Genomic DNA, 105,000 nt, shown 5'->3' with positions numbered 1-105,000 from the left:
GATGTTGCATCGCCCCAGAGCATTCCCATATTCCACTATTTCACTTTTGAAGAACAACTTCCTTTCAGGGGAAATTTGGGGACACAAACAAACAAAAACAAAAAAAAATTATTACTAGAATAAAAAAAAAAGAAACTTTAAGATGAATATTATAAGATATAAGACCACTTATTATTTAGTATTACATTTTACTGTGAAGAGGAAAAAGACTGGAGCACACTGGTTTTAAAACTGCCTTTAAAAGTGCAAACAGACTGCACATTCAAATAGTCCATGTGCTCCTGTCTCTCCGTGTCCCTCTGAGAGGCTCCTGATTCAGCTGCATTTGTTTTAGCAACTCATCATTTTAATTTTGTCTGTCACACTTTTAACTCCTTAAATCAGAGTTTTGACTTAAGTCTTACCATGAACCTTTTTTGTAACGTTGTCACTCCTACTATTTCATCTTTCTTTCTGAAAAAGTAGTCGGAGGGAAAAAGTATATTGAACGAAAATATTGAACATAACCATAACCAAGCCAAAACCTTATAGGTATACATGATGACGTAATAAATCAGTAAAAAATGATAACCTCAGTTAAAAGGCTCCAGTTCGAACTTAAAAGTTTGACTAACCATAGGCACTTTTATTGTTCTCACTGTGTCTTCTGTGTTTCTCTGTTCCTGGTTGAAATGGAATTCCATAATATTTGGTGCTAGAAAAAAAAGCAAGCAAAATATTTCACATAACCTTAACTTCATACATTAAGCCAACATCAAGAACACATAAATTCATAGTTGCAACATTCATGATTAATCCATAATATACGACTTTCTCATTTAGGCACACATGTGTTCTTGTGCGTGCAGGTGCCGACAGAAGGCGCGGGCGGCAGACGTACACGCGCCACCAGACGCTCGAGCTGGAGAAGGAGTTCCACTTCAACCGGTACCTCACGCGGCGGCGACGCATCGAGATCGCGCACGCGCTCTGCCTCACGGAGCGGCAGATCAAGATCTGGTTCCAGAACCGAAGGATGAAGTGGAAGAAGGAGAAAAGAGTGACTGAGAGCGGCTCCCTGACAGCAGCTTTGCCGACTGAGGAGGAAGAGGAGGAGGAAGAGGAGGAGGAGGAGGAGGAGGAAGAGGAGGAAGAGGAGGAGGAGTGATACTAATGACTCCACTGGACACCTTAAAACAACTGTTTGTTTTTCATTTTGAGTAGTAATGTAGATGTAACGGGAATAAAAAGTGGTCTTGGCCCGGCAGTCAGTGCCACTGTGAGCAAAGACACATTTGAAATGACAAGCATTGGGTTTTTTTATGTTTCTATGTCTTATGTAGGCCTTCAAACTGTGGCTGTTTTACTGTAGAGTGTACAGCTGAATATATTTAGCTCCGGCTAAAGAAAAGGCAAATAATTCAATGTGGTTACACCACTATCTTCCATCATGTAAACATCCGATGTTAGTCTCCTAGAGATATCCGAGAAGTAGAGACAGACAGTAGGGAGAGAAGTCATGGTTTTGCTTCAAATACATTTTTTTATTTTTCAGATACAAGACATATATTGATCCTGATGTAATGCATTCTTCTCACATGTCGCATTCAGGAAAAAGCTTCTATTGTAGCCTATCTGAGGGATGGAGATTTATGTAGCCAGTAACCCTTATATTAGAGAACACCTGGCTCTTCTGATCTGCAGCACAAAGGGACCACATGCGTGTTAATGAATGAAACATTAATGTTAGAAATGAGTGGAATCATGAGCTTAAAGTTGTGTTTATTGGAATATCAGACTTTCATCAGCTCTGCTGTGCTCCGCTCTGTGTGTTACTGCAGAGCTGTAGCCAGGGTTTAGAAGAACAGCAGAACCACAGCAACTAAACTCACTACAGTTTTCAAAGCAACACAACATGCCACTTCTTAAAATAATAATTTAACGATTCAATTATACTTTATCTAAATATGATTTCCATATGTATTCCTAAAAGTGTTATTTTTAAGATATGTATTTGAATGAATTTGATCTGAATCAGCTGCGTGCGCAACAGCGCTGACTGTCTCCGGGTTGCTCCAGGTTGTGTGTTCGCTGCTTTCTACTGGGTAACATCCAACTATAAGACTGCTAACACAGCGATGCAGACAGTTGCGTTAAATGAGAGGATAAAGCCTGTCTGCTGTGTGTGTTCATACATTAAGTGTATCTCTTGGATTAATGAAATGATTTGTTTCACTTTTGACTGTGTTTTATTTGTATTTGCAGCTATTGTCTACATGTTCAGACAATATGGCAAATTAAAATAATAAAAACTGTAACTGCAATGAGCATGTTGTCATATCTTTTAGATGAATCCTCTTGCTTCTGGAAATAAGTCTAGCTGTTTAAATGTGTAGTTCTGTTGGAAGACAAAACGTCTTCATAACATGAACGATATACGACTATTATAACCACTATTAGGCTATCAACAAGAATAATAAAGACATGAGAAAAATCATGTATTATTGGGTCTGAGACATACAGTATACAAATACAATAACTTCAACACGTTCACTAAACAATATACACGTCAATACAATTTGGAACAAATGTTTGATTGCTTCCTGGACATCTTTAACTCCAACAAGTTCCGCTAACCAATGAAACATGTTTGTTTATTCATATGTCGGCATCTGTAGAACTCTACCATCAAAAAGAGAGTTTTGCACACACGTGCACTGCAACATAAGCATTATTAATTTCTAACCATCCTTTATCAGTTTCACTTTGACTTGAGAGTGTAATCACGACTTTCACAGATTATAAACCACAGTAATGAGTTAATGTGCGTTTAACATATCCTCACCTTGTTTACAGGTTTAAATCTAGTAATGGCCTTTTACCCCCCTCTGTTGCAGCTGATAGCTAAATAACATTCAAACTTTCAGTATTTACACTTGCGTCCTCACAAAAAAAAGAAAAAGAAAAAATATATATAATTCCAAGTAAATTATGAACAAGATCACATCTGAGAGTTTTGGATTCAAATGTTTCAAATGCACGGACCGTTTAACATCGCACGAGTCGGTGACTACATCCTGAACACTAACAAAATCCAATAAATGAATGATCAAATTCTAATTGTATTATTTGATACTCAAAAGATAAATAACTCTAATACCCATAACACATTTTATTTTATAAAAGACCGCTGATGAGGACTATGAGATTTGATTTAAAGTACAACTATTTTCTTCTTAAATTAATAACACATTACTTTCTACAAAACGGACTGCGGCCATTCATTAAAGGTGTTTATTTATGTAGGTTAATGAAATAGCGCCTTGTGAAATCATTATATAAAAGGCTGTGTCTGGATATGTTACACAAAGAGCCAGTTTCAAGTGTAATAACACTGATATCACTGCTCTGAACTGTAACACTTGACACCGAAGAGCTCGTGGACATTTTGTTCTGCATCACCAGTGCTATACAGAGAAATGTAAATCAATATATAATACATGATCTCATGACCCAGAGAAACTGCACAAATATTAGCTTGCAAAGAAAAGCGACATATGTGTGCATTAGTGTCCTAGAACAAAGCCCTATTTAAAGCTCACACACAATAACAACACAACGGTCTTTATAAAAAAAATCCTTTTCTTTCAATCAAGTCGATGTGACCCTTTTTCAAGGACATTTTAATAATTCACGCATTCATTATCTTTGAGGATTTCTTAATGCCTCTTTGTTTAAAACAAGAAGACATTTCTATTTAAAATGTCCTCCTTCCGGACCGACAGACACCCTCACAACCCACAGCTCGCTACAGAGAGTGACGAGCTGCGGGCCGTTCCCGCACACTTTACCTGCGTTAATCGCAGTTTTGCGTGCCAAAAAATCCAGGTCTGCTGCATTCAAGCTGCATAAAATCTCGCCAAATCCAAACAAAATTTCTAGGGGATAGTGTTGCCTCTGGAAGTCCTCGGCTGTCTGTAGAAAAACAAAAAAAAAACACATAAACTTATGGAGGGCGGTGGTGTGTGGGGGATGTTAAGGCAGGTCCTAATGTCTTTATTGCGTCCTTGAAAAGGCCGGAAACCACAATAAAAGCAACAAACACACAAAGAAACCAACAGAAAGTGCACTGAGCCGCCTGTTTGTGCCTCCTGCTCTGTGTTGCTGCTTTGTTTTCTGGTCATTTCTACACTTGCATAGAGGAAGCTTTGGATCCGCGTCTAACCAGACGTGCAGTTTGGAAGGGTCACATGTGGGTCAGTGGAGGTTAAAAATCTAGTTTTCAGAAACAAACGTGAACACTCTGCGCTGGAGACTGATTTTATATGATAACCAAGTGTTAGTTTAGTACTTTGCTAGTATTTAATATTGTTCATAGCAGTTTGAATATATTATTTGACCTCCAGGGTTTATTAGAATTAGAATCTCTGCATAGTTTATAATACTGATAGAAAAAGAAGTTCCGAGGGAACCAGGTACAACAGGAAACTGTTGATCAGGTGTATTGTGTATATGCAGGTCGCTGCAGGGGCGAAATATAATCTTTTGGTTGCAGCATTTTAACTTGTCCAATATGCTGGTTTTGGCATCCGAGAGTTTAGCGCTGAAAATATCGATTTGGACAAATTCCGTTCCTCGGCCGTTCATTCTTATCAGAAGCAGAAACACGAATTGTTTGTGTCGTAGTGCTGCAAATATGGCAGCATCAAGCATTTACATGTAATATTCGTGAGGCGTTTAGGCTCAGAAGACAGGAAGTTCATAAACAATTCAATTGAAATATTGAAATCTAGAAAAGGAAACTGATTATCCTCCCAACATGTGCCGTTACTGTAAGCAAGGTTTTGTTTTTTTAAATCACTGTGGTGTGTCTTTGCTGCGTCTGTGAGCATCCTGCGGCTCCGGGCCTGCAGGCCGTTAAAACGGTGACGCGTTGCCGCATTGCGAAACCGTTTTTACGCGCGGCTATTCGGGCCCACACCACCACTCAGGTGAGGCTGTCGTTGTGGTTGCAAATCGCCATCGGGCCAAATGTCAGCTATTCACCACACAACAGTGTGCAGCACTTCATCCTGCAGCTGGGTAGATACACACAAGGCGCATGGATCTCCCTTTGCATGCAGCTATTTCCCTCTGGAGCCTTACATTGCTATCAAAATAATACGTTGTCATATACACCTATGTGGTTGGTAATAATGAGAATGTCATGTTTCCATGAAAGTGATATTTGGCCAACACAGCAGTGGTCACCGTTGTTCTTGTTTTTTTCGGTTGTGGAGCAGCCACCCAGAGAGCTAGCTTCACCTTGGAGCTGCTTTCATTCACAGACACCTTTTGGCTGGAGCTACATCTGGTGGTCCCTTATTATAGACACTGCTGAGGAATACTCACACTAACACCCAAATGTTACGTACAGATGATCAAACTTTCATGAACACAGTGCTTTGTGTGTTCTGCAGTAGCACTGCAAAATAGTAACAACACGTATTTCTTAACGTTTTGGGTTTTAATGTTGATAAAAATGCATTTAGAAACACCTTTGCAGCCTGGACACATCTCCAATAGTCCAATCAAGCAGCATGTAGCACAGCACACACCGAACCGAGACAGATAGTTTACCAGACAACAGGACAACATAAGCATCTTCCTAAATGTATTCTGCTGCGAGATGCGAGCTTGTTGTTCTTCAGAGGGGCAGAAGAAGAAGAAAATGGCGTCGGGGAGAATGGGAGAAAGAAAAAGAGCAGGTCGCCTCTAACAGCAGTCCATGAAGAAATGCAATAAATTCTTTGTTGTTTTATGAAAATTTACAACTTTGTGATACAAGTTTATGAGTGGCCGCGCGCAGGGATTGGCCGACGGGCTGGTCATGTGGACGCGCTTAACGTGAACATGAACTTTTTATGATTTCCCAAGTGGCTATATTGCTGCTGCACTCCGCTCCGGCCCGAACAGCCGCCTCTCCTCCCTTGCTCTGCCCGGGGCTCGCGAGGCGCCGCGCGGAGCCGGGCAACCGCGAGGAAATGAACGCCCGGCTATAATTAAACGGATTAGTTAATGAGAATACTGGTTGTGACTGAGGAAACCTGCACGAAGAGACGTTGACAACAACCCGCCCCCTCCCCCTCCTTCTCCTGCTCTTCCTCCTCCGCTATGGCTCCGCGCTCCGTCTGGTCTCGTGCTGCTGTCTACGCTAAATCGGCGGACAGAGATCGGGACAGTTCCGCTGTGATGAGGCGAAGAGACGGCAAGCCGCAATTCCAAACCCGGGAGAACCATCCTGGAGATGCTCTCGTTATATTTATTTCTCTTTTTTTTGGAAATGTTATTTAATTTCTCACTTGTCACCGCGAGGATGATGATGGGGGAGGTGATGAAGATGACGGCGGTGTTTTTGACGACTGGGTGACAACAGGGAATGCACCCCCCTCCAATTCCTCGTCCTCCTCATCCTCACCTCCTCGCGCCGCCACCCCTTCTTCCAATTATTATCCATCCATCCATCCGGTCTACACACGGTAGGGCTGTCTCGTGCCATTCCGGGGTGCCTGGCTGCCTGCACGCGGGACGCCGAAGTCAGCTGCAGGTGTGTGGGGCTCGTGACGGATTATCAACAAACGGTAAGAGGCATTCATGCACGTTCCTCCTCCGGTAGCCCAGCGCGTGCTGCTGCATGCACACTGTTAAAGGAGCAAAACAAGTCAAAGTGCATGCTTTGCTTGTTTCTGCTGCTTCTGGTTTACACATTAACGTTATAAACGAGGAGTGACTTTCCCTCAGATTAAAGCGTTTCCTGGCTGGATTAGTCTTCATGATGAACTATCCAGATGAACTGGCTCTCTAAGTGGCGGGATTAGCTGCGGAAGAGCCATACATCGGTTAAAACTCGGCTGGTTGGTCTTTTTGCTCCAAGCCGCTGACGGTGAACGAAGGAGGGAGGGATAGGCCTATTCACGACAGAGAGGCTGGCTTTGATGTGAGGGCAGGTGTGTTGGATTTGTCATCATTTTAAATCACGTAGGCTATTTTATTTATTTAAAAATAAAATAGACCTTTTTGTGCATTGGACCCGGTTGTTTCTTATTTTAGACTTGGTCTTTACCAGGTTGCAGGTAACTGATAATTGTAGCTCCTCCATCTGTCGCTCTCTGTTTCTAAATGGCCTTTTGTGTTTCACTTTTAATTGTTTCACTTCCAGATCTCAGTGGATGAGCTTCCAGGTTTTAGTTGACTGACAGCCTCTGTGTGTGTTTGTGTGTGTACAGACACAGGAATGTTTTTTTTGTCTCAGTCCGTCCGGCTCACTTTTTATGACTTTGTTTCCCTTCTCATTTCCTCCCTGCGGCGGGCAGGCTGTTTTTTTGGGGGGTTTGTCTGCACCTAACCGGCCAGGACAGCGCCCAACAAGCCACACACACACACACACACACACACACACACACACACACACACACACACACACACACACACACACACCCACACACACACACACACACACACATCTGCAGGTCTGTCTGTCTGTTTGTCTTCTCTTTGGTCTACAATTTGTTGCTGTCTCAAATATCAAACAGGGAATTCCTTCATCCCAACCACATACACACACACACACACACACACACACACACACACACACACACACACACACACACACGCACACACACACACAGACAGACACACACACACACACACACACACACACACACACACACACACACACACACACACACACACATTGATACACAGGGAGATTTTCATCCTTGACCCGAGAATAGTTCCTCAGATATGTTACTGTCTCTCACTCCTCAGATATAGTTTTAAATGTCTCTGCTCAGCTGTCAGTTTATTTTGTAACTAATGAATGTCTGTATCTTCAAATTCATGGAGACTGGTTAAGTCTAACAACCACAAGCTAATAAAGTACTACTATTATTATTATTATTATTATTATTATTATTATTATTATTATTATTATTATTATTATTATTATTATTATTATTATTATTATTATTATTATTATGCTATTACTAATAGTATTATTAGAACTGTGTATTGTTTGCTGTGAGACTGGTATGAAATATCATGGACACTTTGTTCACGGAGGGCTGCTACATGAACAGTGCAGACATTGTTGACCATGTGGTTGGTTACATGCTTCTAAAACGTGGCGCACAACTGTGATGTGGACGTAGACGGTAAACAAGATGAGGTCTGTAGCTTCATTTACGTTTTTTTGCAATGGGATTCACAAGACACACTAATAGACACTACAAAATAAACATGCAATTGTAACATTTTATAGCTGAAGCGTACAGCTTTGAATATCCGCCGCTGCTCCCTCACTACGAGGTGAACACGGACAGACGTTGAGCCTGTTTCCACCGATTATCAGTGACACCTCTAACTGAAAAGACATTTCTGATGGAATTTGGCACACTGCTACACATTGCTAGGAAAGTCACTTTACAGCCTACATTTGACAGAACAATAGTCATTTCTCAACATCTCTGATAAACAACAAAGATATCAGTGGTTATCAAAAATATAACAAGGACAACAATTTAACTAGTAGTGGTATAGTCTCGTGCCGACTGGTTTAGCTATGGCTCTGTCGGAACCAACACAGTAATATAAGATCATAAGCATTAGTGGCCTACTACATTTCCTATAATATCATATATATATATATATATATATATATATATATATATATATATATATATATATATATATATATATACAATAAGTATAGTATTGGCTTTGTATTTTCTTGTGTTTAATTTAGCATGTGTAACAAATTCATGCAGCAACCTTTTCATCAGACAAACGTCAATATGGGACAATTCTGCAAAACTCCGGATCAGTGACATTTTCTTTTTACGTCCAATGACATTTTTCATAAAATATCCAGAATAAGGTATGTTATTGTAACATTAATATTAGTATGTATTTAGTATAGTTCCTGAACGTTATGTTCACAACACATGTCCTTCCTTCATTATGACAGCACACACATTCTCCATTCAATTGTTTCATATTTAAAACACGCGGTGTGTGTAAGAAAAACGGGAAGGAGGGACAACGGCACAGATTTATGCTCTTAATATTGACATATATTATTATGTATTATTATATATTATTATTTGGAGTATTATTACCACATTTGTATCAAATATAAATACTAAGCATTCATTTTCTTTCAGAAGATCTACTTGGTCTAAGTCTTCCAGAATAAACAGAACACAAAGCTGAAGCTGAGCGAAACACTTTAGTCATTTGCAGCTGTTGTTTCTGTTTATAGTACTGCAGATGAAGTGATTGTAACTGTTGTCAATATATATATATATATATATATATATATATATATATATATATATATTGACTATTAATATGATTAATAATTAATAATAATATTTTCATTATTGGCTAGTTCTAACGGAAATTGCATCTAATTGTAGGCTATCATCTGAAGTAGGAGCATTTTTAGGACTCAAGTTTATACGTTTATTTATATAAACATGCATTTGTACAAATATTATTTCTAAAGACACACGTACATTCATATCCTCAGGACACAGGCTCATCACAAGCAGACTATTTTTGTCATTGACATGGGATATTTGGCACCAGATACTGAGCCCATAGGTGATTACAATGACATTTTAATTTCCTATACAAACTAAAGATAAAACAATGTCAGTTACAAATATTGTAATAACCTGTGTTAATTGCTCATACGAGCTATGAAGTATTAGGGACTTGTCTTCGGAATGTGGAGCTAAAAAGGCTCACACATACAAAGCATGCTAAACTGTGCAGCTCCAGAAGCTCGAGCAGCGGTGTCACAATGACCCAACCGGACAGTGCTGCAGTTCGGCGGCGGTGCTCAGCAGTGAGCCGAGCAGCAGCCACAGCCCGCTGTACAAGACGCTCTGGTGCCATCTAGCGGCAGGTGGACGATAGTACCAAACATTCCATAAAATACACAAAAACACACACACTTCATCCTCTGGGCTACACACTCGTCTCGGCTATATAAATTAATTTGATTTCATTTTGATTAGTCAAAGCCTTATGCACGCGTGCTATGCTTCCTGGTGTCGATGCTGTGTCTATGGCGTCGTTCGAAGGTGTGATGTGCTGTTGGCTACATGCGTGTGAGTGCGTGTGGTCTGCAGTGTATAAACTGTTGACAAACTGATGATATGCTAGCGAATTTACTTTTTTGTCCTCTTTGGAATGAAACCAGACCAGGCAGGCAGGGAGCGCGAGCATGTGCGCGCACTTTCTTTCTTTGATGTAAACGCAGAGAGACAGATTTGTTGCATGGAGGGACAAGCTGCTCTGGGCCTGGTTGCTGTTACACTGGTGAATGAGGCGTGGAGAAGTACATGCGCGCGCAAGAACACACACAATGTTTCGCGCGCATTGTGCCCAAGGAAACAGAATCTTAGGACGTAAAATTTGTGCTGATTGGTCAGGGTCGCTGTTGCGACGAACAAAGGCATCCAGCTTTCATTGCCCGCGTGCGTATGCTCATATTGTCTGTGTGTGTGTGTGTGTGTGTGTGTGTGTGTGTGTGTGTGTGTGTCTGTGTGTGTGTGTGCGTGTGTGTGTGTGTGTGTGTGCGTGGGTGTGTGTGTGTGTAAACATAATAACTCGTCCTTGCTCTGCTCTGTGATTTCATCATTTTTACTGGCTCGCTCATCTGGAGATCTCCTGCAACCTCCCAAATATATGCACGCAGGTGCTTGTGTGTGTGTGTGTGTGTGTGTGTGTGTGTGTGTGTGTGTGTGTGTGTGTGTGTGTGTGTGTGTGATTATTTGAAATACCGCGGGGAAGGCAGTAATCCAGTGTTGTATTTGATTTATGACATCACCTGATTTTAATCCGGCATTCAAAATCAACTTCAGCGCATTAAATCAACATTCCCTCTACTCGACATCCAAACACCTCTAATGATGTTTCTGTTTATTCTGATTATCAGGACAGTTTTATCAGAGGGGAATTCTACATCATTATTCTGCTGCATATAAACCATTCAAATGCACCAGAATATTGATATAATATAAATAAATATATATTGCATTTATAATATTTAATATATATAATATTTGTGGTAATCTACAAATAATGTGTAGGTTGTGAAAAGTGAGTGAAAGTTGTCAATGTATTTTTATTTACAATAAAACTAAGTTAATAATACTTAAAAACAACTCTAATATATACAACAACAGTATTATAAATAATACCAACAACAGTAATTATACTCATATAAAACTGAAATTGTATGTAAAAGCTGCAATAACAATTGCTTTTGTTATACATTTTAGAACTTTTTACACCGTAAAATGTATCCAATGAGCAGCTAACATGAAATGATTATGTGTGTGATGACGTGCACCTGCATTCGCGCGTGTCCGCTTCTTCCTTATTTATCAGAGACTTAGAGAAAAACAAGCAGCCCTCCCCGTGATGCTGCATTCATCTGTCCGTTAATCTTTAACTTGTCCCGGGGCCCTTATGTGGCTTAGGGCTCGCGTCGACCGGTAACAGTGCGGTGAACTGACCCAGAGCACGAGCTCACGGTGCCGTGAAGGACACGACCAGCCGGCTCGCGCTGCCTAGAAACGATTAATAGATAGAAACAAAAAAGCTCCATGTGAGGCAGTTTCTTTCAGTTTGTCATTAACTCTTGCAGGAGCGGTTGGTCAGCCCGTGCGTGCACACACACACACACACACACACACACACACACACACACACACACACACACACCACACACACACACACACACACACACACACACACCATGTTCCCAGTATACTGTAAAGGCATGGACATTATGTAGACCTCTACATTGTTGTATTTAAGTGAAACAGCATTATTAGAGGTAAAGTCCCATTATCTCCTGATGTGATTAAACGAACGGACGATCTGTCTGATAATTCCAACACGTCGAAGCCTATTTTTAACTTTGAAATAGAAACCACCTGTATTTTTTTTTAATCCTACCTCCTCTGTCTCCTCGGTAAAGGAATATTTAAAAACATTTTCTAGTGTAGTTTATCTCTCTGCAAGGCTTGAAACCAAATTGTGGGTAAAAAGAGAGAAAGGACAAAAGTCAATAAAATAAATGGCAAATGTTTAATTTCATAGACAGTTAATTATTTCTCAATGCTTTTAACTGATTGAAACGCCGGCAGTGTGAGAATTGCAGGGTCTGAAATGAACCGCAGATGAACTGTACAGCGCCTTATGTGCAGCACAGCACATGTGTTCATCTGCTGTTTGCTGCGGGCCTGTTTTTCAGTTCGTCGCCATTCCTCGGACTTTACAAGGAGTCATAAACGGTCATAAAGCCATAAAAGTCCCGAGGTCTCACACACACACGCACACACACACACACACACACACACACACACACACACACACACACACACACACACACACACACACACACACGGCCATAAAGCTATAAAGCAGCATTCTGACTCCTTCAGCTTTAATTGTCGATAATCTCTGAAGTTTCTCAGATTCCCGGAGTTCCTTCAGCAGCGTTTAGCTGTTTACACTGCAGCTCAATCACAGCTCCAGGAGTCTGATTTACTGCCGCTGTGCCCGTTATTAAACTACTGTAACACTACTGCCGCCCGCATTATCACCCTGTCGCGGTTAAAAACTGTATGCATACTCTTACACATACAGGTTATATTTACATTATTATTATCATTATTACTATTACTATTACTATTACTATTACTATTGCTATTACTATTACTATTACTATTACTATTGCTATTACTATTACTATTACTATTACTATTACTATTACTATTATTGTTACTATTACTATTACTATTATTATTATTATTATTATTATTATTATTATTATTATTATTATAGGATTATTATATACACACACATTGTTTCCTATCCTGGATACTGAGCTTGTAATACTACTACTATAATAATAATAATAATAATAATAATTATTATTATTATTATTATTATTAATAGGCTTATTAATATAGTAGTAGTAGTTCACATATGTTATTCCTTTAAAGCAACATGTTTGTCTGCTTTTCTGTCTTTCTATTATCCATGTGTGTTCCTCTCCTTCACGCTCTCTCACACTGAATGCTGCTTCCATCGGGACACACTTTAACTACACAGTTTTCAGTCTCAGCCTCCCTCTCGGCCCTTTGGTGCCGTTTTGCTGCCGAACTTCTCCCGAACTGCAACACACCTGCAACGACAAACAGCAGTCCGCTTCATACAGCACCCTTCAGCTGCACACATAGCTAGCGTGCAGGCTAGACTACGGCATGCATATTTTGTGTCATAATGCTATGCTATGTTAAAATAGGCTTGTAACAGGCTATAGCCTTGTAAATGTGAATAACACAGGAGTGTATTTACTGCAACACTTAACGCTTAATGTTGCGCCTGTTACAAGGTACATTTGTCACGTAGGATTTTTAAAACGTAAGTCTGATATTATCCAAAATAGCTTAGACTTCATAGTTAACACACTCACGAAGTGTTATAACACTTGTTATAGGCACTTACACCTCACACACTGAGGCCTGCCGTTATTTACGCTGTGTGATAGGCCTACTATTTAATTAAACACATTGCAAATACATTTTTCTCCAGTTTATTTCAGCATATCAATCCAGTGTCGTTGTTTAGCTCAGTTGTTGATGTTTCACACACTCTAACTGCTGCATTGCATACATTTGAATATGTCAGAAAGTCATATTTACCCTCCAAGCTGCTGAGCAGGTAGCCTACCACTAAGTTAGTTTTCTTTCTCATGCCAAAGCCACAATCACGTTAAACCTGTGCTAATGCATATGGACTGTGTACGTAATAATAGTATTACCGTTCTGTGTGTGTCCCAGGCTGTAGAACATGTCTGTCCTGCCCCGACTGTTATTGCTCATTAATGATTAAACCACAGTCAGCTACAACACAATGCTGCTGCTTCCCGTTCCCACAAAGCGGAGAGGAAACGGAGCGTCCTGCCATGGAGAGAGAGAGAGAGAGAGAGAGAGAGAGAGAGAGAGAGAGAGAGAGAGAGAGAGAGAGAGGTCAAAATGAAAGTTAAAAAGAGAGATTCCCCAACTGTCGGTGTGATCCTTCACAGAGAGCGAGACTTGAGAATTAAACTTATGATCTGTCCCCTGCTCTGCACAGTGTTACTTAAAAAAGAGAGAAGACATGGAGGAATGGACGGGGGTGGGAGGGTAAAGTAAAAGTAAAAATAGAGTCTTTGTCTTTATTTGTCAGTCGGACTGTCTGCAGTTGGGCCATGCAGACAAGTCAGAGCCTGTAGGGGAAACACAGAGAGGGAGATTTATTTATGGCTGCGGTTATTTTACGACCTCAGCGACACATATTCCGTTTGTAAGTGTGAATTAAAAGCAGGCCGACGAAGTTTTTCTTTTTCACTATCTTCTTCTCTTTACTTCTTTAGAAGAAGAAGAAGAAGAAGAAGAAGAAGAAGAAGAAGAAGAAGAAGAAGAAGAAGAAGAAGAAGAAGAAGAAGAAGAAGAAGAAGAAGAAGAAGAAGAAGGAGAAGTACAATAAATAAACTCGAACACTATTAGTGTTGTAGCCACAATGATATCTTAATAACATACTAATGACAAGTATGTGATAAGAGTCTAGTCATTGAGAATTTGTAAATGTTATTTCTGTTCATCTCGTTGTAATTGCCTAAACATGAAGAATTTAGAAATTGACTTGATAGACTATATTTTATATGAAAATGTATTTTTTTCTTTCTTCAGCATTCAGGCTATTTCTATAAATATATCTCACTTGAATATATATGGCCCCATGGAAAGAGTTTCAGGCGCGAGGCTATAATCAGTGTCAAGAAAACGGGAGAAATTGGGAAACTCGGAGACTGTTTTCTTTCCTCTTCTCCCTTTACATTTCAGCCTAATCAGTGTCACAGAAGAAAAAAATAATAATTCACTGCGCACATTGATCAAGCTCCTGCAGAACACAACTGGAACACTTCAGTTTTAATTTTATACAGACGCCACAGATTGGAACCAACTCAGTATGTTATTCATACAGAACACGGGACAGAGCCCTATCATCCGGGATATCTTTCACCGATAAAACATTTACAACTACCAGATTATGTTCACAAAATCCCTTCCAGATTATCAATTACTCGTCCGATGGAGAAAAAATAATCGCGATGAAAGGCCTGATGTAAGAAAAGACACACACACACACACACACACACACACACACACACACACACACACACACACACACACACACACACACACACACACACAGGGCCATGGGGGTGCATAAATCTACCCACAGACCCAAATATACCTATTACAAATGTACAAACACCTCAATTATATACGTGGATAGCGCACATTAAATTGTAGGATAACTCACATCCACACTCACACACACACACACACACACACACACACACACACACACACACACACACACACACACACACATGCTGGCTGGGATTTACGCTCGCCAAATTCATTTTAATACGCTCGGTATTATGTGCAAAGCGCCGGGAATATGTTTTATTATTCGGTTGCCTCTGGTGGTGCAGCAGCAACCCCCCCCCTCAAGGGTGGGGGGGGGGGGGGGGGGGTGAGGTGCGTGCGTGTGTGTGTGTGTGTGAGCTGCTGGATTTTATGGGTCCAACAACAGACGGAGGAGGACACACAGGGAGAGAAAGAATCAATTTAACGCGCGAAGGATTCCGGTGTGATTGCGCAATCTCACCGGGAACCGGAGGAAGATTAGAAAGAGAAATTGAATGAGAATTAGAAAGAGAGAAAGGGAGTGGGAAATTGAAGAAGGGAAATAGGAAAGGGAATATGTGGTGGGAGAGAGGGGGGAGCGGTAGTACACAGCCCCCCCCCCACCCCCCCTCTTCCTCCTCTTCTTCCTCGAACGAATGCCAGGCACGGAAGCTCCCCATTGGTCAGTCTGAGGTCAGCTGGTCTCTTCTTCCCCTTTACACCCCTCCTCACCCCATCCCGTCTTCTCCACACACAAACACATACACACAGACCCCCCCCCCCCCCTCTCTCTCTCTCTCTCTCTGTCCCACACTGGCACTCAGCCACCCAGATACCCCCCTTCGCCTCCTCTCACCCTCACCCTCCTCACCCCACTCCTCCCAATCTGCGATAAACTAAGTGATAGCAGCAGCCCGTCGGACTGTCGGCTATAAAACACAACAAATCATAAAGTGCAGGCAGGGGAAGGCAGAGGAAGGAGGACGGGAGGGAGAACCGTTAGCCGTTAGCCGTTAGCCTCCTTCTACTCCTCCTTCTTCTTCTTCTTCTTCTTCACCACCGTGTGAACGTTGTTGTTGTGTTTGTTTCGTGCCCTCCTATCCTCCCCTCTCCTCCTCTTCTCTTCACCTCTCCTTTCTTCTCTCCTTTTCCTTCTTCTCTATCCTACTTTCTCCCGATGAGTTCCTATTTCGTCAACTCCACTTTCCCGGTGACGCTACCGGGAACGGGTGCTGGCGGGCAGGCGGCAGAGTCGTTCTTGGGTCAGATCCCGCTCTACTCCTCGGGATACGCCGCCGACCATCCGCTCAGACACTACTCGGGGGCAGCAGCCGTTACCGCTGCCGCAGCTGTGGCGTACGGCGCGAGCGGCGGCGTGCATCAGGATAAACCGTACTCGGCGTCCACCTACTACCAGCAGGCGGCGAATGGAGCGTACGGCGGGCACCGGGCAGCGCCAGGGGTCGGTGTAGGGGGCGCAACCGTAGCCGGTGCTTGCGATTACGCCACGGCAGCGGCGGCAGCAGCAGCTGCAGCTGTGGCCACGAGCTTTTACCGGGACAAGGAGCACGCATGCAGCCTGGAAGAGCACCAGCTCGCGCTGAGCCAGGACGGCATGCACCGTAAAGCGGAGTGCGCAGGGCTGAGTGGGAAAGGGATGTTCGGTGAAACGATGGACGACAAGCTACAGTCATCAGCCCCTATTTATCCGTGGATGCAGCGGATGAACTCGTGCAACGGTGAGTGTCTCCTTTTTCCTTTTCCTCTTTTCTTGCATATTTTATGATCCCCCTCATAAAACTGACGTTTGTTTCCTCTGTCAGCCGCTCTGCTGTCTTTCCTTTCTCTTCTTCCTCCTCCTCCTCTCACAGTAGCTGCTTTATGATCCCCGTTTGTTGGCCTGTCAGTCAGTCATGTGCTCGGTATTTTATTGTCCGTCATAAACCGGGTTTGTTTGGGTTGGAGCTCCTGTTACTGTATGTGACCTGCTGACCGACGCTGCTACCAAGCAGGAGGACAGAAAGTTAGAGAGGAAAAGCCTGTCAGAGAGTGTTGTGGGTGAAACAATGAACAGATAGAAAGATAGATAGGCAAAGAGGAAACTTAAAGCATGCAGTGATCTATTTCTGTCTCTTTTTCTTTTACTTCTTTATAAAAAAAAACATCTTCTTCTTTTTGGTTTGCCTTTACAAAAAAGGAACATTTAAAAGATTATTAACCATCTTACATAAAAAGAGAAAACATGTTATTTGATTTCCATTTTAAAAAATGTTTTATATCCCGCTACTGATAAAGTTCCTGCTTTTATTTTTCACAACTTGTATATGTTATCATATAAGAAACCCGTGCTGTTAACCTTGTATCGCAGACAGTGTTATGCACTGTTTATTCATAATCGAACAGATTAGTTATTAGATTAATCATCTGCCACATTCGGAGTAAAAGTGAGACATACATAACCATTTTAAGCGGGGCAGAATTTGATTGAATTGAATGTCCTAAATAAGCATAATGTTGTCCGCTTTTACACTGTCTGGTGAAATACAGTATGAAATGATCGGTGTGGGCCACTGTACTGCAATTCTGAGTGTCTTTGTTTAAGAGAGAAAAGCGGCATGTGAGAGTGTAGTGAGTAATGGTGGATGATGCAGGGCTACTGTTGTAGCCTACAAAGCCCTGCAGGACACTCCGAGTTAAGACAGATGAGGTGGAAACAGGCTCCGCTGCAAAGAAATGTATAAGAAATAAAACGCAACGCAAGCTATAAATGACGGTTGAAGATGTAAATGGCAGCTGGAGAGAGAACAGAGTGGCACAGAAATCCAGAGTGCTCCTCTATAATCCGGTTTAGCCAATTTTTTATTTATGGGTATTTAGATTTAGATATTTGCTCTGAGCAGCGTGCGGTTTTCCACCAATGCTCTGCCTTTCAGATCGATACAGAAACTGAAGCTGCTGAACTGACAACATGGCGATTTGTTTACTACCGGGGGCCAAAACACTGTTAGTGAGGATCAGAGGAGACTAAAGCCATGGAAGATGATCCTCACTGGGGGAAAACCCTCTGAAATATTACCGTTACTGTCTTACCTTTTTCTTATATAATTAATATTATTATTTTTACAGAGTCGGCTTAAAACTGGAACACTGCGTTTCTTTCTTGTCTGCTCAATGCATTAAAATGTCATTTTCGGAAATTAAATATCCTAAATAAATGGGTTGGTATTCTTTACGGCGTTTTATTTTGGTTCCACAAAAATACAAAATCATAATTCCAGCCTTCACCAAAGAGCACCCAAGTGTTCAGGTTGGGTGGACTAAACTCTACTCTCTCTCTCTCTCTCTCTCTCTCTCTCTCTCTCTCTCTCTCTCTCTCTCTCTATATATATATATATATATATATATATATATATATATATATATATATATATATATATATATATATGATAACTAGAATAAGACTAAAACCCGCCCTGAAGGTGACTCCCCCCCCCCCCCTCTCTCTCTCCCTCTCTAAGTCACCAGGTAAAGCCTCTGTGTTATACATTTGGTTAAAATATAACTTTCTCTCTGTCTTTCATTCTCTCTCAGGGACCTTCGGCAGCCCCGGGAGGCGCGGGCGGCAGACGTACACGCGCTACCAGACGCTCGAGCTGGAGAAGGAGTTCCACTTCAACCGGTACCTCACGCGGCGGCGGCGGATCGAGATCGCGCACGCGCTCTGCCTCACGGAGCGGCAGATCAAGATCTGGTTCCAGAACCGGAGGATGAAGTGGAAGAAGGAAAACAAGCTCATGAACTCCTCTTCATCATCCTCCTCTTCCTCCACGGTGAACGGTGCAGAGGAAGAGGAGAAACGGACGGAGTGAAAGAGGAGGGGGAAAAAGACTGATGTAAGACACTTAAAAAAGGAAGATGGAGAAAAAGACATGCTGGTTAATCCCTTCCCCTTCCCGTCTCAAAGTTCGTCCAGACATTTGTCTGATGGGAAAACACTGGGAAAAAGTAGCCTACATTTAATGTAATTACATTTTCTTTACCTGAGCAGTGGTGACACACTTTCAAATGAAGAGGATTCCTTTTTGGATCCCTCGTGTATCCAACTGCCTCTCTGTGTGGTCTGACAATTGGGAAATAATTTGTAAATGATTCTTGAGAAAGAACCGCGTGACTGTTGAAAATACAGATACAATTAAGAAATGAAAAAAGAGATAAACAAACACATAAAAACAGAGAGAGGGTGGTGGTGGGGCAGGCTATGGCATTCAAAGTGTATTTAAATATACCGTAAATAAGTAACACGCTACCCAACAGATTGTTTAAGACACACTGTTGTGTTGCATTCCGAGAAAACCACCTAACTTCTTATTCTACTTAGTTTTGATTTTTGTCAAATGTGCTTTCTGTCTATCAGGCACTTGTTTTAAAACTTTAGGAACGATCCCCACTTTTTTCCTTTTTTATTATTATTTTGTAAACGTGTTGTGTGTAGTATACCTTCAATTAAACGTGCAAACACGCTCATACACACAGTGATGTGGAGAGGAAAAGCTATTTGAGAAGTGTATGTATGTTATACGGTGTTCATATTTAAACTGTATAGAACTAAGCAAGGAAAAAAAATCACCTTGTACGGTGAAAATAATGTAATTGCGGGTCGAGGAGGGGTATGTTCACCAGTCCAGGTGTTTTACTTTTCCAATATAGAGGCAGCGCGTAGGAGGGGGTGTTAACCTACTGATGTTTTTCTCCAAACTACCTAAAAACGTTCAGGAAAGCGTATATTTTATGGATTTTTACATTGTTTGTTTATGTTAGTGTTTTTGTCAAGTAATTATGTATACTACCTATGAGAAATGTTCAATAAAATGTCAAGTATGTATTGGGAGAGATTCTTAATGGAGGGTTTGTTGGTTAATTAATTAAAACATTAACAAACATTAACATTTTAGTTCAGTGTCATAAGTGAACATCGAGCAGTAGACAGAGTTTTATTTTTGAGTTAGTGTCCACTTACACCCGCGCATAAAGACTCATAAACCTTTTACCCTCTTACTTAAATCATGCAAGCAAATATTTAGGGCGCGCGAGGCGAGACCAAGACCGGGGCCGAGGCCAAGGCAGCGCACGCAGTTGTCCGGAGGGGAAGTGACAAGGGGCGCGAGCTCTCGCTGATGGCGGGCTGAACTAATTGATGACCAGACCGAGGGAGAGAAAGTTGACCTGTCCTCGAGCCGACCAGCCAGACACGTCACACACACACACACACACACACACACACACACACACACACACACACACACACACACACACACACACACACACACTTCAGCCAGACAAAGTGGACAATGTCCTCGCGACCCTTTGAACTCTGCTTGTCCCCTGAGTGACCGGCGCGCGGGTTCCACCTCACGGCTTGGGTTTCAATGATACACGCGCGTAAATACAAAACGTTATTTCTACATTATCTTATCTCTCGCAAATTATTTTTACTGTTGACATAAAAACATGAACACGCACAGTAACAGCTACAACACATTAATAAACAGGGAACTCGCACTTACGCTACTATGTATGACAACCTCGCTGCATTTCATATATTATGCCCGCGAGTTTACACGGAAACGCTTTATTAATTTAGCGGGATGGTAGAAAATATCACACTGTAGGAAATGCTAGTATAATGTTTATAACACTCCTAATCAGTGTATAATTTCTAAATGTATTCTACACTTTTCTTAACGTTACCATAATGCTACTTATTTTGCATGAGTTTGTCAACAGTTTACTGCCTAGAAGACTCCTACTGCTATGTTATTCTAATTATGAGTATTTTGACATGTTTCTATTGGGGACACTGGCTTCTGCTGGGAGCCAGCTCTTTGACCCAACTTGTGGTCCTGACTATTTTGAGTTGGAGTATATATATTAGAAGCCTGTCCTGTTCAGTTGTACAACATGCTGTCAGGGTAATAGACCTTGGTCTTCAGTAAATAATTAATACCACAGCGCACATCGGCGAGATTAAATTCAGACAATGCTCAATATCAGAAAGTTGAAGTTGTGTAACAGGCAGAGAACCTGGTGTGGCTTGTTGTGTAGTTATTGTATAGGCTTCTTTGGCTTTGACCATGCCTGCTGTTGAGAACTGCATGCTGGCAGATGTTCTATGTTAAACAGTGGAAATGGTTTCACTGTGACCCAGAGGGCTCATTTGACAGACCAACACGTACTAACTGCATACACGTGTTAGGTGTTTTCATGTTTTTTTGGCAATGAATGGTTTAGACTTCTTTTTGTATGTCAAAGTTTTCTATCCACTGATTCTCTTTTTCCTCCAAATATTGGGAGTTGTGAAAAGAAGCTTTGTTTTATCATATGCCTTTCTGAGTTGATTCAGCAAGAGTTTGAAACTGTTTCATTAGACCATGCACTAGACAACATCTGTCACATTTCAACTTCACTTATCTCCAAAACAGAGATCTTGACATCTATGCGCAGCTTGCACGGAGGATTTAAGAAGTCTAGAGATTGCAATAAATTGCGCTCAAATTTATGCAATATATGACATAATATGCTGCTATTTAATGGATGATTGTATCCATGAACAATCTGAGTAGAAGCAGGTTCGGAAGGTGCTCAACAGGAACTCAAACCTGATCAATCCTGTCAATCATCACAGCCGTAGAGCAAACTGTGGCTAACAAAATGTTATTATGACACCAAAAATGCAACAGTTATGAGAAATACAATCCAGCACAAAAATGACAAATTCTGAAGTTTTTAAAATCCAAATAAATACGTAGCCCCTTAAACCTTTTATCTGAAACTGTAGAATTTGTTTGGGACAGAGTGGTCAGCGAGCTGTTTCAAGGCACGCATATTCAGTGTGGTGGTATCTATATATAACGAGGGGAGTGTGTTCAGAAGTGTGAGCCAACTGGGTCAGTGCCTCCTACTCATCGTCCCTGCGGTTTACTGGCCATTTCTGGCACACTTTGGCTGATGTGCTTTTAGACCCTCGGCCTGCTTTCACGGTGATTTAGTATTGATATCAAAACTCTAGTGAGTAAACTAATACATATGACTTCTGTTTTGTGCACGTGTAGCATCCTGTTGCTTCCTTCTGCCGTCGTTTTATTTTGCCAGGTTACTTTAGAATATTCCAGATTATTCTAGAGTGTGTGAAATGTGGCCTGAAACTGCAAACACATGCCAGAGCACATTTATGCACATGCAGTCCCCCAAAGAGTGCATACATTTGTATTATTTTGCACAAAAAGATCTGGAATTATTCCGCTGACCCGTGTTCTAGTTCTGTGTGCATGTACATGTGTGAGTGAGAATTACAACGACACATACACACCCAAGTGCTCTGTGAGACGCACACACACACACACACACACACACACACACACACACACACACACACACACACACACACACACACACACACACACACACACACATACACACTCACTCACACACGCAAAGCCAGACACACAGAGGCACCCTGGCTGAAATGCATCCCAACCCGGGAATCAACAAATCATAAATCAGCAGATTTCCATCCAGTGTGGACGTCACAGATCAGGTTTAACATTCCTCCTCTGCAGCTGGAGGGGAGGCTGCAGACAGAAAGAAAGAAGCACAGGCCAATCTCACTTTCTTTATCAGGCATGATTTGGTGGGAATGGTTCAGTTATTTTGGTTGAAGTCATGGTTGTCTAAAACTAAATGTAAAGCTACAGAATGTTTGTATAACCATGGTGGAGAGGATGCATGCATGATGCATTCAACATGATTATGACAACAGCAAAGAGGGAACATTATACAATATAAACAATAAATTGGTTTATAAAGACATTGTAATAAATATGGTTAATGAGGCAACGTTTCGTGTTAAAGGTGGATTATTGGGGTAAATAACGATGATATTGTTAAAGATATTTCAGTAAAAGTCTGAGTCTGAAATTGTTTTACGTGGCCCTGATTGCATAACTGTATCTGGTCCCAGATGTGTTGGTGCTACATAAGTGCATAATGACTCAGTAATGTAAAGTCATTTGCCATAAATGTGGCAGTAAATATAAGTTCATATTTGTGAAGTCTGACACGTCTTTTTTTTAAATTATTATTTATATTATATTATATTTATATTTATATTTATATTTATATTTATATTTATATTTATATTTATATTTATATTTATATTTATATATTTATATTTATATTTATATTTATATTTATATTTATATATTATATTATATATATTATATATTTATTTCCGTGTAGGGCTGATGGCGGGCGTAGGACCTGCATTCTCAGCTGAAGGTGTAAGCATTGTAGACTGATTTTATGGGTTTGTGTGCCGTGTTAGATATTCCATAATTAACGGGTTTATGGTCACTGGCAAAGTTCAGGTAACAGACCTGAGTGATGACAGACACACTCACAGGAAGAGAGAGGGAGATAATATTTTATAACAGCTCTCTAAGACTCTTTTTCGAGTTCCTACTTTCGTCCCTCTCCTTCTATTTCGGTCTTTGTTAATCAGTGCAATAAATTATGTCTGCAGTAGGTGGCGCTCTGAGCTCACCCCCGGCACCTCCAGCAGCAGAATAAAGTGTGTGTGTGCGAGAGAGAGAGAGAGAGAGAGAGAGAGAGAGAGAGAGAGAGAGAGAGAGAGAGAGAGAGAGAGAGAGAGAGAGAGAGAACTTCCCCCGCCCATCCCTTCATCATTAGAAACCTCAGAGCATGAATTACCTCTCCAAAGTCATCGGCGAGAATTTACGACTGGTCAACAAAAGCACGTGACCGCCTCCCCCCTCTTCTCTCTGTCTCTCTCTCTCTCCTCCCTCACCTCCCCCCTCACCTCCCCCACCACACACACACACACACACTCACACACACACACACACGCACACACCCCTCAATCCAACACACTCTCACACACACCACCCCACCCCCATATTTGGACGGCGCATACATAGCTAAAAACGAAGTACAGTGCAACGCCATAATTCACTAATACATCATAAATCGTTGAAAGTACCCGCGTTATAACGACCAAGAGAAATCTAACAAATCAAGCGCCCCTTAGTACTCAGCTGTAAGCCTGCAACTCTCTAAAACAACCTAAATGAGCTCTTACTTTGTAAACTCGTTCTCGGGGCGCTACCCAAATGGCCCCGACTATCAACTGCTAAATTATGGAGCCGGCAGCGGCGCAATGAACGGCGGGACGTACAGGGACTCTTCCTCCGCCAACATGCACCATGCGACGGGCTCTTATGGCTACAGCTACAATGGCATGGACCTGACCGTCACCAACCGGGGAGGGGGGAGCGGCAGCTCCGCCAACACCGGAGGACACTTCGGGGGCGTCTCGGTCGTCGGGGACTCCCGGGGCTTCGACTCCCCAGCACCGGAGACGGGCTTCAGGCAGCCGTCCAGCTGCTCCCTCGCTTCTCCGCCAGACTCCCTCCTGTCACCCGGTAGTGGAGACAACAAACTGGGCGCCCAGAGCTCGTCTCCCCGCTCGGAGCAACCAGGAAGCGGTAATCTCAGCTCTCCAAACCTGTCCTCCACCTCCTCCGGCGGCGGTGGCGGAGGCACGGCGCAGCACTTCACGGAGCTGGACGACGCGTCGCCTGAGACCGAGGAGTTGCAGCACAACCGGGACGCCGGCCACGGCAGCAACCCGCCGCCCAGGAACGGGCAGAGGCAAGAGGGCGACCGGGCGGGATCAGCCGCTGGCAACACGACGTGCAGCGAGGCTCAGCCACCACAAATATTCCCCTGGATGAGAAAGCTGCACATTAGCCATGGTACATGCAGCTCTTGTGTTTACAGTGTATTGGCTCTGTATCGTTGGGCGATAATATTCATAATGCTGGCTCAATAGATTGTAGGCTATATGTTTGGACCTCTGGTGTTACTGACAGTTTAGTGCTTGTTGAAACTTCATGGGGAGCCATGGTGCGCTGTGCCTCTTTGCATACACACTAAAGATTCAGCAGACTTATTGCTGCTTTGATTTGATATGAGTAAACTGGCTGCTCTGTCCTTCGTTTCACGAAGCCTTTTCCACTGCGTCAATTTAATATTTTCATATGAGTGTCAGAAATCATTCAGCGAGGTGTTTGAACCTCCCGTGAAACACAATGTATCTGTTTTATGTTGCGTCTTGCCTTCATACAGATACAGAGCGGATATATCCGTAAGTATGTTGCACTTATTTGGAAATCAGAACGTAACTACACAAGACAGCCTCTGGTTAACCAGCTGAAGGTGTGTATCCGCGGGTTTTCACAGAGCATCAGGGTGAAATTCGTTTTGCATTTCCCTCCCGTTGAAGCTAGGGACGCCGGGTGGTTGCCCCCTCTGTATTTTCTCGTTCTTTTTTTTATTTTAGCAGATTCCACAAAAGCGTCATAAATCTGTCAGGGGAGAGGCAAGCTGGGCAGCAAAGCCCAACAAGCTGAGGAGCGCAGACAGAGCCGGGTGGGAAAAGAAAAAAGGGGGACAAAAAAGAAAGAGAGGCCAGGAAGGCTTTGGAGGCTGTTGCTCCTTTGAAAAGTGAAGCTTTATTACGTGTGGGAACTTTATTAGGGAGGTGAGACAGAGGACGGGGCAATAAAACCCCGAAGGGAGCTAGAGGGAGTACAAAGGGGGATAGAGAGGGTGATGGTGAAGAGGGGTGTTTAAAAAAGAAAACAGAAATGTGACAAATGAAAGCAAATCTTTTAGTACAGGCTGTGGAGTGGAAATGACAGAAACAAAATGTGTCAAGAAAATCTACTGTCAGAATTACAATTTGACGCACCTAGTGTTGTGCCTTTACGCAAGTTCATGCTGATAAAACTATAAGTGAAATCCGCCTTCTGAATCGTGTGTGTGTGGGGGGAGGGGAGACACAATAATATCAACACCTGTAGCTACAATATACCATGCAGCTAATCTGCAGAAAACATTACCTTTGTGAAGACCCAGTATATATGTGGTGAATCAATCGTATTTTTGGAGCATTATTGGTGCTTATTCTATACCTGGGTGTATTATAGTGTATTGAAATGTGTCCACTCACATGTTCGTGTGTATTTCTAAATGATAACCCGTTTATGGCACATGTTTGTGCATCCAAACACGGCTTCTAACAGCCTTTTGTTCGCTCCAAACCCTCAGATATGACAGGCCCGGACGGGAAACGGGCGCGGACGGCGTACACCCGCTACCAGACGCTCGAGCTGGAGAAGGAGTTCCACTTCAACCGGTACCTCACGCGGCGACGACGCATCGAGATCGCGCACGCACTTTGCCTCACGGAGCGGCAGATCAAAATCTGGTTCCAGAACCGGAGGATGAAGTGGAAGAAGGACAACAAACTGAAAAGCATGAGCCTCGCCACTGCAGGCAGCGCCTTCCAACCCTAAAAATTAACCCATTTTAAAATCCACACGTCCATATCTTTGGAAAGGTTACCACCAAGCTTCAAAGGAGGGAAAAGAGGGACAGTCGAGAAAAAAAAGAAAGAACCTTGAAGAAAAACAAAGAATGGAGCAAAGAAGACGGTGATGAAGAAAGGTGCACAAACAGATTCCAAATCTAGATTTAAAAAACACTTCCTCTCATCAGCTGAGTACTGTACAGCAGCGCAGCACTTTTTATTTGTTCGGCATGTCGGTCTTTGGTGTTTTACAGCGTAAAATGACTGTGGTACTTGCTCTTGTAAAAAACAAAAACGTAGTGTTCCTGTATGTTGTCGTCGTTTTTAAAAACCTGTCCGGAGCAGAGGAGTCGAGAAAAGGAAAGGATGAATGATGCTACCTAACTACGTTTCTACTTACGTCCTACCTTACAACCGTGCTACCTACCTGTTGTTTAATGTCTAAATATCGTTTTATGTGTCAAGTGCGATGTTTTATATTTGACAAAGTGCTTTCTAGAGATGTTAGCATGTGAGCTCTTATTGTAAGTTGTTTACAGCCAATAACGTGTGTATAGCCTTCTAGTTTGAGTTTCTCTCTCTGTCAGTTACTTGCTTTTCAAATCTGCTCCTATTTTTATTTAGGAAGCAGGGAAGGTGTGCATGTGTGTGTGCGGCGTGTACGTATGTGTGTGTTTGTCAAAGAACAAACCATCCAACCCTAATGTTGTGTATAGCTCTATTACTCAAAAAGGTGTAACTGTATATTATTGTTATTATTATTGTAATTATTGGATACATGTTTCAGAAAGGATGTATATAGATATATATTGACATTTTTAAATGTCCAGTTGGCTATTTGTAGTTGCAGTATGTGTGCGTGTGTGAGTGCGTGTCTGAATGCGTGCGTGTGTGGCTTGTGAGAGTGTGTGAACATATAAGAGAAATGGCTACCGTCCTGTAAGGCTTGTAAGCTTTCTGCCAATGAGCGTTTTGTATTTGTTTGTAACTTGGAGTAAAAAACAACAACAATAAAGTTCCCCATACTCACGAAAAGCAGACAGACTCAACCAGCTGCTCATATACCAAACTGCGCACAAATGGCTTTACTGGGTTTGACACTTACACGATCCAAAGCTTTTAGAAGTCTTCAGGTTCTAGGTTCTTAGCTGCGTCCTCAGCTGAAAACTGGTTTAGACAAATCAGTTGGGCATATTTTTGCTCGTTGCCTGTATGGATTTATTGTAAATATTATATATTTAATGTGCACATATGTGTCCATCAGCTGTCGGATGTCAAACCCTGAGGTCGGCGTGTCGCATTTTAACTTCTATCGGGCTGAGAAATAGCCCGGGATAGTGTGCTTGACTATACCTATGTGGCTCTTGACTCTTGGACGAGTCGGATTCTAGCAGAAAATTCACGTTCTTATATAATTCTGCATGCACTTATGCATTCCACCACTATCTACATATTATGTATGCGCATTTCTGAGCCTGGTCTAATGACATCATCTTTCACAACAGTTTTAGAACCTACCAAATGATTTAAGATGGAAAATACAGAACTGCATCAAACATCGGCCCGGAAGCCTGCAGTCTATTTTCCAGGCCCCATTTTAACCCTGAACGCGACATTTCCAGGTCGACAACATCCTGGGACTCAGCAACCTGACAGAGTCATGCTCACCAATCACACACACACACACATCCACACACACACACACACACACACACACACACACACACACACACACACACACACACACACACACACACACATACACACACGCACACACACAGACACACACACACACACACACACACACACACACACACACACACGCATAGGCCAATCTCTGCTGACCAAGTCTGAAAAGACAACAACCCGCAGAGGACAAATTGGTCACTTTTATCTAAACGGCCTCCCTTTTCCGTCCTAACGGAGGCCACTCCCGGACAAATTAAGTTACCTTCTCCCGATTTCCCATTGTAAACAACCAACTGAACTTTTAAACTCACCGACTGATGCTGCTTCAGCTTCCCTGCTCACACACGGCTATATTTCTGAGCTGATGGAGGGGAGGGGGGGAAGCGGTTCTGCTCCGAGCTTCATCTGGTCACAACCGCTATCTCCTGCCTCCTGTGTGTGTGTGTGTGTGTGTGTGTGTGTGTGTGTGTGTGTGTGTGTGTGTGTGTGTGTGTGTGTGTGTGTGTGTGTGTGGTGAGCTAACCTCCTTCTGCTTTGGGCCAAACTATATAAAGAAGGTAGCTTTGACATTTACATGTCAAACGGAAGAGGGTTTTTATCTCCAAGTTGGATCGTAAAGATCAGGCCAGGCCTCAGACTGATACCTCTCACTGGCTCTCCTCTGGTCACGTGGGGTCCATAAAGTTAGTTTTATGGTTTTGGGGAGTTGACAATGTACTATATATTTCACATTCTAGAAAGCAAGTGACGGTTTAACGGCTTAGCGGGGATCCTAAAGGGGTCAGTAAAGTAGAGACAGCGCGCGAGGGAGGGTGGTGTGTGTATGTGTGAGAGAGAGAGAGAGCAGGCCACTACAACCGGCCGCTGCTCCTGCTCCGGTTCACACGCCGAGCCCGGCGAGCTCCGCTCAGTGCCGCTCTGGACTCTGGGAAAACCCGATGGAGAGAAAGAGCCAGGACGCACAGTAAGTAGTGTCTGAAGGCTGTCTGTGAGTGCGGGCTGTAGAGCGGGGAGGGGGTGGGAGCTTGTAATTACCATGTCACTCACTCATTCTGTTGTGCTGCTGTATTAACGGGCTGTATTTGAGATTCGTTGTTGTGGCTGGTCCGGACCGCGCGACTGTGGTTGCGTCACAGATGTACTGAAATGCAGCGTGTGTAACCCCAATATATGCATGTGTGCGTTCTATTGCGTGCGTAATGATTGCGCACAGGCACACATGAGACTTGCTCTTCAGTGTGGAGAGCTGGCTGGCAGCAAACACAGAGTGTTTTACATCCGTACAGTCGGTGTGTAGTCTATCCGTGTGTCTGCATGTGCATGTGTAACATACTAAACAAAGTACGTTGAAGCGGTTACAAAGACATTAAGATGGCATTAAGACTCCTATCAGGTTCCACCACGAGGTCCTTCCTTCCTAAATTTGAACATGGAGTGCCTTTATGTATTCAAAGGAAGGCTGATGAACCGACCCAACACAGCAGAGCTTGTTGTTTACGTGACTTGTAAAGGTATGGATCTAGTCTACCTGATACGTTCTCTCTCCTTCTGGATCACAAGGAAACGTGGCAATTCTTTTGTGCAGTGAATTTTCATTTCCTCCCTGGTGGCTTTCATTGCAGCTTTTTTGGAGTGGAAAAACGTTTCATATCACTGTACGTTACTTCTTGTCACTTTTACGCACGGCCATCGTGCGCGCACACACACACACACACACACACACACACACACACGCACACACACACACGCACCGTGGTGATGTGCGTCCTTGGGCACGAGACAATCTTTGTCCCCCGCCCTTGTATTTTCCAGGCAGGATGGGTGTGAGTAAAATAGCGTCGTGGGTACAAACATTCCCAAGGCTCACCATCAGAATCCTTTCAAATTAGTTTACACATACATACACACACACACACACACACACACACACACACACACGCACACACACACACACACACACACACACACACACACACACACACACACACACACACTGTATATGTGTTTAACTTAAGCTGTTTTTGTTGGAGAAAAGCTTGTTAAAAAAAAGTAAACTTCTGCCTGACACTCGGGCTTTAGAATTAACTCCATACAGATAAAATAAAAACGTGGATTTATTTAAACACACAAACACTCAATCCAAACCAACTCTAATACAGAATTTCCAGATAAAGTTGAAGCTATTGACATCGTTTAACTGCGCAGGCATGAGACATCACAACACCAAATGTTAGTGATATTGTTTATAAGAGCAGGACGCCCATGTAATCTGTGAAAAATACACTGATGACAGGCAAACACTGCACTAGAAGATTTCACACATCGCAAAAACATACTGTGTGACAGTACAGCTTAAATCCTCTCAATGACAGCAGAGCTCTGCACTGATCGCACTGGAATTGTTCAGCCTTCAGTTACGATTTAACACATACACATGTAAACAATGTGGATATAAAACAGCTGATTGAGCAACATTAAATATGAATGGAAGTAGTGCTAATTTGGCCTGGTGACTCCAAAACTCTCACATTGAAAACTATGTATCAACACTTAAGATCAGCAGGAATATCTAACAGGATCCGTGTCTGTAATATTGAAGAAAATATGCAACAATGTGTTTGAGAATATTACACATAATTTATCTGTTGAAATCAACAGTAAAACTATTTCAAACCGTATTTAGACACACATTTACCATTATTGGTCGATAACGATAATAATGAAATATGTGCTGTGTTGTGAGTAAAAGGTGGAAGTGTTAACAGTACAGTGTCTTACAGTTTCCACAGACCCACCCTGTATATCTGTATTACCTCTCCACACTATTTCCCTGTGATGTCTGAAGCGGGACTCGAGCTGTCAAACAGGCCGGCTACCAGTCACGCGGCGCCGTGCACTACTCGCGCACGCTCGCTTCTTATTGCTTAGATCCATCCTGTAAAGTGTTTAATGTCTCGTGTCAGTGTGGACGATCATATTTCGGTAAATACCGAGTGGAGTTTCAAACTTTTTTAAAACATTCAATCCCTCCGGTGTCACCGCTCACTGGTAGAAAGTTATCAGCCAATACCCCGGGTTAAAACTGTTCATCAGACAAGCTACGACACAATGAAACAATTAAATTATTAGTTCTCGTTTTGTGTTAAGGCAAGCCGCAACATGGCGCCCTGAAGAGGCCGACAAATGACTAAGTATGGAGAAGCTTCTCAGCGTTGGCAAACAAGACAATAGGTTCTACGGTTTAAAAAAAAATCAGATGTATCTTTCAATTAATCCGGATTGGTTTTGCAACATATTTAATATACAGTAGTACAAATCCCTCCGTTGATGTCCTTAAAAACTCAGTTAAAAGGTAGTAGTAGACCTTAAATTAGGTGCGTATCTTTCGTCAAAATCTAGGTTTAGTTTTAGGAAATTTCCTTTGTCACAATATGGGTATTTTATAATATTATAAGAACTGCCCCTAAATGTCTGTCTTCTATATTTAAAGTAAGTGTAATGTGATTTATATTAAATATTAAATGTCCCTTTCTTTTTTTTATAAAGAACTTCACAGTGCAAGTAACCCTAAACTTAACCTGTTCTTACAGTGTTTATGTAGAGTACTTCACGTATGAGTGTATGCCTCCTTGCCTCAACCACACAGTTAATCCGGTGTCTTCTGCACCCCGCTAATAAGAGAGGAGGATTCTGCTCTCGGAAGTCCATCTCTGCTCTCAAACTCTCATTTATTATGTTCAATTTACGTATGAAGCCGACCAGACCCAATGCATTTTCTGTCTGGGCATTCCTGGCGCTGCCCTCCGCCTACACAATGATTTTTCACAAGCTTCACATGAATGCTGTTCAGCGGCAGGCTCGGGATTCCATAGATTAAGTGTGGAGGACAAATCAAGGAAGATGTTCTCCTTTTCTATTTAAAAGTATTCTCTGGTTAATTATGGAGACAAAAACGTTTGACTTTTCCATTTCGAATTTGTCCTTCTAAAAACATTCTTCCAGGCTGTATTTTATACGAATGGGGTATAAACATATGTTATTACTTATACCTAAATAGCATAAGATAATATACAATTATAATATGTCATATATATAATATCAGTAAATCAATAAAGCAAAGGTCCCCTACGTTTTTCTGGGGCTTTCATAAGGCTTACTACGTTACAAAGGTTTATTAGTGTTATCAGATCAAATCAAATGTATTTATATCGCCCAATATCACAAATTACATATTTGTGTACTTTACAGACTTATCCTACCGTTTGACCGCTTGTCTTGTGAACTGTAATTATTACCTATCTCATTATTTAAAAAAACTAAACAATAATAATATTAATAATAATTATGATCATCTTACACGTAACTGTGTTGTGCATGTGTGTATGTTAGACAGACTCTTTTTCAGCACGACAAACATGGATTTTGTATATCCGGTGTGATATAACTGTTCATAACCCCCCACTCATAGATACACACATTCGTGTGTGTGTGTGTGTGTGTGTGTGTGTGTGTGTGTGTGTGTGTGTGTGTGTGTGTGTGTGTGTGTGTGTGTGTGTGTGTGTGTCAGGAGCCGCCTGGGTCCTTGAGGAAGTTTCAGTTCAGTAAACAGGAAGGCAAAAAAACTCCACATTTCATTTTTCATCAACTTCCTCCTTTTAATGATGATACAGGAACACCCCCACCAGCACCAGCAAACCCCCTCTCCCCACGTCCCCGGCCTCTCAACACACACACATACACGCAAGGACTGCACATGACACGCGTGACACAAATGTAGTTCCTTTCCTTGTCGGGATAAGTGAGAGAGGCTGTGACATGGGAAGGTGCCGCAGCGGCTCTGTATGGCCTCTTTTGTTTTTTGCTGTGTGTGTCATCTGTTTCCCGTTTATGTACACAGGGCAGCTCCAGCCTTCTCCTCACCATTATGTGTATTATGTGCTTGCTTCTCCTTTGAACCTGTCGAGGCTGTCAGATGGCGCTGGGTTTGGCTTTACAGTCTGTGTGTTGGTGATGATGAGTGGGGTGAGTAACTAATGCGACTGGCCCGTTTTTCATTTCATTGCAAAGGTGTGTTTGTCTGTGTGTGAGAGAGTCGCGGGCTTTGTGTAGGAGTAGGTGGGGTGTGTTGTTGGGTTTGGTGGGTTTATTGGCGGGGTGATGACCCGGGCATGGGAAGGTCCACTGGCTAGTTCATTCCCTGTTTGATCATTTGCGGAGATTTCGTTGCCTATTTATATTTACATAGAAGCCCATTCTATGAATTGAAGCTATAGGTGAGGATATGGTGAAGATAACCTATTCCCTATCCCCTGCAATCACGCACCCGTACAAGCACATACACACACGGCTGGCACTGAACTTTTTTCCCTTTTTGTTCCATGTGATTGCTTTACGTTTAAATCGGCATTTGCGAGGCCTTAATGTCTTCTGCATACTGATAGGGGTGAACCGCGGGGCCACGCCTCATGAATAATGCACGAGTAGGAGTCACCGCGAGGTCAGCAGACAGGCTCGAGCGCAGGCGCAAGGTGAAGACAGCATACAGCACCACACTGTCCCCTCGTGTGTGTTTGTTCGTTTACCTAAACAACACGGGGATCGAACAACTGGCTGCTTCTATTTATCTGACAGTGTTCCCCATTTCCGGGTCAAAAGTGAGGGATGTTTACTTACAAACTAACAACTTCCACAATTTTAACCAGGCTGGTCGGGTAAATAACACAGCGGCTACCCGACTGTTCAAAGGAAGCATACCACAAAAAAACATGGTTCTAAGCACACGATTATTTATAATACAACATGTCAAAATATAATCTGTGGCAAACGAAAAATATAGCCTATATACCACATATGTTAGTTAAAAGGGGCAACACACGTCTGTATAAACAAAAAAAATGAAGGTCGAAATGAAAACTTGACTGGATTGTTTTTTGTTTAAAAGGTATTTTCAGTCAATCACAACCTCTATCAGTGCCACTTTGAGAATATCTTGTGTTTGCTTTGGCGATGACAAGCCGATAACCATGCAAATGTCTGAAGTTACAAGTCACGGGTGGGCATTGTGTGTATTATTCAGGTTATGACGTGTTTAATGTAGGCCTACGTTTGAGTAACACTCTAACATATACACTATATCTGGATTTTGGTTTGAGACTGAAACAAATCGTAAAAGGTATTATTAATATGTACATTTTCTACTTTTATATTGAAACAACAATGCATAGCCTATCAATGCCCTACTACTACTTAAAGTAGGATGGAGAAAGACACTACTACTACTACTAACAATAATAATAATAATAATAATAATAATAATAATAATAATAATAATAATAATAATAATAATAATAATAATAATAATAATAATAATAATAATAATAACAACTATATGTGTCGTAATGAATTTAAACCGTATTCCAGTTTAATTTACTCTCCATGCCATGGTTTCAATGCGAGCCATAGGATTATATGTTCCCAGAGAATGCAGTTCTCTCGCGCCGCCACCAGAGCCCGCTTTAGACCAGGATAGAGAAGCAGCTCGAGAGCCCCGCGAGCCCCACTCTGTTCCCACCCTCCTCCCAGCACGCGCCCGCGTCCTTTTGAATCCTAACTGACGATAACCTGCAACCACCCCCCGTCTCCTCCTCGCTATTAAAATACACAACTGTCAGAACTGTCGCCGTCTTTTGCGGTTGATTAATGGTGAGTGTTCGGAGACGCACAAGTATGTCTTTCGGTGTAAGGTACAGACAGAAAGATAACAAATGCCATCTTAAGGAGGCGATTAATGTCTGCCTCCTTTAGGCTCTATGTCTTTATGTCTTTTACTCGTCGCTGTTGTTAGTGAGAGGACGAGCTAAACTCTAATCTAGCTAAGCAGCAACGGGCTCAGTCTGAAGCACAATGTTGGCTAATTCCCAAGCTAGTACCGAGTTTCTGTTTCGTATGTCCTTCCGTCTTATGCCCGAGGCAAGCCGGGGAAGAGAGCAGCCTGGCTGGATGTCCAAGCTGATAGTCAGCCTACAGCAGAAGGTTCACCGAGTTGAAAGGTCAAAAGTTCACCGTCGTGCGTGAGTTCCGCCCTTGCCTCTCCTCACTCACTCGACTCCAGACCAATTGCTGTATGTCAAAGGCAAAAAAAGGGAGGGAGGGAGTAAGAGGAGCAGAGGTAGGGAGAGGGTACAGATGAGAGAAATGATAGCAGGAGGCAAAGGAGAGGTGAAGGCCTGACCTTCCCTTCCCTTCCCCGGTAACAAAAGCAAAGCTCCTCCCGCCGCTGCAATGTACAGAGAGAGATGAAGGGAGAAGAAAGACAGGAAAAATGGAGGGGTTGAAGGTGGTGGGGAGAGGGCGGAAGGTATTCGGTGACATGGAGGTTGGTGGATGGCTGGGGGGTGCAGGTGTTTGGCTACACATTTGGTTCACACCCGCTTACATTTGTGTTTCATATGGAGTCACTTCATGTTTCCATGACTATACAGTGTGATAGTTTTTTAAAATGGGCAACGAGCTGAGCTGGAGGAAACGGATAGCCAATGATCTTCATTATTAAATTAAACTTTACCACAAGCCACTTAAACCAGGCATGATCCAGATAATAATAATAATAATAATAATAATAATAATAATAATAATAATAATAATGATAATAATAATAATAATAATAATTAATAGACAAGAGTAGACACAATGAAATCAAATCAAGGTTTATTTATATAGCCCAATATCACAAATTGCACCTTTATCTCCGGGGAATTTACAGACTGTACAGACAACCTAACTGTTTTCCACTCCAACCTACTTTTAGTTTATTAGCAGAAACCATTCTTACACACGTGTGTTCTAACCTGCCTCTATCAAATTAATTTATTGACACATCCTGTGGCCTTACACCACAATGTCCAATGAAAATACAATGTTGTAAAATACCCTTTTATATGTGTGTGTGTGTGTGTGTGTGTGTGTGTGTGTGTGTGTGTGTGTGTGTGTGTGTGTGTGTGTGTGTGTGTGTGTGTGTGTGTGTGTGGTGTTATGCTTGGAGATAGCAGCTATTTATATATCTCTTTTGGAGTAGAGCAGAGTAAAGCAGAGCTCTTCCTCTTCTCAGCCTTTGACAGCACAACCCTGTCAAAAATAGACTCTTATCTCGCGCACCATCAAAAAAATATTACTCTCCTTATGTGATTTTCCATCCACTGCAAGATTAATGTCTGGCCCTGTTTACTTTTCTATCTGAGAATAATGAGCCTCAGAGCATTTTCCTTCTGCTGTCCACCCCTCCGTCCGCCTGCACTCGTCTTTTTCTTTCTTTCCTCTTAAAGTTGAGTAGCAGTAGACTCAGATAGCATGTTGCTATTAAACTGTAAGTGAATCGTAAAATGTAAAAAGTAATTTTCCATGAGAAATTATTATAATTATTATTGCTACTCAACCTTACGTTGTTTAAAAACCGACCACATGTTCAGATGAAATGTGTTTTGTTGATTGTCAGATGTTTTGTGATCACAATCCCCAGGTTGATTTAATTTCCGAATAACCACATTTTCCAAAATGCCACACATGAATATCACTTTCTTAGTAAACTATATTTATATCTCGATAAAACCTTTAAAATATTATTCACCCGTATTCATCAGTTCATCATGTAAAACGAATTGGAACATATAAAGAATTATACATCAGTGGGTAGTGGTAAGATGTGGAAATGTAAGGAAAGTAATAGTAGTACTCATAGTAGTGAGATGAGTAGGGATTCATGTGGACACACGCGGCAGCTAACTGGATACACATCCATCGGCGTCGAATAACATCAATATCAATCCACCTGATACCTGATCTCCACGCGACTCAAAGCCGGTTAAGCACTCCACAGAGGGTTTATATTTATGAACTGAGCTGCAACACAACACATTAGTTTCTACCAAATATTCATGTGTAAGACTGAAGTGATGCTGCGGGTTCACATGTCAGCGTGCACGGTGGTGTCATTTATATTTGAACAACAAAAGGAAAAGGAGAAATGATCCTGGAAGAAAAGAAAAATCTGTGTGTGTGAGAGAGAGAAAGAAAAAGACCCCCCCCCCCCCTCCTTTCACATCTACTGACCATTTTTCTTCAAAGTAATGACTCCAACTCAATGTAGTATGACGGAGAGGGAGAGAGAGGGACGGGTAAAGAACTAAATGACAGAAGGAGGGAATGAAGGAGAGAAGGGAGTGAGAGAGAAGTGGAAATGGCTTAAAGAAAGGGTGTGGAAAAAGGAGGGGGATGAGTAAAGGAGAGAGAAAGGGAGAGAGACAGAGGGCGGGGAGAGGCGGGGGGCTTGGTTGTGCTCGGGTTGAACGGGAGGTCAGCGCGTCTCACCAATATTAAAATGTGTACCGGGGACGCGGAGTGACACGCCTCGTCCGTTAAACAAAGAGTGTGCCAAACTGGCAGATTAATTTGAAAACTTGAGTCCATGCACACACACACACACACAACACTTAATGCCTTAAAGAGTCCACAGTCTCTACAGCAGCCCTGCTCGGTCTCCCTCAGCCCCAAACTGCTCGCTGTAACACCGGGAAACACTCGGAACGGCCACCGGTGAGGGGGGTTTTCCTTTATCATTTTACGCCGATTTGGTCGGGTTCTTACGCGCTGGTGTAGCAACGTGACGGTGACGTGTTGCCTTTGTTTCTGCTGGATTATCCCCGTTAAATTGTTTCTAATTGTACAGTGTAATTGTGTTATTTAAACGGATTCCGAGCGATGCAGTTCGTATACAGTCGTGTTTACACTTTACCGGAGACCGGAGTGCGTGCGTCCCTGAGCGTGTACGTGCGGGCAGTGAGCAGGGCTGTCCGCAGTAATGAGAGTGCCTTTTCTTTAAAGATACCAAGAAGAATCCCGAAGAGGTAAAAAAGAAAACCTGTGGCGTCGGAAGAAGGGAGAGTCGAGGAACTGAGGCATGGAGAGGAGCACAGCTGCCAATGTGTTGGAAATGTAAAGAAGCAGAAGAAGAGAAATAAAAGGAACATGTAATAATGATATCAACAGGAAAAATGGTTGAACTAGATGTGACGACGACGCCAGAAAGGAGAGGCGGACCCGCTGGCTACAGAGGAGTGAGTACACGAAACCCAGAAATGGGGCTTGTAGAAGAGGAAGCTGCCTCATCTGCATCGCTGTCTGTGTGTTCGCTTTCTTGCTAGTAGCCTAAAGTGTGTGCGTGGCAGGTGCTTTGCTTTTGGGAGGAAGAGGAAGACCACGTGTTGCAGGAGCTGCCGCAGGAACCCCCCCCCCCCCCACACACACACACACACACACACCTTATCACCAATGTGGCTACCGAGGGTGAAGGCGAGGTCGTGGCCAGCGGAAGGTTAAAGGTCATGGACAACTTTCTCCCCCAATAGTTTTAAATGTAATACAAATCCGTTAATAGTCACAAAGACATGTGATGGTAATGATGCAGTGACTAGAATGGACTGAGATGTTTTACAACGGTTTCTCAGTTTGAGGATTGCTGCGGTTTTATCAGTTTTCAACCAGATGTGTGGTTTTCTACAGATCTTCAAGCACATGATGTATCAAGCATGTTGCCAACATGAGGCTGCAGAGAGCAGCAGTGATTTCAGCTGTTTATTTTCCTCTGCTGATTGCCAATGTGATGTTTCTTTTATTATAAACTGGCATGTGTTTCTTTTCATGGTTTGTACTCCTCCATCAATTCAAATGATGCTAAAGCTGTTCACACCCGATCTGTGTTCAGCCAGTTCAAATATTCTACTAGATCATTTTTAGGTGAGTTTTAGAAGATGTTTTTCTATTTAGCACCAACAATGAATATGGGGACGCTCAGCCATTTTTAATATAGTTCTGTGTTATATTCTCCACTCACCCGTTTAGCCTGCAGTGCAGGAAAATAACTGTTTGGTGGGAGGTAGAGTTTCAGTGTGTCTCTTCAGATTTGACTGTAAAAAGAAGAGATGCGAGCGGCCGAGCAGACTTTAATGAGATTGTACTGAACACAGATAAAGTGCAGCAGAAAGTATGTGGTCATCGTGAAGAGTTAGTCTGTATTCTCTCCCAGTTTGATATATTCTCCAGTTTTACCTGACACGCTGCATGTTGCTGGTTCACTTGCTGCATCGTCACATTCATTTAGTCTTATAGTCAGACACAATAGATAAATCATACAACACCTTTATATTAATACTTGCCATACGGAGGGACAGGCCTCTGCAGCACTTCTTTCTCTCTGCCCGATACTTTGCATGACAAAAACCACGGAATGGACCTCGATGTATTTTTCAAACTATACAAAGGAGCAAAACCACATTTCTCTTATTCGTCGTTGTCCCTACAGCTTTTCCACCTCGGTCATATTTCAGAACATTGACAGGAGGGTCGCTGCAGATAAAGACACTGTTTAACCCTTGGATATGTTCGTTTTAATTTGGTCATTGAGGCTGCCAGTTAAGGACCGCCATTGAGAAAAAGAAAAATCGTTGTAGTTAATGCAGCTATGTTAAGGCTTAAAAACAGATCAACACAAAAAGCTATTTTAGGATTTTATTTTCATGCCGCTGACAAATGTTTATTCCTCGCGTTACGGATTGCCTGCAAGAGCCTTTTAGTCTTTATGTTTAAATCTCACAATGTATCCCTTTTATGAAAAGAGCCCTGGCTGTACGAACGATAGAAATCTTACTTGAACGCTCGTTAAAATGAATCTCTTTTAGACGAAAGTTTAATCCCAGAAAAGGATGGTAGTAGTGACGTCAGAGAGCGACATGTCTGCAGTATTTCTGCAGCTTTGACAACATCAACTTCTTTGTGGGCCTCTGATGGGACAAACTTGTTAGAAAGGTCGTAAATTGTGAAGGGATTTTAAAGTTATTTATTCACCACGGCTCTCTTCCACTCCTTGAATATTTTATTGCGTTTTATCCCCCCCCCCCCTCCCTCCAAAAACCTCTCAACCTCCGGGAAAGCACCGTTTGAGCTTGTTGGTGCTTGAGCTGTAATCGGAATTGACCCGCAATAAAAGGCACATGTTTAAATCCAGATCCGCTGACCTTTTCCACTCTCTGTATGTCATCCTCCCTCTATCGCTCAGACTCTCTCTGTCTGCACTGAAACATGTTCAGATATTACATCTAAATGTTACAGCAGAGAGAAACGCTCTATTCACTTATTGTGTGCGTGTGTGTGCGTGGTTTGAAAACCGGAAAGTCAGGTTTTTCAGCTTGGCCCTTAACTCTTTGACAGGTTAGGTTATTTAATATTTAAATGAACAGAACAATTGATCTGCTTGTTCTAGCTTTATGTTTTTTAATTCTTTCTAACAAACTGGTAATTGTATTCAAGGGAAAAGCGAGCGGCTGCATTTAGTCACATCACATATTGCTGTCTTATTTTGTTGATGTCACATTACACTGTGTAGATCATATACATGTGTGTGTTAATGAATCGCATCTAAAGAGTAAATATCTCTATGTGTGGAGGATATGTGTGAATCTCTGGTTGGCACATTGACCTCCACCTGCAGCCGGAAACGATGGGGCCCCTTCATCTGAATGCGTGCTGTTGACAACCTTGACAGAGGGGAGGGAAGTGCCGCAGTCAGACTCAACACACCTTGATCGATACCTGAGATGCCCCGCGGCAAAGCGGGAGGTCAAGGTGAAAGAAATACGCCCACACCTGCGCAGACTAATATAAAGACTACTCTGGGTTGTATTGGAGCTACACACTAGAAAAAAAACCCGGTGCTGAATAGAAACAGATTCGATGCAGAGGCAGATTAGAAGCCGGCTGGCGGGGCCTCTCCCCCCGGGCTGTAGAGTCTCTGTGCTCTGGGCTTTTGTTGTCTAGTCTTGTGATGTATTAGCAACTGTTTGAGGAAACAGAGAACAGCAATATTGCCTACAGCAAGGAGGGAGTTCCAGTGTCACAAAATCAATGTGGGAGCAGCGCAGGAATTACATGGAAAATATAGCTGGACAACTCGGTTATACGTGGAAGCACGAAGAGCTTCAAAATACACCAGGAGCTGCTTATTCTCTTTATACATTGTTTTAGTTTGGTATATATTTGCTCTTTAATGATCCATTCAAATACAATTTAATATGTGAACTACCTTCAAGGCTAATACATTTAAATCCACCTTTTGTTTTAATCATGATTTAGTTTATTTATATATATATATATATATATATATATATATATATATATATATATATATATATATATATATAGATAGATAGATAGATAGATAGATAGATAGATAGATAGATAGATAGATAGATAGATAGATAGATAGATAGATAGATAGATAGATAGATAGATAGATAGATAGATAGGGAGATATATAGATATAGATATGTGTGTGTGTGTGTGGGATGGGGGTCAAATTCCTTTTTAATTCAGTTGAATCAGTTTTGAGACAGTCTGCAATTCATTTACCATAGTGAAGGGGCATTTATTAATTTATTCATTGTTCCATCCATTCTTCAGTCGAATCCTTCAGAACCATCTTTGATAGGACAGTGCTTCTCGTGCCAAGCGATTTGTCTTTTTTTCATTACATTGCGGTCATTCTGTTAGAACGGTCCGTGATGCTGCCAAGTTTATTTCATTTTCTTTTCTTTTTCCTTTGGATAATTACAACTGCACATCTAATTAAATGTTATGTGGTTATTCACGTGGATGGAAAGCTCTCGGAATATTTTAGATTTTGAATAAAACTTTCGTTTTAAATGAAGTGAGAAACTAAATTGGCCAAGGACATTTTTAAATTGATAAAAAAGGAGATGCAAAAATTGTTGTCATTGACAGAGGCCTAAACTCATTTTGACAGTGAAATAACTCAAAATTGATAAAAGCTACATAATAATATTTCATTAGCCTATAATAAATACTATTTCCTGGGATTAATATTACTATATGCATGTTTACTCTCATTCCTCATTAAAACAACTTGAAAACATCAATTAGTATTTAATATTTCAATGCACATAATACTTAAATAAGGAGAATATGGCTTTATTTTTATTGTGAAGATTTAATTAGCCGTTTCCCATTTAAAGCTGCATATGGAACAAATGATTCAAACGGAGACTATAATGCCGCTTCGAGCCCACCTGCCCCCCCTTCTCTCCGTCACACTTATTTCACTGTCCACAAGAAAAACTGCGAACATGTTTATTTTTTATCTCCTTGTTTTATTTGCGAGCTAGATACTTCATCGTCGCCCTTGACTTGTAGGAAGTGTCCCAGCATTATAACTTCATTTCCCAGATCCCCACCAGCAGTGAGGAGGTCAGGGGTCACAAACAGTACAGATGGATGGAAATATTCCTGTATGGCTATGACAGGGAGTTTATGAAAGCAATAAAAGTCTATCGACGGTGTAACTGTGTGCCTCCAGAGAGCCGCTGTCTTCTATATCTACCCTGTAGATCCGGATTTGTGTAAAAATCATTAAAACAATCACAAATTCGCTTCTAGGGGAGTATATAGTGGATTTATACACGACGGCAGCGATGGATCCAACACTGGAAGGAGAGGACTTTAGCTGCTATTATCATGGTATTATTATGGATTTGAATTCGTAAAAGTGGAACTGTAAATATTAATAAAATGTCTCATCCACAAATTTGTATTTCCTATCAGCATAGACATACACCAATGTATTTATTTCAAGGACTTTATTGGTAATTATTTGATGTTGATTTTGAAGCGACCTTATTGTGTCTCTGTTCTCCTCCAGAGTGAGTGAAAACTCAATCAGAGTTTTGTACATTTTATTTTTTTCGATCATCAAACCGTCTTGCCGTTTTAAAGGCCAATTCCAGGTTGAATTGGACTCTTTTTTATTTATTATTTGTCCTGTTGAAAAATGATGCGGTCGACATTACTGTTCATCTAGGAAGGCGTATTGGGGGTTGGGTGTGTGTGTGTGTGTGTGTGTGTGTGTGTGTGTGTGTGTGTGTGTGTGTGTGTGTGTGTGTGTGTGTGTGTGTGTGTGTGTGTGTGTGTGTGTGTAAGATTTCGATTTAGAGACGGTCAATTTTCTCGAAACAAAGGACTTGGATCTTGGATATCTCCATCATCTTGCCTGTTTGTGAGTGTGTGTGTTTGTGTGTGTGTTTAAACCCACTGATAACACTACTGAAAGTGTACAACCTCCTTTTGATTTGAAAAACATCCATTTCCCGGGATTTGTAGCACATTTTATGTTTTGGTGTCATGTTTCTGTGCTGGGTGCATGCAGACATAGCTGTACGCAGATCTACTGGACTGTAGGAAGTTTACTGTAAAATGTGTTAAGTGAGAACGCTGGGAAAACAGAAGGATTATTGTTCTTTAATAATGCAGTGTGTTGTTTCTGTGAGTAATGCAGGTTTAAGTCTTTGTTTTATTGTGTTTTGTGCAGCAGTACACAGAGACAGTAGTGGAGACTTAGACTGTGTGTTACATGGTAATGTGATAATGTTTGAAATGGGGAAACAAAGCTTTGAAAGTCAGTGGCAGTGAGCCTGTCATGGTTGGTTCAGTAAAGGGCAAAGTCAGGCGCACAGTCTGAATGGGGAATATGGACTTGCTATGCCCGTGATGTTAATACCGGAAAGTGGAGTGCAATGCATCCTGATTAGTCAAGCATGGAAAAAGGCGACACTGGCTGAGGCTGAATTACTATGTAAGGGGAGTTACATTTGGAGTGTGTGCAAGTTAGTAACACTGGTTTAAAAACGAGGGAGCCGGTGCTGGATCATCGTTCCTAATGCAAAAGTCTGCTGGTGATTTAGAAGGCCGTGTAACCTGAATTAGTTGATGAATTTTCTATCGATCCTAAACAAGCCAGATTTATCTCTGACACTGGCCGGCTGCTGGGTGGCGGCGCAGCAGCCGGCCAGGCCACTCTCCCACTCCCCGGTATTAGCGATTTAAGAAGAAAGGAAAAAAAGAGAAAGTTTTGGCAAGCATGTCCCTACACACACCCAAATATATACACAGAGGGTGGTGCAGGCGCCACTTTAAATCCCCCCGAGCACTTTCTTTCTGCTGCTTCTTTTTTCTTTTTGAAGTTCCAGCCATATGCGTAATAGGGGGAAGGGGTTCGTTTGCATAGGGGAGGACTTGTCATATTTACTGTACTCTGTTGCTCGTGTGTGCCCTTGCGCGCGCGTTTCTCAGTGCGGCTTTAGCTCGAGCGGAATGTATTTTATTGTCAGACACGCGTTGTTATTGTTGTGATTCTCTGCCTGTTTAGGACGGCATGCGTGCCGACATGTGGCATGAGATATATAGAGCATGGGGCCCGGGGAGGGAGAGGGGAAAGTATTGTAAAACGGTGAATGCCCACAAACTGAGGCCATATGATGATGCGCGTGTGGGGGCCGTGTATATACTTAATCCCATTTCCTTATCCGGGGTTCGTCCTGGAGGTGCGCCATTGGTCGACTGCCGTCACGTGGCTTCTTAACTTTGTTCACTTGACAGAAAAGTAGGAGGGTTCAACGGAACAGGAATAACCGAAGAGTAAAGGGATGAGATATAAATTTTAGTTATATATTTTCCGAGTAGGTGCAATTCCACAAAAAGACTGACATTAATGGCCATGAGCTCCTATTTGATCAACTCCAACTATGTGGACCCGAAGTTCCCCCCGTGCGAGGAATACTCACAGAGCGACTATCTGCCCAGCCACTCTCCGGACTATTACAGCTCCCGGAGGCAGGAGCCTGCTGCCTTCCAGCCGGACTCTCTCTACCACCACCATCAACAGCAGAACCACCACCCCCGAGCCGAGCCGCCGTACACGCATTGTCAGCCTCCAGGGCATCCCGCCTCGGTGGTGATGTCCCCTCGGGGTCACGTCCTCCCCCCGGCCAGATTGCAGACCACCCCCGTCCCGGAGCTGAGCCACCGCAGCGACTCGGTGACACCCAGCCCGCCTCCGCCTGCCTCTTGCGGCCAAACGCCCCACAGCCAAAGCACTTCGTCCCCATCGAGCACTCGGAAGGACCCCGTCGTCTACCCGTGGATGAAGAAAGTCCATGTAAACATCGGTAAGTGCTGCATGCAAACTTCTCCCTCTCTCTCCCCTCTCTCTCTCGCTGCGCCTTTGTGCCTGACATGCAGTCAGCTAGGTGTCCACCATCAGAATCTACGGCTTCCTCTCACCGTTTTCTGTTAGAAGTAGAAGAGCAGCCCTTGGGTCAAGATTTACGATCGTCTGTTTGCAGGGCCAATATAATTACACCCTCCATAAATTTTTATTACACCTCTCCGCTGAGGTGCCTTTTGAAGTCCGATCTCAGGCTCGTCTGCTCTAATTCCTCGCCTTATGACAACTCAGACCGAGCCCATAAGTTAGCTTTTATGCTTTGGTAATTTGATTTTAAGTGGCCGGGTTGTATAAACGGTGTACTTTACTCTGTCGAGCCTTCCTTCCCCACTCGTTGTTCCAGGGGAGGGAAAGTTTTATGGCAGCTGAAATATTCATGTTTATGGAGCCGGTCGTAAAACACTAATGTAAAACCGAATAGCTCCAGTCTATTATGGCTTCTGTGTAATGTTCTAATAGACCTGCTGCCTAGTTGCGTACTGGGATAATCGGAGCGATCGCAGGGCGACAAAACGCCGCGTTTATAAAGTCACCGTAATGCATTCACTCCACCAGGCTGTTTACTCGGTAAGAAAACTCTTTCTTGCATGTTCACCTTTGCACAGTTATTTTAGCTGTCATGTCTTAGACTGCACCGAGTTGGATTGCTGGTGTTGGTATTCGTAGAATCATCACCCAGTCGGCGATTCAGTGCCACTGATTCTAAACCACATCATACGAAGCAAACAATGCTGCCACCCCTTCCTTGCATACGCTCAATGAAAGAAAAGGCTGCTGCTGCGAGCTGTTTTTATGTATTTAGATGCTGAACGTGTTCGAACAGCACGATTTTTAAAGCGTTATGAAGTGCGGCCGTGGCCCCGATTCTCTCTCAAATCACAACATTTGGACACCAGCGTCAGGCTGGCTGTGCTGGGAGGATTTACACCGCCGCAGGGCCTAAAATGACACCTGACAATGTGTTCACTTGAAATGCAAAGTCAACTAACTGTAGTGTAAAATAAGCTGTAACAGCTGCATTTGAAAGCACATACAAAATATTTGTCGTAGGGTAAAAGAGTATTGCTAACATTAAAGCTGCCAAGGTTACAGACATGTTGTATTCTACCAGTCGGTCCAGCAGCGGTGGCCATGGCTATATTTCTCTGCCATGCTCATTGTTGTTACTCCATGTAGCTTGATGTGCTGTTTTCAGTTTTGCAAGTTACCACTTGACTAATGTATTGCTTCCTGTTTAATGAGCCAATAGCTACAACACAATTGTATTTTTAGTGCAAGCCAATATTTTGATAGTAACACCTGAGCGTATTTACTATTTTATTATTATTATTATTATTATTATTATTATTAATAATAATAATAATAATAATAATAATAATAATAATAATAATAATAATAATAATAATAATAATAATAATAATAATCCTGCTATATATTGGATGTGATGGTATTGTGTTTTTGTTTTTCTTGAGAGGTTAATAATTGAATGGTCATTTATTGTTGTCCCACAGTGAGTGCAAACTACACAGGGGGTGAGCTAAAGCGCTCTCGGACGGCCTACACGCGCCAGCAGGTTCTGGAGCTCGAGAAGGAGTTCCACTTCAACCGGTACCTGACGCGCAGGCGCAGGGTGGAGATCGCGCACACGCTCTGCCTGTCAGAGCGACAGATCAAGATTTGGTTCCAGAACCGGAGGATGAAATGGAAGAAGGACCACAAACTGCCCAACACCAAAGTCCGCTCCGGGACAAACACCAACACAAACTCCCAGGCTCTAACCGGATCCTAGAACTGCACCGGGCCCCTGTAGCCTTTGGGTCCTTTGGCTCATTGTCTGATTGTTGCCCTCCCTGTTCCCAAACTGAACGCCGAAGCGGCAGCCACGCTTGTAACCACGGAGCCTGCACTTTTGACCGGAATAACGCCTTTGCTCTGGAGGGAGGGAGAGATGTTATTGCCGCCTGATGTTACACACAATAATATGACGTTATGATGTGGGAGGGGTGGAGGGGAAGATTTCCCATTCATACAAAATGAAATGAACAAAAGTAGGTGAAGGAAACTGAACGAACTGAGAACATGATGCGGCCGCTTCTTTTATTTTATCCCCTCAGTCTCTGTCTGCCTTGTGCTCCCTGCGTTTTATATGTCTGTCTTTTTATACTCCCCTCTCTCTTCCTCTCTGCGACAGAGCATCACACGGTAGGCTCAGGATAATGTGCGTGTGCTTTCTTTTTTTCCACCCGAGAATATTTTTTGGTGAAGATGGATCCTCGTTTTCATCTTTAATCATGCCAAACTCGGGCCCCATTTGTCATGTTTACTCTGCGGGTACAAAGCAAAGGGGTGAACCGCGGCTCTGCCCATTACCCCCCTCTGCACCCCTCCCCTCCCCGAACCACTACTCCTCACCCTCCCACCTACTCACACACGCACGTGTAATAAAATGGAACTCTCGTTTCGTCAAGAGAAGTATTCTTACACACACACACACACACACACACACACACACACACACACACACACACACACACACACACACACCCCTCTGCCCGTCCTTATAGTACTCGAACATCAAATGTAACCTCCGGTATGATCCAATATGACAGAAGACAGTTTCTGTCTTGCTGTTATAATTATAACTGTTGGTATTTCTGTTTTGTTTAATGACAAAAAATAGCTTTTTAAATTTTAATTATAGGTATCTTTCAATTCAGTGTTGATTGTAAAACGATACTTTATGCTGTTATTGCTGAGGACGACAAGCAGCGTTTATGTGGTCCGTTGATTGTTCATGTTGTGATGTTGTATACAGGGAAACAGACTGACAGGGTGATGCAATTCAAATAAAGTTAAATTAATGCATTTCCACTACGTACCAAACAGGGTTTCTAAAGCTTCCTAAACAAAGGACACTAATGTCCAAACCAAAATCCTGGTACAAATAGAACACATTATAAACGCAGCACTATACAATGTACTACCTATTACCTCAGTTGTACTTATATGTTTTTTTATTTTTTTGGTCATCTTATTTTGTCTTGCTCGTTCAATGAAGTGACAGCTTTTCGAGCTTTTATATTTTTGGAAATTTTTATTATAATAATTATTATTACCTGCAATACAAACAGCGCTATTCATTTCTTGTACGTGGAAATTAAAAAATGTAATTTAATTATAAGCGATTGTTATAGCCAGGGGCACTCAGAAAATAAGGAGCCTTTTATTGCATGTCTGAATGGTGTTGCTTTATTTTTCTGTTTCTTTCTCTTTGTCCTTCCTTTCTCCGCACATTAAATGCGCGCACACTTCCTTTCCCTTCTTTTCTTCTCCTTCCCTCTCTGTTCGGTCACCTTGTGCCACGTTTTAGATATTTTATTCTGCAAGTGTTTTTTTTTATTAATGTTATTTTATTTACATTCCAAAGATCCGTTTCTGTCGTTATTAATGATGATAATGATGATAATAACAATGATGGTATTGTTGAACATGTGTTACCTCCTCCGATATGTAAGTTGCTCCTTTCTCTGCTTCTGCCTCCTCAGTGTCTACCTTCCTATTATTTGTAAATAGTTCATAGAAATTTAAATAAATGGCTAAAAATATAATTTCTCTATCCTCCTCTCTTTTATTTCCTCTCTCAAAATTATGCTTTCTTTAATTTCTTCTTAAATTCCTAGGATACCATTAAATATTGTCATAGTCAAGAGGTTTAAAGTTATCTACGCTAGTACATAAATTCATAATCAAGACTTTTTTTTGGTATTGGAAACATTTCCATTTCTTCCTTTAGCAGGTCTGAAAGAGCAATACGCATTCCCTCCTCTCTCTCATGGACATTTACCGTGAAGGATGTATTTAAAGCATATATACACACGCGCCCACATGCACACACAATAAATAATTTCATTTAATTTCACTGTTGCTTTTGCCTACAAACGCACAGAGACCTGTCTGGAGGAATCAGCAGCCCGCGATGATTAATCTGTCCCGGCCATGAGTGATCTTGGTACATTACGTCCTGTAATCTCGTTTTAAATCACAAACCGTCCCTCCGTTTCACTCCCGTTCTCCCGTTAATTTAACGGCTGCTCAGACGCGCTTGCACCGGCCGACACAGAGTATGAGCCCCCCCCCCCCCTCCCTCTCCAACACACACTCTTCCCTTCTCTTCCTATTCTGAAGAGAGAGAAAAAACCCTCACGCTTCATAGTCTTTTAATGCTTTAATGAGTGTAATTTTTGCACAACAGTCTTTCCCCTACCGGTGTTTTCTGGACCGGTGCTGTGCGCACATGTGTGTTTTATTTTTTATATATTACAAAAAGGGAGCGGGCCGGCGCCATAGCTCAAACCCTGACAACCAAATAGATAATCAACATGACGAATGGCTTCTTTTGTAAGGTGCGGCTCCCGTATTAATTTTCATTTTCTTTTCCTAGAGCAGGTATCGAAAAATATAGAGCAAGCGGGGGGAGAACGAGAAAATAGCATTCCTCTCGATGAACTTTAAACAAAAAAAGTGTGCCCCCCCAAATTGGTCCGCTCGTATTCCTCGGCCCAGAGAAGATTCCCTATTACTTGTTGGTTGATTTCTCTCTGGGCCTCTTGCCACAGAGACTCCGTCTGCCCATTTATCTGTTTTCTTCCTGTTTATGAAAGGCTGCTCCAGTGCAAAACGTGCCTCCTATCAAACTGTACACACACACACACACACACACACACACACACACACACACACACACACACACACACACACACACACACACACACACACACACTGCGCCAAAATGGTAAATCCTTGGCCTACATTGGTGATTCACGTGTAGACTTGTGAACCTCCATTTTCATACATTTCACATTTCCATTATTGCATAGTCTCTGTTTTATTATTATAAATAATATTTTTGCTATTAACCACTCTGCTTCAAAGTAACTAGGCACATCCAATCCAGTGTAATACTTTTACAAAGTGTGCATTAATGTCCAGTTGCTGGGAACGAGCCATATGTATATATTTTTATTCTCATATGGTGAACGCTGTAAGGCATAAATATAAATACCCTCTCCTCCACACACACAAGATCATATTTGTCCCAATAGTCCTATATTGGAGCGTACAAACAACCCCCTCCACAGCACTCACACACATATGTGCCTCTACAATAACCCTTAAAGCCCCTGAGCGTTTGCAGTCCGAGTGGAAATAAATGAATTTGCGTGCGGGGTGACACCGTGCACAATAAAATCCACCAAGGAATCCTTATTCTCTTTTAGCCTCCTTTATCAGCCGGGGCCTTCTGTTGCTTCTGTGAATGGGAGCACATTTCGTGTGAGGATGCCCACCCCCACCCTTTCTCAAAAAGTTCACCGCCATTATTTTCTGGACAGGACAGAAGGGACGGCACCTCAAGAAAAATGTGAGAATTATACAAGAACAAATCATTAATCACGTGTTCTTCTTTAAACACTTCTTCTCCTTCTTCTTCTCTATTGTCATCCGGCAGCCACACACAAGACCCCTTCTGCCAGGAGAGAGAGAGAGAGGGCAAGGAACAGAGAAACAGACAGAAGAAGAAAAAGAAGACGTCTTGGAAGACACCCCCCCCCCCCCCCCCCCCCCCCCGCCTCCTTCACACGCACACACATAAACAGTCATACACACACCTCCCCTTCCGACCCATCACCAAGCTATTTTTTTTACACCCCACAAGTATCCTACCATAAGAAAAAACTTTTTCTTCCTCATTGGAAAGAAGAAAATCCCTCCAGAGAAACTCCAACAAAGCAGTGAGAGAGCCCTCCCGGTGCAGAAGAAGATGGCCCAGAGGTCTCTGAAAGTGGAGGCATCCAAGGTAAGAGGCCTGGGAACCTCATTCTGTCTCCTTTTTTCTGTCTTTGGCTCTCTTGCTCCTTGGTGTCTGATGGGTCGGTGGCGTTTCTATGGTTTTATTGCCCCCTGCGCATTTGGCGAGGTCAGGCGAAGGGGGCATTTATGGCCGTGGGTGCTTTGATTTTAGCGCAGGGACTTTTGGAGTTGCGTGTTTGTGTTGGAAGGTGTGTGTTTGTATGTGTGTGTGTGTGTGTGTGTGTGTGTGTGTGTGTGTGTGTGTGTGTGTGTGTGTGTGTGTGTGTGTGTGTGTGCGTGTGTTTGCATGTAGCGTATACAGCTACAAATGACAGCCTTGTGTTGTGCTGTTTTCTCCTCAGTTTGCGCAACTGTGCGCGTCCCCCTTTTGCTGCGGTGGTGTCATTTCTGCGTATGTTTGTCTCTCATGAGGCCTGCCACATCTTGAGAATCTGTCGTTTTTGTGTAAATTGTGATATTGGGCGTCTTTTACGCACAGGATTTGGGTGGGTCGTTATGATGATGTTAGATTTAGCTGCAGGTATATTTTAATATGAAGGGTTTATATGGCGCAATTGGACAACACACTTAACAAAGTGGCCTATACTTGTTTATATAACTCCAGAACAATTCCGAAAATGCTCTACTAATGTATGACACAATAATGAATAATTCCAGGGTCAACAGGAGCTTATTGTGCATTTTGTCTTTTTCTCTGGTTTAAGATGTTGCTATGGCCTATAGCTTTTAATGAAATACAGTTGCGAGCTTGTGTGTGTGGTTTTGTCGGCCAGGTGCTAACAGACTATGGAGACTGCAGTATGAATAATAATACAGCGCTCAATTGGAAAGAGGGATTCAGGGGGAGGGGCAGGTGGGGTGAATAAGAAAAATTAAAAGAACAGACGTGAGCGCTGGTTAATGGATACTCTCTCGGTTGCGCTTCAAAACAATTTACCTCGAAAACAAACGATCTGCGAGGCTTTCCAAATGAACTGCGAACGATCGCAGGTCGCCGTGCGCGCTCAGCCCTCCGGTATCTGCTGAGCCGAGCAGTAGTGGCCCCAGGAAGCGCACTCACTCCTCTTTGACCCCTTCAGAAATCAATCTGCCCGGGATTAAAAATAAAAGGACAGCGGTTCTGGTGGAGGGGCTCTGGCCTCATGGGGATACAGGCCATGTCGTGGTGCGAGGTGCGGAGAAGTAAGAGAAACAAATGAGAGAAAGAAAATAAGCGGCGGGTATCGAAGGAAATGCAGAGAGAGAGAGAGTGAGAGAGAGAGAGAGAGAGAGAGAGAGAGAGAGAGAGAGAGAGAGAGAGAGAGAGAGAGAGAGGAAAGAAGAAATCGATGGTCATGCAGGGCAGCGGAATGGCCACAGAGAGTTCAACCAGGGGACACGTGTTTCTGACCGATGAGGTCCACTGGCTCTGAAGCCAGAGGCTGACCCGTGGTTACCCCCCTGTGCGCGCACACACACACACACACACACACACACACACACACACACACACACACACACACACACCACTCCAGCTCCCCCTTGACCTCGCGAGGCTGTTGGTCCCTCCACTCCCTTGGACATTCCCAGACCTCCGGAGGCCCCGGGCCACTTAGTCATAACAGGCCGAGTTCAGGGCACTGTACCCCGTGGGCACGGCGGCCCTATCTCCGCTCCCACACCCAGATAGAGACAGACAGACAGACAGTCGGACAGACAGACAGACAGACAGTCGGACAGACAGACAGACAGTCGGACAGACAGACAGACAGACAGACAGTCGGACAGACAGACAGACAGTCGGACAGACTGGCAGACAGAGACATACAGACAGACAGACAGACAGACAGAGAAGTAAACTTTGGGCTGAGGTTAGCAGCAGGCCACTGACGACTATCAGTTAAAAGTTGTGTTGAAGAAACTGGCTGAAATTCACAATCATAAGAGCCATTTTGAACAGATTATTCAGTGCTTAACATAATACTATTAGTATTATTATTACTTCTTGCCCCTAAAACAAATATACTGTGTTGTACACTTTGCGTTAAGGCAGCTGTCTGAGAGTTCTTCTGTCTCCATCTAAAGCTTGAGCTGTGTGATGCAAGCTGTTGTGAGACAGTGTAACTGTATGATTTGGTATGAAGGGGTCAGCCAGGCCTGCTGGACAGGCTGAAACAGGCTGATGCTGCACCGTATTTGGACAGGCTGGGACCTTGATGTAAACAGAGCCTGCCCCTCCTGATTGCCTTGCTGAAAAGCTGCTGAGCTTGTTCCAGCCATGTTTGCAGGCTGTATTCAGGGGAGAATTGTATGCTTTGTTTGGTCAAATTCAGGACATGGCACCCATTTTGACAAACTGATTCATAGTAGCTAATAAATAGGATAACATGGAACAGAATGCTGATATTTTCACAGTAAAACTGATTTGGGGCAATTCAGTGAGCTGCAGCGAGCAGTATTTACTGGCATTGTGCTGCTGGCTGCTGCTCATTTTCCAGCCTGGTAATCTGACCTGCAGCTGGGGGGAGGCTGTGTGTGTTGGGGAGTCCTGATTAATCAAAGGGACAATGGCATATGGGGAAAATGCTGTTGGTCAGTTTGGTTTTAGCATGCCTTCATTGCCAATGGTTCCCATACTGTGTGGGTATGTCCCTTCAGTTTCCAGTTCACATTTCACCAGGTCTCATGAGATGCAACATATAATATATGTCCTATGCAATCTTTAGCACCTTGCCAGACCCACCAACCCATCAACTCACTGGATCCATACAACTTTGTTGTTATTTCAGTCAGCATCCAAAGACAAAGACTGAATAATATAAAATATATATTTAATTGTCAGATGTTGAAGTGAAGCAAGCAGGATGTGCTTCACTGTAGTATGTCTCATCAGTGGGATCAGACCTGTGACTGCTTCTTTACCTAACCATCCTCCTGAACTGCAATCCCTATATTTGACATATTACAGTTGTAGTGCCACACTAACCATCTAGCATCGTGAGAACATCTGACCCTGTGCTCTCACAGTTGTTCTACGCGTGTGTTGAAGACGCCACGTGCCAGAGTATTCTTTAAAAACACTGCATCAGTCTCAGCTGGTGAATGTGTGCTATAAATATGATGAGTGGCAGAACTCCATACATTAGGCTGAAGGCTGAGTATGTTTTTAATATATGTATGTTTGCTTTTCTTTCATTTAATTCAAGCTGAAATGTATTGATTGTTTCTATGTTTTATACTTATCTTCATACTATAGTCTCGAGTAGATGGAGAGCATGGGAAGCAAACTAAATGGGAGTTCTGCTTAAGTTTGGAAGGACTAGTCTTAATAAGTCTAATGTGTATTTTCTGCCCTTGTATTAATATACCTTGTGTTTCTTTCTGGTAGTTGGTTAAATCTGGCATGCAATTCTTTCTGCATGTATTGAGCAGTAACAGATAGAGGAGAGCCAGTATGCACACAACATGGCATAATACACACATGACAACTTTAAACTTCCAGCTTAGCAGCAGCTGGAAGCACTCTGTCATTCTGTACGGTGTGAGGGTGTGGGTGGTGGAGACTGATTTATACTCTTATGTCATCTGCGTTTGAAGACTAGTTACACATTTCTGTTAATTGCAGTACACGCTTTGTAATATGTTGCAATGCCTCAGTAAAAAGAGAATTAGATGGTGCAAGTTTCAAAGCAAAACACTAGTAGGACAACGACGTGGCAGAAGATGAGTTCAATATGTGTGTCAGACTTTATGCACAGTGCATTTTTTGGATTGTTGCATTCAGCTGACATAATGTGATACATATGTGGCATATGCAGGGACATGATATGTTAACCTTCGCAGTATTAAAGCTATCGCTCTGCTCATTGATTTTTACAATACTGTGGATTAGTTTGTTGTTTCTCAGCATTACAGCTTGAATGAAGTACATTTCATGTGTGCTTTGATCTCATGCAGGTTAATTAAAAACACACTTGTTAAATTAAAAGTCCTGCTGCTCGTCTTTACTTTGTGTGATTCTGCATCTGTTTCTGCCCCTGTATGTTGATACCTGTGGTTTTCATGCAGCTTTTTTTTCACTTGTCCTGATGCTTCTCTCCATGCAAAAGGAAATTTGGTTACGCAATCTCAGTTGGATTAGCAGTTAAATATCTGTGAAGTAAAGTGAGCCGGCTCTTACTCAGACCTGTAGTTTACAGAGAGGCTGCTCCCAGATTTGCAGTCTGCTGTCATTGAGATGTGTGAAGGGTTAGGGCCAGCTGATGTAGCTGATGTCTGTTTCAACAGAAGCTTTACACAGGAAGCTGCACGCGTTCAGTCCCCAAATGTCTCCACTGTGTGCGCATGTGAGCGTGCAAGTGTTCTCATAATCATCATAGGCTGGTACACACACACACACACACACACACACACACACACACACACACACACACACACGCACACAACCAAACATCAACTTGTCTCTCTCTCTCTGGCCTGGGGAGTCTCGCGGTGGTTTACTAATTGCCAGACAAATCGCCCGCGCGTTTTCTCTCTCCTTGCGCTTGTTGTAGCCGCTTTGCACGAGAAATTTATTATTCTAGAGAGCGCGAGGAGAAGGGAGGTCACGGTGCAGGCGCGCGGGCTGCAGGAGGAGGTCGTCACGAGAGATATATGGCTGCCAGGCTTTTACTACTGCACCGCCTGTGTGTGTGTGTGTGTGTGTGTGTGTGTGTGTGTGTGTGTGTGTGTGTGTGTGTGTGTGTGTGTGTGTGTGTGTGTGTGTGTGTGTGCCAGAGAGAGAGTGCGAGCCATTTAAAAGTAGACATGTATTAAGTATTAAAAAGAGAGAACCAAATAATGGTTGCCAAGTTTCAACACGCGCATACACAATTTGTTTTTATAGGTCAGGCTGTTGTAACATATTGCTGTGGCTGTGGAGTGTAATGTCAGTCAATAGGTATTATAAATGATTAACTTATTTCTAACGGGAATAAATATAAACACATCAGTATCCTAACAAAGGATTAGGAAACTGTAGGTCTGTTTGTGTGTATCCCGTTATCCTTTGTCAGCACTGCTGATACTTGTATGAGCAATAGGTAGGAGGTAAAAAGACCTCTGACTCCACAGCATCTGAGCCAACACCATGAATGACTTTCTAACAGTTGTAACAGCAGGTTAAAGCCAAAACAATCACAACATATTATCATTATTGTTTGTTTGTTTTTGTTTTACATCAAATCTGAAGTTGGGTTACAACCTGGCAACCTAAAGGATTTGTACATTAAAACATTGCACTGATTAAATAATACCTAGATTATTATTGATTTAGGAGTCACATAATGCTCTTGATTTAGTTCGCTTATGTAAAGTGATTGTGCAGTTTGGCAGCGTCAGTGTGTGTGATGCTGCATTAGGTGAATGAGACAAGCAGGCCTACAGTGTGATGACTCTACCATTGTGTTACAGCGGCGCTTATATCCCTTATATGTGACTGATAAATAGGCTTCTGTGGCCTGTATGACTAATGGTGGAGCATTAGGCCTGTACGAGCGTATTGATATTAAAGTACCTCTACCTTTTACTTATCACTATCATAATGACAAAGACACGTCGACTGCTGTATATATATATATATATATATATATATATATATATATATATATATGTACATTATGTGGACAGCACATGTTAATTCTTGGGAAGATTTGGATTTGGCAAATGTAGTCTCTCATCTTTGTCCAGATTATTCCACTCAAGACCAAACTATTCATGTTGACCGTGACTTTTCTTTTTATTCCCCATTTCAATTAATGTTAAACCATAGATTAAAAACCTTCACATGAGGAGGAGAGAGAAATGCCAAAACCACTACACTTATATATATTGCTACTTGAGTTGTGCCCATCTTGTCATATATTCATCATTCTTTATAGATATCTGTAGCACAGTGTTTATGACCAGCGTTAAAGACCACGTGTCAATTAACTCTACAGTTTATCCCTCCAGTAATGTAGGAGTGCATTTCCATTCCAGAATAAAGACAACCTCCCAAAAGCATGCGGCTAAATTGTGTTGTGCTGTTGGTTGTAAACTGGCGCCGGAAATCACTCAACTCAACTCAACGACTAACATAACAAGTGTGATTGTAAAAATGCAAAACATATGAAGTGTAATTGATCTATAACGAACTCAGCAGGCTCTCTCCCTGTGTGAAGTGATCCTGTCTGTCTGACAGTCCAGCAGTCCGCATGTCCTGCTCAAAGGACAGACAGACGGGTTTCGCAATATTAATTATGGATCCTGTGGGCTTCATAATAACAACAAACAGTATTAAACGGTGTTGTAAATGACTCCGTTGCTAGTGGTTACCGATGTGTGATCAACATTTCTAAAAGACAGAGCATGAAGAAGGCAGAGATCCACACGGCTCGGGAGACCGGCCGGGGATCGTCTCTGGTGCAATCCCAGACCGGGGGGGGGGGGGGGGGAAGACCTGTCGTCTCGTGCAGGAGAATATATTTCAAAAAACGGTTGTGCGCGTGCTGCCGTTTCGAGACAGATTTACGAGCCGCAGTAAAAGGCGAGATGTTGGGGATGTCTATCTAGATCAGTCTATACATAATAATAATAATAATAATAATAATAATAATAATAATAATAATAATAATAATAATAATAATAATAATAATAATAATAATAATAATAATAATAATAATAATAATAATAATAATAATAATAATCTCAAGAATAAAACTAAAAGTAATAATGCTAACAATACGTAGGTATCTCTTGTGATCTTATATGCAACCACTTAATCACGTCTTGGACATTTTAATTTTAGGGCCATTCTACATCTTAACAAAGAGACATTTTCAGTTTCTCTCTTTTTATTCAAAGCCCAGTTAATCATTAACGAGGAGGAAGAATCTACCTGTCTTAATCCATCACAGACCAAGAGACCCCCAAGATCTCAAAGAACTCCAACATCACATCAATTATTGCCTTTTACAATTATTCTGTCTAACTAATAAGTGTTGAAATAACTGTTTTAATAACCTGTATGTCATAGTTTAATGTCCTACATTCTATGCAAAATTGCATACTTTTCTGTAAATACGCTACATAAATTATTAGTAGTTTAGAGATAGCCTGTTTTTAATCATTTCTAATATTAAACTACTAAAATTCAAGCTATTTAATATATATATATATATATATATATATATATATATATATATATATATATATATATATATATATATATATATCCAAGTCCATCACCTCACAAAGACTTGCCTGTGTCTCTGTACTCACATATGGAGGTGGTCTACAGGCACTACATTGTTAAGCTTCAGCCTCACAGCACTGTAGTTGAAAGTATCTCCTTCTGGTTTACTGTACAACCCCCACCCGTCATATTTCGGATGTTTAGACTGTTGAAATGTGTGTGCGTGTGTCTGTGTGTGTGTGTGTGTGTGTGTGTGTGTGTGTGTGTGTGTGTGTGTGTGTGTGTGTGTGTGTGTGTGTGTGTTTGAATGCGGCTGTGCCAACATTACAGTGCCGATTCGTATTGCTGTTGTCAGGCCGGCCCAGGTCTCTGCTGCTACTTATCTTAGCTGTTGTTTCACACTGTGATTGCTATAATTTATGGCCGTCATTACAGACGCCATCATCACCACCGCAAATGTTTGATTTCAATCTTGTTGTGGGTAAAATCTGAGGGAATTGCCGCGGTGCTCGCAATACAAGTTTAAAGGACTATATGTGCGTTTTTAGTACATCAAAAAGGAGTCATAAATAAATGACAACTCAAATGTTTCCCTGAGAATTAGAACGACATGTGTTTCTGTTTTATTGATTATGTGTACGCCTTTGTCATGTTTTAGATTATATGTTTTGGAAAACTGGCCAGTTTAGTTTTTGCTCTGATCTCAATAGTTCTGGTGAATTGCATTTTAATAATAAACATGTTTCATGTGTCACTTCTTCTCTGGCCTTCCAGTTGTCTTGTGTATTTTCACCAGTGTGTACCTGCAGGATGGAGAGGCAGCGCGTGATTCAGAGATGCTCTCTGCTGTCTGGAGGCTGCAGCCCATTGTTTGACCTTGAAGTGTTTCTTGTTAGCTACTCAACAGCGAGGTTAGCCTATTTAGCATCCCAGCCTGAACACTTTTTAAGAGTCTGGAGCTCCATTGTTCTGCTAGAGGCGGCTCGAGCTCTGGAACCGGGAGACAGAGCGCCAAACGTTCTATTGTTGCTGCCCTGCGCGGCCTCGCGACAGGGGGTTTGTCTCTCCGATGTTTCTTCGCCTGTCCCTCCCTCACTCTCTCCTTCTTCCTCCTTAGTGTCCTTTCTTTCTCCCCGTGTCACCCTCTCCCTTTGTCTCCCTCTCTCTTTGTAACAGCTCTCTTCTCGGCTCGGTTCCGCGTGCTACCTGTCCGTTACTCTCCCTCTACATGTCTCCTTCTTCTAAATAAACTACAGCGCGTGCGGTAGCCACTCCAAACTTGTTAATGGAATAAAATAATGTGCGTGTTTGGACTATTTAGTCCAAATAAAATATTAAATTAAGATTGATCGTCTGTTTTAGGGATACATTTTAGGGATTTTATTTCTAGCTGCCCCACTCTCACATTTTGATACAAAACATTTATAATTATTTTTCATTCATTTCCAATTATTAAACAGTTTGGCAGTTTGTTTAAACGCACAAGCTTTAGTCTTTGTGGCTGTTGAGTATTTAGTCCAGCTCCGGGATGCGCTAACATGATACGACATAGAAACTCTGCTGTGATGCCCAACAGTCAGATAACATATGTTCGTGCTTTGCTCCGCCATCATCGAATATTTACAATTGCTGGATACATTGAAATATAAGACAGGGCAATTTAAGGAATCCCCTTGTTCTGCCGACTAACGGCTGCGCGAGGCAGAGATGACAGTGAGGAATAACGAAGAAAGAGTCTGAGGCGTGCAGTCATTTTTTAAAACGAACATAGTCGGTGACAATCATCTTTTATCGCTCTCTCTGTGCGTCTGTCACAGGCCCTGCTTTACCTCACAGTTTATAGCATACACACACACACACACACACACACACACACACACACACACACACACACACACACACACACACACACACACACACACACACACACACACACACCACCCATTGCCTGCCACTGAACAGGCTGGAAAGTGAACAGTTGTGTTCGTGCTGTTTTTAGTTCGTTTATAAGTCAGAGTCCTGCATCACACAGCACTTGTGCACGCCGGCACTGGTCCGGATGGGTCCCACGAACAGACAGGCGCACGGATACCCCCCGTCACCCCCGCCCCGACCAACACGTCACGTGATTCATTAAATAATTAATGCAGAGGTTGCAGAATAGATATGTATTCGTCAGGAACAGAGCGTTTAGACGTGGTGCTGCTCCAGTGTGTGTGTCTGACGTCGAAAATTCAACTGTCCTTTCAAAAAAATACAAGCCCCCCCTATAGCAGTGGAGAGAGGGGGAGAGAGAGGGGAAAAGAGAGAGAGAGAGAGGGGGGAGAAGAGGAGACACTGAGAAACGCCAACAGAGAGAGAGAGGAAGAGAAAAGAGAGAAGGAGGCTGCAATAAAACAAATTTGGACGGGTGTGCGTCTTGCGGGTCGTTGTGGACACCGTGAGTATTGCGGAAGGAAGGGGACTGCTGGGGGGAAAGCACACTTCTTCTTCCTCATCTTCTACGCCGCTGCGCCGAATCCCTCTCAGTGAATCATAGGCTATTTTAACATCGTGGTAAATATGCCCAAAAAATACCCATCTTTCGCCGTGTTTCCTCATCGTGCATGTTGCTGTCGTGTTGTTTACATATCACCCCCACCCATCATCATCAGCCATTGTTTATAGGTTGAAGCGGTGCAGCAAGGCAGCCTGCAGACCGGGGAGAGGGAGAAAGAGAGAGAGAGAGGGAGCAATGCAATGTTAGCCGATGGCTGTTTATATTTTAAGAAGCACTTGGATATTCTTCTCCATCTTTCTCCCATCACCCCCTGTCTTCCTCTACATCTCTCTCTATCTGCCTGACTCTCTGTCCATCCCTCTCTCTCGCTCTCTCTCCCTCTCCCTCTCCCTTCCTTTTTTTCCCAGCCAGCTACTTCTCTTGATTTATAGTGAGGCAGGGTGTCAGCGTGCGGCCGGGGCTGCCATTGTGTGTTTGTGAGGGAGTGCTGTTGTTTATGGTGCTGCCCGCAATAAATCATGTTTTCCTACGCTGTGGGAAGACGGTAGGGAAAAATGACGGTCGATGGACCGATGATACACCGGAACGAGGAAGAAGAAGAAGAAGAAGAAGAAGAAGAAGTGGAGGAAGAGATCCCACCACGGCCGCCGGCTCTGTTTTCACTGCCGTGCTCTCTTTCTCCTCATCTGCCTGCCTTCTCCTTCATGCCCTCACACACACACACACACACACACACACACGCACACACGCACACAAACATACCCTTACGCTTTTTTACACTTGATTATTACTACGGCTGTTTTCTTTTTTCTTGCTCAGTATGCCAGTGGCTGGCTGTAGCTCCGGGTCGTGAATTACTGCGGCGACCAATTAACGAGAGATTTGTTTGAATTTGGCACACCAGGCGCGCCTCCGCCGCCATGAAATCTCATAAAAAGGACCTGCCGGCCATGCAAATCTCATCTATCTATCTATCCAAGAAGTGTCAGTGGTGCTCAGCCAGAAGAGCCAAGTTGAAGATCTAAATGACGCCGGTTCGAGTTCATGGCTTCTCAAGCACAGTTAGCCTATAGGCCCGGGTTTTAGGTGAAAATCAGCCATCCAGGGAGAATCAACTTGGCTTTGGAAATTATATCAACTTCATTCATGCGACCAAAACTATCTGCGACATAATACATCTGCTGGTAATTGTATTTAGAGGAGGACAGAGTGTCTTCATGGTGTCCAGACTGTACACTCACTCTGAGTTCATTTTTGAGAAGTTGTCTCCTTCTCTCTCCAAGTAGTTTTTTTCAGTGTGTTTTCTTTGGATGCCTGCTGGAATGGAGTTGGGCGCCATTATTCATGTCAGCAGTCAGAGTCTCTGCCTTTGCTCAAGTCCTTCACTGTGAATCAGGCCTTCTTCTTCTCTTTAAATGTGGCGAGGAAAATGAGATGCACGACTGGAGGAATTTTAGTTCAATTTTTGCCCCATGTTAATATTCACATAGCCTGCTTCACACGTCCTGTTGTATTTCTTGCTCACATTCTTCCTGTGGAAAACCAAACGCAATGACTCAAGGAAACATTGTGAATTGGTTGTGGTACCATTTGTAGCCCTTCCCATTGCGAGTAGCAACTGGGTGAAGTGAGGGGGGTGGTATGGAGAAACGTAATTTCACCGGCTAAACTCATAACTCACTATAGTAGATGAGGCTTGCGTGGTGTTGTTTTGGTATGAAGCCAGCTGGTAAAATATGCAAAAGTGCAAAAAGTACAGGAGGAAGTCTTTAATAATAAATAATACATCACTTTATTACATACATAGCCTACATCATTAACTTACAATACTACAATATGTGTATTGATATTGTAATAATACTCATAATCATTTTAATAATGTATGCGTATTAACAAATGTAGTGATGCTCCAATGGATGGATGGATGAAATCCCTTTACAATTACATTTCAAGGGGCTGAACTCTCCCTGTCTCCCTGCTCGGCCATCACTACCAGTGTAAACCTTAGTGTAACCAAATTAGAGCAGCTCCGCGGCTTCCCATCACGTAGTGATGGCAGGAGCAGCGAGAGGCAGCGTTTTTCAAAATGTGTATTCCTGCTGCCCGCCGTCGTGTCAAAAACAATATCCCCCCTCATTTCTGTGGACGGAGAGGGAGAGAAAGGGGGAGACACGTGGGGATTTTTTCCACCTTTTTTCATAAATATTTAAATATTTTGATGTTATCTCGGCCTTGTGTCTGATTTGAGTGACAGGGAGACGTTTAAAATACATTTCAGGGTGCACGCTGCGGACAGACACACAGGAGAAAGGTTGTGAACATGGCCCTGCACTGAGGGAAAAGTTAAGAGGGAAACACACTTGACGTAAAAGCATTATCCAAAGCGCAAGTTTGTGACGCTGCTGCATTAAAACAGTCACACAGTGAAGGCAACGCGACAGCAGAGGCGGTTGGTTTATCTTATCTTATCCCAGGCATGTGTCCACTGTTAAGTGTGTTTTGTCTGGCAAGATAGTTCCAGATCAAACCCAGCTGAAATAGTTCAAATATTTGAAACGGTGTTGAGAAATGATATCACTCCCTGTCTGACATCCATTATAGCTGCTGCTGCTGTCCAAGCTGCAGGAGGGGGATTTCAACTCCCGAGGCCTCGCTGCACTCGCTAAATACATGTCTGCACGCTGCTGCTGTAACCTACTATAATTCATAACCCAGATGTGAAACGGCACGTTTGTTACCTCACTATGGAAAAAACACAGATATATGGCGTGAATGTGTCACTGCGCTGTGTCTTCACACAATCGGTGGTTTAGTGTGACGCCACAAACATTTGAGGCTGAAATGAATGTTTACACCGAACCTGCTGCAGGACAAAGGCAGCACTCTCCGCTCATTGTGACATGAGGAGAATAAAGCAGGCAGCTGCAAATGTTAAGACAGGTAGCTTGTTTTGGTGTATGGCAAAACATTTCAAGTGTAGTTTTGTTGAAGCTGAAGCGGAGTCGTTACATTGAAGCGACTAGCGACGTAGTTTTTATTTTATTTTTATTTTTAAAATCTCATCGTCTCCACTTCTCACGGCTTTAACGCCATGCTCATTTAACAATATGTAGGATCATTTTGTGTGCATGCGAGGGAGTAACAGACAGAGTCTTTATCCCAGATGTATCTTATTGTTCGCTGCGGATCCCCGCGGACAGCAGCAGCTCGGAGTAAAGCGTCTTCTGAATCTTAACGGAAGAGCTTTCGGCAGGGGCTCTACGATCAGTCTGTGGCGCGTTACTGTTCGCACAGGCTGAAACAAAAGGCTGATACAAACAAAAATGGACCTATCTGTTTGTAACACCGTGGTGAGGCATCCTTTTACTGCATATGGCCAAAGACAAGGTCGGTGCAGACCCACGCGTCTGACAGACACGCACGAAGGCAGCAGACAAGACTTCACACAAGGCACATCTTCCCACTCACCACTGGGACTGGCAGCCATATTGTCTTCTCCTCTGTTCTTTTCCCACGCAAGATATGTCTGAATGCGCCGAGCGACAGCTACATGGGGAAAATGTCTCAGACAATGCATTTTAACTCAGATAGATAGATATAACTTTATTTATCCCGAGGGGAACTGTAGATCCATAAAAACATCGCCCAATTTTAAAACTTGCTTAACAGAAAAACAGAATATAAAATGTCATTCGAGAAGAGCGAGCCATTTAATAACTTTAAAACAGCACACTGGCGTTTGGTAATGACTATGGCTTCATTTAAACCTCCAAGAATGTAAACCCGTGTTGACCTACACTTTATATTTATGGAGACAATGTTATGTAAAATATAAATATATTTTAAAAATATATGTAAACTGTTTGTTGTAAACTTTCCAGCTAATATTCCAGCCATGCAAAGCGCTGTAAAAAAAGAACATAAATACATCCACCGAGCAAACATCACAGGGAACATATTCCATATCCACAAAACGGGTGTTTATTGCTCCAATCTGCCCTCAGCTACAAAACTCCGCAGTTAATTTAGGGTTATACCTATACTGGTAGCTTTTATCTCTGAATTTAAGTGAAAAGCAAACATCCTTGGAGAAATGAAAGCAGTTCTGTTTTGAAAATAGGAATGGAGCAGAGATTCTTCAAAAACAGTCAAACATAAATCTGAGGACCGCTCTGCCTCATAAATCTGCAGCCGCTGGACGTTAACGAGCGAAAGATTTAAGTGTGGAGGAAATAATCTTAACAAAACACGTAAATGTCTTTAAATGTGTGTAAATCAACCCTAACAAGGGCCACATTTTAGGAATATAATGCTTTGATTTATTATCATAAAAATAATCGATTTCCTCAAATAAAAATATAAGTGTATCAATAATAATAACAATAATAACAACAACAATAATAATAATAATAATAATAATAATGATAATAATAATAATAATAATAATAATAATAATAATAATAATAATAATAATACTAATAATAATTAATATTGTTTAGCTATGGCATTAACTGCATTATCTCATAGAGGCTGCAGATATCCAGTCTCGTGCTCCATGCGCCAGGTACTTCCGGGGCTATTCCTCGCGCGGAGATGATTACCCGTTCGGAAATAAATCAATAAGAAGCCTCACACAAATTTATAATCGTCTGCGCGAAGGCAGTGATTCAAAGCGCGTGAAAAATGAGCGGCTGAAACTGTATCCAGAGCCCGCGAGCTTTTTCACTTCAACCGGCCGGAGAGCAGCATGCACGAGAGCGATAAGAGACCGAGCTGCTGAGCCGGAAATGTTTCCACGAGGAGGAGCCCAGGCGCGAGCCTTTCCCCTCTCCGTTCTCTTTCTTTTATCAGTGCGGCTACGAACTAAAAATAACGGCTTTGCCTTGGTGTAATTGAACTTCTTTCTCTCCTTCTCTCCCTCTCTCTCTCTTTCTACTCCTCTCTCTCCCTCTCTCTCTGTATGTGTGTGGCAGTGAAGGCATGTCTATACGCGTGGGCAGATAACACAAATACACACAGACAGGGGAGGGAGAGGCAGAGAGATGGAGAGAGCAAAGATTAATTTAATGTCTAAATTTTACCTGTGAATAACGGCCAATACCAGCGAGACAGATGCGCTCAACAAAGTTCACAATCAAATAATTACAAGCCAGTAACATGTCCAAAAATACCTTAAGATCAGTTCTCTGTGTCAGGCTCACCAGATGCATTTGGCTGTTTTAATTAGTTTAGTCAAAGCTGCATATAATGTCATATTCCAACAATTCTTTCCAATGGTATACTTCCAGAGAATGCCACATAATAACAGTTCCGGGACATCCGTGTGGTTAAGCTTTTGGTCATCGTGTGGGAAGGTTGCCTTTGGTTTACAGAAATGGTTAGGGCAATTTCATTCATTTCTAAATATGAAATTGAAAGTTAAAACCTCTTTGGTTTACTTTGCTTCTGTTCAGATTACTTCATGTGTTTCACCATGTTGTCCTCACATATTGTATGGATAAACTGTGGATGCCGTTATACGGTTGTGACTGTAATCAGCCCATATTGGACAGGCCTGCGCTAAACTCATTGGATGTGTAAACATGCTGAACACGGTCGCGCAGGTCAAATCACAGCGGAATGTCTGCTCTTCCTCTGGGCTCTCAGCCTCTTCTCCCTCTTCCTCTCCTCTGATCGCTCTCAGTTTGACGCCATGTAATACCCAACATCTGGCCCTCGCGCAGGCAGGATGGACAGGCAGGTCACGCTGAACCGCGATAACCCCCCGGGTGCACCCGAACCAGATTACCCTATTGGACGGGAACAAGAACCCGAACCCCCCCCCCCCCCCAACTCCATAGGTTCTAGCTGTCAGTCCATGGCCTGGTTCAGGCACACTTCAGGGTGTCAATCCGCCTACCCCTCACCAGCAAGGCTGGGCTGAACGAACTAGCCAGAGGTCCGAGCAGGGAGAGGTGGGCAGTAAGCAGTGCAGGGGGAGAACCAGCTTATGATTGTCTTCAGTGTTCATGTTCAGTGAAGCCATTCAAATGTGAACGAAGGGAACTTTTGATTATTTCAGAGACAAATCTAGAATAGTTTGGTATGCAGGGGTTACAGGTCAGCAAGACAGGCTAACAGCAACTAGGTAGCAAAGCCACAACAAAACAACGACAGTGTTTGTTTGATAAGTTCATCAAAAGATAGCAGCCGTCAGACAGGACGGGGGGAACCTGAAGAAGAAGAGACTGGCGCGTGCAGGACTCTGCTCATCTCTTTTGGTGAACCAAGAGAGAAGAGGATAAAGAATAGGAGATACATAGGCTGAGAGAGGTAGAGTCAGAGGAGGGGAGCCCGGGGAATACGGCGTCACGCTCAATACAGGAAAGCTCTGGCAGAGGAAACGGCTCGTTCAGCATCTGTGGGCCCAGCGGAGCTCGCGCTGGACCCCAAAGTCTCGTGCCGGTGGGCAGTGTAGGATAAGGCTTCAGGGAAAGAAAAGCACGAGCCCTGACCGTGGTGCTGGCCAAGCACGCACCGGCCTGCTACACGGGGAATTTTGCAGCACATGCGGAGGGGGGGGTGAGCGCGCGCACGCGGTGTGTTTTTTAGGGTAAAGTAGCACCGCGAGCCCCAGACCGAGCAGTCCCCGACAGCTTGTGTGCTGTAGGTAGGCTTTGATTGTTGGAGATTTATGAAGGAGCCGGCTCAAGATTTATGGCTTTTCCTCAGACCGGACATGCAAAACGCTTTACGTTGTTAGAGGCGTCCTGATGGATACACCGGCATTATAACAGCAAGCAACAGTGCGCTTTTAACACCGTGCTTAACTGGCATGCATGCTGTTTTAGTACCATTTTGGACTGGAACACACGACAGAAAAAAAGCCAAACTGTCTGACTGCCCGTAATTACGCATATGCAGTCATTAAAAAGTAGGCTACGTCCAAGGTTTTCCAAGAAGGTCTTCTCTGGTCTTCTTTACTCTGTCCGGTGTCTCCACCCGTGTCCAAAAACATACTGCTTTCAGGGGGAAAACACAGCAGCAGGAGAGGATCCAGGAGGAGAGACGCCGAGAGAGAGCAGGTAAGCTCTGTCGGGATGCTTCTCGCTCAGTGTCCCGGTGTGTGTTCCCAAGGCGTCCCCATCCCACGCGCTCCGCAGCTCGACATGTCATTAATTATCTGTTGTGTGACCATGGTCTCTGTCGAACTCGCACAGGCATCCGCGGGGTGTGCCCGCGTGCAAGATCTATTGCTAGCCAAAAGCTTATTTTGTGTGTGTGTGTGTGTGTGTGTGTGTGTGTGTGTGTGTGTGTGTGTGTGTGTGTGTGTGTGTGTGTGCTGAAGACAGATGCCTCAGAATAGGTAACAGAAAATAGCGCCTTCCCATGTTGTCCCTCTCTCTCTCTCTCTCTCTCTCTCTCTCTCTCTCTCTCTCTCTCTCTCTCTCTCTCTCTCGCTCTCTCTCTCTCTCCCCTTCTCGTCATTGTAAAAGAAGTTTAGTTGCAGCATGAAGTGCAGTTTGGACAGAGAGATGCGCGTCTGGTAAGTGCGTGTGCGCGTGACACAGGGAGAATGAGTCGCAGTGAATGGACCTGACGGCTAGGTGTAAAGAAAGAAGATGCATGTTAGCCACGCTGTGATTTATGATAGTGTGAAAAGATTGCTTACTCAAGAAGCCGCCCCCCTCTCTCTCCCTCTTTCTTCCCCTCTCTCTTACAACCCCCCGCCCCCCCCACCTACACACACACACACACACACACCACCCTCCCAACACACAAGAAATCCACAAATGGTCCTTTAAAAACAGAATTCTCCTCTGATCTAAGCAAATGCAGGCAAAGTGGTTGTAAACACATTTATAATTACAAGTACAAACATTTCAGTTTGAAAAAATGGGCGATATAAAACTAACATATTCAGTATAGGATTCTAATCTAATTATTCTCTGGCTGTAAATGGTATTTATGTCAATAACAATACAAACAATATATGCATACAGAAATATAATTTTTACCAATGAGCCATGAAGCCTTACTTCTGTTGATTCCTTTGCTGTGAGGGGATAAGGTTTCACGATTCAAAAAGGACTTCATTTAATTGTTTAGTCTTGTCTTTATGTACTGAACTGTACTGCAAAATAAAAACAAAGCGCAGCTACACTGGCCTTCACATTAGATTTAAGTACAATTAAAGGTCCAGTAATAGAGCATCAGTCCGCACCATCACTGAGCTGTCCCACAAAATGACTTGATACCATTTGAAGTATGTGAGACATAAGGAGCTGCATCCAAATGTATTATAACATATCATTTAAAGTTATATTTGTTTTCAATACAAGTGTATTGCATTCACACATACTGAGGCCATGAATCCTAGATGAAGCTTCCAGAGATAAGAAGTGTTTTGTGACACATTACTAACCTGTTGCCTTATGGTTATAATACGTGATTATCATCAACGATGGGACTTTCTTTAGTCTATTTTGATTTTCATTGTAAATTTAAATTTAAAATAAAATTGCTTTTGAAATACTAGACAATCTCAAGTCTTCGGGGCATCTAAAAAGCATTCTGAAATAATCTGAACTGAAATAATCTCATGAACTGTTTGTACTGTTTACCAATTATGTCTAACCAGCATTAAGACCATAACCAGTGTTCAGGAGCCGCTGGGAACAGCTGCTTTATGTGTGCGTCATATCAACCAGTCGTTGGACAGCTCCTCTGGAAGCTTGCTTGACCTTGGTGGTTTTTGCTCACTTCCGGGCATAGAGACTTTAAAGTCATGAAAAACCCACAGCGACTCCAACACAGCTGTGATTTAATTGATTTTTTCATACATCACTGACAAACTATGGGCAAAACACCGATCAGAGTAAAATAGTGGGGGCAAGCACGCCTAACACTGTCACACTGTATAAAGGCTGACAGGTCTGGCCCAGATCCATACAGCCGCTTTCTCCTGCTGTAACAGGCTTAATAGCAGGCCTATCTGCTGCTGGGCCAAGTGGCCTGATTATATTACAATCACTGGCTTCTTTTTCTGATCCATGTGTCATAAGAGGAGCATGTTGTTAGGAAATGGATACAGGCCTGTTGTACTGGTGGAGGTTATTCAACACTCAGCCTAATAAGGCCTCAAAGATATATAACAACAACTTCAGTGAATCCATTTTTAAGGCATTGCCAAACCACAAGTAAGGCTTACAGAGGTCACCCAAATATCCTGCTGTAATTCTGGAGAACACAGAGCAAGCTAGTGGGACTGAGCCTAGGCCTGCAGCGGATACAGCATGAGCAACGTCTCACTGTGTGTAATACTATCTGAGAGTTAAACATTGGTCCTCCACAGGAACCCTACAGAGCTCCTGTAAAACACACACGTAAACCCTTCAAAGCACTTTTAGGTCAGAAATATAGAAATTGGTTAATTGTCTGAACAGAAAATGCTGATGCGGTCTAAGCTTTGAAAGCAATATAATATTTAAATACAGTTTAAACTTTATTTTAACATCAGAGCTCAGCTAGAAATAAAACATGCTCTCTGTATACCTTTCCTTTTGGAATATCTACCTCTCTTAGCTCTCTCTCTCTCTCTCTCTCAAACACACACACACACACACACACACACACACACACACACACACACACACACACACACACACACACACACACACACACACACACACAAACAGCCACATCCATCCCTGTTCTTCCAGTGCCTGACAGACTTGGTGAGCTTGGCACTTTTCATGGCCCAGGAGCAGAAAGGGCAATTAGACCCTGGACTCCCCCTCCCTCTAAACCCTCAAATACACTCTCTGTCTCTGTCTCTCTCTCTCTCTCTCTCTCTCTCTCTCTCTCTCTCTCTCTCTCTCTCTCTCTCTCTCTCTCTCTCTCTCTCTCTCTCTCTCTCATTCTGTCTCATTCTGTCTCCTGGCGTCAGGCTTTTCTTTGAATTGGAGGTTAAAGATTAGCATCTCTGATAAAGATTAACTCTCTGTCAAAGGAAGGCGCTGAAGGCATGAGTTTCTGGTTCAGGACTGTTAGTGTCACAGGGGCAAGCTCTTGAGATGGGCGACCCTGCCTGCAGCAAGAGAGGAGGGTAGACATTGGGCTAACATGTTGGTTTAATGAATAAGATAAGGTAAAATATAAGACAAGATAACATAAATGTAATGCAACATTGTTGTGTTAAGCTTTGGTTAAGTGGTTTTGTTTAAGATTATGTCATAAAGCTAAATTCACTTAATGTAAAATGGCTTGGTGGACCCACAAATAAGATTAAGAAGAAATAAGATTCATGAAAATAAGCAGATTTCTTTTTCCATCTGAATATGGTTAGTTTTTGTGCAAATGACTCACAAAGATTATACACATGAATGAAGCCAAATTACATATTCAGCTTCCAAGTCACTCGGCCCAAATAAACATGAAGCGTAACGGAAATACATGAAACTCAGAGTTTGGTTATTTAAAATATTACACAATAATGTAAATATGCTGAGTATAAACTGCCTGCAAACTACTCGAGTAAACATTATGTTACTAGATCCCAAAAGGAGGCTGTGCACATGAGAGGAAAGAGAATCTCACTTTATTGATTCACACTGACTTACACTGTGTGTTAAGTGTGACCCTTTACACTGAATTTAGGAACACAATTAGATGCAAAATTTACATGCAATTGAAATATAATGTTTTTGTTGGAGTCTAAGTTCAGCGCCGATTGTTCATGTTCTCTGTAAACTGAGACTGTGAACTGGAAACAGAATCGGGCGTGTTTTACGGAAGCATGTGGCCTAAACACGATTCAAATAGGTCTTTTGTATTGGAGGAGCATAATGCCTCGGTTATGTGATGTCTGCAGCCACGAGCAACACAGTTAATAAGTAGAAGATTTGTTCAGATTTCACAAGCTGAATGAAAAGAATGTGTTCACCAAAATAAGAGGATTTATATCTTAACAGCAGACAATGCCATTTCCTCTAACATGCTTTGATTCAGAGCCATAGACTGCTCGTGAAATGAAGACCTACAATGTGTCCTTAAAGTGTTTCTCATGAGTACATATGGGTTCATTCATACTTTACAATGTTAAACGCATAATCAATCAAAATGATAGTAAAAGTTTGGTGGCATAGTGAAGTAGCGAGGGATCATGGGAATTGTTGTATTCACCAGTATTGGCCTCATGTCAGTCAGCTTCTCCCGTTAGGATCCTTCAGTGTTCCTGGTTCAGCAGCAGAATCCTCCACAGAGCTCTGCTCTCCTCTGATTCAAGGGTTAAACATCAGAGTTCCTCCTGCACGCTGTTCGGCTGCCGCTAACGTCCGAGGACTAAAATCCTTCATCTGGTTCAAATATAGAGTTAATAAGCACCAAGATGTAAAAAGTGTCTTAAAAGTGGATACAAAGTCAGTTTATGAAGCTAAAAGGAAGTTGACACCATGACAGGAGAGAGGAACGTTAGCTTCAGGAACATTACACAGTTCTCTGAAATATTTGTGATAATGTGAGTACACAACTCAACTACATAGGTCTAGTCGGCTTTTAAGCATTTTAATGCGGTAAAGTTACATATTATACCTTTAAGAATGAATAGATATGACTGTGTTATGGTTGACACATTTCAAAGTTACTAAGTTGTCAGTACAGAGAAGTTGTTTGATTCTAAGCTTGTGGCTTAATTCTCTTGTATTTGATTGATTCGATATGTACAAGCAGACTAACTGCTAAGTGAGCATAGATGAGTGTCTCTACCCCTCTGAGACCCTCACTTTAACTACACATGCTGGAAACAGAGGAACATGTATGCTGTCTCTCCCTCTCAGTTTCTCTCAGCGGTGCATATGTGCTCTCGGAAAAACGGTGTTGAAACTTGTTTGTCATTCGCCCAGAGCAGGAGGGAGGAGATGACATGTGTTGCAGTACAGGTTTGTCGTCGCTTGCCCACTTGGTGGGGGTGTCTGGTGGTGTTGGTGATGAGGCTCATGGCCGTTCAACCTCATTACACTTCAAGGAAAGCTTCAAATGGACGTGATGAAAAATGTATGGATGGATATTGACTGATCTTTGGGGAAGGTAATTGTGATGACAATGGGTGCTGTGGGGGCCCAAAAAGGTCAACATTTCTAAACTGAATTCAGCAAGTCACAAGTCCTATTTCCTTTTTTCTGTTTCCTTAGTTGGTGTTTGTTAAGTCAGCGTGTTTACCTTTCAGCGTGAAGATAATGTTTCAATGTTTGTCAAGCGTTGGTAAGTCAAAGGAGCACTTATTGTAAAATGTACTGGTGGAGAAAAAGCTGCAGGGGAAACATAGAATGATTGTGAATGTCCCACATGAAATGTAAAAGTGTCATGTCAGACTACATGTGTGTTTACAATGTGAGCATGTGTGAACCAACATGTGTCCAAAAAAAGCATATGTGCTCTAAATTGACAGGTTTTCTTATTAGGCTTTTTTTTGTGAGACTGAAACAGGGAATTGAGGTTCTGGGAAAAAGAAACGTGATTCTAACCACGCAGATCATTTGAGGAGAATGTAAGCGGCCAGGAGCCCACTGACATTGCAGTAAATGACGTCAAATCCAGAAATTGGATACACATGGGGGGATGTGTCCAACAGACAGATTGAGGTCAGAGCATTCTAAAGTTATTATTATTATTATTATTATTATTATTATTTACTTGTTGTTGCTGCAACTCACTCCTGAGATTCAGCTTAGTGTACGAATGCTTCTTGGCTACATAAATGAATTGAAGAAATTCGGTAAGATTTAACATCCAAAAAATGGCCGACAGTTAATGACTGACTAATGGAGCTCTGACAGTTGGTTCTGTAACATAAAACAATGCATTTAAGTCAGGCAGAAACTATTCCAACGGTTGTTAATCATGACAGAAACAAAGTTAATAAGCTGCAATTGTTACATGCAAACATATGTTTAGGATAATAATCTCACATTACAATTAACAGGTCAATATGCTTTTGTATTGGAGTTGATAGAGATGACTGAAAGGGCCTGCCGTTTTATTTTTTAGCCCTCTTGTTATCAGTTTCACACCAACAGCAACAACATGAATCCTAATAGTTTATATAAAGTTAAATGTATCTTCTGTAAATCCTGTCTAAATTAAAAGGACACAGCTTTATGGATTAAAGCATAACATAGAACATGAACATTTTGAAATCATGAAATGATTTTGCAACACTTCGACTGTGGATTGATCATTAAAGAACTGATCTATTGCTATTGCACGTCGTCAAAAGTCACTTTTGGAACGGTGTGCTCCAATTTATCACAGTGTGAGTGCTCCAATGGGGGCTTGTAGCTCCTGTGTTACTGAAGCACCACAAGATACTTTTTACCACATTTGTAAAATAAATAACAGCCCTGATACAAATATCCTGAAAGCTCGGAACTTGTGTAGATATGTTTGTTTGTTTGTGTGTGTGTGTGTGTGTGTGTGTGTGTGTGTGTGTGTGTGTGTGTGTGTGTGTGTGTGTGTGTGTGTGTGTGTGTGTGTGCTAAGATTAGTAGAAATTCTAAAAGGAAAGCTTTGCAGAGAGCACGTTTTATTGTGTAGCTGTTCAAATCACTTTAGAAGCAGGAAGTTAAGCTCCAGTATTCCTGGAAAATAGGGGGGATTGGTGTGTGTGTGTGTGTGTGTGTGTGTGTGTGTGTGTGTGTGTGTGTGTGTGTGTGTTGTGTGTGTGTGTTTGTGTGTGATGCAGGCCGGTGACAGCACCACCAGGCCAGACGGAGATAAGAGCAGGGAGTAGTGATAACGTGTGTTCAGGTCATGTGATACTTTAAAATGAAGCTGCAGTAGTGAGGAGCAACATCACCCATCAACATATATGTGTTTCAGACCGATTATTAAGTCCTAATATCTCAATATATCTGCACATACTCTAGATCCAGTCTCACAGGGTGCTTTAATTGAAAACAATATACTTTGATACTGTGTTGTTCCATCAACCCATTCACGTCCCGGGAGTGTGAACCTGCTGTTCACTCACTTAATATGCATTCGGTTCATTTATGCACCGACACACTCTTTGTTGCTTCCACTTATGTTGCTGCAGATTCTGCCGTTATTTTATTCCTAAAACAACAACAACCATCTACATAGTTTTATTTAGATTCAGGATCCTGATCCATGTGAAAGTCCCCCTCTCTCTCTCAGCCTACTCTTCCTCTCAAAATGTGGCTCATCAGCTGTTCTGGGCCTCTGGAGGCGGCCTCCTCCCTTTGTCTCGGCCTATAGGCTAGCTGGCTAAGCTAGTCGGCCCCTGCATCACTTTCTGGGCAACTTTAGACTAGTCCACTCCTGCTCCGTAGCTCAAAGTTCCGACTGACCCGCGGGGCTGAGGGGGACACAGGGAGGAAACCCCGGCTGGTGCTGCGATGGGGATGGACGGCAGCCAGAGCTATGCGTGAGTGCATGCACGGAAACAATAAATAACTTTATTGTAGCAGGAGTAGTGGTAGTGGAGGTGGTGATGGTGGTGTAGGCTGGTACGGGGAGGTCGGGGATCCTTGCTTTTGATTTATGTGTTTGGGGGAAGCTGTCAGGAGCAGAAACAGAGGCAGTGTGGGACAGAGATTTTATTCCACCACTTTATTAAAATGTTTCCGCCACTATGCAACAACACGGACAGCGCGTTTCATCCTGCACTCGTGGATGCTATTATACAATTATACAATTCACCTTTAGACGATGTTTACAGCAGTGTGCAGCAGTGGAGCAGTAGAATAGTGGAGCAGTGGAATGGATGTATATCTACCTCTCAGTGTCGGTCCGGCCGGGATGCGTGTTCCGGCTCTGGGTGCTCAAACCCACATGAGGATAACCGGGCAATAGCACTGTTTTCTGGGATGTGTGCTTTCTCTCTGAAACATGCTGAAGTTATTTATGGGCTGCATGGATGCAGAGTCGCTGGGAAACAGCTGTTCGCCTTATGGGGCCGCTTCTCCTTTTCGCTTGCTTCCCATTTTTTTTGCTTGTCGGGCCGTTTGGTGTTTGGCAACATTTCGGACGCTTTTACAAGTCATCCTTAACTGTGATTGTTATGGATTATCTCAGCATTAATGCACAGAGTGTATACGTGTTAACTTTAAGGGTTTCACACTGGACTTTAAATTACATTTCTTATGATTATTGGCATTCAAAATAATGAGAATCAGGATTTAGACGCATCCCATGCGTGTTGTTCGATTGTAGTCCAATTATTTTCCGCCGTTTGTGCTCGGCTTATTAATGCATCAATTGATGTGTTACGCTTCTCACAACAGGTTGCAGGTATTAGTCTAATTCTATAAGATAATTAAAGTGTGAATAAGCAGCCTATTTTCTATTTTAATTACTTTATTTTTTATTTTTAGGGTTATCGAACACGTCGTTTAACTATTACTTGTATTACTCCATGAGCTGATTCCACAATATTGATTAAATTGATTTATGTATAATTTTCGAAGATTTCGATTCTTTCTATTTCTCCATTCCGACTTTCATCTGGATTACTCATTACAAGTCTCCTTGTTAATTGTTAAAGACTTTCCTAAAAGCAGATAGTCCACCGTGTTTTAAACAAGGGGAAACATGGTGAATATAAAATGATGTAATATGATAACCAGAATCAATAATATGTCAAATCACTCCTCCCAGACTTCAGTCCTCTCTTTGCTCTTATTGCTTTTACCAGGGATAATTTAGGTCAGCAGTCCCTGTCAGCAGTTGATCGTGTCCCGGCCGTTCATTACACTACAGGTCTGCGCTCTGTGTCAGATTTTAGCAAGACCTTTTGATTGCATCTCTCTATTTCTTTCTATCTTCCCCCCTCCCTCTATCTCCCCCTTTCCCTCTGCAATTCTTAGGATATTTCTGGAATCCGTTTCCTGCCTTCAAAACATCAGAAAATAAAAGGAAATCTTTCGGTGAGTGCTTCTGATTTACTTTATTTATTTTGTGATGCTATGCAACGTCAGAAACATGTTGTATTAAGTAAGTGCATCTGTAGTGTAATTGTTATTACAACGTGGAGAATGTGACACTCTTGCAATGCCCGTGTCTAAATGCTTAATTAATTAAATGCATAGAAAATTAAAAAGTGTGGACGGTGATTTAATTTTTTTATTAATAATAAAAAAAGAGACTGATTTCACCGTAGGCTAAAATATTAATGCTCTTTATGACAACCCCCTGCCATGTGTTACACTTTTGTCATTCACGTAGTATTGTTATTATTATTTCACAATTATTATCATTATTATGTCTACTTTTACACTTCGAGGTCATGATGTTGGAATTCACCGTTAACAAAAACAGTGAGGACAAACTGTTAACGCAGATCAATGCATGTGCAAAGTGAAGACGTTGATGGTTATGTTACATTAATAGGGGATATACTTCATATCATTTGTTTTCTACAAACTGAATTTGTAGAGAGGTGCAGCTGAATACATGCAAAATGTGTATGTGTGTGTGTGTGTGTGTGTGTGTGTGTGTGTGTGTGTGTGTGTGTGTGTGTGTGTGTGTGTGTGTGTGTGTGTGTGTGTGTGTGTGTGAGTGTGATTGGTGTAATATCATGTAATGACACGTGCTAATATAATAAAATCCAGAGGTGTGAAGGGCAGTGTGATGACCGCGGGTTACAGCCGCATCAGGAGACATACCAGGGTCACTTCATCATGTGATACGACAGATATTAAAACAGCACTTTAATGACTCTAGTGCTAACACTCCCGGTAATAACAGTAATGAAACTAAGAACAGCGTAAAACAGGTCACAGTTGCAGAAAAGCCCACGGCTATTTCCATTCACACGACACAAACGTCACAAAAATTATTCATCCATCATTTGTGTTGAATATTTTAGCATTGGCATGTACAGCAACACAGCGTTTCGACACAGTTAACTGTGTAAAATAGGTCTATTATTTAAAATCCCGTAGTAGTAGGACATTCCTTTGTGTCATCCTCCGTGGCCTATATGCCTGAAGTCCTGAGGGGGGAAAGAAACAAAATGGAAATAGGATTTCCATGGCTCTGCAAAGCAAAGAGTTTCAGTTGTGAAACCCAATATCCGTGACTCAATCCCAAACACGGAGCCGTCGATGCGCGTCTGCCATCCAAGGAAAATAAAGACCTGCCATCCTTTACAAGCGCCGGCGTGCTTTTACAAGTCAACACATACATGTAATCCGCTCTGCTTATTTCTCCACATGCACGTCTCTTCCCACACTGTTGCTCAGTGGGAGAAAAAAAAAGAAACTCAGAGACAATAAAATAGCTGATTAGTGGTTTGGTTAATGAGTAATGAGGTTTTTCAGCGACAGTTAGCAGATCCTTCTGTCCTCACAAACGATGGTTTGAAGGAAAAGTTGCAGACAGACACATTTCCGGCTCCCACCTTCCACCTACACGGAGCTCATCCTCTCTTTTCAGCAGCCCACAGCGAATGCTATCTGTTTTAAAGTTGGGATGTTTACACACATACACGTACACACACTCACACACACACACACACACACACACACACACACACACACACACACACACACACACACACAGACGCTGCTGGGTGCGAGAAACCTCATAAATCTTACGTAGCCATAAACGACAGGGTAGCGTCCTGAATAATAAAAATAGAGGGAAGTGGGAGAGGGAGCTCTAGAGACATCGAGAGAGAGAGAGAGAGAGAGAGAGAGAGAGAGAGAGAGAGAGAGAGAGAGAGAGAGAGAGAGAGAGAGAGAGAGTGTGTGTGTGTGTGTGTGTGTGTGTGTGTGTGTGTGCAGGGAGGTATGAAAACATAGTAAGACACCTTTATATTTTCATTTCTATTTTGGTATCACCTCTCTGTCTCTTTCCTTCTGGGTTTTCTTGTCACTCTTTTTCCTACCTCACCTCTTTCTCCAGTTGTTGTCGCACTTCGCTGCTGTCTTCCTCCCCTGTGTCTAAACACAAAACACCGACTCTCATATTTTCTCCCTTTATAAAGACCTTGAAGTGCATATAGAATTTAAAGTTTCCCTTTGCAGCCATGCAGTGGCTCTTTATGTCATGCATATTACCTTTACCTTTTTATGGATTAGTTACATAGTTTCTGCCTGTAGTCTCCTCACTTTCACTATGGCCTCATTGTCTTCTTTATTTATTAGCAGCAGGGGAAGACAAGGTGTTGAAACCTTAACAATACAGATTATATACCTACTATCTACAGGGAGACATGGAATGAGCTGCAGGACGGGCTCTAATTAAAAAAACATTTCCAGAAAAAGTAGGAAGAGAGGGAAAACAGTCAACAGTCTTTACATTACCTGTAAAAATGTCACCAAATAATATCTAATTAATTCGCCAATTTGCCACAAACAGGTGACTGATAAGTGACACATATAGCAAACATGTACTCTACATATCTTCACTCTCTGAATTGTTTGGTGAAGAGATAGCTATTAAGTAAATATGAAACCATTAGGAATATATTTGATGTTTACGCCTTAACATTACCATCCAGCTGAGAAGGCATTGTGAGATAAGAGCTCAATGCTGCTATCAGCTGTTTGCTTAAACCTCTTTAGTTTGGCAAACTCTGTAACATGTTCTCAATGATGTTCAGAGGAGCTTGTTCACATATTTATCTGTTAGACTGTGTTAGTTTATATTTTGCTTTTTTCATATGTTGGATTATGAGCATAGTTGGTTCCTGGACTGCACAGTAGTTTGATATTAGTATCTATCATTTTAATGTACATGGTTGAAGCTGAGTAAATACTAGGATACACTAAACTAATCCACAGCCAAACTCAGCAATTACTGCAAACTCTTGATTGGAAAATGAAACTATAGCTCATAGGAATACTAATTGTCTAAGGCTGCTATCTCTGTCCTTATTATGTTCACCCAGGGCCATCCTAAACAATATCATATCCAACAAATAGGCTACAGTTCTCTCTCTCTCTCTCTCTCTCTCTCTCTCTCTCTCTCTCTCTCTCTCTCTCTCTCTCTCTCTCTCTATATATATATATATATATATATATATATATATATATATATATATATATATATATATATATAAATGAAAAAGCAGGGCAAAGATGATCTCTCCCATCCAAACAGGAGGCCCATGCTTTAAAATCGGCGTTCTTAAGAGGGAGGGGCAGAATTGTCAGCAACATGTTAGTATAGCCAGTTATATAAAGTTAGGTCAAAGTCCACCTGGTTAAGTGAGGCAGCCGTGGGCCGTATGTTGACTGGTTCTAGATAATTCCAATTTCAAAGACTCAACTCTACAAAAGGCTTCCCATAAAAAGCAGCTCCATGCCTAGTTGTAGGACTAACATAACTGCCTGCGTGTTTCACTTCCAGTCGGTGATATTAGCATAATTTGTGAGTGACGCTGAGATGTTTGATGGGGGAATCAACGCGTCCGCAAATCAAGCCCCGTAACTTCATGCGTTACACCCCCGTGAGCGTTACCCGGGCTTGTTGTCAACATGATGAGAATACCTACTGGGATACTACCAGCACAATAACTCCTAGGCCTACTCCAGGCTACCACTGCTACTAAGAGCCGTGTGGAATAAGCCCAACAGCTTCCAGAGACCCAAGCGAGAGCACAGACCCAAGACAGAGAGGAAGACGCGGAGGGAGAGAGGCAGGAGACCCGTGGAGACAGAGCAGGGAAATAAAAAGGACGACCAAGCACCCAAAAATGCGATGGGGTGACATTTTGTGGCGGACCTGCTCCTGGGAGGCTGTCTGACTGAGTGGCTGCTGGCCGGCTGTGTGAGACACAGCAGCTAAAAAAGAAAGACATTTGAGGCCATTGTTATCAGCCAGCAGCGGTGCAGGCAGCGCTTGTGCTGGGGCGGAGGGTGGGGGGCGGGGGGCGCGAGCAGGCAGCAGGCAGGCTCCCGGTAAACTCGATCAGCTCGTGCGCTAGCTTGCCTGCCTGTAGCCTATTAGCTATACCAAGCCCGTCCTTTAATTCTTCCCGTTTATTGAGCCCCCCACTGACGTCTCGAGTCCGCCTCTCTCTCATCCACCAGCCGTTCATGCCACACGGTGTCCGGTTTGCCGCCCACGCGCAGCCCGGTCCGCCGCCGCTGCTGTTGGCTCCAGGAGGTGTTGTGGTGGTCGCGAGCAGCCGTGCTAGTTTCGAGACAGCACCGGAGGAGGCAGCGGGTTTGCGGAGAGAAGAAGAGAGGGGGAGAGAAAAACGGAAGGAAAAGCGAGCGGTTTTGTTATTTATTTAATTATTTATTATTGTTATTTATTAACTAGTGAACGTGCGTGAGGACTAATCTGTGATGCAGTGTTGCTGGGTCCGTGCCGGACTGGACCGGGACTGCCGATGCTAAACAAGGTAAGGAGCATCACCGGCAGGCAGGCAGGCCAGCCGGTAATGTAGGAGCTCAAACAACAAACCAGAAATACAGAGTGTTTGTTCGCTGAGCAGTTTGTGAACAGCGGAGTGGCTGGCTCAGTGATTTATGGCCCGTATGACTTCAATCCCGGTTCAAGAAGAGTTCACAATGCTTTAAGCTGCCGTAGCTGCCCGCCGCAAGCAGCCCCCCTTCTTCTTTCGGCCTTCCATCTCTGTCCTTTTTCTTTCCTTGCCTTACCCTCTCATTTCTTCACCTTTTCTGCTCATGTCTGTTCCTCAGTTATAGCTATTAATTTACAAAGCAACGGACGACCATGTTTTCTGTTATGGATGAACTACTTATCCCTGTCGGTTACCTATTTTCTCCCCTACGGGCCTCCTTTTTATTATTTTGCTAATATTATACGTTACACTAAAATGTTTTTGATGCTGTAATTGTATTCACACATGGGGGCTTCACTGTTTGTTGAACATAGCAACAATAGCTCTGATCTGACCAATCTTTATTGTTTCTGGGCTCAGTTCCATATTATTGGTCTCTCTCTCTCTCTCTCTCTCTCTCTCTCTCTCTCTCTCTCTCTCTCTCTCTCTCTCTCTCTCTCTCTCTCTCTCGGTCTCTGTCTGTTAATGGGATAAGGAAAACGTGGATTGTCCAAGTTAATGCATTCTCTCTGAGCATAGCTATTTTCATGGCAAGCGCCATTTGTAATTTTATATCCCGGGATAAAACACAGACACTGGACACCACTGGCTGACCTCTCCCTCCCTCTCCATCTCTCTCTCTCCCGCTCTGTCTGTTGTTTTGTTTGGGTGGCTGTTTCTCTGTCAGTATAAGTGGATTATTCAGGGAGGCGTCTAGTAAAGTTGGTGATTGTATTAAGCTGTAGCCCTACAAGCAAGGGGCAGAGACATTACGTGTCCCGTTTAATGGCGAAGCAGCAATATGATTTAATAACATATTCCTCCTACACTCACTGCCACGGCCCCTCTCTCTCTCTCTCTCTCTCTCTCTCTCTCTCTCTCTCTCTCTCTCTCTCTCTCTCTCTCTCTCTCTCTCTCTCTCTCTCTCTCTCTCTCTCTCTCTCTCTCTCTCTCTATCTCCTTGGGACTATTCCTCAGAGTAAATAATTAGGATTCCAGCTTGTCTACTAGAAAGATAAATGGCTGACATGTGTGACGTGCTGAGAGCTGGAGTAGGGCTGGACTGTCTAATCACAAAAAAAGAAATACTAGTAAATATATACTTAAAACGAACGAATATAAATTATACACAGTCTAAGCAATATATCATATATATTTATAATGGCTTTTTTGCACAATTGTACCCCATTATGAAAGCTTTGCATCTGAAAGAGGACGGGCTTGTGTGCTGGTTTTGTTGGAAACACATCGCTGTTGTTTGGATCTCTTTTCTGCGCTTTTTACAGCTATTTGTTGATTTAGGAAAATGCATCATATTGGCCTCGTGTGCTGCTGCTATTTAATAAACACATCACAAATATCGTGGAGCCATACAAGTAGACAACTCTTTCAGTTTTATTTTCTAAAGTAGGTCTGATATTTAACGACGTCATGGTGTCACATTATCTCCGCACACACTTTAGCTATTTTTGTATTTTGTTTTTTTAAAATATTATTCCACAATTAAACATGTAAATAGCTTTAATTTTAAAAGACTTGACACTTACTACTGGCCTAATATCTGTGTGGACGGGTGTTGTGATATTAACCCAGGGAGGTCATTAATTATTGGTAGCCTAACATCGCCTTGGAGAGCCTCAGAGGTTAGCTGCAGCGCGAGCACACAGAGGCTCAGTGGGTGTCAGATGGCAGAGCCAGCAGAGCCGCTTCACCTCCGCTTCTCCCCGTTAAAATTTTTATCTCCAGAGGACAAATGAATGCCAGGTGCTCTCTCGCGCCTGACAAGCCGGCCACAGGCCCACCCCAGCGACGAGCGTCAGATAGGGAGTCTGTGGGGGCTCACACTGCTGTTTTATTTTTTCTTCCTCTCTTTTCCTCGGGGCCGTGATAGAGCACTCGACCCTAATGAATCACTGACTCGTGAAGCTTCTTCCGGGGTTTCTTTCTCTTTTTTCTCTCCTATCTATCTAGACTTGGCTTCTTTAGTCCCCAAATCCAAGTTTTTTGTTTACTTATTTATATTTTTAAGACTACCTAAAAATCTAACCCGATTTCCCCTAACAGGAAACAAATAATCCCAAAATTACCTTCTTCAGCAGAGAGATTTGCTTTATACATCTCAATTTGCCAGTTTGATGGCATTAGATGTAGCCTACTATTAATATGCTTTTCGTTGTGAGGCTATATTAAAATGAGAACATTTTAATAACGTGAAATAATATGCATTATTTTGACCTGTTAAAACTGTGGTGCAGGAGTAGTGTGTTATTCAGCTGCAATGGTCGTTTCCAGAGATAGACTCGTATTAGTGAGGTAACAGCCGAGCAGACGGAATACACTAAATCATATGCGGAAGGCAGATGTTGACAGAAATAGGCTACCTACATCAGTCACAAAGGAAAATATATACAGGCCACATACACTGCCGCCATTACACAACAAAATGTCATGTTCAGCTCGAATAACAGCAGACATGGTGGGGTAGTGCTTTATTATAAAAACATCATTCTAACTGAAGTTAAATTAGGCTATTGAATAAGTACAAACATATAACATATAGTAATGTTTAAAACAATCGTGAAAATATAAGCTATTTCATTTTATTCTTAAATTCAAAGTCATCATTGCTGTCATCATTCTAAGATTAATTGCTGAAACATGCAAATAATTAGTGAATATCAATAATAACAACTTCTAATTCTAAAACTATTAACCATTATTAATAATACCAGTTGATGGGATACTATGTTGCTAAATAATAATTGTAATAATAACAATAATAATTATAATGATAATAATAATAACACATAATAAAAACACATAATAGTAATAACATTAATAATAATAACTTTTAATTACCACGATGTGAATTAAGGTAACATTTCAATGGAAATTTCACATTAATAAGTGTATGCGTTTTTTCATGTGTGTATGTGCATGTGTGTGTGTGTGTGCATGTGTGTGTGCATGTGTGTGTGTGTGTGTGCGTGTGTGTGTGTGTGTGTGTGTGTGTGTGTGTGAGAGGGAACACAGTTTGCCCTCCTAGTACCTCCTCCATTAGAGCATCTGCAGGCTGTGCACTGGGCTCAGAAGGGAGGGGGAGGGTAAGGGGGTGAGGAAAGAAAAGCAGTGGTTTCTATTCATGTCATGGTGCCTTTCATGGGGGAAGATGGATTTATCTCTCTTATTTCTTCATTCTGCCTCTCCTAACCTTTTAGGTCAGATTGCAGGAGACCGTTGGAGAGACACCGTCACGTGACCCCCGGTACCAAATGGTCTTCCGGCAGTGGCTCTCAACAAGGACCGGAGCACAAGAAGACGCCGCCACTTCTCTCAGAAATGCAGAAGACAACATACTACGACAACTCCTCTGCGCTTTTCGGTGGCTACTCATCCTACCAGGTGCAGGGGGCGGCAGCGGCGGCAGCAGCAGCCGCCAACGGCTTTGGGGGCTACGATGCACCGGTCCCAGTGTCCCACCACCAGCCGGCCTTCCAGTCAGCAACCCATCTGGATGTGGATTCCTACCAGCGCTCGGCCTGCTCTTTGCAGTCACTGGGCAGCAACAGTGGCCACCAGCAGCAGCTAGCCAAGACCAAGGAGCTGAATGGCAGCTGCATGCGGCCCAGTCTGCCGCCTGAGCACCACCCCGGCTCCCAGGTGTCCCCTCCACTGCCCCCCAACCCCATCAACGGTAATACTGGGGCTCAGCAGCCGGGGGGCAGTGCTGGGGCCTCCTCACTCTCTAAATCAGGCCCCAATAAGTCGTCTAATTCTTCCTCGTCCACATCATCTTCCACATCGTCCTCTTCCTCTTCACTTCCCCCCAACCCGACTATGGCCAAGCAGATCTTTCCCTGGATGAAAGAGTGTCGACAGGCGACCAAGCAGAAAAACAGTTCACCCAGCAACAACTCTGGCAATGGTGTGTTAAACTACACCTGTCTCTGTCTGTCTTTCTGTCTGTCTGTCTTCACTTTGATTTCCCCCCATAGCCTCACAGAAACAACATGGCTTAGCACAATACTTATTCCTCCTACACCAAACTCTCTTTCTCTCCTTCATTTCCCCTTCCTCAGTTCTTACTTCTCCTTCTATTTCTTTCTTCCGTCATTTTCTTTCTTGATTAGCCTCTCTTTCCTATTATCCTGCCTTCCTCCATCACCACATCCCTCTTTCAAGCTACAGTTCCCCAGGGGATTTAAAAGGTTTCTCAGACTATTATAGCAAAACAGGTTTGCACAGGCACTGGTTCAGACAGGCAACTAGTCAAGCTGGTTATCTGTAGCTGGTGAGTCAGTCTGCTCTTATCCAAGGTCATTTTAAGAATCTAATATTGCTGGTGAGCTGGATCCACTGACATAGCATACATCTCCCAGAGAACGCATGTTAGCATGGAAGCTGAAAAGTTTGAACCTAAAATACAAATCAATAATGTGATTGAGTCTTTTGCATGATGAAACCCATCAGTCGAGTAACTTGCAAGTGCCCTAAATATGGACAGCAGTGAATAGTAAAAGAGGTCAAAGGCAATTATTCCTACAAAGCCTACAGGAGTACTCAAGGAAAATCCATGTTTTTTAATTTTTACGAAAAGGAAAGTCAGTTATTTATATGATGTTTGCAAATAAAAAAATGGATGTTTGGATTCAACAAATCGAGACAACGCTTTCTGAGAGTGGAGAGATGAATACCACTATTACTGTGTCTGTATGTGAAGGCCGAGCTGGAGTCAGGAGGAGATTAGCTTAGTTTAGCATACAGACTGAAATGCTGCTTCCAGCAGGAGGATTAAGCTAGTCTGGTTATGAAATGAAATAATACACCTAGCAACACCTCTAAAGCTTAATTAATAAAGTTGTTTTGATTTGAATACCAGTTGAGTAGCAGCAGAGGAGACAGGTGGGACAGAGAGAGAGAGAGATCTAATGATCTGTCAGTATTCAGTCAAATCAAGAAAAAGGACCTAAAAAAGTTTCAAGTGGATAAAGAAACAATCAATGACAAGTGAGCAGTCAGTCAGTGAAACCTGCAGCCTGTACACCTTCCTTCATTCAACTACTTTCTCCTTCACCTCCTCCTTTCTTTGCGCTCCACCCTCTGGTCATCACCAGCCTTCTGATTGCCCTCCTTCCCCTCTCCGGCCTCTTCTCCTCCTCCTCTCCTTTCGGCACCGTCTTGTAAAGCCACAGCAAGAAGGAAGATATTAACAGGGTGGATTTAAATGTCATGTACGATAACAGATGAATAGATTTTCAGAGAGAGGGAGAATGACATTCAGACATTTGTAATGGGAGATATTAGCAAATGGGAAACAAATAAAACAGGATGATAAATTTGAAAATCATGCGCATGTCTGATAACAGGCAAAAAAACCCCAGTCAGACAGATACGTTATTAGAATCGGTAGTTATCAGTGAGAAAAAAACATGTTCTGCTATAATGAATATGAGTCTTACATTCATATTCAAAAGGCTTTCAGGTGACTGGGAAGAGAGTTGAGAAGAGATTAGACTGTTTATTGATGAGGATTTGAAACAGTCATTTTGAGAATGTCACTGCTCTGTGAGACAGACACTGTGATGTTACCTCTCTCATCTTTCTGTCTCCGTCCATAGAAATAATCACCAGAGTCAAATGTTTATACTGTTGAGAGAGAAAGATTTGAACTCTACTGCATCAGAGAATTATTATGAACACATCGCAAGCATGCACATAGGAGCAAGTATTCATAACAGAGGTATTACAGGGCATACTCACAGAGAGAGATGGAGGAGCCACTGCAGTTCAGCACTCCTGTTTAGTATGGAATAAACACCAAGAAGGAAACAACACCAGCCCACAGCTAGCAAAGTAAGCCTGTTGCTGTTTGAGCCTGCTTCAGCAGACGTTAGCTTCAGCAGCAAACCAATCCTTGCTGTCAGTCGTTTTGACTCAGGATTGCTGGCTTTTGACAATAATGGTAAACAAACAACAACATGTCAAGTTTTTTCACACCATGCATGACCACTCTGAAAAGATTAAAAGAAAACATATTGTTATTATTATAGCATCGGCCAATGGCTCCGTCATTATACTACGATTGTATACATCAAAGTAATTGCGGGGAAACCAGCAAGAATCCCCGAGAGTCAGACAAGCAGACAGGTTGTGAACAAACTCCCAGGGTACTCTAACTTATTTGGAAAAGAAAACAAAGGTGAACAGATTTAACAAAATTAATACCATAGCTAAACATAGTTGATGCTAGAATGGAGGAACGCTTGCCCGATTCTGCCCTCGCGCCTCCTATGTGTCTCCTATGTGTCTCCTATGTGTCTCCTATGTGTCTCCTCTGTGTCTCCTATGTGTCTCCTATGTGTCTCTTATGTGTCTCCTATGTGTCTCCTATGTGTCTCCTCTGTGTCTCCTATGTGTCTCCTATGTGTCTCTTATGTGTCTCCTATGTGTCTCCTATGTGTCTCCTATGTGTCTCCTCTGTGTCTCCTATGTGTCTCCTATGTGTCTCCTATGTGTCTCTTATGTGTCTCCTATGTGTCTCTTATGTGTCTCCTATGTGTCTCCTATGTGTCTCTTATGTGTCTCCTATGTGTCTCTTATGTGTCTCTTATGTGTCTCCTATGTGTCTCCTATGTGTCTCTTATGTGTCTCCTATGTGTCTCCTATGTGTCTCTTATGTGTCTCCTATGTGTCTCTTATGTGTCTCCTATGTGTCTCCTATGTGTCTCTTATGTGTCTCCTATGTGTCTCTTATGTGTCTCCTATGTGTCTCTTATGTGTCTCTTATGTGTCTCCTATGTGTCTCCTATGTGTCTCTTATGTGTCTCCTATGTGTCTCTTATGTGTCTCCAATGTGTCTCTTATGTGTCTCCTATGTGTCTCCTATGTGTCTCCTATGTGTCTCTTATGTGTCTCCTATGTGTCTCTTATGTGTCTCTTATGTGTCTCCTATGTGTCTCTTATGTGTCTCCTATGTGTCTCTTATGTGTCTCCTATGTGTCTCCTATGTGTCTCTTATGTGTCTCCTATGTGTCTCCTCTGTGTCTCCTATGTGTCTCCTATGTGTCTCCTATGTGTCTCCTATGTGTCTCCTCTGTGTCTCCTATGTGTCTCCTATTTGTCTCCTCTGTGTCTCCTATGTGTCTCCTATGTGTCTCCTATGTGTCTCCTATGTGTCTCCTATGGTCTCTGTGTCTCCTATGTGTCTCCTATTTGTCTCCTCTGTGTCTCCTCTGTGTCTCCTCTGTGTCTCCTCTGTGTCTCCTATGTGTCTCCTCTGTGTCTCCTATGTGTCTCTTATTTGTCTCCTCTGTGTCTCCTATGTGTCTCCTATGTGTCTCCTCTGTGTCTCCTATGTGTCTCCTCTGTGTCTCCTATGTGTCTCCTCTGTGTCTCCTATGTGTCTCCTATGTGTCTCCTCTGTGTCTCCTATGTGTCTCCTATGTGTCTCCTATTTGTCTCCTCTGTGTCTCCTATGTGTCTCCTATGTGTCTCCTCTGTGTCTCCTATGTGTCTCCTATGTATCTCCTCTGTGTCTCCTATGTGTCTCCTATGTGTCTCCTCTGTGTCTCCTATGTGTCTCCTATTTGTCTCCTCTGTGTCTCCTATGTGTCTCCTCTGTGTCTCCTATGTGTCTCCTATGTGTCTCCTATGTGTCTCCTCTGTGTCTCCTATGTGTCTCTTATTTGTCTCCTCTGTGTCTCCTATGTGTCTCCTATGTGTCTCCTCTGTGTCTCCTATGTGTCTCCTATGTGTCTCCTCTGTGTCTCCTATGTGTCTCCTCTGTGTCTCCTATGTGTCTCCTATGTGTCTCCTCTGTGCCTCCTATGTGTCTCTTATGTGTCTCCTCTGTGTCTCCTATGTGTCTCCTATGTGTCTCCTCTGTGTCTCTTCTGTGTCTCCTATGTGTCTCCTATTTGTCTCCTCTGTGTCTCCTATGTGTCTCCTATTTGTCTCCTATTTGTCTCCTCTGTGTCTCCTATGTGTCTCCTATGTGTCTCCTCTGTGTCTCCTATGTGTCTCCTCTGTGTCTCCTCTGTCTCCTCTGTGCCTCCTCTGTGCCTCCTATGTGTCTCCTCTGTGTCTCCTATGTGTCTCCTCTGTGTCTCCTCTGTGCCTCCTCTGTGTCTCCTCTGTGTCTCCTCTGTGCCTCCTATGTGTCTCCTCTGTGTCTCCTCTGTGCCTCCTATGTGCCTCCTCTGTGTCTACTCTGTGTCTCCTCTGTGCCTCCTATGTGTCTCCTCTGTGTCTCCTCTGTGCCTCCTATGTGTCTCCTCTGTGTCTCCTCTGTGTCTCCTATGTGTCTCCTCTGTGCCTCCTATGTGTCTACTCTGTGTCTCCTATGTGTCTCCTATGTATCTTCTCTGTGTCTCCTATGTGTCTCCTATGTGTCTACTATGTGTCTCCTATGTGTCTCCTCTGTGTCTCCTCTATGTCTCCTATGTGCCTCCTATGTGTCTACTATGTGTCTCCTATGTGTCTCCTCTGTGTCTCCTATGTGTCTCCTATGTGTCTCCTCTGTGTCTCCTATGTGTCTCCTCTGTGTCTCCTATGTGTCTCCTATGTGTCTCCTATGTGTCTACTCTGTGTCTCCTATTTGTCTCCTATGTGTCTCCTCTGTGTCTACTCTGTGTCTCCTCTGTGTCTCCTATGTGTCTCCTCTGTGTCTCCTCTGTGTCTACTCTGTGTCTCCTCTGTGTCTCCTCTGTGTCTACTCTGTGTCTCCTCTGTGTCTCCTATGTGTCTTCTCTGTGTCTCCTATGTGTCTACTCTGTGTCTCCTCTGTGTCTCCTCTGTGTCTCCTCTGTGTCTACTCTGTGTCTCCTCTGTGTCTCCTATGTGTCTACTCTGTGTCTCCTATGTGTCTCCTATCCCCTGACCAATAGGCTTTCCTGACCCTTACCATTCGTCCCTTGTGACATCATGGAGGTTATAATGTTCAGGTTTTGTTGAAACCACTGTCGAGAGGCCTTGTTTAGGAGGATGTAGTTTGTGGTGCTGTGAAGTGTATAGTGTTATACTCACAGGTGTTTCTATTATTTACTCTACCCTCATTGATATAAATGGGTTGGAGCTAATATTAGAAACACCCTTCACAGCACTAAACTGCAGCCTCCAAAATAGCCATGCAGTTGAATCAACACCTCTCAGGTTTCAACAAAAACTCTACACTATAACCTTCATGAAGGACTGTTGTATTGCACTGCATAAGGTGTACCTTAAAACAGGCGACTGAGTGTAGATAATCTTGTATTACTGCCAGCTTCACGACCTGTCTGATCAATCAATGACTCGTGTTTGTTCACTCGTTTGACATATTTTTACTGATGTTCCAAGATCTCAGCAGTTTGATGACCACAGTGTTTTCATAACCAATATGACTAAAGGCCAGAGAACCGTCTCACTATGGTGGCAGCACGGCTGAAAATGGCAGTGATTTAGAAAATAAGGAAGAAGAGCCTTTGCACTTCTCATACTTACATTCAGAATTTTTAAACTTAAAAAAATATGTATTTTTCAAAATCATCATTATTTTTCTTTTCTTATTGTTAGAGTTAAATGTGTGAAAGGTGCTTAAAATTCCTCTCATCTTCAGGACACCCACATGGAAAAGATGTAGGAGAATCATCTCGCTGCATGTTACTCGTGACTAGTATATTAGACTATTGAGCCCCCTTGTATCAGCCTACGATCCTCTAGTTATATTCACTTAGACACGTAAAGTAGTGACAGCAGCTGGTGAGTTTAAGGGTTAGTAGACTCTCTGGCCTTAAGACAAAATGATTAGTTTCCTGCTGAGAGTAACATACACACTGACATTGTGAAAACAGATTTGCATTTATCACTTAAACTCACTAAGAGTGACTAACAACGCACCAGTAGCCCAAGGGTGGTGTAATTCCCTCAACATAAGAGTGAAAGTGTCTGAGCAGGTCTCATTCCCCTTCAGCTCTGTGAGGAGTACAACTATCACATAAATGTGGTGACTTTTCTTGCCTGCTGATTGAAGTGAGTGCAGGTCCGTCTCAGTTCCTGCTCGTAGTCCTTGTGCTACAGCTGCTGTTGCTGTGGGGGGTTTGTCTTTCCTGCCAAGATGCAATTTAGCCGCCCTCGGCCAGCACCGGGCCCTCCGTCTCTTAATAACTGCCACTGTTATGAAGTGTTGACAACTAATATCAAAGGATAATTCAGCCAGCATGCCTGGACCCCCCTCTGCTTTATTAAGAACCTGAATGCTTTCAATTTCCTACAGCATGCAGCCTGAGTGTGTTGTATTCTCTCTTCCTCTCTGGCTCTCTCAATCTACGTTTCATCATCCTTTTACCTGTTTCTTACTTTCTTTTTACATTTCCACTCTTTGATTCTGCTTTTATTCCTCTTTAACTTTCACTCTCTTCAGGCTTTTTATTATTATTATATGGTTTTTCCCTATATCCCATCGATGTATACCTCTATTTCTTTCACTTGCCCTTTATCTCTGTGTAATCTTCTCTCTTCTCTCATCAGTATCAGGAGGAGCTGAGAGTGGCAGCAGCGGGGAGAAGAGTCCTACTGGTGGGTCGTCAGCATCATCTAAGCGGGCTCGTACGGCTTACACTAGTGCCCAGCTGGTGGAGCTGGAGAAGGAGTTCCACTTCAACAGGTACCTGTGCCGGCCGCGGCGCGTGGAGATGGCCAATCTGCTCAACTTGTCCGAACGCCAGATCAAGATCTGGTTCCAGAACCGACGCATGAAATACAAAAAGGACCAGAAGTCCAAGGGCCTGAGCTCCAGCTCTGGAGGGCCCTCACCAACTGGCTCCCCACCTCTGACCATGCAGTCCTCAGCCAGCTTTCTCAACTCAATGCACCCCATGGTAGGGGGAGGCGGGGCAGGCTACGACGTCCCATCTCCGCCATCCTTCGGCAAGCCCCACCAGGGAGTGTCTTACTCCATGTCCACTGCCTACTCCAATGTCCCCATGAAGGGCTGCCCCCCCCAGCAGAAGTATGGCGCACCAGACCCGGACTACGGCGACCCCCATCCTCACCACGGCCTAGTACAGGCCAACAACGCTGGCTACGGGACTCCCACTAACATGCAGGCCAGTCCAGTGTACGTGGGGGGTGGCAGCTATGTGGAACCCATGCCTGGCTCGGGGCCCTCCATGTACGGGCTAAACCACCTCGGCCCCACGCCACCGCACCACCAAAACATGGACTACAATGGTGCAGGGCCCATGTCAGCCGCCAACCAGCACCACGTGAGCGGAGGGGGCCCCCCAGGTCCCTGTGACCCGCCCACACACCCGACGTACACCGAGCTGTCGGCGCACCACACCTCGACTCAGGGCAGAATCCAGGAAGCACCCAAGCTCACTCACCTGTAGCAGGTTTGGAACAAAATTACAACGTAGGAAATAGTGAAGACAACACAGAACACGACGTGACTCACTAACAGACTAACTAACATGTGGGGACTCTACTGCTGCAGCGGGACAGCAGGAGAGACAAAAGAAGACAGACAGGAGCCATCCAGTGGTTTGTCCTGTGCTCTGCAGCCACAGAGAGCCCTCCCTGTTTCCACTGCCTCCTCAGATTTAGAGCTAGAGCTTTCACTGTTACCTTAAAAATGTAGTTAATTGAACTGCAAAAATACAAAGGTTGTGCCTGTTATCAAGTAGCATCGATGAACACAAACCATTCATGTTTCCAAAAGAGTCACTGAAAGACGCATTTCTGCAGTGTAGAAGTACTGAAATCAATGGTAGCTGCCACAACACTTCCATGGATTTTTAAAACTGGGACCAAACTTAGTCTCTGCTCCTGAAACATCTTCATACAGGAAATGAGGAAGCCACATTTTTAAAGCATTTAACAGAGCATTATCAGTTTTTTAACTTCCATGAAAATGAAACGGTTAATTTAACTTACACGTTCAAAGCAGCTTAATGTTTTAGGGTACATTATTATTATATATTTATATATTTTTAGGACTCTAGGTTTCTTTTCCCATGTTTACATATTTAACATAAACCTTTTTAGAGCAATTTACACTCTACCCTAAGTGTTCCCGGGCAGTGAGGCATATTTTAGGCGTGGGAGAAGAAGTGTAGAGTCAATTGTCTCCCACGTCCCCTGGGGACAATAAATGTCAGTAAGCTCATCTTGTGTCACTGGTGCAGAGACATATCGGCAGCTGTATGGCATAAGAGGATCTATGGTGAGCACTATTGTTTAGTCAGTATTACACTGATAATCTACTGCACAGTCCATCAGAAAACACTGTGCACTGTAATCAAACAAAGCAGATGTCAGTTCAAAAAATAAATCAAAATTCTCAACAACCCCCCAAAAAATCCAATATGAAAGAAACATAATTTGGTAAAATGTGTAATATTTAACTTACTCAGCAAAATAATTGCAAAACAATTTTTGTGTAGGTGTAGCAAATTTCAGCAGTAGCTCAGCTGGCATGTTGTCAGAGCAAGTATGTGGTTTAAAGTTGTATTTTGGTTATAAAATCTTCTCCTTAACACACACATATACAAACAGCTCTCCCGCCTACTAAATGAAATAGTTGATATTTTAATGGGCAGTTAACGAGGTGGTTAGATTTATGACGCTGAGCTCTCTCCCCCTCGAGGCAACACATGTTGTTGTCAGCCGAGCTGAGCTATATGGAGGACTCTGCCTCTCCATCAGCCTGAGAGGGAGAACAGAAATATATGGCTGGAGCTGGCAGCACTCGTCTTCCTCTGTTCCCCTCCATCCACAAAGCACATAAAACCACTGGATGGCCTTCCCTTCACTGTCTCTTTCTGCCTCCTGCCTCTCTGTCAGTCCAGACTGAATCACTACTAACACACCGTCTCCTGTCTGTGGCAGCAGCACATGGCTTCTGAAGGAGGCAACATTTCCCACAATCCGCCACAGACCACCCCCCCCCCCCCCCACACACACACATCCATCACCACACATGCACCCACCATCAATCTAACAGGGTTTAAGAAGCTATATGAGCTCAAAGGCTAGAAGAGCTCCCATAGACACACATCTGTGCTAAGCTACTTTAGTTTATCACACATCCACACACACACACACACACACACACACACACACACACACACACACACACACACACACACACACACACACACACACACACACACACACACACACACACACACAGATCAATGCTGAGCTTGCTTCCTTTCGTTGACACACATCCACAGCCAGGTTATGCCAGCTGTTGACATCTTTAAACAAACACATGAGAGGACATGGAAGAGACATTTTTAATGTTCTTATTTTAGCACATCATCGACACAGGGTAAATAATTAGAGTGGAGAACACTATTTATTTATATTTGGCGAAGGCATTGCCCTCCCCTCTCTCTCTCTCTCTCTCTCTCTCTCTCTCTCCTCTCGCTTCTCACTCTATCTCTATCCTATCCCTCTCAGAGAGGAGGGAGAGAGACGAGATAGCGATAAGAGACTCACGCGAGAGGACCAGCGATAGATAGAGAGAGAAGCCCTCTCGCAATCTCACCTCTCTCATCTCTCTCTCTCCTCTCTCTCTCTTTCTCTCTCCCCTCTCTTCTGTCTCTCTCCTCTCTCTCTCTCTCTCTCTCTCTCTCTCTCTCTCCTCGCGCTCTCTCCCCCTCTCCTCTCCTTCGCTCATCACTTTGGAAGGGTTCATTCACATTAGGGGACACCAATGCGAAAGAGTCCACCTTTTATATTGTTTTGTTTTGTTCTCACATATCTTGACTTTTAACGTGGATACAGGGTATATATTTGAACAAAAATGCATGTCCCAGAAATCTGAGCTGATGTACATCACACATTTTTAAAACAGCTGGGTTTATTTGTTTGAACGCCAGTGAGGGGAGTTTGAGACAACACACACATCAGACTGTGTGTGTTTGACCCCCACTGCACTCTCTGCTGTTCTGGAAGTAAACCTTTCAGATGTTTTTTTTAAAGTGTAGATTTACACAAACTCTTTTCACATCTGGGCATCATTGTTGCACTTAGAGTTTACATTTTGATGGTTAAAGGTAAATAATAATAATACAATCTTATTTTGAAGACGGAAGGCCCTCCAATCAAAGCGTCTTTCGCCAATGTGTGTTCAAGTGAACATTCATATATAAATATTTATTTGTTATAGCCAGTTTAAAAAGACTTTCTGTTTTGTATTATTATTTATCCTTCATGTATTTATATCGAGAAAAAATACTGTACTTTTTTAGTATTTACCTGTTATGAAAGAAAAAAAATGTTGTGTTTCTTCTTGTCCGTTGTACTGAAGTTACATTTTTTTAGTTCTTGTATTTTAGAAGAAGATAAGTAGTTTTTATGTTCCTATAATGACCCTTGTACATACATGTCTTGGCTTGTACAGGGAAAAGGCTAGGGTGGGGATTGGTGACCCATCCGTGCATAGTCGGAAAATTTAGACAAACTATTAGCTGGAAAAAAGAACGAGTCTTTTTGGAGAAAAACTTCTTTTTTTGTCCTTTGTAGCTCCTTTTTCTTTCATTGTTGAGAGAGTTGTCTGTCGAACAATTCTTTAATAAAATGTTATGTTATTCAGAGCTATTTTGTTTTGTTTATGATTCTCAGGTGTGTTGGCAAATACTTATTTAAACATCATCATCTGTTAGGCAGTGTTACTGTCAGGTGAAAACCTGCCAACACCAATTGTATTGACTGCCATGGCAACATAGCACCAGCCCGTCGCACCGCTGCGCTCCTCTCGGCTGCCAGCTGTGGCAAAAATCACTCACTATGAAAATATGCAAATAATGGCTCAGCAGCAACAGAACTCAACACACTTTTAAAGAAGTTCTGTGATGGTGCATATGTTTGTTCATTATCAACTTTGAAGGGTGTCAAAAAAAACCCAAAAGCTACTAAACTCACTGATAGAAATTATTTCTGTGGACACTGAAGAGCATTTTAAAGATAAAAGACATTGACTTTTTTAAACCTAAATCCTTTTAACATACAAATAACTTGCAAATCGTGCACAAATAACTCTGCGTAGAGATGTGATGCGCTCAGCCAATGTTAGTCTGCGTTGCAGTTTGGGGATCATGTATGTTCCAGCCGCACGTGTCTGGTTTGGGGATGACCTGACACTGATGCCAGTATTGAATATCAGGTCATACCTCAGGCTAAAGCACGGCATCACTGTCAGGAAACTTTCCCAATAATAACATCTCAACCCTAGAGCGACATGTTACATGTCAGAAGTAAAAAAACATTAACCTTTAGAAAAACTTCAAACTGCTTCTAGTCTCTTGTATGCTTTACAAACTAGACAGAAAGAAAGAGGTTACTTGCCAAAGTGGCTGATAGAGTACACACATGTTCCGATCGCAGCTATTGTGCTATTATGGCTGGTATACATTCACCACACTGATTAGCAACACCAACGATCCACCACGTCAGATACTGAGCTGCATCCCAGTGCAGGTCTAAGGTCGGATCCAACAACTGTTCCTGAGCTGAAACATGATACCTGTTGCTGCGTGATTGCTTTTATTTAGAGTCCTCTCTCTGAGATTTACTTTAGCTCTGTTGTGTTTGACTGATTACTCCAAACTATTGGTCAACGTCTGAGATAAGCAACAGAAAAAGCTCAATCTCCCTCAGAACGAGTCTTATGTACTTTAGTGGCCAGATTTGTACGATATTGCATCTGACGGATCATACTTAACTCTCACTGACGCTGAAGAACACATTTAAGACAAAATAAGATACGCTTTCGACAAAATTAATGCAGGTCATAATTTGAAATGAACAAATAGATAGTATGTTTTCGTGTTTAAAGGGACAGTCCACCCAAAACCAACAAACAGACAAACAAAACACATTGTTCCCGTTACTTGTTGTGCTATTTATCAATGTAGATTGTGTTGGTGTGCTGTGATGCTGAGTGTTGGAGATGTCGGATGTAGAGATATCGATGAAGAATAGTTCCTACATGAAGCTGCTCACAACAAGCTCTGTACATTATTTTAGTAAGAGACATGTTGAGATTTTCAAATGTATTATGTTGGTGCTTTGAGGAGCACAAGCAGAGATTTGGTTCCATTATATAAGAGCAGGCCGACATCTCTCCAGCTGATATCTCCAGCACTCTGCAACTCACACTGAAACTTTATAGATTGATAAATCGCTGTACAGGTGAGAGGAAACATATTTGTTTTATAATTTGTGGTGAACTGTCTGTTTAAGTTCCCTGTTATTTGCTGTAGCAAAGTGGCAGCAAGGCAACTTGGGTTCAACCCCCAAACCAAGCTGAAGTGTACTTGAGCAAGAAACCCTATCTGAGCTCTAAACCTGGATGTTTAACATGAGAACATCTCCTCCTCAGCAGCAACAGTGTTCACTTCAGTAGTTTTCTGGAGCCTGACTTAACATGGTGAGCAGTGGCTTATGACTTAGTCGTAGCAGACAGAAACCTTTAGAGCATTTAGACTGTTTTACTTTTCAACTACGCCTGTTAATGTTTTTCTTTGTCTTTTCTACTTTTACTCTTCATGAGAAAGCTAAATTCCATAAAAAAAATATGAGACCCAAAATACTGTAAGTCCCCTGTGACCCACATTGTGGCTACAGAACCAGAGTAGAACCGAGAGCAGAGAGCTTTACAACAGAGACTGTAGCTCAGACATTTCAACTCAACATTTTCTCTCCAGTCGACTTTCTTTGTCTCTTGTTGTCTCTCTTTTCCCCACATACACACACTGATACATGTGCACTGTGTTACTGTTTGTGACTGAAACAAGCCCCGAGGCCTGCGCCTTGGCCCGGTCACGTGGTCTCTCACGCCCCCTCCTCTCTCTCTATCTCTAGCACGCGCTTGTGCTCTGAGGCCTGAGAGCAGCATAAAACTTGGGACATAAATCAGGCTCCCATAAATAATGGCCGTACTTCCCTTTACATCTCCGTTGGACTAACAGACAATAAAAACACCAATAAGCAGAGATTGGATCTAATTTATTGCCTCATAAAACCAGACGGAGAGCTCGGATTCAGTCAATGCTGAGAAGAGTACAGCTATTACTATAGAACACGCTCACTGACATGTACAGAGATCTGGAGTCAGAACTTATTATAACTACTTAATAAGGCTATAATTTTTAGCTATATTAGACAGAACATTTGTACGAATACATTTTACTTTATGTATTTTACTCAGTAGACGAAACGAAATGAACTTTTACATCTGAAGCTTTTTTCTTTTCTTTGTCTCTTACTCTTTTATTGTTAAACGGAAATCTTAATAAGTAGTAATTGTATATTAAATTAGATACAAATAAAACGTAGTTACTGTAATGAAAATAATTAGTTTACCCTCAGTAACTGCGAAACAAAACTGACTGCTGAATAAAATAATATGAAGTCCCCATCTTCAGTAGAACAATCCACGCTTCCCATGTGATGACTTCAGCTTCTGTTCTCCGACAAAACTTCCAATAAATCGTCAGAACAAAAAAAAATAGACACAAAAATAAATACATCAAAAAATGTTGACATAGTAAAAGCTAGACGAAGAAATGAAAGCAAACGGTGCAGTGTATTGTGATGTTGGAGCTCAGTCAGCAGCTTGTGTCTGGTGTGTGTTCATGCAGCCTCGGCCTGCTCACTGCCTCAGTGGCCCTCACTCCCACTCACATTTCTGCTTCTTTTGCCTCTTTTTCAGAGTCAGGGGGCGAAGCCAACTGGCATGGGAAAGAGAGCGAGAAGGGGGTGCGAGCTGTATAGCTTGTATCAATTTGTAATTTATATCTGAGTCGTTTTATTTTATTTGATCAACAAATAAAATATTTCAGTGTGACGTGTGAGCGTATTTGCTACGCGTACAAGTAGTGAAACAATAACAGAGTAGGGCGAATAAAGGATCTAAAGGGAGAAAGAGAGAGAGAGAGAGTCAGACTGGAGGTTCTTCTTATTATGTAGGCAGAAAGAGGGGCTGCTGTCAGGCTCTTTGCAGGGAGTGAAAGATTGATCACCGCACTTTTTCTCCCACTCGGTGCTCCTCGGGACCTCCCCAAAATATGCTCTGCTAAACTCCCGAGTTCCTGATCTTTATAAAAATCTACATGTGCGTCCTGTTGCGTCTGACGGCCACTCAGCACACTCTCACTTACGATTAGCGTTCATCTTATTGCTGCTGTATTATTATTGTTGTACTAAGAAGAACAGGAGGCGCTCTCCCCTCCTTTTGCAGTTGCACGGAGCGACCTCGCTGTGAACTCTCTCTCTCTGCACAAACACACCAAACATTTTAACACACATACATCACAGTGGAGTGAGAGGGTGAGAGAGAACCACTGTAGCTAGCCTGTGTACACAGGGTATTTAGGGGACATTTTATTTAGACAACACAATGGTTTAAGTCTCTCTTACGCGAACACACACTGACGAAAGCTCCAACAACAATTTAAAAAACATAATCACAAATACACCAAGACGTCTATTAAAAAGAATACACTTACACCAACAGGCTGGCTCTCTGCCTCTGTCCCCAGTTAAAGCTACATTTGTCTCTCTGCTCTGTTAGAAGCCAATCTGCATAATTTTCACTACCACTGAGTAAAAATCTCCATCATCCTCTCCTCCTGAGCTGCTGCGCCATCTAAAAGCCTCTCCAAGTTTTCAGTGTCTAAGTTGAGGATTTTCAGCCTCTGTCACACTTTATAAGATTAATGAGCTGAGTGCTGTAAACAGTAGTTTTTTTTCTAAAGGAGCCATATTGTAAACGGTGCTGGCCAGCTCCGCTCGCCTAATGTTAACCGTCATTACATCACCCAGAGGACCGCAACAATGTCCGAGAGATGCTCTATTGTTTGTGTGTAACACGGGGACGGGATGCGCCGACCCGCCGCCCACACGGCGCACATGGCGACCGGCAGCCTTGTCGTTTTTCTCCCCAGACGTTACCCCCCCGTTAAGACAAAACAATAGCAGCTATCCTGTGATATAGCCCCTCTTTCCCACAGCATTTGGTGGAAAATAATAATGCTGCGTCCCATAGCCATCAGCGCCGCCAGGCCCGGGCCCCTGATTGGCTGTTTTGGGTCACGTGACCAGGAATTGGCTGCAATTTCGCCCCATAGTTCTTCAGTTTAGCCTACCCAGGTCCCCATACGCCAGTAATATCATCAATATACACAATTATTAAATAGACACCGCATTTACGCCATTGCGGTCGGGAGTCTACACGCTCGTGCGTTTTTTCATTTCGTTTTATTTTTGTAAGAAGCCATATTGTGTGTGTGCGTGTGCGTGTGCGAGCGTGCGTGTGTGTATGTGTTTTGTTTTTTTTATTTTGGGGAAGGGATTGTTTCAGGGGTCTCGCCGTTTGAGGTTGAAGCCGGTTTGAGGGAGCTATGAATTTTGAATTTGAGAGGGAGATCGGTTTTATAAACAGCCAGCCGTCCCTAGCAGAGTGCCTGACGTCCTTCCCTGCCGTCCTGGAGTCATTTCAAACTTCATCAATCAAGGACTCGACAGTAATTCCGCCTCCCTTTGAGCACACCATCCCCAGCCTCAGCCCCTGCACAGCCAGCCAGCCGAGACCGACTGCTAGAAGCCACCAGAACCGGAGAACCTCCGTCACTAATGGCCTCCAGACGCACCACCGAGCCGCCCAACAGCCATGCCTGCCCGGCCAGGCCCCGGCACCGGCCATGGCCAGCCCGGCCGGTCAGCTGGCCCACGAGTTCCCCTGGATGAAGGAGAAGAAGTCAGCAAAGAAGTGCCCCAAGCCTGGGAGCAGCTCCAGCGGTTGCGGATCCATCATCCCCCCTACCTCGTCTTCGCCGTCGCCGACCGCCCCCGGGTACGCTTCGGCGGGCATCGAGTCACCCACAGGTCGGTATGCTGGGAAGCAGGAGTCCGCCTGTGTGTGTGGATGGAGTGTGATTTGCAGCCTGTGCTTTCATTTTCTGTCGGCATCTTCATTTTACGTGCACATTAGAAATAACTTACCATTCATTACACACAGCATGGCTTTGGTTAGATGACATTGTCTTTTTCTTTCTAAGTGTGTGTGTGTGTGAGTGTATTGTGTATTGCTGTGATGCTGTGTCAACAGGGAAGCCATATCTAGACCACTGCATTATGCTGCAGTGCTTTGCACTGGCTCATCATGCATTTAAATATGCACCCATTAACGTCCTCCACATATTATCGCTGTCATGTTTAGGATTCAAATGTAGAATTCAGCTTTAAGCTGAGTGCAAATCTTTCACAGCAGCATCGCGTTAATTAAGTACCATCTAAAGATCAAATGTCCATAAGGCGTTATGTCTATATATAATTCTTTATCGTGCGTAAAGACGCGCAGAGTTTTTCCCCCTTTATCTATTATCCATGCTACAGCCTGTATCAATCTGTCTTTTGGGTGAATGTTGTGATTTCAGCAGCATCGCGCTGACATTATATATTCATAACACAACTGAGATGGTAGCCATATTGGATGGAGGTAGGGGATATAATGGCGAGGCTAAGCGACACAATATGTTGGGGTGGGGGTTGGGGGAGGTAGCTACCTAAAAACAGGATACAGACTGCACACAATCTGATTTTCTTGGGTTTAGGTCATTTCTGTCTTTTTCACTGACCTCCATAACAACCACTGCATTTTTTTTCATTCATTTTAATGTAATATCTCGTTTTCTCGTGTTCCTTTCTCCCTATTTCCTGCCTTTTCTGAGCTCATTCACGAAGCCATTCATGGTTTTAGTTATGTTTCTGACAGGTACCGCCACATGAGTTTCACATCGACATTCCCACATCTCCCTGCACATTTCCTCCCCATCATGATTTATTTATTTTCCTCTTTGTATTTCTCTGATCACATGCTGCAGCTTCTCACAGTAGCCTCGCTGCACTCCAGGCTTTATAGAAGAGAGAAACCCTCTTTCGTATTAAGTTTCATGTGTCTTCATTTTCCTTTTCTTTCTATATTATTATTTTTACAAGCAACAAATTGGTCCGCTATAACTGTTATGGTTTTGGCTGCTACTGTAATCGGAAGGAGTATTTTTTACGAGACTGTTTGTGTTTTATTACTGTTTTATTACAGACAGAAGAGCCGAGGGGATTTCTGTCCGATGCTGAAGCAGCTTATTTCTTGGCTGGAAATCTTGCACGCAATAAAATTGTAGAGGTTTTACAGCTCTCATGAAATAGATTACAACTTGAGGTTTAAACGAAATTAAAATTAAAAAATGAGAATAGCTTCAAAAGATTTTAAACATAAATCCTCAACATAATTTCTCTCTCCCTTTATTTGACTTTGTCTCCCTGCAGACCCGAGCCAGAGTCTGGATAGTGGAGCCGGGTCCCGCCGGCTGCGCACCGCCTACACCAACACACAGCTGCTGGAGTTGGAGAAGGAGTTCCATTTCAACAAGTATTTATGTCGGCCCAGGAGGGTGGAGATCGCCGCCCTTTTGGATCTGACCGAGCGGCAGGTCAAAGTTTGGTTCCAGAACCGGCGGATGAAACACAAGCGGCAGACCACGCACCACCGGGACGGCGGTGGTGGAGGAGGACATGAATCTAGCGACCCGGGCGGATTTGAGCCGCTCGAAGGCGCTGATGCCTCATCCCCGTACTCAAGCCAGCCGCTGGAAGCATCTGGCACCGGGGAAGCTACATCGGACGGTGAGCCGGGGAGCTGCAATCCATCTTCGGCCGCTGCACACACCGCCTACACTAATGACAGCGGGGACAATGCACAACCCACGCCGGAGAAAAGAGGCCGATTGAGCCGTCCTGAACGCCCACCGCTGCCAGAGGCATCTGGCTCCTCTGACTCCCCGCCGGCGTTCACTGCGACGAACTCTGCTGATAACCCCGGCCTGATGCAGCTCAGCGAGGCGTCCGAACAGTCATTCTCTAAGCAGCGGGACTCCTCTATCAGCTCAACCTCCTCCTCTGCGCCTCCTGCCGTGTCCTCCTCATCCGCGCTTCCCGACCTGACCTTCTTTGCCGGGGACGCCTGCCTGTCACCCAGCCTGCAGAGTTCCCTGGATAGTCCGGTGGATTTCTCCGAGGAGGACTTCGATCTGTTCACAAGCACACTGTGCACCATAGACCTGCACAATCTCAACTTCTGAGTCCAGCTGCAACATTTAAATATAAAAGAAAACTACTAATAAAAAGGAGAGGACAGACAGGCCTGTGTGGATGAACAATCGAGCCGAGGAGACGGCACTCGGCAACATTCCTGAATGAAATTTATGTTGGTTTTAAAATATATTTTCGTCTTTTTGTTGGTTTTATTTCGCTGCTATAATATAGTATGAGAGATATAGGTAATTTAATTTTTAAACATCGAAGGGAATTTTTTTTCCACGATCGAAACGTTGTGGATTTTTCTATCCCCTTGTTCAGGTATTTATTGCCTTTCTTGTTTTTGATCGTTTTTGTTAAAATTATTAACCCTTATCAGTTTGTGTGGATTTGTTTCCCCTCGTGCATTTTGGTGCAGCTTCATGGATCCTTAATAACTTCTCAGGAACTGTTCACGGAGTCTCGGTGCAGATTGCTGGACTGCTTTTAGAAACTGAAGATCGAATGAATTCTCTCTCTCTGAACGAGACAAGGCGAGAGAGAAGCCCTGCTGACGACCCGAGTTTTAGACCCTAGTTTATTTATTGAGATTCTTTAATAGTGAAAAACAAATTATTTATTGTACATATATTTTCATAGTGGAATAATAATAATAAAAACACACAAACATTTACGATGAAGCCCATGTTGTTTTGTTTTGGCTAAATGCATTCAGGGAGTGCTGCATAACTTTATAATAATTATGTGAAAACATATGGCATGCAGTAAATATTTTTATGCAGTTAACACTAAAGTGCAATTTTATAATACCATAAATATATAACAAAGTGAGGATTAGTAGACCTATTTTAATTTTTTATAATTATTTAGCTTCTGTTTTAATGGACAATATTTTTTAAATCTGTTTTTATAGTAGCCTATATTTAATTTCCATAATACAAAGTGTACATTGCAATTAGGCACATGTCTGAATCCAGTTTTTGTTTTTTTCCTTCTAATTATTAAGATACAGTTTGTCATTATTGTGACATATTTGTCATTTTATTATATTTGAATCGTCTGATATGCATTTTATTTTTGTTTCATCATTTTGGACTGAATGCTGATTTCAAGTTTAAATGCCTGGCTCCGTCTAGTTTCCCCATACTATACAACACAAACATATAGCCTGATATAGTCTGGTATGGCCCAGTATGGTTCAACTCGTGTTTACACAGAGATAACCCTGAAGAATGAGATATTTTCCAGAGCAGATACAAAGATTAGCAGAGAAACTACAATGAAGCCTTTTACTG

The 105,000-nt window shown here is 42.8% G+C and overlaps 6 protein-coding genes across 6 annotated transcripts in view; all 6 read left to right on the top strand.

The window, feature by feature from the left end:
* hoxb7a (homeobox B7a) overlaps positions 1-1,154 on the top strand; it is a 6,599-nt gene extending 5,445 nt beyond the window's left edge. Inside the window, exon 2 of the mRNA XM_029437156.1 lies at positions 849-1,154. Within this exon, the coding sequence (XP_029293016.1) occupies positions 849-1,147 (299 nt within the window). The 3' untranslated portion in view covers positions 1,148-1,154. The remainder of the gene's footprint in view (positions 1-848) is intronic.
* A 14,530-nt stretch (positions 1,155-15,684) lies between these two features.
* Positions 15,685-20,225, top strand: hoxb6a (homeobox B6a). The gene is made up of 2 exons (XM_029437154.1): positions 15,685-17,020; positions 18,873-20,225. The coding sequence occupies exons 1-2, from the start codon at positions 16,459-16,461 to the stop codon at positions 19,148-19,150; spliced, it is 840 nt and encodes a 279-aa protein (XP_029293014.1). The 5' UTR covers positions 15,685-16,458; the 3' UTR covers positions 19,151-20,225.
* A 4,005-nt stretch (positions 20,226-24,230) lies between these two features.
* Positions 24,231-27,765, top strand: hoxb5a (homeobox B5a). The gene is made up of 2 exons (XM_029437153.1): positions 24,231-25,111; positions 26,469-27,765. Exons 1-2 carry the CDS (start codon positions 24,424-24,426, stop codon positions 26,714-26,716), a joined length of 936 nt encoding a protein of 311 aa, XP_029293013.1. The 5' UTR covers positions 24,231-24,423; the 3' UTR covers positions 26,717-27,765.
* Positions 27,766-43,459: 15,694 nt separating this feature from the next.
* On the top strand, positions 43,460-49,149 carry hoxb4a (homeobox B4a). Its single transcript, XM_029437159.1, has 2 exons — positions 43,460-45,482; positions 47,053-49,149. The coding sequence occupies exons 1-2, from the start codon at positions 45,026-45,028 to the stop codon at positions 47,328-47,330; spliced, it is 735 nt and encodes a 244-aa protein (XP_029293019.1). The 5' UTR covers positions 43,460-45,025; the 3' UTR covers positions 47,331-49,149.
* Positions 49,150-51,276: 2,127 nt separating this feature from the next.
* Positions 51,277-95,034, top strand: hoxb3a (homeobox B3a). Its single transcript, XM_029437151.1, has 4 exons — positions 51,277-51,395; positions 76,968-77,027; positions 84,838-85,544; positions 92,126-95,034. Exons 3-4 carry the CDS (start codon positions 84,959-84,961, stop codon positions 92,986-92,988), a joined length of 1,449 nt encoding a protein of 482 aa, XP_029293011.1. The 5' UTR covers positions 51,277-51,395; positions 76,968-77,027; positions 84,838-84,958; the 3' UTR covers positions 92,989-95,034.
* A 3,524-nt stretch (positions 95,035-98,558) lies between these two features.
* On the top strand, positions 98,559-104,378 carry hoxb2a (homeobox B2a). The gene is made up of 2 exons (XM_029437152.1): positions 98,559-101,494; positions 102,938-104,378. Exons 1-2 carry the CDS (start codon positions 101,011-101,013, stop codon positions 103,747-103,749), a joined length of 1,296 nt encoding a protein of 431 aa, XP_029293012.1. The 5' UTR covers positions 98,559-101,010; the 3' UTR covers positions 103,750-104,378.
* Positions 104,379-105,000: the final 622 nt, after the last annotated feature.

The sequence above is a fragment of the Cottoperca gobio genome, chromosome 8 (assembly GCF_900634415.1).
Source record: "Cottoperca gobio chromosome 8, fCotGob3.1, whole genome shotgun sequence".
Classification (NCBI taxonomy): Eukaryota; Metazoa; Chordata; class Actinopteri; order Perciformes; family Bovichtidae; genus Cottoperca; species Cottoperca gobio.
This window is presented reverse-complemented; position numbering and strand designations above follow the sequence as displayed.

Excerpts from the sequence above, each read along its gene's own strand:
- hoxb2a (XM_029437152.1), top strand. The coding sequence starts at position 101,011 with ATGAATTTTGAATTTGAGAGGGAGATCGGTTTTATAAACAGCCAGCCG. Across the intron at positions 101,495-102,937 it reads GGGCATCGAGTCACCCACAG|ACCCGAGCCAGAGTCTGGAT; the intron begins GTCGGTATGCTG and ends GTCTCCCTGCAG.
- hoxb5a (XM_029437153.1), top strand. The coding sequence starts at position 24,424 with ATGAGCTCTTACTTTGTAAACTCGTTCTCGGGGCGCTACCCAAATGGC. Across the intron at positions 25,112-26,468 it reads AAAGCTGCACATTAGCCATG|ATATGACAGGCCCGGACGGG; the intron begins GTACATGCAGCT and ends CCAAACCCTCAG.
- hoxb4a (XM_029437159.1), top strand. The coding sequence starts at position 45,026 with ATGGCCATGAGCTCCTATTTGATCAACTCCAACTATGTGGACCCGAAG. Across the intron at positions 45,483-47,052 it reads GAAAGTCCATGTAAACATCG|TGAGTGCAAACTACACAGGG; the intron begins GTAAGTGCTGCA and ends GTTGTCCCACAG.
- hoxb6a (XM_029437154.1), top strand. The coding sequence starts at position 16,459 with ATGAGTTCCTATTTCGTCAACTCCACTTTCCCGGTGACGCTACCGGGA. Across the intron at positions 17,021-18,872 it reads GCGGATGAACTCGTGCAACG|GGACCTTCGGCAGCCCCGGG; the intron begins GTGAGTGTCTCC and ends ATTCTCTCTCAG.
- hoxb3a (XM_029437151.1), top strand. The coding sequence starts at position 84,959 with ATGCAGAAGACAACATACTACGACAACTCCTCTGCGCTTTTCGGTGGC. Across the intron at positions 85,545-92,125 it reads CAGCAACAACTCTGGCAATG|TATCAGGAGGAGCTGAGAGT; the intron begins GTGTGTTAAACT and ends TTCTCTCATCAG.